General features: G+C 37.8%; 4 protein-coding genes across 25 annotated transcripts; all 4 read left to right on the forward strand.

The window, feature by feature from the left end:
* Positions 1–4,373: 4,373 nt before the first annotated feature.
* On the forward strand, positions 4,374–63,706 carry LOC122839367 (rap1 GTPase-activating protein 1-like). Of its 17 annotated transcripts, none has more exons than XM_044130890.1 (26): positions 4,374–4,555; positions 24,481–24,516; positions 35,838–35,931; positions 42,470–42,505; positions 43,549–43,596; positions 43,819–43,857; positions 44,829–45,020; positions 47,145–47,248; positions 47,635–47,713; positions 47,799–47,852; positions 48,795–48,878; positions 51,105–51,205; positions 51,355–51,484; positions 52,908–53,063; positions 53,150–53,221; positions 53,310–53,396; positions 53,492–53,632; positions 54,639–54,761; positions 56,642–56,719; positions 57,461–57,570; positions 58,802–58,918; positions 59,060–59,195; positions 59,820–59,931; positions 61,353–61,429; positions 61,540–61,587; positions 61,715–63,706. In XM_044130890.1, exons 1-25 carry the CDS (start codon positions 4,512–4,514, stop codon positions 61,546–61,548), a joined length of 2,259 nt encoding a protein of 752 aa, XP_043986825.1. In that variant the 5' UTR covers positions 4,374–4,511; the 3' UTR covers positions 61,549–61,587; positions 61,715–63,706. The 17 variants fall into 17 exon arrangements, with proteins under 17 accessions (XP_043986825.1, XP_043986843.1, XP_043986835.1 ...); XM_044130908.1 differs by having other exon boundaries at positions 59,078–59,195; XM_044130900.1 differs by having other exon boundaries at positions 4,375–4,555; positions 58,799–58,918; positions 59,078–59,195.
* A 1,217-nt stretch (positions 63,707–64,923) lies between these two features.
* Positions 64,924–67,547, forward strand: aurkaip1 (aurora kinase A interacting protein 1). Its single transcript, XM_044131020.1, has 4 exons — positions 64,924–65,043; positions 65,689–65,789; positions 66,728–67,182; positions 67,274–67,547. Exons 2-4 carry the CDS (start codon positions 65,741–65,743, stop codon positions 67,388–67,390), a joined length of 621 nt encoding a protein of 206 aa, XP_043986955.1. The 5' UTR covers positions 64,924–65,043; positions 65,689–65,740; the 3' UTR covers positions 67,391–67,547.
* A 1,669-nt stretch (positions 67,548–69,216) lies between these two features.
* Positions 69,217–86,637, forward strand: LOC122839458 (matrix remodeling-associated protein 8-like). The gene is made up of 10 exons (XM_044131031.1): positions 69,217–69,324; positions 77,243–77,269; positions 77,354–77,659; positions 79,569–79,670; positions 79,744–80,205; positions 83,007–83,171; positions 83,281–83,311; positions 84,490–84,569; positions 84,681–84,734; positions 84,812–86,637. The coding sequence occupies exons 1-10, from the start codon at positions 69,297–69,299 to the stop codon at positions 84,835–84,837; spliced, it is 1,281 nt and encodes a 426-aa protein (XP_043986966.1). The 5' UTR covers positions 69,217–69,296; the 3' UTR covers positions 84,838–86,637.
* A 1,797-nt stretch (positions 86,638–88,434) lies between these two features.
* On the forward strand, positions 88,435–121,411 carry LOC122839466 (segment polarity protein dishevelled homolog DVL-1-like). 6 transcript variants are annotated; one of them, XR_006372048.1, is made up of 16 exons: positions 88,435–88,918; positions 96,862–96,931; positions 101,152–101,273; positions 103,992–104,110; positions 109,506–109,644; positions 111,323–111,416; positions 111,547–111,616; positions 111,699–111,838; positions 112,309–112,385; positions 113,256–113,323; positions 114,037–114,357; positions 114,623–114,790; positions 114,870–115,085; positions 115,303–115,352; positions 116,287–116,325; positions 118,360–118,493. XR_006372048.1 is itself a non-coding variant. In XM_044131083.1 (15 exons), exons 1-14 carry the CDS (start codon positions 88,749–88,751, stop codon positions 116,289–116,291), a joined length of 1,779 nt encoding a protein of 592 aa, XP_043987018.1. In that variant the 5' UTR covers positions 88,435–88,748; the 3' UTR covers positions 116,292–116,325; positions 118,360–118,493. The 6 variants fall into 6 exon arrangements, 5 of the variants coding, with proteins under 5 accessions (XP_043987018.1, XP_043987010.1, XP_043986990.1 ...); XM_044131083.1 differs by lacking the exon at positions 115,303–115,352; XM_044131055.1 differs by lacking the exons at positions 115,303–115,352; positions 116,287–116,325 and adding an exon at positions 118,951–121,411 and having other exon boundaries at positions 88,436–88,918; positions 118,360–118,830.
* Positions 121,412–121,728: the final 317 nt, after the last annotated feature.

The following is a 121,728-nucleotide window of genomic DNA, read 5'->3' on the forward strand; positions in this document are numbered from 1 at the left end:
CTTGGGAGTTTTTTTCTGCACATCTACTTTCTGTTTTTGGACAAAAGGAGAGCCAGAACTGCTTGCAGCTCTGGGACTTGTTCCCGAGGTGAATGTGATTAAAGGCTTCTGTCTGGGCGGCGCCCATTTAAATGTCTTAAAAACATCACAGCTACTTTATATAATTGAATTATAGAGAGAGATGACTGAAGCTACCAACAAAGCTGACATGTGAAATCAACAATGTGGCACCTAAATAACCCAGTTCTGTGTTTATACTGTCCTAAGAAGACTGACTTCACCTGCTGAATGGGTCTGAGTGCATATTTTAAACGCAGAGGAAATCTCAAATTCAACATGTTTTTTGGATTTTTGTCATCTTCAGTCATCCAAAGAAGGAACATAAATAGATAAGTCAGAAAGTAAGACAATGGTTGGTTAGACTTCTGCATAATCTTTTTGTCTGATGGCTATTTTTAAAATAGGATTCTGCAGTTTGTGAAGCTCCTGCATGAAATGAACTTGATTATAACATTCAGACAATGTGTCACTTTAAACACAGCTTTATCTCTTGATTCTAAAGATCTGACGCAACATTATTTTTATTATTTTATTATTATTATTTTTAACCCCATGTGTAATAAATTCTCTTTTTGCTCCTTTTATTGCTATTTTGAGCTTCCTGAAGTGATAGGCAACTTTAACCTGATACCTCTCTGTTTTGCTATGACTCCACAATAATTCAGCCTGGAACAGTGCATTTCTTTTTAAAAGTATACTGACTAAACTGTGATTGTAACATTTAATGAGTAGTTTGTGCAAATTCCTAAAGCACAGCTTTGAAAGCCATGCACAGAAAAGTACATTGTGGTTTTTAAGAATTAGACAACTGGAGACAAAAACTGGCATGTTTTGAAAGCTGTAAAACTCCAGCAGACTCAGCTTTGGACTGCTATTGCCAGTCATGTCAATATTTGTTATCTGACAGTTTCTCACAAGCAAGGGGTGTCCAAAGTGCGGCCTGGGGGCCGTTTGTGGCCCTTGGACTAATTTTGTGCGGCCCCAAACTGCAATTACAAAAATTCAACAAATTTACCCACAGATGCAGAGGGAGAGTTTTAATTTGTAATCGGGGTGAAAATTGTTACCAAAATAAAATGTAAAGTACAACAGAAAGTATATGTGCTTTTATAACAAGAGGTTTTTACTGAAACTTTGCTGCTTCCAAATCAGATTTTATTTTGACTAAGAATAGCAAGTGTTTTGAAACAAAGTGACCCAAATTCTGCACTGCAAAAACACAAAATCTTACCAACTATTTTTGGTCTAGTTTCTAGTGCAAATATCTTATTACACTTTAAATAAGACAAAAATAACTTACAAGTAACTTTTAAGCAATATATAGGGGCTTAATTTTAGTAGATAATTGATTAATATTGATGAAAAAGTCAGTAAATTATCTGTTGGCAGATAAATTAACTTATAACACAGGAAAAATGTTTTGTTATATGTTAAATAATCTGCCAGTAGAACAAGAAACTAGAAAAAAAATACTTGGCAAGATTTTGTGTTTTTGTGTTCTTGTTACTGAAAATACATTTATTCAGTCGAGCGCAAAATAAACAAAAAAACTATCTTTTAATACAGCAAACATGCAAATTCTGCTATGGAGTATTAGGGCCATTGTAGAAAAAATAGTAGTACATTTATGCCAAAATAAATAAAAAAATTTACAATAATATCAGAAATTTTCTAGAAAAAAAATTCAAATTTTTAGATTACCAGAAATTTTCTAGAAAAACAAACAAACCCCCCCCCCCCCCCCCCCCCCAGAAATTTCAGAATTTCAATTTTTCAAGTTTTCTAAAAAAAAATTCTGAGATTAATCACAAAATTTCTAAGGTTTTGGCAGAAATTTACTGTTTTTCTATCTACAATGGCCCTAATACACCGCTGTAAAAATCCCTTTAGAGTTTTGGCTCTACAATAAATATCGGGCGTCTTTATTTACTTGATTTTAGGTTATTTTCTTTGGCTCGCCACTACATTTGAGTCTAAATTTTTGCCGTAAATTTTCGAGCCATGCATCTGTCCAGAACAATTACTGCACGGCAAAGAAGCAAAACCAACACAATCAGCCAAGAACTGTGAGGATTTTTCTTTCTATTTCACTTTTGTCAAAAATAAAGCAGTGATGTAATTATGGAGCGATGATGTAATTGTCTTTCAGCCTGATTGTGGTCGTTTCATAAGCCCATTGATTAATTAAGTGCTCAGTAACCAGAAGTGCTTTGCAGTTAATGTGATGCAGGCATCGCAGCTGGTACTCTGAGATTTTTACTTCCTAGATTGGTGCTTTTTTTTTTTTTTTTTTTTTGATGGATTCATGATTAAAAGCTAGATTAAGTGTCTTCCAACTAATAACAGTCATATTTCTTACCCGTCTCTGCTCCTTATGACGCTGACCTTCCATAAAAAAACAACGTGAAGGCTTTGACAGTCAGCACCTTTCAGACAGCTGGCTGATGCTGGATCTCGGTCCCTTTTATTCAAAAATCTGGGGCAGCATTAATGCATCGTTGTCGCCGCTGATCGTTAATCAGGCACAACAGGAAAGTCCAGAGACTCAATTTAATCAGTGCAGATGCAGTAAAAGGACTGCAGGCATAACTCTGAGTTAACATTCCCCTTTGTGTGCATGCCAGAGGCTTGCAGAAGATGAAGAGATAAGAAAGTCGTTGAGAGGTCGTCACCTGCCGTACAGTACAGCAGAGAACATGCCTGTTATTGAGACATTTCTGAGGAATGCTCGTCTGATGTCTACAACTTGTTGGATTAGCTGTCCTGTTGTGGAAAAAGACGAAGAACTGGTGTTACTAGACTGTTACAGAAAGTCAAACTCTCACTAATATGCTTCTTTTTAGAAGAAAAACGCTGAATTATCTTATTTACATTGTGTTTTTTGAGTATATTTTGTAGGAGCTATTTCTCCATTTTTAGTTAAATCTTCGAATTTAGATTATTTAGTTTATTTTTATTTATTTTTTTTGCTTATTTTCTAGCTGATTTCTAATTAGAATTTTTTTGTTTAATTTGTTATTTAGAATAGGTTTTTGGCTAGTGATTCACTTAATCAGTTAATGAATTTCCGTTTGGGATGTGGGTGTTTCACAGTATGAATAGGTCGGTCTTAGGTGGCTCATTATGCACATTGGTGGTCATATGTTTTTTTTTTTTTTACCAGTCACAGTCTCAGTCAGCCAGTTTGTCATCAGTTGTCAGTAAATGAGTAAAAGAACAGGTGCAGGAGTCAGAGTAGGAAAAGTAGCAGAATCCTGTGAAGCCTGTAACCTGTTTTGTCTGAACAGTGAAATAAATAAAACTGCATTTTTTGATCCTTTGGACTGCGTAAGCCAAAATCCACAGTGCATCAGTGACTATTTGAGTTGAATTCACTTTTTGTTTTGATTACGTTTAAGTCTTAAGTTTTTTAATTTGTGAATTTGAGTTTTTGGACTAATAGTCACTACACATTTAAATGAATAAAACAAATTTAACTTAAAGTGTTTCCTCTGTATGCCTATAATACACACATTTAACATATTGTGTGGGAGTTTGGGGCAAATTTACAACCATTGTAATACAAAACGTAATAAAAAAAATCTATATGAATACTATATAAAGTGAGATACTGGGAACATACAAACCCATTATTTTTAAAATCAAATTCTGGGCTCTTGTAACATTTAAAACTGTACGATTCATGTTTAAAGTAACTTTGACACAAAATAAGAAAAGTTTTGTAGCAGAGAGGGGGAAGGAAATTTAAATAAAAAACAATATATTAGAACAACCAAAAAGAGCTTTTGTTTATCAGTGTGGATTGAATGATGAGTTAAAAAAGTACAAATACAAACCAACTTAAAAAACAGTTTAAAAAGGGCCAAAAATGCTTAAAAATGTATAAATAAATGCACATTTAAGGATGAGAATGTGAGATTTAAGTGGAAATAATTTACGTTTTTCAGGTGTTTGGAGATTTGATGAGAGAGGGGCAGGAAATCATAAGATGTATCGATACCTGCTCCTTTTCGAACAAGTGATGTACAGTTGCGCGTCGATCGGGCATGATAATTTGTTTTAATTTCTATCTGAAATAAATAAATAACATAAACAAGAGGGAGGGCGCGTCGTGCTTGTGTGGAAAGCTTGTCACTGCGTCTCCTGGTCCCCCCGGAGACTCGCCTGGTCAGCAGCCCCCGCTTCCTCACAGCCTTCCTCCTCAGTGTCCTCTTCGTCCTCTTGCCATTTCTTCTCTGTCCGTGAAGGAGGCGTGTGGGCTGAAAGAGGAGGAAGAGGAGGAGGAGGAGGAGAAGGCAGGGCATGTCAGGCTTTGGGGGAGTGGAGCACAGGCGGCAGGCAGTGCATGCAAACACACACGCTGACACGCACACAAACACGCTCAGTCAGCGCAAGTGAACCAAGCTCCGGCTCCACTCAGCTGTGAGTTGACTGGCTCTGTTTTCGCCAGTATGCCGCAGAGAAAGAGGAGTTTCACTTTTGGAGCCTATGGAGGGTAAGAATGAATGAGACCGACTCCTAATGACTGGCTTTAATGTGTGACTGAGAGCCCGAGTCTCTGTTATTAGCTGCTGCTTCGGTGACTCTGCGGAATATTTTCTACTTTGCCGTTCCTACACGGGAATGATGTCATTTTTATCGCCTTACTCCTGCATGTCTTTCTTGATGTATTTATATCTTTTATTAACATTGTTCAAGTATGAGATTTTGATACTTGAACGGGATCAGTGTGACCAATAAATGAACTTAAAATGGGGGAAATAAAACATTCCAGTCGTATTAATCTACAGAAAAAGACAGCAGTTATACATGTTTTTTTTTTTTGTTTTTTTTTAGATATTCTTGCTTTTTATTCAGCATTTTTTTTAAGGTTCGTTGGCTTCATTTTCTCTGACATACTTGAATGTTTGCAGGACACAAAGCGTTAGTCAGCAAGTATTTTTGATGGGCATGAGGTAAATAGGTGTCCCAGTGCAACTGTTGCCTGGCAGAAGAGATCGATTGTGTGTTTGACTGCGTGTGTGTGTTTGAAAATGGCCTGCAGAATGTCTTAAAAATACGATACTGTTAATTAAGAGGTTGTTAAAATAACCGAGCATTACCAGCATTGGCACACACAAGACAAACTTTCTGAATTTACCTGTTCAGATCACGAACTCTTGGCCTGAAAAATGATCCCATGTGTGAAGAAGGCTCGTAATTCTCCAGAGGAAAGTGCACGCTGAGCATTAACGCAGCTTTGCACTTTTTTTCCGCCTGCCAGCATATTCAGTTTTCCAGTTGTCAACGTTGCGAACATGTTTAAGTACATGCAGCGTTGATGCATGTACTTAATCTGCCGCTCTTGATCTGAGAAAAACTTGGTGCTGCAATTGCGTGTCACAATAATTAATAAATCAATTAATCTCATGAGAAATTAAAACAAGCTCGCTTGCATAATTTATCATTTTTCTCTTTTTCTTCCAAAACTTTAGGATAAAAGTCTTCAGTCTGGTGTTTTGGTCTCAACTAGCCTTTATTTTGAAAGACAGTTTTGTTTACAAAAACTTCACAATTAATTTTATTTTTTGTTTCTGTTGTTTTGTTTATTTATCTTTGGATATTTAAAATATCTCCCAGTTCCTGTGTTAAATGTTTAATAGTATTTAAAGTTTATTGATCTTTGAGAATGGGCTCTTGCATTATTATACAGTTCTATTACTTTAAAATGGTCTCAAAACAACAATATTATAGTTTATCGTGATAACTTCTGGGACAATTTATCGTCCAGCAAAATTTGTTATCGTGGCAGACTTAGCTTTAATTTTTCAGTAATTTCATGGAAGAGCATATCTTGTTTACACCAACATTCATGTTTGAATCTTAAACCCTTTCATTTGGGGTGCCACAGGGTTTATCTTTAGAACCCCTTCTATTTGCTGATACATTCATTGTTGAGAGTCAAACTCATCTTTGTTGGGGCCAAATTAAGATCATAAAGGCTCTTAAAGGGCCGGTTGTGCCAGAATATATTGATAAAACCTGTTCAAAAACTGTTAAAATATCAATAAATTCTTAAATTAAGTAATATTATTGAAAATTTTTTCTGTTCCTTCAGAATTTTGTGATTCTTCTTGTGATTTTTTTGTGGTTCTAATTTGGAAATATTTGCGATTTTTGCACTTATTTATGACAATTTGACTTTTTAATTACTCGCTGTATAGCTCGTGGAATTTAATCTGACATCAATTAAAGTTGAGGCAGCTGTTCAGTACTATAAAGAAAGTTTTGGACAATTAACTCTCAATTGTTAGCACAAAAAAACTGCAGGGACTTGTTGATTTTGCTTGAATTTTGACGATAATTCTCAAGAAACAGGAGGGACTGATTGATGCAGTTTGTTAGTAAATGGATAAAAACTGCATTGATTTGATTGATAACATAATATTTAAGCACACTTAGTGTTTCATCTAGAATCTAGAGGGCCACATAAGAAGCTACGGCGGCCTTGAGTTTGACACATGTTGTCTCGGGTTTACAAAAAAAAACAGTTTGATCTTTTTTAACCTCTTTATGCTGATGATTCCTGTCGCTTTGGCTCTCTGAATACCAGAGCGTTTGATGAAATGGCTAACTCGTATCGTGACTAACAGCTGCATTCAGACATTTTGTTATTGTCCCTGACCTCTACATCTCTCTGCTTACACCTCCGACCCCTCAGCGCTTCATATCCCATCTTGTAATCTGAGATCAGATCACAGGTTGTTTTAACACCAAAGGAGATGGAACTTTAAAATTAATGGCATCTTGGTGGTGGATTGGGCTTTTTCATTATTTTTGTTGAAACTTTTAAAAAGTGGGACATTCTTTTAGTTAGAAAATCCTTAATTTGATCCATTGTGATAGCTTTATTCTGTGTTTTTTGTTATGCATGGTTTGTTTTAGCCCCATTTATATAAATGCAGCTCTGGTAAAACTGAAGAGCCGACTGCACTGAACCCGACTGAAAACCTCCTGGTTATTCCACCAAATATTGATTTCTGAGTTAAAACATTAGTATTGTTGTTTCGAAATCAATATAAACTTGTTTTCTTTGCATTATTTGAGACCTGAAAGCATTGCATCTTCTTTGTTATTTTGACCATTTCTCATTTTCTGCAAATAAAAACAAAATTTTTGCCTGGAATTTCAGAGACATGTTGTCAGTAGTTCATGGAATAAAAGAACAATGTTAATTTTCCTCAAACTTATACCTATAAAGAATAAAATCAGAGAAACTGAAAGTTTTGCTGTGGTCACTTAATTTTAGAGCTGTACATCTATTTATTTAACCTTTTATAGTTTATTTTGTGGTAGTTACCTGTAAAAGTCATAAACCTCTGTTTGAAAACATTTGCACCCAGTGTGCCACTCTTTCAAAAATTGAACAAGACATTAAAAAGTTTGCCATTTGTGCTCTGAATTAATTTTCTGTTGTTTCTTATTATGTTACTTCTGTCTAGTGAGTTGGTGTCCAACCCATGATTTCTGTTCTGTATTTAACTAAAAGGCTTTTCCAAAGCTTTTAAAGAAACTTTATTGCATTTGCTCTTGTTAGACAGGACAGAAAGGTTAAAACTCAGAATATAATCCAGTTTCTTTCACGTCCATTCATGCAGAAACCAACACTGCTTGGGCTGATCCATATTTTCACTACATTATTTGTTTTACTTGCAGCTCATCTTGAGCCGTTTTCACACAAGAAAACATCTCCTGTGTGAACAGGTCAGGTTTTTGTCTGTTAAAATATAAACAGCTGCTTCTCTCTTTGGGTTTCATTCACACAATTCTTGGCAGTAATGCAAAAAGTACACTTTTTTATCAGAATGAATTGATAATTCTAGATATTTTCTGTCCATTGTAGTTAAAATTTCAGAAACTTTTAAGAAATTAAGCTTCAGGCCAGAAGAAGTGACGAACAGTCACAACTTTAGTGCTGCAAGAAACATTTTAAATACTAATTTCTGCATTTGTATCACACACTTCTTCTGGTATCTCTTCAATACTCTTTTTATTTTGTTGGTTTCACATTGACTGTTCCTCGAAAACTTTAACTTTCAGTTGTTTGGAATCAGTTTTCAACTTGTGCTGAGTCAGTCTAACTGTAATCTTACTCAGAAATGTTGCTCCAGAGGGTTAATATGTGTTGAAATCTGAAGGGAAACAGGTAGTGACAACAACCCTTGTGGCTGTTGAAGTGAACAGCTGTGAGACTATTTATTGCGCCTTGTCATCATCTTTATAATATGAAGAGGGGTAAAGGTGACACATGAAAGTGTTTATAGTGTAGGTGTTTTATAACAGCACTATTAAGACTTGAAAGACAAGCCTTTAATACGGGAGATTTAATATAAAGACAGCAGATGTTTCCAACAAAACAGATTAAAATTGTAGCAGAACTGCACTAGATTATTGTAATTTATGTTAGTCTAATGAGATTGTAGCATGGTTGTTACTCCGGTCTGTGCTGGTGAAGAAAAGCTAAATTAAAAGGCGAAGCTCTTGTTTACATCCAGGGGCGGACAAGAGAAAAGTCAACCTGCTCAACTGTTACAACCTCATACTTTAAGGAGTTAACGAGGATACTTTCTGGATACTTCCACAAACTGTTTACTTGAACAGTCCGTCGCAGTATTGAAGACTAAGGTAGCATTCATCCCATTGATTGTGGCCGTGTTTTCAAAGAATAAGGAAAGTGAAACAGAAAATAGAGTCAGGACATGATTGATCAAATGCTAACACTTCCAAGAGTAGTACTCAATAAATGTTTAACTGTCCCCATCGAAAGGGATAAATGAATGAATGAACTTTGAACTCTGTGGATTGATGTTTGAGTGATATTTATTTGTCAGTCATTAAGATGAAATAGCATAAACTGAAAGCTTACGGGGGTGATGACTGTGGGGGAACCAGTTGCTGGGGGCTTTAGATCAATGAATCCCCCCTTCCATTAAAATTTGATTCTATTCTCTTTCCTATGAATATTTTGTTTTGTTTTGTAATTAAAAAAGGCTCTGTGTTTCATTGTCCATGTTAAGCTGAATATTCATATATATGTTGGTAACTCTTCTGGCTGAGAGTGAAATGAGTTTAGAAAGGGATCAGTTTTTAACTTAGGGCAGCCTGATCCCTTTCTAAACTCATTTCACTCTCAGTCCAGAAGAAAGTCCAGGAGGTGAAGCAACAATATATGCTTAATTTCTACTCTTTGGGCAAACATTTAGACTAACACAGAAACTTAGCTCAGCTGTCTCCACTCAGATAATCATATCTCCTTTATTAATACAGCAACATGCATTTTGTCTAATGACACCTTACCACTTCATGTTACAAACATACAATGCCTGTTGGTAACTTTTTCACTACTTCAGCTTACCTGAAAATACAAACAACATTCAGAAATCCGCCGTGCGTCACACGTAAAAAAGCTCAGGCAGGATCCAAACAACCGCTGGAGGGATCAAACTCTGCTCACTCATCTTTAGCTTGCAGAAAAAGCGCCAAGCCATCAAATAAACAAAAGTAAACTGATGTACCTGTGCCCACCCCACAGACTCACACATATGTGGGCTTCATACAAGATGCTTTAACACAAAGGATGTTTTTTTTCTCTACAATGTTGTTAATAGCAAAGAAGATTAGATAATAAACTAAACAATCCCATAACTATTCAAGTACAGGAAAATCTCAAGGTAAGCTGCATAGCTTTACGCGGTTCAGCCATCTTTTCGGGACACTTAGGAAGTGTTCCCACTAGGAGAAGAGGGTAGACTGTGTATGCTGACCCAAAGAACGGATGCATAGATTGGTCTGCTGTATTTGGTCTCATTAGTTGTTGTTTATTTCATCTGCTGCTGCTAGTGGAACAATTGATTGAGGACAGTGGGGGAGTGAACGAGCTTTCTATTTTAAGCAAACAGTAATTTTTTTGTATGTGGCAGTGGCCTGGAAAGGCATTACTCTTGACATTTTGGTATGTCAGCCTGATAGATCAGCGGGGGATGTGTAATACACCCTGCCTGCTTCATTTTATTGGCACTCAATGAAAGAAACTCAGTCGCCTAGGAGCTCAAGATACAAGACACCGCTCTCCCAATCAACCTTTGATGCAGCTGATATTTGTTTTGCATGAGGTAGATTATGACCTCGCTGAGAATTGCTATTTTCTACAAAAAGGTTTGCAGTCCAGATAGATCATGACGTTGTAAATATAATTTTTTTCTATCTATTACTTGTAGAAGCTCACATATTTGTTAATACGATGACGCATACTGTAGCTATGTGGCTTTGTCTGGTGGCTCTGCTCATAAACGCCTAATCATGACACGGAGCTATGAACTGCTAAATGAGCGCCCTCACAGTCTGAACAATGACGCTCTATGTTGCATAGAAAAGCTGGAAGAATGCTCGTCAGTCCTGTAAAAAAAGAAAACAGCTGAATGGAAAGATGGGCATTGTTTTGAAATCTGAGATGTTCTCTGTTGTTATTGGTAAGGTCATCTGATTATTTGAAAAATGCCATTCCTGCAAGTAAACAAGACGACAAAAAAATGAGAATAGTTTGGTTTAATCTGCAGATTTTGAGAGGAATTTAACATTTTACTCTGAATGAAAAAAAACATGTTTCTTTATATTCATGTATTTAAATAAGCCATTTGTGACAAACTAATTTTGTTTGAACAAAGGTAAACGTTGGCATAATTAAAGTTGACTGTGCAGCAAAGCAGAGCTGCTGGAGGACAGGCAGTGCGTTCAAGCACCCTTCTGAGGGCAGTGGCCAAACAAACAGCAGTTGCAGGGCAACCAGAGGGCCCTTGAAGGGCCCTGAAGGGGGCCCACCTTGCATATTTACTGTAACAGTCACATTCACATTCATATCTACAACCCCAAACCATCTGTAACAAACAGGAAGGTGAGGCATGTTAGCTTTAATCATCTTACACTGTAAAACATTTGAAGATGGTTTAACTTGAAAATGAAAGTCCACCTGCTGCCTTGAAAATGCAATTAAAGTCAACAATTAAATTATTTTGGTTTTGACTCAGAAATTAAAGTTCATGAAGTTGATTTAACAACAAATACAAGTTGTCTAAACATTGTTTTTAAGTTAATAAATCTTGAATTGTGAGTTTTTATGTAATGCTGCGATTTAAACCAAATAATTATTTCACAATATGCAAGTAAAAAACCTCCCTCGCAAAGTTAAAGAGCCACATTTAGCTGTTATTTTCACTCACATAATCAAGTTAAAATATCTACTTATTTTACTTTAGAATAATTTAAATTCTTGTTTCAAATTGCAAGAAGAAGATTTCTGATCTGATAATGAATTTTATTAAACAGGACATTGTCATCAATCATTAAAATAAGCATTTCCTTTAATAACACACAAGAGTCAGATCAATATAACGCACTTCCAAGTCGCTAAGCATTCTGGGAAATAGTTCCCACTCCTGTCTTTTTCTTCTTTCAGTTTTTTTAAGAGTTTATTATCCTTGGAGTTCTGACAAAATTAATAAATTGTTAACACAAATTATTACTGTAAGTTTATCTCACACATTTTGGTTCAAAATCTAAAACTCACTAAATTTACTTGACTTAAAGAGAGTAGACACGACTAAATGCAGCTCAAACGTTTTACAGTGTTCTGCGTTAAGACAAAAGACAACAGCAGACAAACTAATTTTGTTTGAACAAAGGTAAACGTTGGCATGATTAAAGTTGACTGTGCAGCAAAGCAGAGCTGCTGGAGGACAGGCAGTGCGTTCAAGCACCCTTCTGAGGGCAGTGGCCAAACAAACAGCAGTTGCAGGGCAACCAGAGGGCCCTTGAAGGGCCCTGAAGGGGGCCCACCTTGCATGTTTACTGTAACAGTCACATTCACATTCATATCTACAACCCCAAACCATCTGAAACAAACAGGAAGCCGAGGCATGTTAGCTTTCATCATCTGTCTATTGTTGACCATAACTCTAAAGTTCAATACATTTGTTCTCAACTGTGAGAATAAAAACATGAACAAGTCTATCCGATAATATGGTGTCAAACTCATTTTCATTTAAGAACATTTTTGACAGATCAAAAATGTTCTTAAAGGGCCGGTCATAGCAGAATATATTGATGAAACCAATTAAATGGTTAAAATATCAATTAAAAGCTGTTCCTCCAGGATCTTGTGATTGTTTTAGTACTTTTTAGGAATCAAAATGACAGATTTTGTGGTGCCAAGATAAAACTGTTGTGATAATATATGACGTTAAATGTGACTTTTTATTACTCACCGTTTCATATTTTGGACCAATTTTGGAAATATTTGCAGTAAAATCTGAAAAAAATGTGTAGATTTGTTGATTTTGTGTGAATTTTGCAGATCCATGAAAAACCAGAAGAACTTATTGATGTCCAGATTTGGCCCCCGGGCCTTGAGTTTGACACATGTGTTGAAAAGCATCATGACAGTAAATCAAATCTGCCTTCCAAAAACACCTAACTTATAAATCCATTTGGGTATGAATATAACAGTCATTAAATACGAGGCTAAGCTAAAAGAAAACCTTACATAGTCTAATTATCCACCCGTAATATCAATGGAAAGGTTTCTATGAAAACGTAATCATGTGTGAGTGGCCCAGTCAAAGTTCAAACCTTAATTCAACAATAAATATGTGGCAGAACCTTCAAATTATTGTTCACAGAGATTCTCCATCCAGTGTTGTGCTATTATTTTAATGGGAATATATGATACTGTTTAATATTTCAATACAAATTTAGAATAATAAAATATGAATAACACTGAATCAAAGATCAAAACTTCCCTCAGCAATCCTGACCCGCAAAAAGACACAAAACAATTAATTATTAAAACCATTCATTGATATATATAATCAGAGAATCAAGAAACAATTATCACACATGCATCAAGCACACGAACGTTGCTGGTTTACGCTGGACTCTTGTCATAAACATCTCTGTGGAGCCGATGTGTGTTTGTCATGGTGTTTCTTACTGTACCGCGGCGCCAAACCAGGACATTCAGCGTCTTTGTGCTTGTTTCTGTGGGCTGAATGAGCCCATTGACAGCAGCTCAGTCGGCCCACACAGGCTGTCCAGATCTGCTCACGTTTACTATTGTTTTGACAATGTTTCTGTTGGTTATTAATAAAGAGCATTTTTCAGAGCTACCAGCCTTTGGAGTGCGATCTATTATTTTAATATTACCTAGAAAGATGTGAAATGTGGGTCTGATGTGGATGTTAATGTGAGTAAGACGGATCCAAAGGTGTTAGATTCGAGGTTATAGTAGTTTAAAACTAACAAAATAGCAAAAACTAAAAATCTGAAGGATTTTGTTTACTAAAAATAAAATGGTAAATAATGGCAAGAAAACCACAACTAACTTGAACTATGTCATGTATTTATAAAAGTAACTAAAACATGCTATAATTAGAGATATACTATCCTTCATTTTTGTGTTTATTAATTTTTTTATTAGCCTTTCAAATTTAAATTGATGTTTTTTGTGTGTACGCAAGCAGTTTATGTCATTTGTCAGCGCTAATCCACAAAATGGCGACAGCAAAAGTTATGAGGAAATGCCCGTCAGTCAGTTGTTCAGCAATAATTTAATATATTTTTTTGAAAATGAGATTTTCCGTTGAGCCCAATCGATGTAAATATAATCACAATACAACACTTTGACCTTTTTGAATTCTGCGCCTAAAAAGATTACAATAACTTAGAAAAACTGAAGAAAAAATAAAAACAATATTTAGTATTTAATTAATATAAACTAATAAACATATTCTGACTAATTAAAGCTAAATGAATTAGACCACATGTGTCAAATTCAAGGCCAGAGGGCCAGATCTGGCCCCCTGCTGCTCTTTATGTGGCCCTCTATACTCCAGATTACATCAATAAGTCACTGCAGTTTTTAACCATTCCACAAAATTTAAATAAAATCAACAGATCCGCAATTTTTTTTTTCTGATTTTGCTGCAATTTTTTTTCAGAATTGGTCATAAACATTGGATTTAAGTGATTGCTGTCTGAGCCTTACTTGATTTCAAGTTATAGTCGTGACTGATACGACGATTAATAAAAAGTCACGTTTAATATCATACATTAGTGAAAATATCGCAATAAATCCTTACAAATGTTTCTAAATTAGCACCACAAAATCTGTGATTTTGATTACAAAAAAAATTTTAAAATTAAGAAACACTTACTGAATGCTGAAAAAAGATGTATTAGTTGATATTTTAACAGTTTAATGGGGTTTATCAATACATTCTGGAACAACCAGCCCTTTAAGTGTATTCAGATTTTTGATATGACCCAAAATGAAAATGAGTTTGACAAACAAAAAAGTCAAGATAAAATAAAACTAAACTATAACCCTGGTTAAGCTGCATTTAAATTAAACTCACAACATTTGACATGGACTGCTAAAGAATTACATAAATGTATATAATGTGGGCTGCACAGTGGCGCAGTTGGTAGAGCTGTTGCCTTGCAGCAAGAAGGTCCTGGGTTCGATTCCTGGCCCGGGGTCTTTCTGCATGGAGTTTGCATGTTCTCCCTGTTCATGGTGGGTTCTCTCCGGGTTCTCCGGCTTCCTCCCACAGTCCAAAAACATGTCCTGTCTCTGTGTTGCACTGCGATAGACTGGCGACCTGTCCAGGGTGTACTCCACCTCTCGCCCGGGACGTTAACTGGAGAGGCACCAGAACCTCTCCTGACCCACTAAGGGGCGAGGATGTTCAGAAAATGGATGGATGGATATTTCAGGATGTCTTTTATTGACATAGACAGCACAGAAAGATACAGTCTGTATAAATGTGACCACAGGAGTTTAATTTGTGTGAAGTGAAGCGAGATCACATGATTGGTCATTTCTCTGTCAGGGTTTGCATCCCCACCCTCTTATTCTCCTGTCAAACTTTCCTTTCCCCACTGTTGTGCTGCACTTTCTGTGTTTTTGCTGTCAACACATATTTTTATCCAGAACCAGAAAGAAGTGTTGCCTGGAGAATTGGGTTGTCTCCTACTTTCTGTCTGAATTGGTCCGTTCAATAAAACACTAAGGCGTCATGCTCAGTAACATGCGCTGAAAACAATGTTCACACTTTCTCACATGTTTTCTGCTGTTTGAAATTAGGATGTAAGCTTCATTAAAAGGTTATTTTCTCAAAGAGGGAGGTCAGATTTTTTTTGTTGAGAATTTATGACAAGTCAGTATCTTATCTGAAGTTGAAACCTCTCTGAGAATCTTCATTAGGATAGAACTGAGATTAATCAGATACATTCATCCATCCCTTACAGTTCATAAGTTTACAGTAGATCAAAGGTGTCCAAACGTTTTGTCACGTGGCACAAAACCGTAGACTGAACTGTTGTTGTGGGCCAAAAAATCCAACTAAAATCAAGCAAATAAAGACGCCCGATACTTACTGTAGAGCCAAAACGTGAAAGGGATTTTTTGGTGTATTAGGGAAATGGTAGATGGAAAAAAAGGAGTACATTTCTGCCAAACACTCAGAAATTTTGTGATTACTTTTTGACAATTGAAATTCATAATTGTCCAAGTTTTTTTCTATAAAATTTCTGACATTACTCTCAAAATGTTTTTTTTTTTTGTGAGAAATTTAATACTTTCTTTTTCTACGATGGCCCTAATACGCCGCAGCAAAATTTGCACGTTTTCTGTATTAAAAGAAAGATAGTTTTCAATTTCTTTTGGGCTTGATTGAATGAGTGTATTTTTAGTAATCGGAACAGGCTTTGGGCCACTTTGTTTTAAAACTCCTGCTATGTAGTTTATGAAAGAATAAAATCTGATTAACTGCAGCAAAGTTGGATTTTCAGTAAAAATCTCTTGGTTTTACCTTTAGTTAAAACTGGGTTATAAAAACACATGTACCTTGAGTTGTACTTTACATTTTATGTTGGTAACAATTTTTACCCTGATTACAAATGAAAAATCTCCATTTGTAACTGTTTTTGAATTGTAGTTTGGGGCCGCACAAAATCAGTTTGAGGGCCACAAATAGCCCCCGGGCCGCACTTTGGACACCCCTGCAGTAGATCGTAGGAACACTACTTCTAAAACTTCAAACATATTTCCATTTTGCATTAGGTGCTTATTTGTATAAAAGCCTTACAGTTATTTTCAGAGATGAATGAATTGATTTGTGGACAGTTACAATCTAAAATTTGAAAATTTGAAAAAAATGAAGAATGTTGACGTATCTGACAGACTAGCAAATTTTATTTAATTTTTTACATTTAATCATTATGAGTGTGTCAGCAGCTGAAATGTTTTAACTGTTCTAATATATTAGAACAGTTGAAATAAGACAAAAATAACTTACAAGTAACTTTTCAACACTATACAGGAGCTTGCTTTAAGTGAATAATTTCTTATTATTAATGAAAAAAATTATTTTGCTCATGGGCACGGGAAAAATGTCTGGTTTTAATGGAAAGTACTTTTTCCATTATTCCAGTATTAAGGAATTATTGACTTCAAACAGGCTCCTTAATGTTGTTGAAAAGTTACTTGTAAATTAGTTTTGCCTTATTTCAAATGGATACAGATATTTGCATTTGACACCAAATAAAATACAATATACGATTCGGTAAGATTTTGTGTTTTTCAGTGTTTTGTGACAACACAAGAAGTAGAAATAAAAACATAAACAAATGCACCGTTTTTTAAGGTTATTAGTTAATTTCCTGTGTATTTAGGTAATCAGGTTGATTAATGTTACTGAATAATATTTTGCTGCTCTTAAGATTCGTGTGGGAGAATAATAAAGCAACATAAAAGGGAAAAGAGTGTTAAAAAATGTTCTCTGTTTTACTGTTTAGTGCTGAAATGCTGTCTTTTGTTGTCTTCAAAGTGTGGCTGTAATTGTTGATGCCAGGTAGGATTTGTGACCTTTTTACCAAACTGTCAGATGGTTTTAGAGATTCTCAGGTGGGTGTAGAACTGACCCTGAATCCACCAGACTAATTAAAATCATAGGAAAAGGAAGTGACTTCCATGCACCCTGGAGTTACTTTTACCAGGAGATTAGTAGTGTCAGTTACCAGAAATGGCTCTCATTCTAGAAAAGCATTGTAGCAGAACTTCACCTTTTTCTCTGTGATTTTTATTATTTTCTTTTGCTTGAAAGTAAAAAAAAAATCCGAAGTGTTTTAGGCTATGCTCACACCGCAGCCTGAAGTAACCCAACTCTATTTTTTAAATTAATGCAACGTGAATCTGATCTTTTTATGACGGCTGCCCTGGACATGATATCCAGGCCACTTGCATATCTGATACCTATGTGAACGTCATTGATACTCGACAAACGTCACTACTCTATGTAATAATATGCGAAAACACGAAGAAAAACAACAACCATGACGGACGATAATGAGGATTAAGTTATTAATATGCTGCTCCGCTTGGACAACAACTTCAAAATCGTAAGCTGTTAGCATCCACGTTTACTTCCACAAACACTGATCACTTCTTTTTTATTTATTTATTTATTTATTTTTTTTAATCGAGGTTAGAAAAACTCTGAGCACAATCTCTTTGTGTGACGTTATTGTGCCCTCTACTGTGCATGCGGGACACTTTCAGGGTGTTTGGGTCACTTCAGGTTGCCGTGTGAACGTAGCCTTAGTTAGCAACTGGTGGTGTATGAAAAGGTCCGAAGTCCCAGGATGATTGGGTAAAGTGTAGTTAGGCTATGATCTGTTGACGGTGTTTCTTACATTTTGGGTTAGAAAAGTCCTGAAGGAACCTGCCACAGCGCCAGATTTATGTCCGAGTAATGAGTCGTGATTTTTAAGCTGGATTTCCTCGGGCTGGATTTACTTGCTGTGAGCAACGTCGCTGATTTGATGCGCACTAATGGCCTCAGCTAATTTTTAAGCTGAGGGAAATGTTAAAAAAGTTTGCAGAGAGAGGGAGGAAATCTCATGCAGATGAAGTGGACCTACTTTCTTGTAAAGTGCCACAGCTGTTGGCACTGGTGGGTCTTTCTCATCCCTCCTGGATGTTTGTTTCCATGACTACCACTTGGTAGGCTGATACCTTTCTAAGAGCAAGGAGGAACAATAATTTTTGGTGTAACATTTGCATGTATTGCTAAGCTTTTAAAATGTTGTCATTTATGTGGACTATTCTTACATCTCCCAATGGGATTAGGTGTAAAAACTTCACTCAAAACGCAGATTATACAAACCCATTTGAATTTCCATATAATATGGCATAAATTCCACTTTGTTACAGAAGTATTCACATAACTTGCACTTTTTCACATCTTTTCACATTACAACCACAAAATAAATTATGCACGTTTACTGGAAAAATAAATATGGTTCTTAATTTTTAATGTTTTTTTTTCAAACGTGAAAGTGTTTTTAGTGCAACTAATTACTATAAAAAGAATGGCAGAGCAGAAAGCGAACATATAAAATCAAATTAGATCGAACTTTTTCCCTTACATAAAAACATGGAGGATAACTGACAATGAAACTATAGCCAGATCTACAGTGGGAGGGCTTAGATCAAGTCACATTCGGATGTTTGGATGGCCTAGTCAAAGTTCAGATCAAAATCCAACTGAGAATCTATCATGAATCTCTTTAGGGGCTTCTGTAAGCCCTTAATCTCTAACAGAAGATTAGGGGCTTCTAGATCCTAAATCGGATACGGTATTGGAGAGTCTGAGTTAGAAAAAGAATAACTTGAGTCAAGGGAGCGAAAAACTAATAGAAAAAGTATGTGACACTTTTCAGATTTTTATATATAGAAATACATTAAAAACCATGTGTTATGATTTATCATGATAAATGTTCTTCCTGATAAGAATTTTGATTTATTTTTCACAATAAATTACAATTAATGATGTTAAAATTCCCCCAAACTGTCCACATTTTCTGGATGGATAGTTTTGCTTTTTTCGCCATCATTCGTTCAATGAGAGCATCAGTAAATATGAATAAATTAGAAAATATGATTACCTCTGATACTGTGTGCAGTAAAAAAATCACACTTTTTTATGTGACTTGTGTCCTGAAGAAGTACCGGTAGACTGGAGATGGGAATTGCGAATTGCATAAAGTTCTCTAAAAAATAAGTAATAAATATATATATTTTTTAATCATTTTCAGAATAGTACAGCACAACACATAACTTCAAAGTTATGCTTTGTGCTGTTCTATCACATAAATTCAATAGATTATAGCTTTAAATATGATATATCTGAGCACATTCAAAGGATAGGAAAACTTTATAATTTATTTAAACACCTTTTATATAATACCTGCTATCTAGAACCTGCTTTCACTGGCAGATCATTTGTGCAGCAGTATCTCTCCTCTGTCTCAGCTGCTGAGTTTTATGTTTTTCTACTCACTCAAACTGTTTATTTAATATTTGCTCCAAAGGTTTAGATATTCCCGCTTGTAGCCTCATTCTTTATTCCAGGCACACCCTGCTTGATCTCATTTTAAGGGAATTTTGTAAAACTTGAGAAGAGATGAGCGTCAGAGGAGGAAGTTCAGAAAAATGTTTTTGCAAGTGATTCATACGAAAACAAACTCTCTCCAGACTTCAGTTCCCCTCTTACCTGACTCCAGGCTCGGTTTCCTGTAACTAACTCTGTTTTCTGATAAGGAGGAAGTTTTAAGCTTTCATTTTATTCTTTTGCAAATTTCTCATCAGAAAAGGAGAAGTCCTAACTTTGTTTTTTACTTTTGGTTCCAGCGTCTCCTCTTTTTGGGTTTATTGTGATTGGCTTTGTCTATTATTGTTGAATGAGTAAATTAGAAGAAAGTTTTGGCCGTTACTATTGTTCTTTGCATTGCTTTCATTCCACTTCTTTTAGGTAATAAGTAGAAACAATTACAAAAGTTTGAATGATTGCCTTCATATTTCACTTTCCTTTTCCCTTGAAGAAAAAAGTTGCTCTTGCAGAACAAAAATATGTTTCATTTCAACACAACATATCCCCATATTATGGCCTGATTATTACGTCTGTCTTATAATAAATATACAGACGTAGATGAACATGAAGACGGATGATCTGTTAATTTGAAGGTCTCAACATATACTTGTGAGGTTCCATTAAAATAACAAAAAATAAACAAATTCAGTCAGTCTGTTTAAGAATAAAGAGTGGAAATGGCACATTGCTTTAACTAACAGGTGTAAAAGTTGCTCGAGTGATCAGCAGATATGAAACTAAAGGCAGACCGTTTACCTTTATAGCACTTTGTAGTAGCTACTTTTGTTTTGCTACCAGTTAGTACTGCCTTCCCTTCAAAGTTGTCTTGTAAGTTGAAAGTCAGAATTGGAAACGACTCTACTTCTGAGTTGCAAGTCAGGAAATGATGGAATTTGCAGATTTTTTTCTTCTTCAGTTTTTCATACATCAAAGCACTAAAAGTACATATTTCCATATAGGCATTGTACAGTGCTTATTTTGCCACTAGTTTAATGCGATACAAACTTTCAGAAGTACAAATAAATTCACTGCTGAAACTTCACGTCAAAATAACCAATGCGTGACTAACGTTCATATATTTTTTAAGTAAGTGTAATTAGAAAGATATCAAATATCGCATTATGAAGAAGACGTAGCTAACCATTGGTAACCATGGAGACAGTGCCGACCCGTCATGTTAGCTTAGCATGTATGGACAAAGCTGGTTAGCATCTCGTTTTTTGTATGTTTTAAGGCTGTTACGGTTTAAGGGGAAACGCTATTTATGACATAGTGATATAAATAATGTGGTGTGAATTCAGGCAAAATCGGTCATTTGATCAACACGTCAGGAGTGAGGAGGTATGGGTCGGTTTCTAAGCTAGCTGTTTCAAACATTTGTAAATCTCGCCGGCTATAAGCCCCAACCATGTGATTTACGTTCACAGACTCAGACTTAAACAAGCAGAAGCCAAGGTTAAACTGGCAAAAATAACTTGTAATAGTTTTCAAATAACTTGGGAAAACTATTTCTGTCGCTCTGTTCAATACTATGGTCCCTTATTCCGACGTCCGTCATGGCGTGTCGAGTGATTAAGTGACATAGTTGCAAACGGTCAATAAAAGTAGAATTTTGTTGGAGACTATCAACTTTTCCATTAGAGTCTGACTCAGAAGATCAACATTTTAATCTTATGAATACTACAAATCAACCTAATTCCCAAATTATTCAGTTTCCTGAAAGATTTAGGTTTAAATTTAAGAATAAATACTTTTTGTTTTAAACCAACATTCTTCTAACGAATAAATAATCACATTTTGGAGGGGCCCAGACAGTCTTGACGTGAAGCTGAATTTATGGAGGATCAAAATATTACAGCGATGCCAAGAAAAACCTGGAGTTCATCCCAAATAATACATTTATAAGATACTGGTAGAAAGGTGCAAAAAGCTGATCAACAATAATAAGAAGGATTTAATTGCTTTAATGCCAACAAATATTTTTCCTATTATTATGAAAAAGATATAAATAATCTTGGACTTCTAATTTTAATGAAAGGTAAATGAGAACATAATCCTTTTGCATTTGTTTTTAACTTCTTTGTTGAATTGTATAATTTTAAATTTAAATCAGCCAGCAGTATCATTCTGGGCTTTATTGTACCACCCAGCTCTGGTTACCCAGCTGTCATTTGGAGTTTTGGAGTTTGTTTTACTTGCAATAATTAGTCAAAAATTCTATGTTCAAAGTTGAAAAAAATCTACTAAAGTTAGAACTAGATACATCCTAAATCTGTCCAAAGTTCAGTATCCAGTTTGGCTTTCTTAAATATAAATTGCTGCCAAAGTGGTGATGACAGACTGCGTCCCTTAATTAGAGTGTTACACATTGAACTATTATGTCTGTAGTCGTTGGAATATTTCTTAGGGTTTCAATGTGTGAAAACAGAGGGAAAATATATTATCCTTGGCTTGTTTTACTAAGTTAGCATCACAACAACAAGTGAATTGCACCTCCAGAATGCAGTCAACTCATTACTAGTTCAACGCTCTGAGAAAAATCCACCACAACATAACTCACAAAACTACAAAAGTGATCATAGCAAGGTGACACTGTGCTGTTGGTGTTTAGATTTGTGACAGGAAGAGTCTGACCTCTGTCCAGAAAGCTTTTATTTAATTTTTTTTTATAGGTTTGCTTTCTAAGTGTAGATGCAGATATTTTAGTACATGAGCAACATTCACTTTTCATTGTGTTGCGTCTGCATGTCTGCTACAGCAGCTGCAGCCATGAATCACCTTCATCACATAGTGACTGTTAATGTTAGGAAAGTTTCCTCTCTTATCTATGTGACATTTCTGTTGATGAAAGCATGAAAGAATGCTTTACAGGCGTTTACAAAGTTAATCCTACTGGATTGAGGGATTTATTTTCTGCACATATACTGCCATCTATTGGCAGAAAGTGGTTTCACATTTTCATCCTTCAAAGTCTCCCACACTAAATTATGATACTGTTTATAGTGTGGGTGTTACACTGACCCATATTTACAGAACATTTATCAAAAGCAGAGCCACAAAATGTTTCACAAAACAATTAATCTATAAAAGGACCAACTTTTGCTATAAAAATGGCTTTCTTCAATATAAAGACCAAAGAGAGTTTTGAGGATTTTGTTTTATTTCTCCAATTAAATCCTTCTTGACGATAAAAGAAAATAGACATTCTCTGATAGAGTGTCATTTTGAAACAGATAATGAAGGGATTACAAGATCTTCCCCATTTATGCATCAAATAGATGTTCCTAATTATGTGATATTTACAAAAAAAAAAAAAAAAAATGCAGCACAGGACAGAGTGTCTGTTGGCTATGGATGCATTTACATAATGAAAATAACTAGTAAAGAAAACTATTTGAGAATTTCAAAAAAAGCAGGGGATGGAAGATTAATGTGAACTAATTGTGGCAAGAATTTAATCAATAAATCACAATAAAAAAGCCATAAAAACAAATCAAAGCACGTAATATATGAAGGCTTGGTTGCTAAAAGATGATGGTGAAAATATTCTGATATTAAATAAACAGTTTGGTGTCAGAATAAGGAAGATAGAAATCCGGACAGGCTGTCAAATGAGAAAATGCTTAAAGTTGGGATTTAAAGGAGGGCAATGATTCGTCTGACCTGATTTCTTCTGGCAGGTCTTACCAGATCCTTGGGGTCTTGACTTCAAGTGCAGAAAGACCTCTGCCCAAGGATCTTAGTGCACGCCTGCAGATACAGCTCAGAGAAGACAAAAGAGGGATGCGACAGAGGCTTTGAAAGGCCACAAAAGCAATCAGTATAATGAGATTTAGGGTCTGATTCAGGAACAGATGACACATTTTTTTCTTGTCTTGACAGTGAGTTATGAGCCTTACAGCTAAAACTCAACCAGAATAAAATTTACTTAAAAAGAAAAAAACAGAGAAATAATCAGCATCTAATTTCTGAAAATGCTACTTCAACAGATGGCGAGAGGCACGTCAGTACATCTATTTTAGCTTTTTCAGATGTGTGCAATGGAAAAGCATTTCTCAAGTCTTCCAGGAGTCGCCTATGTTTCACTTTCTTGATACTCCCAGTAAATCAAATCCACTTTCCAGATTTTTAGTAGTAAATAATTTAGAAAACCATGAATCATTACAGCTGAGTTGAACTGACACATGAAATCTTTTCTGCAGGGTTAATTTATGAGCCAGCAGGTGATGCTAATGTGCTTTTGACCGTCAATAAAAAGTTTTATTGAAGAACTGCTTCAAGTGGTACGGAAGAGGATTATGGCCACTAAAAAATATATAATCTAACTTTAATCTCTGAATTCAAATTTTGTGTCAATCTAGATCAAAATCCAACATTAATATATAAAATGGATCATATAACTACACCTTCATTGTTAGGATTTGTAACCTTCCACTTTATTTATACTGAAAGCTGAAGCGTGAATCTTGTCCTGAATCTCAGCTAGATTTATTTGATGGTGCATAAACAATTTAAACAATTCTGATTCTGTGAAAAACGTCCCCCCCAAAAAAAAATTTTATTCAAAATTTAAAAATACTTTATTGATTCCAGAGGGAAATAAAATGTCCAGGTACACGGCATCCAAAACAAGAAGAAACAGTTGTCAATAAAAAATGAAATATTTTCCACAGAAAGGCAGGAATGAGTACAGAGCTACTCCAACATGCTGCCACCCTGAGTGGTACAAGTCTAGAAATATTGTCCCTAATCCTCTTCCGTACAACGGAGCCTTTAAAATGCACTTTTCATCTGCTATTTTTAATCTATTTTAGGGTAAATAATCTGAAAGAGAGTGACAATGAACATGATAAATTGAGTGTAATGCTGTTTCTGTTTTGTGCTTTTTTAAAAGAGTGGACAAGACCTTCTCCAAGGCAAGAAGTATTTGGTGAGTAATTCATCAATTTCAATCTAGATAGTTTGTGACAGAACTCTGCACAGAAAAAGAAAGCTACGTTTTACAAGTTCCTGGAAAAAAAAAACAAAAAAACAACCCGGTTTGAAAAGATTGTGTCTCTCTGGAGTGGAGTTCAGTGTCGGTGACTCAGACTGTCCTTGTGATGTTCGAATGTGTGGATCCGTCCGCCAGTTCCACTGTAAGTAAGACGAATGAGGCTGTGAAAGGTAGAGCGGATCAGTCCATGCTGCTGTTTGTGCCGAGCTGCCAAGGTTAGAGAGAGCTGTGTGTGACACACACAGGCCGACAGGGACGTGAGCATGCACACATCCCGCTGCTGCTGCAGGAACACAGCGAGGGTTCCACTGAAGGGTACTTTACCACAGAAATCATCACACCTTCCCACTGGAATACAATAGAGGGGGATCACTCTTGACAGCCAGGCCTGAATTACTCAGTGACTGGCCCAGTTTGCACTGGCTACAGCCTGTCTGTCCGTCAGCTGCATCTGCCTTAAACTTAATGCCCGCATCGTGTCTAAAGAAGGCAATAGAGATAAAGAGGAAGATCGAAAACTGAATACAAAACAGCACAGGAGATAAAAGAATGAAGAGGGAGGGAAGGATGAAAGACTGGATGAGATGACTCGGTGAAGAGAGATGGTCATGTCTGCTTTACATCAAAGAAGAAAAGTAGGATAATACGAGTCTCTCTTTAAAATTCAGAGAACACTGCAGGATGGATTGGTTGGCACTTTTCCACTGTGTCACTATAACCTTTTAGCGCAATGGGGACAGATTCACAGGAGAAGCGGCGACTGCAAAACTTGTTGTTTGTGGCAACGTTTAAGCCGCCTGATTACTGTGTACAGAGTCATCCTCTTAGAACAGAAAAGAATAGAAATAGTCTTTACTGTTGCATAAAAAGGAAATTTAGGTGTAGCAGCAACATCAAATGTTCACACAAAAAAGATCTTAAAGTGTTAAAACTATATATACAAAAATAAGATTTACAAGATAACATAAAAATTACAAATATATGTATTTTGAACGACCAAGCAAAGACAACAACAACAAAAAAAAAATATCAAATTTCACAAAAAATCAGAATTGAGCATTAAAAGGATCCAGGATTAGTTGAACATGTTGGCCTAAATATGTTGCAATTTTCCTATTACATAAAACAATGCTGTTTTTGATACGCCAATACTCCTAATTACTTCAAAAATGTACATCTTTTGTTGTAATTTACACCCATGGACGTTGCCATTTTTTCACTGATGGGTTGATGAGACAGATAATCTGTGAAAAGATCAATCTCCTCCACCTCCTTCCTGAGCTACTATTGCCGTCTGAAGAAATGCACCACTACCGACTAAAAACAACCAATCAGAGCCAGCAGGAGGGTCTTAGCGTTGTCAATCAACCTCATGTAGTTGCTATTTAATGTGCTAATTGTGAAGAAGCATCTTACCATTACAGGAAATCTCCGCCACCATCAGCAGCCATGCTAATTAGCATTTGCATTCACAGCAACTTCTCCTAGCTGGTGTGTAGCAGAAAGCAAAGGGGAAGAGGATATGTAAAAAATAGAATTTTTAAAGCGTTACATACTGCAGCTGTAAGGCTTAGGAAAGTAAAGACCTTGTTTCATTGTGAACTGTAATTTCTAATCTAAACCTCAGCATGCTGCATGTGCTCTCAGTGGGTAATTGTTCTTAATCTGTTCCATGTATTCAGTGTCAGGAATTGTTCAGTTTTCTGGGTCTTATAGCTGATTAAACGTTAAATGACCATCTCCCATCTGGTGGGTCATACACAATAAATAGATGATCCTCCAGCCCTGTTTTCATGCTCTCCAGGGAGGCTTGTAATTGGTTGTAATCCGGTCTTGCTAAGCTCCTTCGATGGGAGGAAATGGGAGAGGAGAGTTAGTGTGGATAATGGCTACACTGAGACGTTCTCGGAGGGGCCTCTCTCCTTCTCTATCTCTGCACAAATGAACATACATCCAGACACAAAGTGCACTCTGGCCCCTTGTCCCTGAAGCATGATGGATGGATTACTGGAACTGGTTACTCCCTGCCTAGTATTTGAAAGAGCTCTGCTGATGCCACTGCTGCCATTCATGTGCTTCAGCACAGTTAACTTACCAAAAGCACAGGCTTAACTTTTGACCAACCTTTTGGCGTTACTTTTGCTGGAAATGCACGATTTACACAAGTTAGTATCCGTTTTAATGGGTTGGGTGGAAATCCTAACTCTGATTTTCACTATTTTTTAAAGTAAAAAAACATGTCCATATTGTATTTTTAAATGTTTCTTGTTTTTGAATGGACTTCAAATTCAATTCCTCACACCTCTGATTGTGCTAATCAATACTAAAAAGGTGTCACTGTAAACACCTCTGTGTTTATGTTTACTGCCCCGTCTCCAAGTATTCCTCTTCCTACCACACGTTAAATTGTGATGGGTGTCAGTTCACTCATTCACACCGATCAGCTCGCGTCTACCTGAGCTGTCTGAAGGAGCGACCATGATGGGAGAGCACGCTGTCAAGGCCGATGAAGACAAGACTTTCCCCTTGCGAGTCTCCTGCTGTCCAACCAAATATAGCACGGGAGTGACAAGCTCGCCCCTGCTTCTGCTCGTCTCAGTAATCCAAGTGCTGCCGTGTCATCCATCATCCGGCACCAGTAACAGATGTCTTTAAAAAAACATAAAGCTCAGATGACAGCCGGCTACTGAAGGCGGAGATAAGAGCCAGACGACTACGACCAGACATTTGAAATTTATGTTATCGGAATTTTGCAGCTTTTCAGTTTTAAAGTTTTCCTCTTAACCTGCAGAAACTTTTGTTTGTACTGCAGAGATGTTTTGACTTGAGTTGAAACAAGGTATCCTCAGGTATTTAGGAGAAAGGGCCTGTCTTCTTATTGATGGCTCTGTCCTTCAGGATATGTTCATGGGGACACTATTTTCCATTTGGAGCCAGTTTATTGACATTAAATGTGAAATAACTGGCAGAGCACTGAAGGACGTTTCATCTTTTCCACCGCAAACAAGAAAAAAACATATGCCCTGTTTATCTTTATTAAAAGAAATGAATATGTATTGCACACCAGTACCAGATTGTAATTTCAATATTGCCAAACAACCAAAAGTGTTTGATAGCAAACATCTGTTTAACAGAAATGTCAACAAGGGTTTCTTTCCTAAACAATCTAAACAAACTTTAAACTGGGAGTGTTTGAATCAACATCATCTATTAGAAACAGATATTTGTTATGCGATATGGCTTCTCTTTGTAAGAGCTGCAGGTTTTGATGAATCCATGAAATAAAACAACAACAACAAAAAAAAAAAACTCACCACACTGTTTATATTCCCTTGCAAAGCCAGGCCTTTAAAGATAATTTGATTTTGTAAACCTTGCCTCAACAATCAAAACCAATGGGCTCCACTAAGAAGCTGCCAAGCACTCTGAAAATTAAAGTAATTGATGCCTGCAAGGTGGGAGACACCTAGTAAAAGACAGCAAAGTGTTGCAAGGAACCCGTCTGCTCAGGTCCTAATGCTATTAAGAAATAGGAGACTTGTGCTCAGGGAGATTGTGAAGACTTTATGATGGAGCTGCTTGCAGAATGGCAAAGAAGGCAAATAGAAATCCACATGAATCTATGATAGTCTTAGGACAATTTAGTTATTATTCCGCACTATTTATTTATTTATTTTTTTAACTTTTTTTTTTTTACCATCAGATATGTAAAAATATTTAATTTTTATCATAGGTTCTTTAGGAAAAAGCTCTTACAAATATATCCATAACCCTTGAGATTATCTACCTTTGATCATTGCAACCACAAATTTTAGTGTTTAGTCCCATAAGATTTTGGATTCCTTAAGAAGATGAAAAATAATCTAAAAAGGAAATTTATACAATTACCATTTATTGATTCGGTTGTTTCTCCAATGTGACCTGATTATGTCAATGACCAAATTTTAAAATAACTTTTTACCATAAACATGCTTTGTCTTTCTGCTTGACTTGAAATCCTTTACAGTACATCAACCTTATAGTTTCATTATCTAGCTCAAAACGATCACAATCAAAGCCACAGCAGGGCTCAGACAAACTGCAGACAAACCTTGGTGGGGATGCAGAGTTCTCTTAAGTGTGGATGTGATTGGCACTCCTTTTTTTGCCTTGCAAATGTCCTGATTAAACCAGGTAATTTGTTTAAAAGTGAGGAGAGGCAGACTTTAAAGCATTTAAACCCAGCAGGGAAAGCCTTTAACCTCATGCTGCTTGAAAACTTAGAATTAGGTTTATTTATTTAATGTAAAACATTTATGCAACTCTATTAGTTCATGGAGTTAAAGTGGTGTGAAAAAGTGTTAATATCTCTTGATGTTTTCCAGTTTGTCATGAACAAACTGGAAAACATCCAGTTTTTTTACTTAAAGGAAAACCACAAACATCAATGCATTTATTGCTCTTCTCTAAAGGCCTCAGTTTGTTAGCTAACATTAGCTAACAAACTAAAACAAAACTAAATAGACTAAGGAACACAGTCAAAACCTTGCTGATAAAGTTTTAAAGCACGGTAACTTTATAAATCACTATCCCAAAGTTTGTTTATCTCACAGAACAAAGTTCATCTGAAAATGGAAAGAGTGTGACACAAGTGCAAACCAACCAAGATGGGACTCTTCAAATAATTTGACAGACCAGTCAAGGAGAATATTAATCAGAGAAACAGTCTGACCAGTAGCATCTGCAGCTGTATGGTTGTACACACTCTGTGTACCTTGAGATTTTCCTTTAAGTAAAAAAAAAAGAAAAGAAAATAGTTATTGTGTTGCTTTATTATTATTTAACCCTCTTTAACTAAATTATTAACAAGATTGTGGAGACTAAAAAGGTATTTTGTGTCGAAACATCCTGTATGTAGTCCACATCTGTGTGCGTCTGTTGGGATGGGCCTAAAATTACATTTTATTGGTCAGTTTTACTTTTGTTTATTTGGTGGCTTGCTGCTGTTTCTGTAAGCTACGTGCGACTCTAGGGTGTCTATGCAGTGAAGCTGTACGTAAAAATGAATAACTGGACTTCGAACCCTCCCGCAGTTCGAGGGGTGAGTGAACCCTGCCTGAACTTTTTACCGTGTGTGTGGTTCTGGTGGGGTCGCCGGTTTAGAAAGAGCAAATATTTACTTATTCAGAAGTAAAGCTGTTAGAAACTAAATCTTATAAAACAACATTCCTCCAGTTGTGCTTCAACAACCGTGGCCTGTTGCATAAAACCCCAATAAACTACAGAAAATTTGTAGCTAAAATGTGATAAATGATCAAAAAACTACAAAGTTATGAAGACTTTTGTAAAAGCTCTTTATGTGCATAAGGAGAGGAAGTAAGAAAACTTTTCTGGGGTGATGCTCAGAGCTGTTTTGCAGCATGCCTCCTGTGACTCATTATTGTTTGCCATACCCCAGTCCCCAAACCCTCCTCCACTAAGGCTCACAAGTACTAATTAAATCTCTCCTCGTAGCAAACATCCACTTGTTAATTAATTAAACTTACTTATATATATATATATATATATATATATATATATATATATATATATATATATATATATATATATATATATATATATATATATATATATATGTAATTCCAATAAATCATTAACACTTGATTCACATTGAGCATACATCCTGACTCTTTTGTTTGTCTGGCTGTAATCCCTTTGGAATTACGGGATCCAGCGAGCTTTAGCATCATTTGAGTGTCAGTCTCAAAGGATGTTATCTAACACTTTTTTGATTGAGAAAAGCTTCCCAAAAGCTGAAACTGAGAGGTGAGGCGAGGATACAGGAGCTGCATTATGGGAAAACTTTGGGACGGCAGCGATTCTCCAAGGATCCGAGTAACAGGGAAGGAGCAGAGGCCATTTCACTGGGCTAATGGGATGGGAATCCCTGATAGCGAGATCAGGCGGAAGGGATTACCTCTGGGTCTCTGTAGAGGACACGGAAACAGGAGGGTGCTGTCAGTTTAAAACCAACTATCCGTGTCCACGTGAGCAAAACATAAAGCTCTACAAGACTCTGTCTTTTCGTTCTCTATTTTTATATTATTTTTGGATTTTTTTTTTTTTTTGATGTGCGTAATCTGTCCCAATTTCAATTTTACAGCTTGCTTTCTAATCCATGAAGCTTTGGATGACACCAGCAGTATTTGTTTGTTTCCGTACGCAGCAGCTCCTAATAGAGCCCGGCATGAGGGCTGTGCTGTAATCCCTTATTATCTGCTCATGTCTGACACACAAAACACACACCGCACACACCGGACCTCGGTTCAGGTACCGACTATAAGAGGCCGCCTGAGGAGCAGACTGACGGGAAAAGGCTCGGCATAAAAAGGCACAGCTTCTGACATTAGTCGGAGGTCTCCTGGGAACTGTGCATGTCAGATTAGTGCAGGAAACGCACATGCTCACAGGAGATTTCATCAGACTCATTATGGTAATTAAAAACCTCCCCACTCAGGGATTCTCATTCTACACAATGAGCTTTATGAAAGTTGTAATGCTTGTTCAATCTTTGGGAGTTTAATGTTAAACAAAATCACACTGTTTCATATACTTTTTTTGGAACAAATGTGAAAAAAAAATGTTGGCACTGGAGGAAAAGACGTGAAAAGAAGCATTGAAATAAATCTTTAAGTAAATACCTTTTTTTTAAAAACAACTTTCACAGTTTTTTGTGCCTCTGAGAATAATTAAATATAAATGTTTGCTTAACTTTTTAAAGTTGATCAGTGTTTATAATATTAATTTGCATCTTTCTGAGAGAACTAATTTTTCTTTAACATAACAACTTGTATGTCATCACAATAATCTCATAACATAAATTCAGAATGGTTTCAGGCATAAAGCAAGGAAGTTGCTCAAAAGTATGTGAAAAGCTATCGACCCTTTGCACGTGACATTACTCTCTTCGAAACTCGGCCAGCTCCGCCATGACTGACGTAAAAACAACCTATGCGCTCTTGTAAAGCCTGTCAAACCGAACAATGCCTGTCAAAAAAACGCATATATGGTGGCCTAATATCGCTTTTATTCAGTTGATTTCGCAGTAAAAATGGTCACAGGTTGCTGCGCGGTCATTATTATTCACAACCTTGGATATAATCGCGGATTTGCAGCGAACACGTTATACAAGGTAAGAAGACTAACGTTTACGTATTTTGAGAAGGTTCGAGTCTGACCCTTGGTAACCATGGCGACAGTCGTCGCTACATGATGATGCTAGGCAATATTATGTTGCCCAGCATGCATGGAAAAAACTGGTTGACATTTAATTTTTTGTATGTTTTAAGGCTGCTCCATTGTAAGGGGAATATTGTTTATGATATAGTGATATAAATAATGTGGTGTGAATTCAGGCAAAGTCGGTAATTTGATCAACACATCAGGAGGGAGGAAGTACAGGTCGGTTTCTAAGCTAGCTGTTTGACACTTTAGCAAATACCGCCGACAACCAGGTGTGTTACGTTCTCAGACAAATTAGCTCGTCTCGAACAAGAAGAATTTCCAATTTCAGCTGGTCTATTGAATACTCCCGAGCCTCACTTTCGGCGTCCGTCATGGCGCCTCGAATGATTACGTGATGTATTTGCAAACGGTCAATAAAATTGTAGAATTCTTAGCATCCCAGAACAAGAATCAAACTAACATTTAGCTTTATACTTTATCTTGAACAAACTTAGAAAAATACTATCTACTTAGCAACCCAGGACAACTGGAACATTTTAAAGTCTAGTTTTTCTTTTGCTTTGCTTGTTATTGTGCTTGTGTTGTTTTTCTTCCAATTCATGTAAAGCACTTTGAACTGCCTTGAAGTGCTATATAAAAAAGTGCTATAAAACTTCTTCTTCATCATCTAAGAGTTAGGTAGTAGTAATTGTGATTAAAAACATTTTTTTCCCCTAATATGTGATGAAATAAATTTTTATATTTTAAGGCTTTTTACAAATACTACCTGTAGTGCCAATAAATGTAACCGTGATTGTATTTTTATGATTATGAATGGTCATGTATAGTGTTTTTTTCAACATGTAGCCCATGTTGGTTGCCCTAGCAACAGCTCCTCCAAGCTCATGAGACAGCATGGGATTGAAGGATAGCCCCTTTCCCTCAATAATCCCTACTTTCTCTTTCCGAGCAGCTGAAATGGGGGAGGGTCACTACTTTGATGGGTGGAAGGGTATTATTATAGGCTCAGTGGGACTGTAGTGGCGCTTCAGGTTTCAAACATGAATGAAGGATGTAGATGCAATGTAGGAAAAGACAACTAAAGAGTGCAGATGCGTGTTTATGAGTGTGTGTGTGTGTGTGAGAGAGAGAGAGTGGTGAAGAGAAGAGGGGTGTGAGAGGGAGGGTTGAGAGGAAAGGAGGAGAGTAAGAGAGGATGCTGGCTGGGAGTATATTGCAGTCTGAAGAGCTGAGAGTGAGACCAGCAGGTGAGCGACGGATGAGGAGCGAGTGAGTGAGCAGAGCGGAACAGCAGAGACAGAGAGGATCACCGAGCTCAGGCAGGAGGAGAGGGAGGCTCAGACGGTGAGTCATCGGTCCAGAGTGCGGGTCGCTGTCCGGACTTCACGGGGAGCGCCTGGCTTTCTGCAGCCACTCTCCCTCTTTCTCTCTCTCTCTCTTTCTCTGTGTGAGTAAGTTTGCAGCTCTGCTCTGAGCTGGACGTCAGGATGTCCCCATGATTCTCCGGACGGTTTTCGTGCTGCTCCCGTTTACCAGCTGGGGTGTGTTATGTAATTTGAAGTGGTGTTTGTGCAGCGAACCGATCTGGGCTCTTGTGGTGCAGCTCACGTTTATGAAAAGGGAGTTTGAAGTTGAGATTTTTAACTCTCGTTTTGATCTTAATCTTTCTAGCAAGTTTGCACCAATATTCCCTACACAACATATTCTTTAAATTGACTTCCAGTCATAAATTTACCCTTAATGTGTGCCTCTGTGTCCTCCATCGATCTGAGGAGAATCAGTGAGAATGAAGAGTTCAGGGCGGCTGATGCCCGGTCGTATTGATCTCCCGCGGGGAGAGCTGCTCGGGAAGATGTGGTTTCTTGTTATCTTGAGAACCGGATCATGTTCAGAATTGTTCCCATTTCATTTGGATGCTTTCTTGATTGCACAGTCGCTCGTTGTGTAATAGCTTTGAGGCAGCGCTGGATGTGAATGATTCATGCTCTGTTTTCTTCACCTACATTTGAGTCTGAGTGCACTCAACAAATGTGAGCCCAGATTTAAATCACTGATTGTCTTTTCCTTTACAGCAGCTCCAAGCATTCCCTCTGCTGTACCGTCATTGTATTCTTGAAGAATTAATCGCTTTTGGCTCAAAAGCGTTCATTTCTCCAGAGGCTGTGCTCTGAATATTACTTTTTCTGGAGTGCACAACACCTTCTACATGCAAGGAAAATGATATATTTTTCACTGCCGGGGCTTCAGCTTTCTTTCATCTTCAAAGACAGCAATATTTAGATTCAGTTTCTATTATTAATGCATCAGGATAATTTCAGGTCGTCTTTCATGCTTTTTTAAACTGACTTAATTCATTAAACAAACTTCAGCAGAAAGTGGCCCCCTGTCAGTGCACATTCATCAAAGTTGTTGTGGAGAAAAAGCCAACCTGGTTAAGTTTAGAACAAAGGATGCGTGAAAACAGCTTTGCCATCAGCAATTTGCAACTTGACTGAATTAGAGAAGAGAGAAAACTTTTGAATAAATGTGAAGCTTTTCATGTTGTGTCCCCTGGTAGATGAAGTATTTTTTATTTGCAGCTCTTTAAACTAAAAGAAAGGTGGCAAAAAAAACCCACCTTGAAATGTTTAGTCTTTTAATTTTGTATAAGCAAAAAAAAAAAGCTTGTTAATATTAGAGTAACATAAATACATCTTGTTATTTAGTCACAAAGGTAAAAGACTAAAATTGAAATTAGATTTCTGTGGAGGATTTCTGAAATTTAATTTTTACTCAATCTTTGTCTGCTGTGATTAGATTTTAGCTGATGATAGCTCTTTAGAAAACATTTGTAATAAAAATATTCGTTGGTCATCTATGCCTTGAGCAGTTGTTAAATATGTATGTTAGGAGCAGAGGCAATGTGACTCCACATTGTGGGAGAGCAGTTGGTGTTGCTGTTTTATTTTAAAACAAGGACAACTGGCTCTAGCATATGACATTGCTGATTAGCATCTGTGTGTCTGGTTAGAGTAGTTAGTGTGGCTAGCATGGAAAAGAAAATACTATTTCTTATCCTTTTTGCATTTCAATGAAAGTGGGAGATATGCTGCCTTAGATAAATAGAGCTTCAGCATCGTCTTACTAACCATTTGGGCCAACTACTTCAAGCTGCAACATTTTTTTTCCCTTTTTTTAAAAACTTTTCTTGCTTTCATCCACAAAACGTCACAATTAGCTATGTTAGGCTCTTCCTCAGTCAAATGAAGTCAAGTCATTTCAATGACAAAGCAGTTCTAATAAAGTCACAGAGTCACCAAACAAACAGGATTTCCTCAAATGCCACTATCTGAATACACATCAAATGTGTTGATCAGTGTTTGATTTTCTACTTATGTGATTTCCAGAATCATTTAAAGACAGCTACAAAGTCAGTTTTCTATCACCTGAATAACATTTCCAGGACTAATGTCCCAGCAAGATCTAGAAAAACTCATATAATACATGTGTTTGTCTTTAGCATGTTGATTTTCTGATTCTCCATGTTTGGTTCTGGTTCTGGTTCTGCAGAGCAGTCTCTACAGCAACTTGGTGGTGCTTAGCTCGGTCCTGTCACTGATCAGAAAAAGAACAGACATTTAAATTTACGACAGGGTGGTTATCCATCAGGGATAATCCAATAAGAAATTGCCCAGTACCAGCCACCAGACTGCTTCTTATGGTACATCTTGTTAAAATAAATAAAAATGTTCAAAAGTAAAACATTTAAAATACATCAGATCAACATAAAAAGATTTAGATAGCTGTGGTCCGTAAATGAAGGATTCGGGATCTACACTGACATTAAATGTATAGTTTCTGTCTTTTATTAGAAATTCAATTCCAGTTTTCAGTGTGTCTAAATTAAAGAGGAAAGCCTTCAGCCAGAGCAGTGTTTCAAACACAAGTGCCTGTTCTGGTAACCTTCCCCATGACATTACCTTTTGCTGTTCGATCTCAGACTAAGTGACCTTTTCTGACCAAATCTCTTTCTTGCATCTGTCTGATTGTAGGAAACAAGATGGGGCTGACCCCCGAATTTCTGCACCAATAGAGCCCCAGCTGTTGCAGCCTGAACTGACACACAGCACCTCACCTCTTCACAAGGTAGGGAGAGAGGACCCAGGGGCATTAAGTCTGAACCGTGACCCCCTGACCTTATCTGTGTGACCCCCTCTGTCTGTGATCCTTTGTTATTATCAGTCTCTTCACATTCTGTCTCGTGTTATTTTATCTGATGTGCTTTTTAGTCCCGCCTTCTTTTGTATAACTTGTGTAATTAAAGCACACAAAGCTCTGTGGCTGCAATTATTATGTTTGACTGACTCAATTAATAAAGGCCTATTTTTAGCAGGAAATAGTCAGCCTCACGCTGACAAATTTTAGCTCCAAGCTGAACAAGCATGATTCCATCAAAACCCACAAGTCACAGCCCATAACAGGACTTGTCTTTTTTTTCATTTCAAAAGACATTGTCACCCATAACATCATCAGTCATGTGCGACTAAAATAGATCGCAGCTGAGGCGGAGTCACTTTAGAGTTTAGCTCATTGTCAGTCCTAAAAATATATCACAGGACCGGATGTATTTGTTGGCGCCGCTTGTAACGATGGACAGAAGCCTAAAGATTGATTTGGCTTTCATTTCAGAAGATTTCACAAAAATCCAACCTTTAATTTGGGCATAATTTGTTATAACCTCATTAAAAAGTAGAAATAGAGTAATCCTTTTGCCATGTGATCAATATCAATAGATAATACATCTGATAAAATATTAAATAATTTCAGTGAACTTTGACCCAGAACTACATGGCATTTTGGGGGATGAAGGCAGGGGAATGATTTTAACTGCTCAACCTGTTCACGGCTAGCTAAACAAGCTTGGTGACATCAACTCACTCTCTCACTCTTTGGTTACCTAGCAACTCACTCTCTCACTCTTTGGTTACCTAGCAATGACCTGTTGAGAAACAAGTTTTCATGCCTCATAACTGCTTTATGGAGTAGTGAAAACTGTAGGCTAAACAGGATAGGTTTAGGTTTAAGTAATTCAGATAATTAAAACAAAAAACTAATGAATAGTTATTATGGTGACATGTTTTTCAGACATATTGTCCACCCCTTCATCGAAGCTGTCAAGGACAAAGCAGACTTTATTCCTTGAGCTGTTAAGACTATAATCTCTACTTTAGTGTCTTTATATTTAATCTCAGACATAGAATTTTCCCTTTTATTGAACACATGAACATTTGAAATTACAATTTTAAGTAACAACCTTGTTGCCTCAGGTTAAACAATGAAAAACAATGAAATTAAATAATAATTGGGCCTTTTAGGAGTCACAACATAAAGACTAACAATTGCCCAATATACAGCAAAATGAGCAACAAATGCATTTTACACATGTTTCTACACAGTAGTGGTAATAACCTTAAGTATTGTAAAATGTTGAAACATTTACATTTCTTTCTGTTCTACCTTTTGTGTATCCTCTCAAGTTATTATTAAATCCAGAGTTGAGTCTATAACAGTCAAGTAGGTCTTTTTTGATTTAAAACCAAACACAGAAGGAAGTTCTAAATTTCTGACTGCAGAGGATTTATATTTATTTAGGAAAATCGACATGATTTTGGAACAAATTTATTCATTTTCACCTTCACAGCTTCAAGCAAATCCACCAAACCGCTGAAACCTTCAGGCTTACCTTTTCCACATTGAATAAATTAGATGTGGAAATAAAAACCTGCCAGGGGTATTTTGTGAAAATAAAATTTAGATAGAGCTACACTGTGTTCGTGATCATAAGCGGATAACATCTTAGTTATGTCAGATTGGTTTTGTAAAGGATTTTCACACTATCCAACATTTCTCACTACCTGACTTAATCTGTGCGTAGCAGGGGAAGTGGGGAGAATAAAGGATTAGGAATGGGAGAAATTCAAAGCTGGCTTGTTGAACAGTCACTCTTGATCCCTGCAGCACTCTGAAGGTAGATCACACCTGCTAGTCTTGTTATGCAACTAGGAAGAATATTTGAAACCTCATCCTTTTGCATGTTTCTGACAGCAAAACAGTAGAGAATATGGTTTAAATTCATTTATTTTATAAATTACCTCAGTTTTTTGAGAAAATTAAAGGAAAGCATAGGAAAGTGGAATACACATCAGCTTAATAGGGCAAGACTCAGAGGGACTGTATCAGTTAAATCAGAGCCCTGCAAAAAAACAGGTCAATCTGCAATTAACCCCACCAGGTCTTACATAGTTGAACTAGTACTGAACTTGTACATTTTCATGAAGACAAACAAAGCCATCTGCATTCTTTAAAAGTTTTTTTTAATGTCAAAAGCTTTGAATGTCATGAAAATAATTAGCGGTTTTACGTAAACCTTAGTCGTTAACCTCTGCTTTGCTTTTTGAGGAAGTTCCATGAACTTCCTTCATTCAACCATCTATATCAGATATAATTAAAGCAAATTGCAGTAGTTCCACCAAATATTATAGTTTGCTTCAAAGAAAACTATTTCAGTTGGATCCGCTTCGGGAAGAGTCCTAATGAGCTCTGTGAGGCTGCAGAGAGTTGCAGCTGAAACATCAGGAGGGTAGAGGTGGCGTTGTGTGTTTAATCTGTGCGTTGTCATAATGACGATCCTATTAGCTCTCATAATGAAAGGTTGCAGCTCTCACACCTGCTATCTATGCTGGTCCGACACCCCAGAGATCCTCCCCCACTTCCTCCTCTGTGTCCATCGCTGCGAAATGACACGGATGCATGCTGTCTCCTCGCTATTCAGTATGTTTATACATAAAGTGCCTTGCAAAAGTATTCACACCCACACATTTTGTCATATTTATTTTTATTTATTTATTTCAAACAGGTTTTAAAAAATAAAGACAACAAGTAGACAATAGGACAAGAGAAATCTGACGTACGTAACCAAGAACAAAAATAATTTACTTATCACTACTTTTCTGTTTAAAAAGGAGTAAGAAGTGATTTATTTATCTCAATTTTATGAAATATTTTACTTACCAACTCAATAATTATCAGAAATTTGTATATTAAAAAAATGATTTGGTGTTAATTTACCTGTTTGATTTACTGTGCTAAAGAACCTACAAATAAGCTATATTGCATAAAACAGAATAATTACAAACTGACCCATAATAATAATATCAATAATGACAATTGTGAATAACCATCGGACATAATTATCAACTTCTTGCCAATGTACACCATAAAATATACTTCATGATCTGAGTTCTCTAACAAACAAAATAAAATAAAATGAACTAATGATGATAATAATGACAGTAAAATAACAATATGCATCTAATTATGATAGTACATATTACAATTACAGAAATATATATATATATATATATATATATATATATATATATATATATATATATATATATATATATATTGTTTAAATGTTATATATATATATATATATATATATATATATATATATATATATATATATATATATATATATGTGTGTGTGTGTGTGTATTTTTTTCTTTCTTTTTTTCTTTAAAAATTTCATTAAAAAAATCTCTGATTTATTCTACCATTTTTACTCTGATACCCCTAAATAAACTCCAGTGTGATCAACTGATTTCTGGAGTCACTAAGTCAGTATAAAGCGTCCCGCTGTGTGTAATTTAATTTCAGTGAGCTGTAATCCATCTGTTCTGAGAAGGATTTAGAGATTTGTCAGAGAACATTAGTGACCAATCAGCATCATGAGGACCAAGGAACATACCAAACAGGTAAAGATAAACATGTTGTAAAGAGTTGCTAGGTTGCAGAATAACATCATAAACCCCAGACAGGGGAACTGAAACAGTAACTTTGGAGGAGCTGCAGAGATCAACAGCTGAAGACAGATAATTTTTGAAAAGACAGCTTTCATCATGCAATCTTTCCTTCCTGGAGATGTAAAGAAGTATAAAAATATGTAATTTTCAAGCAGACACAGCAAATGTGTGGAGGAAAATTAACACATCACATCGACCTGAATGACATTCAATATGAAGCATTAGTTAAGCATACTAGTTGATTTAAAATAGGGACAATATGCAAAAAATATTAATAAAAGATGGAAAATTAGTTTCTATCTCGTTCCGGACTATGTGAGTTAATAAAAACGTTTTAAGCAATCATAAAAGTTCATTGAAAGCTCCCATATACCGTATATACAATGAGTGTAATGTCATAAAATTACAGCAATGTAAACAGTACTTTGCCCAACTTCTGCTCTGGAAGATTTCTAATAACACTTTCCTAACATTACAACAAAGGTCCTTCGGGTCAGGGGAAAGTTTAAGACTTCCTGGGACTTTGTTCTATTTTCTAATGCCTTTGAGTGAGAAAACTGTCTGCAAATGTGGAGCTACCGTTGGGTTTTCTGTAGTCATTACTGTTGGTGGAGCTGGAGCTCCTGGTTGTGATCTCAGAGAAGAACTGGAAAACATTTTTCAATGCTGAAGCAGCGGTATTACTCATCATTTTAAAATAAGCTGCACTTTAGAAGAAGGCATCTCCATTAAACACAGAAAGCATATTCACAAAACTTACTAGAGGCTGTGGTGGAAGTTCACTTTCTAGCATTTTGACCCTGACCAAGTATGTGGAAATATTACAGGGTATCTATACTAGATTCTCACCAATTTAGTCATTTGTTGCCACAGTTTCCTTTTCTGTGTTGTTAAATCTTGCTACCCTTTTGTTGGTTGTTAGTTACAACCGTTTATGACAGCAGAGACGTTGGACTCCACCTCCAGCTGTCATTCAGGATGCACATAGTGTTTAACGAGAGGCGGATGATGTGATCCTGATTTCATCCTGTAACTCTGCAAAGAGTTAAAGACTAGCGAAGACTTCTCACTGAGGATCGCTTATCTAGATTTCAGGCTTTGCACTGCAAGCTGGCTGATGACACAGCGCGTATCTGCCTGAGGATCTTGCCTCTGGGTTTTAGTCATCAGGGATGTAGCTTTAGTTCAGGATGCAGTTACCTGTCTGAGTTTGCAGGGAAGCTCGGTAGTCGTGACAAGTTGAAATCCGACGTTCTAAAGTCAGTGACAGTGAAGTGCTTTGAAGCTGCAGGATTTTAGTTTTCAGTGAGGTGAACAGAAACGATGGCGGAAAACCTTCGCAGTCGCCAACATCATCCAATGGTGACAAAGACACACTGGAGGAAACTGAGCATTGTAAGTGATTTTATTTCAAAAACACTACAAATCTTCAACAGAAGTTAAACAGAACAGAATGAAAATTAAGTCCTAAGCTATTAACTTTATGCTAAATATTTTTTACATTTTACACAGATGTACATTTTTTTGTGTGATAAATGTTAAAGTTTTATAACGTTTTAGTAAAAAGCCAGGAATTGTGCAGAAGCTCTGAGCTTTTCTGCTCCTAATCTCTGGTTACAGCCAGAATTGTTTACTTTCAGGGTTTGTGGCAGACTATTGTTTGCACATGGTGGAGAACTTTACTCAAACTCACACAAAGCTAAGACAAGATTGCTCTGTACACAGAGTATTTGTGTCGGGCTTTGCTGGTCGTAGCGTTCAGCCGTCTCTTAACTACACCGGGTCGATAAAGTCCACGGATTGGTGCTGCTCATTGTCATCTGTTTCAGGAATGTTTTGCATGTAAAAACACAATAATACTACAAGGCGTTGCCAGGGAGAATTGTTCAGATGATTTGCATGGAGCATGTGTAGAGTGAGGCAATTATAGGTGGGAAACAAAACAACATTTTTTGCAGAAAGGTAAAGTGTTTGGACAGATGTGAAAAGCAATTACAGCTATGGATACTAATCAGGTGATTTCAGAAGGCAGTAAATCTAACTATTTTGTTTTTATGCCACAATTCTTTTGTGTACTTCCACTTTGTATTTGTCTCTCATACATAATCCTGAGAGAAACACTACTTGACATTTATAAAGGCAATTGACTGAACTGGATTGTCAGAATAAAATCCTCAGAGGTTTATTTGCTGAAAATATTTTGAAAACAAATATCATTTTCTTCCTTCTTTTTTTCCATTATGTGCTTTCTGTTGATTTGTCACATAAAATCCCAACATGTTGAATTTTGTTGTTGTTTACATAGTGACAATACTTTTACAAGGTACTGTATATATTACAGTAATTTTCACGTAATGCTTAAACCTTAAAATAGTCTGTTGCAGAAAACTAAAAGGTATTACCGTCTGCCTTCTTGCTAAAATACACAGATTTGACCAATTCCTTGTATTCGGAAGTTTATTTGCTAAAAATATTTTGAAAACAAATATTTTCTTCCGTCTTTTTTCTTTTTAATCATGTGCTTTCTGTTGATTTGTCACATAAAATCCCAACATGAAGAATTTTGTTGTTGTTTAGATAGTAACAATACTTTTACAGGTGTTATAGTCATTTTCACCTAATGGTTAAACCTTAAAATAATTTGCTGCAGAAAACTGAAAGGTATTACCATCTGTATTTGATAAAATACTGCAGAACTGATGTTTGGTCCTACATGATTACCAAATAAAATGCCATGGTTTTAAGAATCAATTAAGCTTCTTTTAAATTAACATTCGTGTCTGTCAGATGATCTCAGACATGTCATCTCCTCTCCTCAGACCACAGATTTATTTGAAATGATTGAAAAGATGCAGGTAAGATGATGCATAAACTAGTGTGTTTCTGTCTCGCCTCACTAAGCTGAAAACACTAACCAGCCGGTCTGTCTCTTTCTAATTCTGCTGCATCTCTTCCTGGCGATGATACTCCTTATCTTCTTCTGTTTTGTTTTTGTTACTGAATTGAATCTTGAGTCTTGCTGGTTTCACACCAGCTGCTTTTCCTCAGCGTCTCTACCAACGTTCTGGTTGAGACATTGGCTGACAGAGCTGTAAGCTTATTATCTCACTTCAAACACCATCTCCTGGTTTTCTGAAGCTTTTGGAAGGATGTTTTAATAAGTCATGAAATCCCACACATAAGAGGGTAAACAGTTCTATGATAGAGCTTATCAAAAGGCACAGCATTTCTGTCTGTTTGCAGTTTATGTTCCAGTGATGGCGTACACACATTAGTCATCATTTTCAAAAATATCAAAAGCACTGCAGACAAGAAAGCTTCCAGAAGCTTTCACGTATTTCATGTCTTGCAGTTGCTTTTTGTGCAAACAAATATATTTCTTTTGACGGAAACAGAGCTGCATAATATATATTTACCTTAATAAAGTCTAGCCTTGTCATTACTGCAACTCCATTTCTGCATCCCCTCTCCCCGTTCTCTATCTCTCTCTCACACACACACACCTGAGTGAGAATGGCTGTGAAGTGTTCCCACCCAACTTTGCATTTTTGTAAGCCTCCAGGGTCTAATTCCCACACTTCTGCAGTTTGTTTACTACTTTGCTTCCACTCCCCACCCTACGCTGTCCTCTAGTCTTTCAGTATCCCTTCCCCGTCTATGAAACGTATCTGCTTCAGTTTTTTTCCATCTGTCCCTCTTTGACACTGCTTTGCTTTCTGCCTCATGTCTCCTGGGAGAAGTCTGCCGTTATATAACGAGTTTGATCCTTTTCTCCCAGTTTGTTGCGTTTTATTTTTAGACTGTGATTATTACTCTGCTCTGCGAACATTGTTTTTTTGTGTGTGTTTGTACTGGGACGATTTTTGTGCGATTTCTTTTATTATCTTCTACCTGACAGGGCAGCAGGATGGATGAGCAGAGATGCGCCTTTCCTCCACCTCTGAAGGTACAACTTTGCTATTACAGGCACTTTATTTTTAATAATATATAACCCAGACTGAAATATCTATGTAACATTGTAGTACTGCTGAATTGTTTAATGAATGATTTGAACAAATCTTTGAATGTATTCTTTAATAAAGGGATTAATAATAGAAAATAAGACAGATTACATAACAGCTATAAAACTACTCTATCAGTGTATTTTTATTATTTTAATTTTTTTCAGACTGAAGAGGATTACATTCCATATCCAAGTGTTCATGAGGTGGGAAAAACAATTAATTTTTTTTACAGTGAGAGAAAAATTTTATCAGCTGCTGATTCTGTATGTTTTTTCTCTTACAAAGAAATGAACAGTTTCTAATTTTTAATGCTTACTCCATGGTTATTAAAGAAAGACAAATCAGTCACAGAAAATCCAGAAAAAAATCCATTACATAATAGTTTAAAAGTTGAGAAAATGTGTATTTAATCCTTTAGTAGAACATTGCATAGTATTTGGTAGAGAAGAAAATATGTTGCATCCATTTTTACTCACAAAAATGTGAGTTTTGGTGCATTTCTCCTTATAGAAACTTTATACTTGGTCGTGGTCATTTTGCCTCAAACTACTTCAATTTGTGCCATCAAACAAACAACTTTGTGCATTAAGCCATATAGTATTAAGTTATTTTTTATGATCGATAAGTATTCTGATGATGAAATAAATCAGAATTCTGCACTATTTTTTCTTAGGAACATCACCGTATTTCTCATGCCATTAGAATTTAATTTGCATGGATATCTAGACTGAAATTTTTAAAATTTTATTATAAATTTACATTTTGGTTTCAGGTATATTTTTTTTTACCAGGTGCTTCTTGCAGATTCTCCTTTGACAGCCTTTTGGTCTTGGCCAAGGGTACAGAGAGATAGAAAAGAACGATATTGATTTTGTGAACTGGTGTGCATTATCCCATGACAAATAGTGATTACTGATTAGGAGTGATTAACTCATTAATCTGGAGGTTAAATGGGCGTGTAGCAAATCTGAGGAAGCCAGGATTAAGGCTGGGTTTTAGATGATCAAATATTTTTCACTTAATACCATCTAGTGCAGTTTTTGCCTTCTTCATGGATTTTCTTTCTCCGCATTTAAAAGAAATGAGGGGAAAAAAGCTGCAAAATCAACAGGGAATCAAATTGCTCTCTTTCTCAAGTTTTTGCAGTGCTGATTTTCACCCATATATTCAACAGGTGTTGGGAAGAAAAAGCCCCTTTCCTCTCATCCTGCTGCCACAGTTTGGTGGTTACTGGATTGAGGGAACCAACCATGAGCTGAGTGAAGCTGGGAACCCGGAGCAGCACCGACCGCCTTCACCCAGCAGCCGTACTAAACTGGAATGTAACACAACGGCCACACTGTACAGGAAACACTTCCTGGGCAAGGTGAGCTGCATAACATGCAACATGCAAATTATATTTACAATATCAATGCAGCTTCTTCTCTTATGACCTGAACTTTATCAAAAATGGTGAAAAACACTTAGATTGTTGTAGGAAAGCCAGACTTTGCATTTGCAAGCTGCATCCTCAATGCCTGGAAGTCATACAGAAACACACCAACAAAACCTTTCTGGGCTTAGTATTTATTTCTATGTCTGAAGAGAAGATTACTGGAAAAACACAAGCCTGGTAGTTCTTTGCTCCATCCTCAGACTGACAGCTGTTTCTTTACTGGTTGCCGTTACGTCACTGGCTTCTCCTGAGGAAGGAAATATTTGCTCCTCGACTTAAAACTAACCATCATGCCTGTACTGTAGCTCGGAGGTGACAAATTTAAACTCTTATTCTTGATCTTTTTCTTGTGAGCAGTTAGAGTATGCGCATCATTTCGCTTCGGAAACACAGACCAAAACAGGCATTAAACTTCTTTGTACAGATTGTATTTATCACGGATTAGAGAAGCACCATCTCATGTCGGCCTCCTAAACTCAAGTTGCCACACACAGAGAGCTTCATCAACAATGCACCAAATGTGACACAAGGACAGGAACACATAAATGTAAAAGATGTCACGTAACGAGTCCAGCCTTTGTGTGCGTAGCAAATGAGCTGAACCATTTACAAATAGGAAGATGTTGGGAAAAAAGTTCATGGTTGTTCCTGTTTACTTATGAGATTCTATGTTTTATGTTTGTGCGCTTCATTGTGATGGTTCCGCTGAAACAGAGACTCGCAAACTGACCTCCACTTCTAGTTTTAGGAGGATGTTTTATATTTATCAGAGTATTACTTACATAATTTTTAGGAAACATAAAGGAGTTGGCTTTACAGAGTTCCAAAAGAGCCACAGTTTAATAAATAAATGAGTCATTAAATATTTTTAGAAGTAATTGATACAAAATGTAAAAAAAAATTATTAATACGCAAATTGCTAATGATTTAAATGTGTCAATGATGATATAAAAAGAAATATTTGCAATTCGTTAATTAAAGATTACAGTTTTGTAAAAACGTAATAAACCACCGCACTGAAAACCTCCTTGTTTTTCCAACAAATATTGATTTCTGAACTCTTCCTGAGTTAAGACATTAGTATTGTTGTTTCTAAATGAATAAGAATCTGTTTTATTTGCATTATTTGAGATCTGAAAGCACTGCATCTTTTTTGTTATTTTGACTTTTTCTCATTTTCTGCAAATAAATACTACATTAGTTCATAGAATAAAAGAACAACATATACATATAAAGACTAAAATAAGAGAAACTGATTATTTTAAGTGATCTCATACTTTTTTCCAGAGCTGTATATAAGACCATATACTTTAGTATTTAATTATTTATGCTGTGAAGTTGTTTAAACGGTTTAAACATTAGTGTCTCGTCAAATAGACACTAATGTTTAACTGGTAAACCTGCACAGCAACTCGGTGTGAGATGAGTTTTATTATTAAGAGCAGAAGAAGTCAAGCCCTTTTACTGTGATGTTTCAGGCTGGAAGATAATATGAATTTGTAATGTGTCGCATTATGCAATGAATTATTCTACAGGCTTAAAGGGAAACAATTATAATTAAACATGTTTCCTGTGAATAAGCATCCATTTTTGGTTGTGAAATACTTACTTTATTGTATAGTTTCTAAATAATTTGTTGGTTTTCAGTTAATTGGGGAACATTTAAACCTCCAAAGTTAGTTGGTAGTATTAAAATAGACCTGGTGTTTAACATTCCTAAAGTCTCTTTTTCTGTGTGTAAAGTCTTAGTTGAAAGGGTAAATAGGCTAAAATATAATCTGCTTACTCACTAATTTGCATTTGCAGGTTCTTCCACAGAGAATTTCACCATTTTTCCACCCATGCTGTAAATGTGCTCAGGTGTTAATCTGAGTTTGAGCGGGAGAAAATATCTTGTGCAATTAAACTCGGCTGCATCTTAAGATGTTTTCCACATCTATATTAGAGATGTTAGCAAATTTTTCTGGTGGAAGTACTGCAGCAAAAGGACATATGCATTGTCTGGGTTTGTTTTTGATGAATATTAATGGTGTTGCGCTAACTCTGTGCCCTCAGGAGCATTTTAATTACTATTCACTGGACAGTTCCCTCGGACATCTGGTGTTCTCCATAAAATATGATGAGATTGGTGACCAGGAACATCTCCGCCTCATGCTCAGGTAACACTCAGTATGTATGTATGTGTGCAGTCTGTGTGATTCTCAGCTTTACAAAGAACTATTGTACAGGCTTAAAGGGAAAGTTCCCCACTTTCAGCAGCTGAAGAGCTTCAGCGAATGCAGTGCAATCATTTTTCTCCTGAAATCCCCAGTGTGGTGATAATGTGTGACTATGTGTACTTGTCGTCCTGCTGTTACTGCAGCAGTCATAAAGCTAAAGAGTGTCAACAGAGCTGTCATTTCCAACGACGTAGTAACAGATGGACTATTTAGGCCAGCGAGTGGGTGTGATAGGAGGGATAGAAGGCAAAGAAAGGGGAAGACTGACGATTGGTTCTTGTTCTGTAGCGTCTGATGGATGAATTATTGCTTTGTAACCTCAACAGAACCAAGCTGAAAACCTACCAAGATGTGATCCCCATTTCCTGCCTAACAGAGTTTCCCAACGTGGTTCAAATGGCCAAGGTGAGAAGAGATGCATTTCTGTGAACAATAACTGATCAGTCGTCTCATTCTGACATTTTCTTTGTTTTGAAAATTTAAACCCAAGCTCGTCTGTGAGGAAGTCAATGTGGACCGCTTTTACCCTGTCCTCTATCCAAAAGTAAGTTGGCGCCACCAGTTTTGCATTTGTCTCTCTCAATAATTTAAAATTTAAATAGTTTGACAAGCAGTAGTGGGCATTATGTCAGTGTCAAGAAGTATATATAATGATTTAACTATTCTACAAGCCTCGGTGTATTTTATTTGTATGTCACAAGAGATACACCAAAAAGCTGAAGAAGCCATTTGCAGTTCCTCTGGTCAAACAAAACCAAGTTTGGACATTTTGGTTTTCTTGCAAAGTTCCATATATGGCAGAAATAAAACACTGCACATCAGCCTTGACACATTTTCATAGTGAAACATGGTAGTAACAGCATCATGCTGTGGAGATGCCAGTGTTAAGCAGGGGCAGAAATGCGGGCCAGGGTTGATGGGAAGAAGGATGGAGCTAAAGGCCGTACAAAATAGGAAGAAAACCCATCAGAGGCTGAGATTTGACTTAAAAACTGCTCACAGACCCAATCTGATGTAAAGTTGAGCTACTTTGCTTATTATTTCCAGCAGATTCAGTTTCTTGACGTCCAACGCTGACAGAGTCATAATCTAAAGGGCTCCCAGCTGTAATTGCAAATCCATAAATCTGCTCTATAAGTCTGAATAAAATGCATAAAACTCTTTCCAGATTAAAAAAAAAAAAATTAAGACATCCATATCACTTCATCACCAATTTGTTCTTTTACCTCTGAATTTTTTAAAACCAAACTACTGACACAAATAATTTAGAACTGGCTGACTAAAAACTCAACATATCCACTAAAGTAAGTCTCGCACTGAATTTGTTGAGTAAAATTTTGCAAATCATTTGCATACCTGCAATGCATAGAAAAGAATCGAATGGAAAGTAAGAAATACTTGCTAATCAAGCTCAATTGGTTGCAATCAATAGGCCCTTATCAAGAAGGTGGTTGACAAAAAATATCTTTTGTGTGTGTTCCTTTAGGCTTCAAGGCTCGTCGTCACATTTGACGAACATGTGATCAGCAACAACTTCAAATTTGGGGTCATCTACCAAAGGTTCGGACAGGTGAGTAACAGAGCAGGTGTGCTGGTGGTGCTGAGCTGCAGGAATGCCTGGAACCTGCTGTTTGTGTTCCTCCTGTGAACAATGAGCATGCATATTCAATGCAGTTTCTTATTTTCCTCAGGGAAGCTGATTATGCTCAGTCCGTCTTGTACTAATTATGTCTTTCTGTCAAAGCCAGTCATTGTTGCTGCCTTCAGCTCACCCTCTCATTTTTCTGAGCCAATCAGTTCCTTTGTGTCAGGGAGCAGGGCTGGAAGGACGAAAGAGCAACTCTGAGCTATTCCAAGAAAACCTGCAGATTCTGATAGGCACGTGTTGATAAGACCTCAGAGTAGGCGCTTTTCATTTTAACAGAGACTCTCTGGTTAGGGCGACTTTCAGGAACTCAGAAGATTATAAACAAAAGCAGCTTCTTCCTTCTTTATTCTGCCTGTTTTAAGGTGATAACTCCTCTTCTCACTATCCGCTGATAATCACGTTTAAGCTAAGAGGATTGTAACCACAAGCTCCCTCGTCTCTGAAGGTTCTGTCTAATTTGGCTGCCATATTGAAATTATCACAGCACAATATGCGTATCTTTATTTTTTGTGCTTGTGCCATAACTGCTGCTCTGCCAAACAAATGTTCTCTGCCGCGCTTCTCAGTCCTTCTGCTTGATATTATTAAACTAGACTTGGAAAGTACTATTGGAATTCATTCACCTTTTCTAAAAGTTCTTTTTCACTTTAAAGCCATAAGGTATTTTCTTGGAAATGCATATAATTGAAAAAAAACTGTAGGAATTTCTTTTTGGAAGTAAAGCCTATAAATTTATCATTTGCATTTACATTTATCCATATTTACTTTCATAAAGTTAAATAATGTGCAACCGGATTATCTTTAGAACTTCCTAGCTGTACAATAAATCCCTCAGAAGGTTCTTTTAGAGAACAATAGTGAAATAAATGGCATTAAAATCAACAAGAAACGCAGCAGAAAGATCATTAATAAAGTTGTGTAGAGGTTTAAAACAGGGATGGGTTAAAAAAAATTACAAGATTTGAACATCTCAGTTAACTGTTTATTGGTTTACATGCAAAACCCCATGTGTGAGCACTATTCCCTCATTCTATGAGACGTTTTTTTCTTAAGGATCTGCAGAAAAGATCAGAGCATATTTAAATGCAAGAATGGCTCAGTTAAAGTCCAGACCTAACTGCATTTTAACACCTGTGAATAGACTGTCCACTGCTGCAATTTGTTCTGCAACGTGGAAATGCATGCCATGCTTTGTGGATTTTTGTTCAACTTCACAATTATGCAGCGGAGGGTAGAGTAACCAAAACATTTTATTCAAGTAAGAGTGGCACTACTGCAATATATTTTTATTCAAGTAAAAATCTGTTCAAGAAATGATTCAAGTCTGAGTAAAAAGTATTTGGAAAAAAGGCGACTCATGTGCTGAGTAATTGATCACAACATAAATCATTGAATACTTAGAAATTATATCATCAGACAGAACAAAATATAAAGTTATGCGGACATTTTTATGTTTTGAATATCAAAATTCATGTAGGTAGAATAATTATGAAATAACAAAATCAGTCAAAAGAAACTATTTTCCTAATAGATTTCTTTCAATATAAAATTTAAGAAACTCGTTTAGCTAAAACAACCTTGTTATTCACATCAGGTAGAGAATACAGAAATTTTACTCAAGTATGAGTACTGACTGAACCTTCATGATAAAATTACTCAAGTAAAAGTAAAGAGGACAGCAAAGCAAAAATATACCTAAAGTTCATTTGCACACACAAAATCCCAACATTCAGCTCTGGTCAGTCCACTGAAAACCTCCTGCTTATTCCACCAGATATTGATTCCTGAACTCTTCCTGACTTAAAACTTTAATATTGTTGTTTCTAAATGAATATGAACTCATTTTCTTTGCATTGCATCTGAAAGCTCTGAATCGTTTTCGTTATTTTGATTTATTTTCTGCAAATACATTTTTTTGCTTGGAATTTTGGAGACATGTTGTCAAATAGTTCATAGAATAAAAAAAAACAATCTTCATTTTACTCAAACATTTACCTATAAAAAGTGAAATCAGAGAAACTGATCATTTTAAGTGGTTTCTTCATTTTTTCCAGAGCTGTATATGTGTGGTTGTAATGTTATAATGTTTATGAGATATGAATATGTTTGCAAGAATTTTTATTTTTCTATCTGCTTCCCTGGATTCAGACGTCAGAAGAGGAGCTTTTTGGCAACAGCGAAGAAAGTCCTGCCTTTGTAGAGTTCCTGGAGTTTCTGGGAGAAAAGATTGAGCTACATAATTTTAAAGGGTAAGAGTCAAACAATAGTTGTCAAGGCTCTAAACGAACTCCACCATACTCCTATTTGCATCCCATCATGCATGCTGCAGGAGTAAATGGTCACGCTTTCTGCAGTGATGGTGGAATATCCTGTTAGACATGCTTCTGTTTACTTGCAGTTTCCGCGGAGGGTTAGATGTGACTCATGGGCAGACTGGCAACGAATCCGTCTACTGCAACTACCGCAACAAAGAGGTCATGTTCCATGTGTCCACAAAGCTGCCTTACACAGAGGGGGACACGCAGCAGGTAATGTAACACCATGGGACTCTGACACACCTTTCGAGATTCATATGAAGTGGTCAGACAAGTTCCCCTCTGAGAATAACATTTCCCTGTTTACCCACGCTGAGTCAGAAATCAGAAGTGCATAAAATGTGTACAAGTTCCATTACCATTTGAATATGTGAGCTAATTTTTCAGTTCTCGTGTATCTTTTTTTTCCCCCCCACACAAATACTGATTAGTAAATGCTAGTTTATAAACTCCAGCATGTCGCATTTTGTACAGACACAGATGGGAATGTCTGTGTTGACATGCTCAGCCTCCCAGCCTGCAGTAGTGGGTGTTATATATATATATATATATATATATATATATATATATATATATATATATATATATATATATATATATATATATATATATATATATATGTACCAGGTTGACCTAAAACAGCGAACTCGTTTGGCTGACTTCAAAAGAAACAGCGCCTCTTTGTGGTGGTTTGCAAATTTACATGCTGGCAACTGAAAGCAGGTTGCATTTGCTCTTTAATGTCTGCATTTTCTGAAAATGGAGGGTATTCATCTGATAAATGAAATGTAGAACTACATCCTTTACACCTACTGTATTTTATTTATAGTTGCTTGTGGTTCTTTTGTTTTGTACAAATTTTATAAGCTTAATGTCATAAATTATGAAGGCGTTCTTGATTATGTTCCCAGAACACTTGAGAACTAATTAGCAGTGGGGTTTGTTTTTTGGCTTTGAAGTTAAACTTTAGGCATTACACATTTTTAGTATTTCTGTTAGTTTCTGTCCACAAACAGTGGTCTGCTTGAAAGAAAAAAAGTCAAGTTTTCATCTCATCTGAGCAGAGCTGTGTACCCCATATGACTTGCAGAAAACTGCAGGTGGGACTCTGCAGTGATTTTCTTTTCTCTACTCTTCTGCAAAAGCCTGATTTGTAGAGGTCAAGTCTGCAAAGATTCTCCCACCTGAGCTGTAGTTGTCTGCATCTCCTCCAGAGTTAACATGGGACTATCTGCTTCTCCTCCTAATACAGAATATAGATTCTGCTTTACACTTCTCTATACATTTAATTCTGTGTTTTGGTCTTCATGTTGCTGTTTGTTTGTTAATGTTCTCTTAACAACCCTTTGAGACTTTCGCTGAATAATTACATTTATATTGACATAAAACTACACTTGTTTGTGCTTTTTATTTGTTACTTCTGAAGTTAATTGCATTACATTTTACTTAGGAGTGTCAGAGTAAAGGAGGTTGCATGCCTTCTAGTTTTAAGACATCTACTGGTGAGAACTATTGGTTTCCGTCTATTGCATTACTTTGTGGTTTTAAGATGAAAAAAGTGATCACAAACTAGAAATATTTGCAGATTTTATGTTAAATATAACCACAAGTTTGTTCTGGGGATTTTTTGCTGCAGTTGCAGAGAAAAAGGCACATAGGCAACGACATCGTGGCCATCGTATTCCAAGAGGAGAATACTCCCTTTGTGCCGGATATGATCGCCTCCAACTTCCTTCACGCTTACGTGGTGGTCCAGGTGGTCAACCCCTGCTCTGACAACGTTGTCTACAAGGTAAACGCTCCTCACTTTTCTTCTTTCTGCTTCTTTGAGATAGTTAATGCGAGTAATTATTCTTCGACCTTAATATTTGTTCCCAGGTTTCAGTCACGGCTCGGGATGATGTTCCTTTCTTTGGTCCAGCTCTCCCAAACCCAGCCACGTTTAAAAAAGTAAGAGAAACACAAAGCTTAAGAATCAGCCTTGTCATTATATTTTAATTTCAAACTGCTTTCCTCTCTCTGCTTTGCTTTTATTTAGGGCCCTGAATTTCACGAGTTTCTGTTTACAAAGCTAATCAATGCAGAATATGCGTGCTACAAAGCTGAAAAGTTTGCAAAGCTGGAGGTGGGTTCTTGAACGTTTTTCGTCAAACATTAAAAAATCTGTACATTCAATTCGTTTTTCATTCTCTTTTTTGCATTTGCGTGTTTTGGTTTCAGGAGCGAACCCGATCAGCTTTGCTTGAAACCCTTTATGAGGAACTCCATGTGAACAGCCAGGCCATAATGGGAGTTGGAGGAGAGGACGACAAGCTGGAAAATGGGAATGCAGGAGGAGGGGGATTCTTTGAATCCTTTAAGGTAAACGGAGAGTTAGATGCACAAACTGCACTGCCATAAGAAACTATGTAAAAGCAAAGTCCTGTTTGAAATGTGCAAATCTTTAATCCAGGTCCAACATACTTCAGTGTAATTTAGGATTACATTTTGTAGGTTTTGTGTTTCTTCAGACATTTTTCTGGCTAATGAAACAGGAATTTGCACCATTCTTGTTGTATTGATCTGCAACCTTTAGAGGTGCTGCTGCAATTAGTTATTTGGAGACAGCTCCTTGTTTCCAGGCTTATTTAAGCCTGAATAACCGGCTGCCGTCTGTAACTTTATCAAGCAGACAGAATTGAGCAAGATATCGATTTTCTCCATAATTCACTGCACAAAAGAAAATATTTGTGTTTTCAAAAATGTCAGCCTATCCATACAGTAGATATTGCTTTTGCTGGTATTATAAAATGATAAAGATCGATGTTATAACTCTGACGCATTGACTTTTTGTGACCTTTGTTTTTTTTATGCCTGTCGTTGGATTTTTCTCATGGCTTTTCTCTGGCAGCTCAGGGTCTTGACACTTGTACACAAGCTGGGCTGTAAGAGCTTTATCACTGCCTCCCAGTTGGTGTTAAATCTGAATGAAGTGGATTTCTGCAGCTCTTTGCTCCTCTTTGCTTCCCAGCTTTTCTTCCTTGTGCATCCCGGCAGTAACTTGACGCTGTGCTCTCTGCATGCCGCTGCCACACTTTTTCACGACGCTGTCACCAATTCAGAGCAAGCGGGCGGATTTCGGATTGCTCTGCTTCTCCGCTGCGTTACATCCAGCTGGATTTAACTACTTTTAGTAGCGTGGTGGTTTGACATCTGCTCACTCTTTCTTTGTCGTCCTGCCATCTACCTAAATATAATAACTCATCAGCAGAAATGTCTGCTTCTTCCTTTTCTGTCAGTGGCAGTCAAAGACATGATCCCGGTTCCTGTAGGGGACAAATATCAGTGCCATCTGAATTTATCTCCTCCTCCTCATCTCTTTCCGTAGCGGGTGATTCGCAGTAGGAGCCAGTCAATGGATGCCATGAGTCTAACTTTAAAGAAGCCATATGCAGTCTCCAATAACCTGAGCAGCCACAGTCCTGCAGAGAGCCCTAAATTCCCTGGGATAGTAAGTACAGTGCCTCTCTTCGCCTCAGCTAAGGCGAACCTTGCTACCTCTGCCTCCTCCAGCACCTCTACTAGCGTATCGCCTCTTCCTCACACGCTTGCCGCATTAGCTTCTCACACTGATGCACCTTTCCCTCAGCCGAGGGGATCAATATCAGACTGCTTTGGTCTGGAAGCTCCCTCTCATGTTGCAATTAGTTATAAACTGTCTGCAAGATGGAGTGAGAGGAAACCGACTGTTTATCAGGATTGTGGTGATGGTTTGGGGTTAAAGCTGTCCTTTTTAAATTCTAAAGCATCTGCATTCTTCACCGCAAAAACAAAATCTTACCAAGTAGTTTTGGACTATTTACTAGAACAAATATCTTACTTGAAGTCAGACAAAACTAGTTTACAAGTAACCTTTTCTAGTACTTGTGCTAGTTCTTTTTCATCAATATTAAGGAATTATTGACTTAAAACAAGCATCTCACTGACAAGTTAGATGTGTTTTATTTCAAGTGTCTGATATCTTCACTAGAAACTAAACCAAAATGACTTGGTAAGATTTTGTGTTTTGCATTGGAAAACAAGCATAATAAATCTCTAATGTGTTCCAATATTTTGCTAACAATATGTCTGCTATATTATGTGCACAATACGTTAAGCATGGGTTCAATTGAAAACCTTGTAACTTTGCCTTATTTCAGGATGTCTGTAAGATAATTGAACTAATTCAAAGCATCATTGTTGCTTCAGCTCTTTAATCTAGAAATAGTACTTTTCTAATCCGAGCTGTTTACAAGGTTTTTACCCGATGTTACCGTTGCATTCAGTTTACATCCACCCATCATGGGCATTACTATCCTAATAATGTCATTTATGTTGTTAGATGTATTTGGAGAGACCTGGCTTCTATCTGTAAGAGTTTCCTTTCCAAAACAAGTTAGGATGTGTTTTTGGGACCATTTGTGGTCCATTCTTGCCAGCGTGCTAACAACATTTTAGCAATAACAGTTCAAATTCATAATTTAAAAAACTCAAATTATTTTTATATTCATGCCCATGATAGCTGCATGCAAACCTCTGAACATAAAGCTCTGGAAAAAATTAATAGACCACTTAAAATGATCAGTTCCCTTGATTTTACTCTTTATATGTATATTTGAGTAAAATTAACATTGTTCTTTTATTCTATGAATTACTGACAACGTCTCTAAAATTCCAAGCAAAAATGTTGTTTTTATTTAGAGAAAATGGGAAATGATCAAAATAACAAACAAGATGCAGCGCATTCAGACCTCAAATAATGCAAAGAAAACTTCATATTCATTTAGAAACAACATTACTAATGTTTTAACTCAGGAAGAGTTCAGAAATGAATGTTTGGTGGAATAACCAGGAGGTTTTCAGTCGGGTTCATTGCATTGGGCTCTTAGTTTTTTCCAGAGCTGAACAATGGGAAATAAAGACAAATGCATTGAACAGGATTTATTATTGCAATCGTCAGTAAAAATGATTGATTTTGTTTTGAGAAGACGCTCTATAACAGTGTTTAGCACATAACGATGACACCTAAGAATACTTTATCGTCCGCTCTTCTCTGCTGCTTTTTTTAATCTCTTCTTCATCATCTTCCTCACAGGCATATGTGGCTTACATAACCGGTTCATCATGTCTCTCTCCCATTCAGCTGCCTGTGTTGCCCACGGAGCCAGACTGTCTCCATTTGTATTCTCTAGTTAACTTATGTTTGACTGACATGACTTACTGCATGAAATCTCATATATGTTTGTATAAATATCATGTTTTCTCTCCTCCTCCTCCTCATCTCTCTTTTTTGTGTCATCACCATCCTCTCCTCCTCCTCACTCTTTCTTCTTCTCTTCCTGTCTGCCTCAGTCATTGCTTGTCCCAGGCAAAAGTCCCAGTAAATATGGACGCCGTGGCAGTGCCATAGGGATAGGAACAGTAGAAGAGGTTCATGTTTAATTACTAACTACTTTCTAACTTTATTTCTGCTGCTTTCTGTTGCTTTTACTTGTCTGCATGGCTCCACTGCATCAAGGCTGTACACGATTCCCTGCACATTTCAGCTCCTCTTAATTCCTTTTGGAAATCCAATCATTTGAATTGTTTCGTTTTAAAAATGACCCAGAAAATTAAGAAAATGACAGCTCCAATATGGTATTTAAAGGCTGAGGTTCATTTTAAAACTGACACACTTTTTCTCGTTTTACTGTTTTCTGCTTTGCTGCAGTAGGTGCTATCTTTCTACAGTGTTTCTCTACTTTGTTTATGTCCAATTAGTTAATTCAAACAATTCAGTAAGCCCCCCTTACAGAGGTTTCACAAAGAGAATTGCCTTGCTGCTCTCTGAAGCCGCACGAAATTAAAATCTTTTTTTAAGTTCCTAATTTGAGACCTTTAAAATGGAGACTGAATGAACAAAGCGGCTGCTGAGGAAGCATATTTACAGGCAGCCTCTGCGGCCTTTAAACTCATCTTTCATCTCCCGCTTCAGCTCGCTGTTCTCTGACAGGGGGGACTTTCACCTGCTCTTGGCATGAAATGCATTTTTCTCCCTTTTTTTTCTCGTCTTTGTAGCACCTGAAAAGCCACATATTACCCTGATAAATCAGAATGACGTGTTGTGGATCGGAATAGAACTTTAGAAAGTATTCCCACAGTCTGACGCTGATTTTCTGCTCTCCCTGCCAGTCTCTGATTATCCCAGGAAAAAGTCCAACAAGGAAGAAGTCGGGTCCTTTCAGCTCCAGGCGAAGCAGCGCCATTGGGATTGAAAACATCCAAGAAGTCCAGGAGAGAAGGTGGATGAAGACTGTTGTTTATTATTACTGTGCTTTGACCTTGTTCTCATTTGATCACATTACGACGACAAAGATATTTTAAGTTATAAACTTACACAGAGTAGTGAGGATTTGTGAAGGAGGAGAATTGTATCAACTTCCTAAAGAACGATGTCATGTTTTGCCAAAAAATTTAAATAAAAAAATCACCACCTCTTTTTACCAAAAGATAAATTAGACAAAAAAAACCCCTCAGTAATAATCCATTATTTTATGAAGATATTGAAAAGCATGACATGTATCTGTATTATTTCCTTCTGCTCTGATGCCTTTAGATAATCTACATTTAATATTCATCTGTGCATAATTTCATCTCAGTATAAGACCAGCTGTTCTGTGAATGCCTCTGAGGTTTATTAGTGAATAAACAGCATCAAATGAACTTGAAATAAGACAAAACTAACATTCAAGTAACTCTTCAGCAAGATTTAAGAGCTTGTTTTAAGTCAATATTTCTTAATATTGATTATAAAAAGCACTTTTACGTCAGAAAATGTCTTGTTATAAGTAAAATAATCTGCCATTGGAACTACAACAAGTGTCAAACTCGAGGCCCGAGGGCCAAATTTGGCCCGGTGTAGCTTTTTATATGGCCCTCTAGACTCCAGATTACATCAATAAGTACATCCAGTTTTTCCACACATATGCAAAATTCACACAAAATCAACAAATGTCCCTATTTTTTCTGCCTTACTTGATGTCAAGTCATAGTCTGTAATTGATACGACGATTAAGAAAAAGTCACATTTAAGATCGCAAAAATTCCTTACTAACATTTTTAAATTGGCACCACAAAATTTGTAATTTTGATTGCAATGAAAGACCAAAACAATCGCAAAATCCTGGAGGAGCGGCTATTTATTTGTATTTTTATTTGGTTTTATCAGTACATTCTGGAACCACCAGCCCTTTAAGAATATTCTGAGTTTTGATATGACCCAAAATGGAAATGAGTTTGACAGCCATGAAGTAGAGAGTCCATTGGCAGATTATCCCACAATTTGAACATCTAACAAAGTAGTGGTTATCTGTTGTGGATCTCATTGTGATCCACAATTGAGATCCACTCATTGTCCACAATGAGTGGATCTCTGCGGAGCATCACTCTTGGATGCTTTGTTGGTAATTTTCAAATATTAGTTTTTATTTTAAGATTTGTAGAAAACACATTTTTTTGTATTTTCTGTAGCAGTAGAGACACATCTCCAAACACTCAGAAGACTCCTGACAGTGGCCACGTTTCTCAAGACCCGAAATCCGACAACTCAGACCAGAGCTCTCCTGAGGTCCTCACAACCACCAAGAACAGGTGAGCATAACAGATTGCAGCAGCATAGTGTGTGTTTTTTTTTAGCAGAACTTGTCATTGCCTTGCATAAGCATGGCACCATGTTGTATTGCTGTGTGCGATGCATTTGGTGCGATTAGAGAGTGGTAACCCAGGGTGCAGCTCTTATCTCTGTGGCAGGACCCCTTCCATCCCTGAGGGCAACAACCTCTCTCGTTCCTCGTCCAACGCCAGCAGCTTTACCAGTGTGGTTGAGGAGAACGAAGCCGAGGTAGTAGAGGACTATGACACAGGAATGGTGAGTGGGAAACTCTGCAGTATGTAACTTTAATTAAAGAAATATGTTTTTTACTTGTTTGTTAAAACTATCTCCATGTTGTGACAATTTTGACAAACCTCTTCCTCCCTGTCCTACTGCTGTCCTTCTGAAGAAATGTTCCGCTCCTGACCAAAAACAAGCAATCTGAACGAGGAGGAGAATTTTAGCGCTGTCAATCATCCTCATGTACTCGCAGCTAAATGTGCTAATGTCAGAGATTCAACTCACCATTACAGGAAAACTGTTTATCCGCCGTCATCAGTGGCTATGCTAATTAGCCTGAGCATTCATGATAGGCTATGCTAGCTGCAGTGTAGCAGTAAGGAAGGGGGAATGATCAGCGCCATGTGGAGTGGTGATTGACAGCGCTAAGACCCTCCTCCTGGTTCTGATTGGTTGTTTTTGGTCGGGAGCCATGCATTTCTTCAGAAGGAAAACAGTAGCACAGGGAGGAAGAAGTTTTCTTAAAACTGTCACAACCTGGAGACAGTTTCAACAAATATGTAAAATACATGTATATTTTTTTAATAAAAGTTTACAAATATGTGAAAAATACTTTTCTAAAGTTTCGTACTGCAGCTTTAAGTCTCTTGTCACACCCAGGAGAGTCTGTCATCAGCCGGGACGCCTCACAAGCGCGACTCCCTCACCTACAGCACCTGGTTGGAGGACAGCATCAGCTGCACTGGCAGCAACAGCCGGGGCAGCTCTCCAGGTTAGTGGATGAAATGCAAGGAAAACCTTTTGTAGTCTATTATAAATAACATAAGAGCCATCATTTTTAGACACCATGCAACACTATAATAAACAACAGTCAGTTAATTTTGGTTACTACTCAATGTTATCATTAGGTCAGCAAAAGTCCCCATTTCTGACAACAACAGCGAACTCTAAAGATAAAGTTGCAAAGAGATTTTTCATGTCAAACACAGAAAAAAGAAAAAGTCCCTCTTGTGGCAACATTATGAGATCTTTGCAGGTTGCAGATTCATCATTAAAATGAGAGTTTATGGAGCCTTCGGGAAAAACAACTAACCTCAATTTCTTTTTCTGAAACTGCAGAGAAAATATCCTGCTAAGAAAAATACTTTTTAAAAATATGATGCACATGTTTTTGTAAAAAGTAGTTCCCAAGTATCATAAAAGAATAAGGTTTACCTTGTAAAAAATATGTTTAACCCTTGAACATTTTCACATTGCATCACATTATTACAGACTTTAATGCCTTTTATTGGGATGTAATGTGACAGACTAATACAAAGCAAAGCAAAAGACGTATGCATTTTACTATGAATTATACATGTTTTTAACCCTTTCATGCATAGCGGTCACTGCAGTGGACAGCTATCTAAAAGCCATTTTCTTGTGGATTTTTATGTTATAAAGGCACACAAACCACTGAAGTGGACATAGGGCATCATACAATGTACTATCAACTACTGGCCATCCACTGCAAGTGCAAGAATTTTGTTGTTACATACAATATGGCAGAGAGACGAAAAAGCAACTCAGGACTCTCCAGTCCCTCCTTCTACTGTAGACGACTCTTGCATGTAAAAAAATTATATTGTGACATCAAGTAACCCTCAAAAGACTAGTACTACAGATATATTTTCCAAATAACACCTTTGTATTTGCAGAAAATTACAGCTGACCACCTAGAAAAAAATCAAAACATTTTTTTTTTACAATTTGTTTTTTTATTTATCTTTTTTTTTTTTGCAAAACATTTTTCCCACCTTTTTTATGTCTTAAAAAGAATCATAAACAGTTTGGAAAAAAAAAGTGACATAAAGGATCATAATTCATGTATGAAAGGGCTAATTCAATTGATTATTTGTTTGCATATCTACTTTTACTCGAATACCCCTCAGTGAATTACCAACCAATAGTCACTGACATCAGATGAAGCACTGTTCGATTCATCAGCCATGGCCCAACAGGAATCCCAAAAAGACGCATGTATCCAGCTGCGTATTGGCTGGATACATCATATACATCACTATACATATACAGTTTCCACTTTGCATTGGCCTATTGCATAAAATTTTAATAAAATATGTTAAAGTTTGTTGTATTGTGACAAAAAGCAGTCACTAAGGTTAATTTTACTTCCTCTGCTGTCTTGTCTCTCAGGGCCCGGTAAATCTGATCGAGGGAAAGCCGCCGACATTCGGATCAAACTAGAACGATCACATGACCATCAGTCATCAGTGAGTCACCTGCAGTTATTTTAGATTTTCCACTTCCAAATTTCTGCATGTTTTTTATATCTGGGATTTATTAGTCTTTTATGTGATTATTTGTGCTTCTCTTTGTGCAGAACTGTTAGCCCTGCCCACTTGATTATATCCTGAATCTCCATCTTCAGGTTGGACTTGTTATTTCATTCAACACTCTTACTATGATCAAATGGAATAGACAGCCTGTGTGAAAATATAAGTGATCAAATGTTGCTTGTGAGTTGTAACCAATTACCTGTTTTCTCCCAAAAGCAGAACCATATGTCTCACTCCTTCTGAGGACCGTGCTTTTGACATGACGGTTGAAGAGAAGGAGAACGATGATGAAGATGAGAGAGGACTATCAGACGGAGCCTGCAGTTGGCTGCTCAGGGAGGACATGTATCCAGAAACCCAGAGGACACTAGGAAGGGTTACGCACAAAAAGGGGCCAGATTTTTACATCCTTTGTTTCCTTCCACTCATTTCTTTGCCTGTTTCCACATCGGTTGCCCGGTTGTACTTTTTTTATTTTTTATTTTCCTGGCCTTTGTTGTAGAAGTGCACATTTGATCTGCAAATGTAAATGTTTTGTCTGTGAAAATGTCACTTTTGTTTAGTTGTCTTGTTGAAGTCATGGCGTTCTGGCTGTAAAAAGTACAGACTGTGCTCTTAGCTGTCATTGTGAGGAAACCTGCAGCCTAAGGATAAAGACAATTTAAAGGGCATGTATCATCATATTTAACATTTCACCTTTTAAAAGTAGGCTTTTTGTTTCACACTGGCAAAAGATTCATTTCCATTTCTTAAGTCGAGTAATATGTAAAGATATGTGAAAAAAGGGAAATGATAAGCAAGAATGCAAGTTGCAAAAGAGTGATGACATTACATGTTGGACCCTGCACACAACGGACACAATAACAAGTTTTTCTAGACGATAAATTGTCCCAGATATTGCGATAAATGATTATATTGTTGTTTTATAGATAATGAAGAAAATAATGATGATTACACAAGTTCTCAAGTTCTCAGAAGTCAATAAGCTTTGATTTTGATCAGAACATTTCACACTGAAACAAGATTCTAAATATCCAAAATAAAACGCAACCAAAAACAATAAACAAAACATAAATAAAAACCACACACAACCAAAACTATAAATAAGTATATTATCATCTGAATGGCAATTATTTAGCTTTTCTAGTGCTTTTCTAGTGTTAAAGTATGATGACATTTGCCCTTTAAGGTTTTTCACTTAATAACAATCTCTAATATAAATTCAGAAGGATTTAGCACATAACGTACATCAGAAAAGTTTACTTGTGTAAAATCCAAAGAGAAGAACGTGATTGCTGCACTAAGACACTTTCTATCTACTTTCTCCAAATTAAGCACATTTAGCAAACGATAAAAGTTTACTGGAAAGAAGAATCTCGACTGATACTCTTAAAGTTTTCATGGCCTTTAAGTTTATGTTATCTCAATATTTTCACCCACATTCTCGTCTATCAATTGTATTAGATTAAATAATCAAACTTGATTCGAGGAACTGAAGAATTGGTTGCATTGCCTGTAGTAGTAAGTCACTGCCCGTATGGTCAGCCGATGTACCAATATAGTCATAGTCATGTTATTTTCTTACTTCCGTCTTTCTCTAACCATGTTTTTATTTTTGCCTTGGTTTGTGGTGAAGTGTGAGTTACACGGTACCTCTCTGGTGATAACACTCAGCGTCTTGTCATTCAGCTTGTATATGTTGCTTTGGTGTAATTGTAGTCTTTACCTGTGATGCCTGGCTTGTTTCAGGGCTCTAACCTTGTTCAGTGCAGTAAGTTTGCAATGCAAATATGATCAAACCATGTATATTTATTTGCTTTAAAAGTGACTAAATCCAAACTAAGCTACTGGTTTTGTGTACATATATATAAATTTAACAGGAGTACATATATTTATAGCTGGTGGATTTTAAATTGGGAGGAGCAACACTATCAGTTTACTGCCAAGTTAAATATTTACTGTTGTTTTATGTCATGTATTCTTGATTTCAGATTTTATTTTGACAGTTTTGTAGATTTTTAAAGGTTTTCAGACTGTAAAAGGGAAAATGTCTCTGTACATCCCATTGACCATTTCAGTTGCCTTATATCACACAATGACAGTGTAAGTAAAGCCAGTGTGGGCAATAGTTAAGTCATCAGGATTTCCAATGAAATGAATGTTTTGTTTTTGCTTGTTTTTATTGTAAATAAATACCCCAAGAAGTTTAAAGTTTGCTGGACATTTCTTTTACACACATACACACATACACACACACACACGCACGCACGCACACACACACACACACACACACACACACAATCTTCACGAAGCTAAAAAGAAACTTCTTTGATTAACTGATTCGATGGGAATTTTATTTCCCCAGAATAAAATTAGAGGATTCTGACAGTCCAGGTTTCACATGTGGAACCAAATGGGGGAAGCAGATGACTTCAGACATGAGTCAAATAGCCACAAAGAAACTTAATGTAATCATGATTAAAAATAAATCTGCTCATGGAACAAATGACTCAGTGGAAACGTGTTTCCATGGAGGTTCACAATAATGCAAATTCACAAAAAATAAATACAAAATATGGGCGTATCTGCTGTTAAAATTGTCACATCTTACACTTAAAATAGTTCTGATCATAAATTATTTTCCTTAAACATTTTTATAATAGGTTTATAATAATTTGATGTAATTCAGTACTGTCCTATATTGTGCTATTTTCATTTAATATTTAAGATGGTTTGATTAAAATGGAATGACGTATTTTTTATGTTTTTTTTCACATGCACTGATGTAGCTCAAAATCTGTGCTAAACATAAACATGTAATTGTGTAGGATAAATGTCTGTTTTTTGTCCTCAATTCTCCGTCTATTTTGGAGGAAGAACTTTTTAAAACTACAGTTTAACTCATTCTCTGGTTAAATTGTGTTTCATTGTGTTTCTTCCTCGGACATTGTTGAACTCCAACAGATCCACAAAATAACTGTAAATCAAGAGATGGTTCGCACCTAGACACAATATTTCCACAGCCATCTTACATTCCAGATTCAAATACGGTTCTATAGATGTGGAATATATACAAACTACTTTAAAACAGAAACTAAAAATGATCTCTTGTTCATATTCTGGTCACTTATAATTACGTTTACGTGACAAGAGAGTCTATTAGATTATTAAGGCATGGCAGCGGACTGTGTAATACAAATAAACTTTATTCATATTCTTTATTCATGTCTTTCGGTTTGCCCTAAAACCATAAAAAATGAAATAAGCTATAGTTCATTATTTTTCACTATAATTGCAACCCATTTTCGAAGGTTTAACAATAATCAATCATTTTCAGACACGGGTAGAGTTTGAAGCTCTCGACAATTTTTATTTAGCTGTGCCCGCCATTCGTTCATGTCCAAATTCAGGGTAGTTGGCGTCATTCGGTTCTAGTGGAACCATTGTTCTGTAGTCGAAACAGGAAACGTAGTAAATACATGTCACACCTACCGGAAGTTGAATTCCTAAGTCACATTGACAAGGAAACCCGGTCACGAAAATATTCGGTAATGTAACATTTTTTTTTTTTCATTTTATATATTGTCAGTAGTTGCATTGTCGTTCTGTTTAACACGGGACTTTATTACTCTTATAGAGGAATATTCCGTAATGTAACGAGTTTTAAATCCGCTTCCACAGTTAGCTGGATAGCTAGTAGCAAAGCACCCTTTCAAATACGAAATAAAGTCGTTCTTGCTATGGTTTCTTGGTTTGATAGGGGGTGAATGCACTCTGCTTCTACTTTCAATTTCTTTTATTCTGTTGTTGGATCAATTTGCATTACTGTCTATGCATACTCTGAATTTTATTTAGCTAACTTTGTATGACTGTGAAATATATTATCCGCAATCTGGATTATTTTACGCAGCATTCCCTGATTTACAAAACCAGCTGCAAATAACTCTTGCATTATTTTAAGATAGAATAGTTTGCTTAAATTTTAGATTTGGAAACAAAATATTCTTGCCTTTATTTTGTAAATCTCTCTAAATAAAGAATAACGTTTAGCTTTCTGAATCAGCTGTGATGCAGCAGAGACTGATAATTTCATTATTGTTTCTAATTACCTCCGTTTAATTGTCTTTATTCTTTGTTTTGCTTAATTTGACAACCCAGTTGTGACTAATTCAGCTCTATCTTCTTATTTGCAGGACCTCTGATGAAAACCCCCCATTACTGATGAATTTATTTAGTTGATCGTTGATGATGTTTGCCTTGAGAGTTCTCCCACGATTATTAAGTAGAACAACCTGTAAGTATCAACAAAAAAAACAATAAAGATTTTACTATTATTCAAAAAAATTTCCGATATGTCTCCTGAGAAAATTGCAGATTAGCAAAAAAATAATTCTTTTGTATTTTTCTCTGTAGCTGTTACCTGGTGATAATAGTTCCAACAGCTTTCCAAGAAAACTTTTTCAGTACTAAAATCTGGCATTAATCATTGGGATTGCTCTAATACAGTGTGCTTTATTCTTTCTACATCTCTTGCATGATTTCAAATTATTTTCCCACATGTGACATGCATCTTAATTGCCTTTCACTGCAACTAAAGCTGCAAGTATTTAAGTGGTTTATCTTTAATAGCTTTGTTCATTTAGAGAGTGAAATGTTTGATGATTAATTTTTGTGGAAAAGGAAAAGCTTAGACTCTTGTCAGATTGAAAGTTGAACCTGGTTCTGTCTCTGTTGGATTTTATATTATATTTTTGCTCAGCTGTTCTAACAACTGAATTTTATCTTTGATTGTGGCTTCATGTTTGGAATGTGAACCTCTTAACCAACCTCAAGTCTTTTTTGACCCCTTAAGTTTTCCTTGAGTATTGCTTCCTACTATTTATTTTTCCTGTACTCTTACCAAGAGGTAGTAGAAAACTCTACGTCTCATTCTACAGCTTACACAATGTATAAAATGGGTGAATATTTATTTCTAAATATGTATAAGATAGCTAAAATCTGCAAGATTATAAGTTTAAAGATGACCTTTTTTATGTTTCTCAGTTGCAATAAGGACATGACAAAAACCTGTTTTTTTTATTATCTACATATGCAGCTGTGCTCAAATCTTTCACATCACTAAATGTTTTGATGCAAAGGGTTGCAGTTGAATTGTATGAAGTTTAAAAATTGAGTTGAAGTGATCATGCCTTGGAAAACCATCTTAAAAACTCTTTCTCTTTTAATTCCCAGATGGAGTTCAAGTTCATGGAGGGATTATGAACACATGCCTTCCGTCTTCCTGCTCATCACTACCGCAGAAACTAAGAAATTACTCGACAGCAGCAGACAACACGCCTCCTCCGCGATGGGTCCAGCTTGAGCCGGAGCTGGAAGAGGCTCTAGTGCCACGGAAGCTCTCGGTGAGTCCGCTGGAAAGCTGGCTCTCTCTCCGCTACTCCCTACCGCCGCCGCTGCAGTCGGCGCCGCCGCAGGGAGACGTAGAGCTGCTGCAAGAGAAGCTGCTGCCACCGATCTCTGTGCCCGTTTTGGAGGACGGGGAGGGCAACACAGCAACACCCATAAGATGTAAGAATGTTTTAGAGATCCGGCGGCGAAAGATGAACCGGCACAAGTACAAGAAGCTGCAAAAACGGACTAAATTCTTGAAGAGGAAAGTTTTGGAGGGCAGGGGGAAAAAAAAGCAGGTGAGGAGCAAATGGTTGAATGTAATCCTGCTGTTCTCTTATTCTATGTGTGTGCTCTTGTCTGATAAGTTTGGTTATTTATTTTGTGCAGAAAAGATTTGAGGAGGATCTTGAGAGAATATGGAAGCGAGCTGGACTGAAGAAAGCTCTGGACGGCTGGGCCGCACCTAAGATCTTTATTAAACAACAGGGGAAAAAAAGGAACTGAGAAACACTGAAAACAAATGTTTAGTCTGTGTTGCTTCATTCCCACCGGCTGACCCTGAAGACCTCTCTTCATCGCCAGGTCATAAGGTCATGATCCCTGTGCGTTCGATTTAGTTCTGCAAAGACATCGACTAAATAAAGATCTCACTCTCATTTCACTCACAATGTTTTTTTTATTTTGCTCCTTTCTCTACATCCAATTTAATACACATATACAATAATTTGAATACGGTAATTATTTAGAATCCTTAAACGTGTTCACATTTTGTCACTTTACAGTCAGAGACGACAGTTGATTTGATAAAGCAAAACCAAAAGGATAATGGTGACATGGGAGAAAATGTTGAAATATTTTATTGATCCCAAAGGGAGATTAAATGTAACTCATTTTAACTCAGTTTTTTCAAAGAGTTATTGTAGATAATGATGGCTGTGGACACAACGAATCTGCTGCAGCACTCTATTACAGTGAATTTGAAAAAGCCTCTGACTAAAGACACTGTTTTTCTTATGAAGTCTCATGAAGAGTATGGTCAGAGTTGTTTCTAATTCAATAAAGAAGTCGATTCTTTATTTGAATTAGATCTGTACTTTGACTGGGCCAATCTAACACATGAATATGTTGTGGTATAACCCAACCTCAAACCAGTTTTCTTCTAGGACTTTTTGATCTCCATCCATCTTCACATCAACTCTGAACAGCCTCTCTGTCCCGGCTGAAGATGATGACAATGCTTCATGTTTCACCTTTAGGGCAGTGGCCCTATTCCCATAATGCATTGCATTTTGGCCAGAAGATTTAATTTAGCTCTCAGCCAATGAGAGCATCTTTTATTTTCCCATTGGATTTCCATTTTAAAGATCAGGTAAATAACCAGTTGGTCTAATTAATTGGTTTTCACGATGCTGTTAATTTTCTAGGCCTTCATGGATCAGCAATATATATTCAGAGGTTTTAAAAAATGAAGCAACTCTTATTTGTGGGTATGCGATTATATGGACGTGATTACAAATCTTTCATTAAAGACTTGCTAAACCCATGTCGCTTTCCTTTCAATGCAATTATGAGCTATTTTGTGCCGATATATCAATTAAACCGCAAATAAAATAAGATGTGGTTCGTGGTTCAGGATCAAAGGTTGTTATTTTTGTTAGTGCCATACACTAGGTGGCGGTATTGCGCCGTTACATAAACTAAACGTGACATAATGTGAGTGGTTCGGTCTCCAAAATGCCTTTTGATAATCCTTTAATATTGGGTTTATTAGATTGGAAAAATCTGCAAAGATTCTTCTGGACTTCTACGAGCGAGTTTCGTTTAACTTAAAAAAAAAAAAAAGAAGGAAAGTGAAGGGAAAGTTTTTCCATGTGGGAAAAACTGTATCATGGAAATATGCGCGAAAAGAAACCAGAGTCCAAACAACAAGCTGCAAAACTTCGGGGGCAAATGTTTCAACGGCCTCCATGCGGGGACTTTGGAAAGAAACAAACATGTTCTTGGAATAAGGTGTAAAAGAAGAAAAAAGTGAGATCTCTTGTAAGTATAAATGTGTTTGTGAGTCTTTTAGTTGGGGATTAAAGCACACATTTGCACCTTTTCTTTGTTTTCATCTTTTTTAAGAAGTTTGTCTCTGTGTGTGTGTGTGTGTGTGTGTGTGTGTGTGTGTGTGTGTGTGTGTGTGTGGGTGTGTGCGTGCGTGTGTGTGTGCGTGTGTGTGTGTGTGTGTGTGTGTGTGGCCCAGCGGGCCCGAGCTGCGGCAGTGTTGAATTTCATGGCCTGGTGAAGGTGGAGCTTGTGGAGGTTCCAGCCTGCAGCTTCGCAAAATCTTCAGTGTTTTAACAACTGATGTGCACAACAACACCACCTCTGACGGAGCCACACATCTGCTGCAAGCGCCGAGGAGAAGATGCATCTAGATATGAATCTCCTGCAGAGTAAGTGTCTTGTTTTTGTTTTCGTTTTTTTCTTTTTTAATTTCCATTTTGTAACATTCTTATCCTCGTAGAACTTGAAAAAAGTCACAAAGGAATGTTTGCTGTAATTGGATTCAGGTTACGAAGAGAAAAAAAAAGCTTATCTAGCTGTCTAGGTATATATCCACTTAAACCTAAACAATAGCGATTAAGTCATAAAATCTGATGATAAGTGGGTAGTTACACTGATGACAGCAACAGCACAGAGGGCCACATGTAAACTTGTGTTTTGTGGTTAACGATATGCTGGTTAGGGCGGCAGAAAATGATACACTGAGGTGTTTTTCTGCCCGGAGGGTCAGATCAGCTCAGAGAAAACCATATCTTACTGTGTTCATCCGGTTTTATGTTTTATGTTTGCTTGGTGACTGTAATAAAATAAAACCCACACAAGTGCTGATTTCCCCCCGCCCCCCACCCTGACAAACATCTATTGTTAAACTAGCATTAATACTTTTTATATACACTGAGTTTTTATACAAGTTTATCTCTTTTTTAGGTTCAATCAATAGTTGCTTCTTGCCCTTTTTTCCTTTTTTGCTTTTGTTGCAGTTGTGCTGGTGGTATTTATTTATTTATTTTGTTTGTTTCTTTTGCTGTTTTTCTAACAGAGAAATTAGGGAGTTATTACACTGAGAAAAGCCCATAATGCAGGATAGAAATGAAACAAAATCAAAATGGTTTTTCTGTATAATTCATTATAAACAAACTGTTTTTAACTTTTACTGCCACCTAACCTCATTAAGAAGTCTACTGTATTTTGTGTGTAAAAAGGGAGCTGAAAAACACCAACCTAACTTGAGAAATACATAATAAAACTTCATTAAGTTATCAAAATAGTTATTTAGTTAACTTCCTGGTGTTGTTTTTCATATATTAAATCTCAAATATAATTTTCTGAAATTTGCAGACACTCTATAGTATGTATTTATGTCTCAGGAAACAAACTTTTTTCAGATTTTCTGTTCTGAATAATGAAAAAAAGATTGAGTTTTTTACTCATAAAACATAAACATCAGCCCTCGGGATGGCTGTTCGGCTACGACTGACTCCGTCCTGCTTTTGCACTTTTGCAGTGATCTGAATGTTTTTTTGTTTTTTTTTATGGATTCAGCCCAATGTGTTTCCAGTTAGCTGCGGTCTGAGAGCAGGAGTCAGCACAATCCAGCAGCCAGCGATTATACGTGTCAGTAATGAGTGTTTTCACCACGAGGGGGTCGCTTTGGGTCCGGGGCGACGTGGAGCAGGAGGAGGGGGATTCATCCGCAGCATGTTTATGATGGCCGGGTCTGTTTTAATGATCGGCCACAAACAGCAGAGCAGCATGGAAAAGATGAGAACTGCTGTTTGGATTTGGACTGTAGCTGCATGCAGCCAGTCATTGGAGGCAGAAAATGACAGGGAAAGAGGAATAAGTGTGTTTAGACTCTGAGACCAGTCACCCTTCATCCCACTCCGTCCAGCTTTAAGTGGCCCACACATCACAATACCATCAAATAGTGCATTTATTATTGATAGGGTTGATTCAGCTGTTGCACCTTATGAAAAACAACATTCTTAACGTCACACAAGACCACTAAAAATATTTTTAACTTCAATAAATTAGAATATCAATGCAAAGTTCATTTATTTTAGCGACTTTTTCACAAAGATAAACACATTATATTGATTAATTACGCAGAATCAAACATTTTAAAAGGATTTATTTTTGTTAATTGTGATGATTCTAATGAAAATATGACTTTTAAAATTAAAACATTACACTAGACCAATAAAAGAATAGATTTAAAAAAAAACATAAATGTGGATTAAATGTATGTTAAATACCTTTTTAAAAGGTAGATAATATTTAATCTGACAAACGAGACTCATTGGGTCTTAAAATTAAGAGACTGCTTAAAATGGTCTGTTTCTCTGATTTTACATTTTGTAGGTATATGTTTTAGTAAAATGAACATTGTTCTTTTATTGGATATTTTATTTTCTTAGTATTTATTTGCAGCAAATGAGAAATGGGCAAAATAAGGAAAAAAGATGCAGTGCTTTCAGACCTCAAATAATACAAATAAAACAAGTTCATATTAATTTAGAAACAACAAGGCTAATGTTTTAACTCAGGAAGAGTTCAGAAATCAATATTTGGTGGAATAAGTAGGATGTTTTCATGTGTAATTTATTGAATATGACTGTATTATGTTATGGCATACACAGTAATGCAAAGACTCCTGACGGTCGTTTATCAGAAAGACAGAAAAAAAGAGTAATTGCATAAGAAGTCGCCTGTTCACAAAATGTTGTGTCCAAGAAGGTTGATGGAAAGTTAAGTGGAAGAAAAAAGTGCACAAGCAACACAGATAACTGCAGCCTTCAGAGATTTGTGAAGCAAAGACAATTCAAGAGTTACATGGAGAATGAAAAATATGCTTTATTGCGGCGGTTTTCAAAGTGTGAGGCGCGCCTCCCCTGGGGGGCGCCAGAGCACTTTAGGGGAGGCGCGGTGCGAGGGAAAAAATAAACCGGAAAAGCTATCTGCTTGCTGTCTACTGATGTGAGAGAAACGTCTTTTACGCACACGATCAACTCTGTGGATTTAGGAAAAAGTTGGTACTGTGGGGTGCGCGTGTGGAGCGGGGATCAGTGGAAATGTTTCCCGAGGATGTTTTGGCCAGTGATGTCAGTAACGTTACTGACGTCGGACCACTTTTTTCTGTAATGAGTAATCTAACGCGTTGCTATTTCAAATCCAGTAGTCAGACTACAGTTACTTATCAAAATAATTTTTGTGTTACTGTGTTACTATCTTCTTTTGTTATTTAATCGTATTTCCTCTACTCGTCTTGTCGAGTGACCGACGTCTCTATGCGACAGAAATGTAAACAATGGAGGGAGATGCGCATTTTGTTGGTGGAAAAACTGGAACTATTTTCAGTTTCTGTCGCCAAGTCCGATTATTATAAGCGGCTTTGGGCTTCCTTTTTTTTAAAAGTCGCTTGCAAATTTAATGAGCGGCGGGTTGCGCCTTTTTGGGCTCGTTTTTGAACGTGAAGTTACTCATTTGGGCTTGGAAATAAGCAGAGACTCATAATAAATCCCAGAATTTGTCCGTCATTAAGGGAGTCTTACTCAGTCTCTCCCTGTCCATCATTTCCCGGAGGATTCGTCCCGCTGTGTCTTTGTTAATGTCAAGTTAATTTATTACCTCTGAAAGACGTCGAGCTTCACGTTGCGCTCCAGAAAACTGCAAACATCGAGACCAATATGAACAGCGCAATAAACGTGAAAACAGCCACGAATAAACGTGTCCGTAGTTGGCAATAGTTATAATGGCAAGTTAGCACCGTTATAATTATTAATATTACGGTAAGTGTCGCAGCCATCTGAGCTGTGGAGCTGCGGAGGAGCTCTGTGCGCTGCGACATCAAACTCAGGGGCGTAACGCAGAATCTGGAGGCTGGGGGGAGGGGGGCTTTAAATCCTTCTTAGAGTTTTCCAGACAACAGTGGACCACACAAATTACTCATGTTTTTTATTTTTTGCACTGTTTTTTGTACAATCTCCTCTTCAGTTCAACCTTATCAGTGGAGACACATTGTTGATGTTACCATTATAAAATAACTTACAATTAAGCTCAATGTGATTTTCACAGGAGGCGGAGCGTTGTTGTTAGCAACTGGTGAAAGTAACTAAAAAGTTACTTTTAATCTAACTAAGTTACTTTTTCAAGGAGTAATCAGTAGTCCGATTAAAGTTACTTTTTCAAAGTAACTATGCCATCACTGGTTTTGGCCAGAGCGGGGCTGAAGGTGGAGTTTTTACAAATCCACCCCCCTTCACCCGCCTCCACGGGGGGGTGGGGGGGCGCAGCAGGCATTGTGCTCCTTGAAGGGGGGCTCACCCTTTCATACTTTGAAAACCCCTGCTTTATTGTAATTATCTGAATATTGTAATTATTAGAGAAACTGAATCAACACTTAGCTATCAGGCATAATTACAAAAGTAAACACTTAAAATATATCGCTCTGGATGTAATGAAACTGTATAACATGAATTAAAATTTTTAAATATAATTGCTGAAATAACAGAAGTTTTTAAAGACATTCAGATCTATGTAGATGCCTTGTTTTTAGGTAGAAAGTTTTGATAAAGCTAACCTTGAATGCCATTTGTAAAACTCATCTCTGTCCTCAATTCACTCTCCGTGTCTCAGTTTGTGCTTGAATGTTTAGCTGACTCTGCAGACAAACATTTGTCACGCTTAGACTTGTGACTACATGATGAGTAACCCACACAGTCACACAACTCATGAATGACAACATTTCTGCTTACAGATCAAATTTATTTTTACCACTTCACTTTTCTTTACCTTACAGGATTCTCCTTCTGCTTCACGCGGTTCGAGTGACAGCAGCCATTTGCTAAATATCTGTTATTATCTCTGGTAACTCAGTAGCACGTAGTTAAGCCCTAAAACAGTCTGATGAGTCAATGCCAGTGTTTTATAAGAGACAATTACAGGGGCTGAGGCACTTTTGTTTCAACATCTGCACGAAAGCACGCTTCAGTGAAAGAAAATAAGTCAGTAAAGTTTTCCAGAATGAGGTGTTTTATGTAGGGTCGGCGCAGCTGCCAGACCTGATTTTTACATTTTAAAAATGTCATGAAAAAGTCCCAGAGTTTTATCAGCTATACCTGCAGCATCTTACAAGTTTTTTGTGTTATTTGTAGGTCTAAAAACACATGGCAGATCATTTTGTTTAAAATATGTGACAACGGCAGACCTGGATACTAGGGATGTACCGATTTGTTGGGCAGCCGATTTATTGGTGCAGATATTCTTAACTTTAGGAGATTGGTGATCGACCAATTTTACATGTGAAGCCAATCTTATCTACTTTGGCAAAGGACTAAAAATCAACCGCTGTCCTGATTTGTAAAAAAATAGGTTTGACTGACAGACCGGCCAACAGGTCATGTTTGCAAGATTACAGTTAAAAATCGTCACTCCATTGTTGCCAATTCAGCAACTTACTTGCTATAATGAGCAAAATTCCATAAGAAATAAAATCTGAATTGTGCAAAATTGGAATTGGCAGGGTAAGCTTTTTAAAATATTGGTAATTGGCAATCAATGTCAATGTCAAATTTATTTATCTGGCACTTTAAATACAGGTTTAAAACTGCACCAAAGTGCCGTACAAAAATGACAATAAAACAAGTGGATGAAAAGAAAAAGAAAAATAACATGAGAAAAAATACAGTATAATAAGTACAATGTCAAAATAATGAGTAATAATAAGTAAAAACACACAAAAAAGAAAAAACAAAAACCAGATCAGCCAGACAACTGCAATCTGTGCAAACCCACTGCAAATTCAAACAATTTCCTGTGAAAATAATAGAAATTAAAGTAACTAATATTTTAAATACAATTAAAAAGACATTTTTAGTTTAAAATGCAAAACATGTAATACTTTACTGTAATCGCTGTGACTGCTGAAATGTTACAACATTTAGATTTTTATACTTACAATCCAAATTTGTTTCTTTTTCTGACTTATAAAAATAGCCGGTTGCCACTTTTACATGTTCAACCCTAAAATAAAAAGCTAACATTTGTCAGACTAGATTCCACATTATGACTGCTTTTGTATTTATTCTCCAGAAATGTTGCTTTAAAAATAGTAAAATGTATTTTTCTTGTAAGCTAGAGAAAAATACCAGCCTGCTGACAGGAAGTGGGAGAGGTCTATGCATCATACGGCCAGCTAAGGACTCTGGAGTTTTTTTTCTAGCAACTCATTAAAAATAATCTGTGTTGTAGAAGTAGTAGGAAAAAATGGGTCAGAGGTTTTTATCAGGCTGATTCTGTGTTTTTTTCCCCCTGTTTTATGTAAAAAAAAAAAAAAAGATTACAACGCAACAGATTCTGTCATTTTTTCTAAAGAATCTTCAACTGTTGTAAAATATGCACATAATAGAGTTTGAACTATTTACAAAAGTCAATAGTTACTCTAATACACAGAACTCAATCAGAGTTTTCCGGATGTTTTTTCTTCATGTCCAGTAAGAACATTCAACCCAAGCTACAAAACTGTGTAACAGCACTTGGGTTTTTATGGCTTGGTGTTTTCATTGGAGGTCCAGAGGAAACACAGGTGTTTGGTCAGGTTCCTGGATGTCGGAGAACAGGCTGTGGGTTGAATTAGAGCCTCTGCAGGATCACGGCCCTGCAGAACGCCATCAGCTGCCACCATGAATAGAGGCTCTGCATGCTCTGGCAGCATCCACCTCCACTGGCCTTTCAGTAAACAGACAGCCAAAAAGCACCGAGTGATTAGAAATAGCAAGTGAGCTTTAGGAAAGTCACCAGAAGAAGAAAATACAAACAAGAAAATTTTCCAGGGTATATTGTATGTATTTAGGGATGTTTTTCTGAGTGACTCCACTTTGGGATTTTAGTTTCACCCTGTTGTTTTTTAAAAATATTTTTTTCTTCTGTGACTTTGAACTGAACCCACATTTGCTGAATCTGAAAGTTTTTACTGTCTTGGCAGTGCAGATGAAAGTCCAAAAGCAGTACTGCAGCTTTAAGGACGACAGAGCCTGACACAAAGTGGTGAAAAAGTATTTGCTCCCTTAAAAACTATGTCTGTTTTTTATGTTTTTGGATCATAAATTCTAATATCAGTCAAAAATAAGTTGAGTAAATACAAAAAAACAGTTGTCAAATCTAGGTTTTATTTATTAGTATATTATGTTGTCAAACTTTTTTTGTGATTATCACATGTGTTAGAGAGCTGGATTTAAATTTATCTGCAACTCCGTGGCCTGAATCCAACATCCGACATGAGGCTAAAATGTATCAAACAGCAACAAACTTTGCCCCAAAATAAAGAAATTTAAGAATAGTTGAGAAACAAAGGTGGGTTAATTTTCCCTTCTCAGTGTCTGACAGGCGAGCCGCTGCCGGTAGAGGTTAGCCCGCTTTGCCCTGTGTATTGTCTTGAAGGCATAACGCCAGGTTAAACCGTGGGACAGATTAGCTTCCTCCACATTAAGAGAAGTTTGTGAAGCTGTGTTATGTGTTTTATTCAGTGTGACAACTCATATTTTGTCAAGAGTGTTCATTTTTCCGAGGTTAATTACACTTGGTTGCAAAAAAATATACTTTTTGAAGTTTTCTATGTTTTTTCAACAGAATTAAGACTATTTTTGTCAGGTTTTTATTCTAATTTGATTTAGAGAACTCCAATCTTCTGACTAACTTGATTAAATTTTTATGACATTATCACAGTGCATTAATTAAATGTTACAAACTGATGTGAGAACAAGTTATGCATTTTGATGCTCATGTTGTTCAGTGTATTGGCATGATTGAGCAAAACCAATGTGATTTTTGGATTCAGGACATCAAATTACCCCAAAATGATTGAAAAACCTTGCAGATTATTTTGTTCATCCCCAGAGTGAAAGTAAAACAAAGATTTAAGCACTGAAGTCCTTAAACATGACAATTTAGTAAATTGTTAATATTGAGTACAATCTGAGTCTACTGTCAGCATATATATTCTTATATATTCAATGTTTGACTGATATTAAAGCTCTATTGGAGAAAATGTGGATTTTGTAAACAAGTTTATTTGAAGACACTGGAATGTGCGGCCATTTTAAAGCACTCCTGTTTCGGGTATGAGAAACTGAAGTATAGGAATTGGAGGGGGTTTGCCCAGGGCGCCAAACAGGTTAGGGCCGCCTCTGTTTCTAAGGCGCTGTTACTCCAGTAAGCCAGACTGAGGGGAGTGACCGACCCAAAAGAACCCAGGACAACATTTTAATAAAAGCATCAAAATCTAACAACCATGTCTTTTTTTTCCCCCAGTTCTTGCTCTGCTCTTCCTGCCACAAGGTAAAATATTCATCCTTCTGAGCAATGTCTTCATGAAAGACGAATTTCTAATGAATTTATGTAAATGTGTTAATGCGTTGTCAGCTTGGGGTCAAAGCAGCAGCAGCAGGCCTGCTGTGGTGGAAGCCAAGAACATCACCCTCCCTGCAGGCTCCAAGGCCGTCCTGCCCTGCCACAGCCCCCGCATGGTGTGGACCCAGGACAGGCTGAAGGACCGTCAGAGGGTGGTCCACTGGGACGTCGTCCACAGCAGCCCTGACCATTCGGTGGACCGGGTTTTGGACATGTCGCCCGGAGCTCGGCAGAGGGTTTACAACGGCTTCAATAAGGGACGCGTCTTCATCCCGGACTCGGCTTTCACCGACGGAAACTTCTCGCTCGTCATCAACAGTGAGGCTGTTTTGGTTTTCTGTAGCGCTGCAGTGCCTCGTAAAAGTTTTAACAACCGTTTAATTTTTTATGTTTACTTCAGAGTGAAACGTGGAAAATTGCTGGGGTTTTTTTTTATTATCTGAAAAACTGTGTTTTGGGATATATCTCAACCAACTTCACAGCAAAAATACAAAATTTTACCAAGTATTTTTGTTCTAGTTTCTAGTGCAAATATATTAGTACACTTTACATAAGACAAATCTAACTTATAAGTAATTTTTTAGTGAGCTGTAGAGCAGGGGTGTCAAAGTCAAATGGACGGAGGGCCAAATAAAAAATTTTGCTACAAGCCGAGGGCCGGACTGATCGAATGTTCATTGAAATTTTTTAAATGACGCATATAGTCTAGTGAACCTAATTGAACCTACTGAAAACCTAACAAATATATTCCAATATGATCAGATAAATAAAGCGATATTTTCTTATGGCTCTGACAGTAATCTTTAATTTTCAACAGACACAACTGAAATATTTTTAAAATATAATTGGATTGAAATACAATAAAATAAAGTGCAAAAATCTATTAATCAAAAACAACACTTTCATCAAGGAGAAGTAACATGCAGTGAAAACAAATATTAAACTTTAACTTTTAAACTTGAACTGTTTAGACGTGTCGCCGGCGACACATCTAAATTTGCAGTACCGTAATTCCGCCACACGTAGCGCTAAGTGGAAAAATTCCAACGGTTTCTGAAAGGGGAGACGTTGCACTTTCCAGCAAGTATCGGGTTAATACGGTAACTTCGCAGCTGCAGCTGCAGAGAGTGTAATTAATCCGGGGGGCACTCGTTTAATAGACGGTATATTTCGGCAATAACTTGGTGGATATTGAAAGTTCCGGTTGTTATGGATACATGGGTAAGTACATAATTTCACAGAACATTTAAAGAACTACTTACAGTTCAAATAAGGAAGATATTTTTTTCATACGGGGTGCCGGTTCTAATAATAAATCAAGATCATCCCAGGGGCCGTAAAAAACCTTCCCGCGGGCCGGATGTGGCCCGCGGGCCTTGACTCTGACATATGTGCTGTAGAGGCTTGTTTTATGTCAATGATTCCTTATTATTGATGTTCCATTGTCAGATTATGTCACTGGGAACAAGACATTTTCCCCCATGTTACAAGTTAATTTATCTGCCAATATAAATAGTAAGGAATTACTTACTTAAAACAAGCGCCTATTTTTTGTCGAAAAGTTTCATTTAAGTTAGTTTGTATTAAGATATTTGCACTAGAAACTAAACAAAATTACTAGGTAATATTTTGTGTTTTTGCAGTGCACAATTTCTGTTTATTCAGTTAGTACTTAATACATCTGACACAAAATAATGCTAAAACTGTATGATGTAATTTTTTTAAAATCAGCATATTATGAAAACTTCAGCCATTTATGATGTGGGAAGACAGTTTGCCCTCTTCATACAGGAAAAAACTGTAGCCGCTTATCAATTAATCATTAGTCAATTGATATTAGTCTATATTTAATCATTAATTGATAACTTGCAGCCCAACTTTCAAACATTTATAATAATTGTTGGGCAGGGTTTTCCCCAGTAAAACTGGCTAAGCCTGGCGGTAGGGGCGCTGTAGGGCCGTCATCCAGCGGCCTACCATGTTATAAGTTAGAAAATGTTTAAAGTTGACAGAAAATTTGGAAAATATCCCTAGGTGGTTATGTTATAGCCTAAACCTAACCACCAACTGTAAAGTATTTAAAGAGACAAACCTTAAAAACATAAATTAAATAGATATACAATGCTTAGCCTGGTGGGGTTGGAAGTAAAGCCTGGTGGCCAGCCAGGCTTATAATAGAGGGAAACCTTGGTTTAGTGTTTTTTTTTTTATTATTTTTGTTTTTCAGATGTTGTAAACACAGACAAAGGAGTTTATACTTGCAACTTGCACCACCACTACTGTCAGGTTCACGAGTCCATTCAGATCCAGCTCAACGTCACCAAGTCAGGTGAGGCCGTCAGGCGTTGCAGCAGAATAATTCAAACTATCAGCTGAGATTCATAATGGTGTGGTTTTTCCAGCTCGGAAAGAGAAGCGCTACTGGGACGGAGAGAAGACGGTGTTGGTGGTGCTGCTGGGCAGCTCCATCGTGCTGCCCTGTGTGAACCGCCGGGCCCTCTGGAGAGACGGCCTCCAGGAGGACCAGCAGCAGGTGGCGCACTGGGACTTCCAGCCCCCCGGGGTGCGTCCCAACAAGGCTGACCGACTGGTGGACCTCTACGCCTCCGGAGAGCGACGGAATTACGGGCCTTTGTTTGCCCAGAGCAAGATGAGCGTGGCAGAGGACGCGTTCGCATACGGCGACTTCTCACTGTCCATCTCTGACCTGATGCCTGAGGATAAAGGCCTGTATTCCTGCCACCTGCACCACCACTACTGCGGGTTGCACGAGAGGCGCATCTTCAGGCTGACCGTGGGACCTTCACTACCGCGTGAACCCACAACGCCTCCGAGAATCTTCTTGAACGATGAGCTGGAACCAAGTAAGTGAGTCAGGCTTAAGAGAGTTTGACCAGAGATTTGTTTTTCGGGCATCTACTACTCCTGTTTTCCTCTCTTGGCTTGGTGGTAATATTGTGGACAGAGAGAGTTGATTGCTCTGGGTTTCTTTTTCATATTTACAGGCATAGTTGGACAGTTAACTCAGACTCTGCTCCTGCCAAGTTTCTCCTCAGTCCTCCCTGTTTTTCTGCTTGAGCTAACGAGGGAGGAGGTTCTATTGAAGGAATGTAGAGACCAGTTGAGTGAGAAAGAAAGGAAGAGGTGAAAGGAAAAATAGGCAAATCTTTCTGTAGCTTGATGACCACTAATGTGGGATTTTTTGAATCAGTTTTTTGGGTTTTTTTGCCTTTCTTTCTTCAGAAGCTTTAAATCGCCTGCAGCGGAAGTGGTGTAATTTTCCCCACCAACTGTTTTATATTTTACAACGCTTTGTGTAGCTCCACGCATTTTAACTGCGCTTACTTGAAGGAGCAGACCAAAAGAAAGTGCGGTAATTTTGGGTGGGGATATCTTGCCTTTTTGTTCTCCTTTAGCCTAATTTTCCAGAAAGTCCCGGCCCTCTGTCTAGACCAGTGCGGTATCGGCGCTGCTGTTTATTCTTTCTCAAGCAGCCTCTGCTGCTCTGCTGATGTGTATCGGCGTCTGGCAGGGCCATGTTTACTCGCAGTCAGAGGAAGTCCATCTACATCTGTTCTACATCTGGGCCAGCTGTTACATGAAACAACAAAGCGAGGCTGAATGCATGTCAGACTATAGATTCTCCTCCCATCTTCAATAGCTGCCAGCCTGTTTAATAACTATAAATTACGCTGAGAGGAAAAGAAATGCACACGTGGAGCCGTGGGATCCAAATTTGTACAAGTCTTTCTTCCCACACCATCAAGCTCATCCCGAACGGTTTGCTCTCTCCCAGGTTCCCGAGCATTTTTTATCAGAAACGAGAAATGTCACAAGAGCTTTTCTTTTTCACGCTGCAATCGCTCATGTCAAGTACAATTCGACTGTGTCCTCCTTATCACAAAGAAAACATTTTGCAAGCTGTCAACAATTCAGCTCAAATCTCAGTCTTTGAAAATGAAGATGCTTTTCTTCGGTTCATTGACTTGCAAATGATTCATGGCCCGCTGAGCAAAAGAAAACAACATAAAAAACAAAGGAGAGAGCGAGTTTCTGCGAGCAGCATATGTGAAATAGCCTTTGACGCGAACAGACTCGTCTGATCTGTCAGGGTGATGTTAATGTGCGGCTCCGGCTCTCTGCAGGTCAGTTGTACTCCACAGAGACACTGACCTCAGACTTGTCTCCATTTGCATGCATATTAGGTACATTATTCAGTGACAGCTGATAATTAGCTCCAGCAGTAGGTGGTGGAGGTGTTTTGTCTTTTATTTTTTCTTCACGTTTGGCTGGTTTCGGAAGCCAGAAGTTTCCTAATCAGTTACGCCATCTTTCTAGTTTCAAGGAAAGAAAAAAAAACCACCCCTCTCTTCTCCACCTGTACGATTTGCTTTCATCACAAAAACAAAGTTGTCTTCATCCTGTTGCCTGTGTACTGCTCAGCATTGAGCTGAATGATTTATTTTCCACTCACGCAGCAGCTGGATTTCTGGGTGTTTGCGAGAAGACTTAAAAATTGCTGTGAATGGAAAACTAATGCAGACACGCAGGCTGACCACATTACTGAAATTGCCTCGGCCTCCTCACATTTCTCCTCTTTTCTGGTCAGTCTGTGTTTTTACTGAGGAGAAGAAAAAAATAACAGCTGCATGACACTGGGCCTGGAAGCCATTACGCCGTTCTGACATTTAACTCCCTGCTTTCCCTCTTTTCTCTGGAGGGAACAAGAACTATTCGATACATTTTCTTTTCAAAGGTATCCAGACCTTTTAAACCTTTTTACCTTTAAGTGTTCAGTCCCTCTAAGTAAATATTTCTTAGAGTCACATTTAGCTTTTGTTACAGCCGCACATTTTCCAGGGTGTCTTTACAAGCTTCGTACATCTGGACTGGAATATTTGCTCAATTTCTTTGCAGAATAGCTAAACCTAAATCTTATGTTTTTAATTGGATTTAGCTCTGTGTTGAATCTGAATATGCTTTGATTATTAAGTATTTCATCGTATGTCTTGCTACATGTTAAGAGTCTTGATCTCTGCATCACTCTCAAGGTTTTTGTTTGTTTTTTAAAATTGTTTTGTATTTAGTTTCATCCATCTTCTCATCAGCTCTGAACAGCTTCCCTTTCGCTACTGGAGAAAAGCATTCCCCAAGCATAATGCTGCTTCCGCCATGTTTGAATGTTATGCTCATGATCATAACCAGCTCTAGTTTCTGCCACAAATAACATTTTGCACATATTTCACTTACGGTATCATCTGGGCAGAACCCTTTCTTCCTCCTCTTATGTTAACTGTATTTATTAATCAGGTGGGATTTAAAGGAAATTTAAATGCACTGGGTTTTATTTATGGGCATCAGAATATAAAAGCATGCCGCACATTTCAGAATTTTCATGGCTAAAAATCTTTTTAAACCATTTTTCTTCCATTTCACAATTATGCACTGATTTGTTTCGGTCTGTCAAATAAAACCCTGATGAATGCATTAGAGTTTGAGCTATACTAACAGTAAATTGTTATCATGTAAATAGTTATCTAATCATTCACTCAGAACTCAAAATGAAATACGCCCCCTGGTGGCGATAAACACAGGAAAGGATAAATACAGCCTAAAGCTGTACAGTCCTTGTTTGATTCCCCCTCCCCATTTTTTCTGCCTCCAGAAACGGAGGAGGTTTCAGAGGACAGCCCCCGTGTGGTAAATGTCTTCCTCCCTGAACAACGGGGTTATTTCGTGCAGCACCTGGGCTACTTCCTGGCAACTTTCCTGCTGCTGGCTTTCATCGTCATCGCTGTCATCATGTTGACTAGGCGACGGAAAAAGAGAGGTAACCTGTTTGTTTTGTTTGTTTTTTAGCTGCAGCCTTTCATTCTGTTTTGATGTTTTCTCTGAATATTTCATGTATTTTTATTCGGATCACTGGTTGGTTGTTTCAGGGTTGGAGTACGAAATGGGTAGATCTGTTGGGTAAGACATGATTCTTTGCTAAATTCGAAAATATTCTCCTTTTTACGTTATGCTAATAAGAGTGCTTGTATAGTGCTGGAGTACTCACTTTTAGCCCAGAAAAGGAATTAGATTAGTCACTCTAGCTTATTTTATTTTTTTTAGAAACTGTAGAGAATCCAGGAAAAACATTCTTCCAGACATGGAACATTTAGTTTTTATTATTACTTAGAAACTGTGGAGTACTCATTAGTTTTACAAATCTAGGGCACACTTAGAAAGTCCACACTTATTTAGCAACGCAGAACAGGGATTAGAACAAACTTAGAATCCAGAAAAACTAACTAGCAACTACGTTTTAGACTCCTGCTCTTCCAGCCCAGTAAAGGAATTAGACCAGAGGATACTTACTTACCGTATTTTTCGGACTATAAGCTACTATTTCTTCCCCACTCTGAACCATGCAGTTTATAACCCGGTGCGGCTTTTCTGTGGATTTTTCTTCAACCACCAGGGGGCTCTTTAGCAGGAAGTGAGTCATTGGAAGTCAAAATTGGAAATCAAAGAAGAAAGTGCTAATTTTTATTTAGAACAAGCACATGCTAGCAGCAGGCATGATGGAGAAATGGTTTCAAACTCATATCCCCTCATCAAGGACACAACATGAAGAAGTTCATATGATGCCGATTTTAAGCTGAAGACTATCGATCTGGTAGGACAGATCGATAGCTGCTGGACATATAAGCTCGGCGTGATCGAATCCATGAAGACTGAGGGTTGCGTCCTTAATAGCAGATTTAATAAGAAAACCGAAAAAAAACTTGTGGAAAACTGAGAGTGGCGGAGCCGTTTGTTGTTTTTTTTACTTTGTGGGTGCGGCTTATATTGAGGTGCGCTCTATAGTCCACAAAATAAGGTATACTTATCTACCAACCCTGAATAGGAGTATCTAGTTTATGTACTTTTTAGACTGCTGCTCTTCCAGCCCAGAAATGGAATTAGACCAGAGGATACTTATCACCCAGAACAGGTGATTTACATACTTTAGATCAACATTAGATAATTTTTCTTCATTTGCTCTTTCCTTTGGTTTGTTATTTCGTTTGTATTTCCTTTTAATTCCTGTAAAGCGCTTTGTATTGCCTTGTTGCTGAAAATGTGCTATATAAATAAAATTACCTTGCCTTATGTGTGTGCAGGGGAACTATGATCAGTGAAGGTGAGATAGCATTAGACTGCACAGAGATGAGGACTTACAACCAAGACTCCTTGAATTCAGGTACACTGAATCTAATTTATCCTCAAGCAGCAAATGCACATGGCTTCTTCTGGCTACTAATGTGCTTTTTGTTTTGTCTGGTTATCCATGTGTTTTCTCCCGACTCCACAGAATTCAAAAACAACCTACTGAAAGAAAGAGATATGGTGAAAGAGTGCAATAAGGGTGAGACATTCTTCAATGCAAGTGCAGGAAAACACAAGCAGACAGCAAAAGCTGAAGGCTGTCCTCTTTTCTTGCAGAATTCGATGGGAAGATGTGGAAGTGAGCGAGGCCTTTCTAAGATGCTGCTGGCTGGTCCAGGGCAAACACCGGCGGCGCAAAGAACAACGGAGAGAAAGAAGGAAAAAAAAAATTAAAAATAACGACACAGGAAATCCAGGAGAAAACACAGGAGGATTACTCCCTCTGCTGTAACAAATACTTTCCTTTTTGCCTTTTTTGTCTTATATATGTACAGCTTGCAGTTTGATCAACAAAACTATATGGTTAGTTAGATTTTGTCCACATTTCTTTTTTTTAGTTATTGCTGTTTAAAAGCACTCAGTCTGTTGCGATATGTGCTATGCATGCTCTCAGATGACTCTTTTTTTTATTTTCTACATTTTTTTTTTACTTTCAATCTTTTGCAGAAATTCAATTGTACTGTAATATGTAAACTATACAATACAGTTCAGTCTTATTTATAAAGCACTTTAAAGTAACACTATTGGGAAAAGTGCTGTACGCCAAAACAAATAAAACAGACATAAAATACAAATCAACAATCAAAACATTAAAGCTAACACCTCAAGCTGAGTCAAAAGCCAGAAAGCTATGATAAAAATAAAATATAAGGTCAGTTTATGATTGAGACACATGTATAGGTAATTAACCTTAACTTGGGCAGTGTGGTTCTCAGCCCAGGGTGGTATTTAGTTGGGAGTTTTTAATGCTTATTTGCTTGTCCAGTCCACTGGGGAGTGAGCGCCCCCCAGTGTTGGGAAGGCAAAAAACTTTCACCTCCGGAAGCCTAAGTCGACCACAACACATATTTCTTCCAAATGCAGCAGTTTACTTTATTTAATGTGCTCATCTAGCTTCACATCTAACTCTTTTGGTTATAATTCATAAATATGTGCAGATTCAGGGTGAATTAGCTCAGTTCTATCTCTGACATGGCAATGTTTTGAGATTGAGATGCAGATTATGGCCTGCAAACTCATTTTGTGGAGGGTAAAAAATATTAGCTGCTAAAACTTGGAGGTTATTGGGAAGTTACAGTCCATAACTGATAAGGTGAGTGATATTTAACATCATACACTAACGCAAATGTCATAAAAATTCCTCACAAATATTTCTGAATTAGCACCACAAAATCTGTGATTTTGATTTCAAAATAAAACTAAAGCAATCACAAAATAGTGAAGGAACAGCTAAATATTAATATTTTAACAGTTTAATGGGTTTTATCAATACATTCTGGCACAAACATTTAACTTCAATTTTGATGTGAGCCAAAATGAAAGTTTTGGCTCACATTTGTGTGCACATGGCGAAGCTCATCCAGGTGTTTGTATGTCTTTTAATGAGCAAATAAAGAACCCCAACTTATTTTCTTCCTCAAACTTCCCATTTAAAAGTTTTTCCTCAAAAGAAAAAAAATATTTATTTCTAACTAATAGTGATCCGAACTGAGGACTCAGTTAGTAGAAACTCAGGAAATATCTGAATATTACAGTAAAAGATTAAATTGGAGACTTGAAGATGTCGTGACCTGGTTTGTACATGACTGATTTTATTAAGGTAACCTGCATGCCAAGCTTAAATTTACTATGAACTGTGTAGCTTCTGTCAGGTATTTGTGCCTGTTATTGTAAATCACAAGCGATAGCCCAGTCTGTCAATTATTTGCGCACCTCAGTGCCTGTTTCTCTGAAATAAAGATTTTCTCTCATTACAAATATTTTCCTTGGATTAATTAACAGAGCTCGGAAAAAGATGTAACTGTGGTCTAAAGATAAATGATAAAATGACTGAAATGTATTCAGAATGCCAAGTAATTTAATTAAAAATCTGATCTATTTTATTCTCATACAATATTTTGTTTCATTACTCACAGATATATCTAAAATCCTTGTTTTATTTCATTTTTAAATTGTGATGATTATGACCTATATCAATAAAATTCCAAATTAAAATGTTTCAAAAATTTTAAAATATTTTCTTTTCTAAAAAAAATGTATTTAAATTTTAATTAAAAAACTTAGTTTTAATTAAAAATGTAATTAAATCTTATTAAAATTTTAATTAAAATTAATTAAAAAATTTGATTAAAATCAAAACCATTAATTAATTAATTAATTAATTAATTAATTATTTTAATTTTATTTTTTTACAAAAACTAATACTGACTTTTAAATTAGGAAACGTTACGTTACGGACTACACAATCATGGGAAGACTACGGATTTTAAAATATTCCAGCAGCTACTGACAAAAAAGGATGAACAGCAAACATTGAAAGTTGAGTGGAAGGAAAAAAGTGAGGTGGACAAAGACTCATAAGCAAAAGCAAAGCCCATCTACTGAATCTGGAGAAGATTTGTAAGGCGTAAACTGTTCTTCCAGAGAAATGTCCCTGCAGAGAAACAACCAGGACTTGGATTTGAACGTTGACATTCATTGAGCTGCTTCTGAATCAGAAACAATGTTGGAACCGTCTTTCCTGGGCTAAGGAGAAAAAGGACAAAGGACTTTTAGATTAAAGGGAATTTTTCATTTCATTTGTAACATAAGTTGACAGAGTTTAAGTTTTGGGACCCGTGTCAGTTCAGGTGTTGACCCACTGAGTTTTATCAAGAACAAAGTCAACACTATTATCGACTGGCGCATTTTAGACAGGAAAGCTTCCACCATGGCTTGGTGCTCTAAAAACTACCAGTAACTGGTTTGACTGGGTAAATTGGCCTCAGTCCCACAGAGAACCCAGAGCATTGTCCAGAGGAAGATAATCTGAGCTACACTAATGTCAGGAATTTTATCTGTAAGAAAAAACACATTATATAGATCATTTACACACAGACGGATGGTTCAAAGCCTTTGTTTCTGTTAACTGTCAGCTAATGAAAACATGACATTTTAAATTAGAAAATGATATCATACCAATAAAATAAAAAAAAATAAAAATGTGGACTTAATGAAAAACGTTTAATTTTAATGTGACTCATACTCATAGGATATATATTCAAGTTTGTTAAATATAATATTTTACAGCTTAAAGAAATGGACTAGCCTGATTTTTTTACAGGAATCTTCTCTAAATCGTTTGATATATTCTAGGCGAATAGAACATGATGTGAATGAGTCCCTCCTTAAAACAAATAAACTAAAATTTAACCTATATTTAATACTTTTGAGTAAAAGTTACTTCATGTTTGTGATGCTACGCACTGTCATATTATGTAAAATTTAAAGAAAAATAGTCTGTGTGCTGTTCTTTTAAACATTTCTAGTTTAAGATTATTTAAATTAGTTTGCATTCTTTTTAATCAGTGAAAATTTCACTTTAATTTGCTTTAAGCAGAACAGTGTGGTGAAATAAATCTGCAATAAATATCTCCTGATCTAAATTAACTGGAATAAAATTACTTTCTACCGTTTCAGTTGGACTAAAATGACTAAAAACAAATTAATTTATAAAATATATTATCTATTATGATGCACCTTTATTTTTTGATGTAAAAAAACCTAAATAACAAGACGTGTTTATAGCTTATTTGCGCTTTATTAGACCGTTTCTTTGTTTCCTGTACAGTGGGGTGAGGGGGTTGCGTAAGACGTAACTCAGACTCGCCACTAGATGGCAGCACTGTCTAACCAATTAGAAAAATAGCAATATTCCCAACTCCATATCGCAAGGATGTGGACTGTCCCTTCCTGTTTTAGTGCCGAGAGAGCCACCGTAGCGCCTCAGACAGTAGCAGGAATACAGGCACCCACAACGCGATTATGTCCGGATTTTCGCCGCGTTCGTCGGGCACACGGAGCCGCACTACGCGCCGCGGGCTGCACCGCTTTTGCTGTTAGGGGACGCGGTTATGCTGTTCTCCCGGTAGCTGGTAACATAGCAGGCCTGTTTATTGCGTTGCCAACCCTTGTTCCTTTCCTGTGTCAATGATTGTCCTCCCCTCAGTCTCTCATGGCGGAGACTAAAATAATATATCACATAGACGAGGAGGAGACTCCTTATCTGGTCAAGCTGTCTGTTCCTCCGGAGAAAGTCACTTTAGCGGATTTTAAAAATGTCCTCAACAACCGACCCGTCAATAGCTACAAATTCTTCTTTAAATCCATGGACCAGGATTTTGGGTAAGTAGCCGGTTGTTACTATTATTATTTGATATGTGTGTGTTTTGTTTTTGTTTTTTTCATTATTAGCCAGCTCTGGTTGCTGGTTTTCAGGGCCCCTTATAGATGGAACATCAATCGAGTCGGGCTGCAGCCTTGTTACCTGCGTGTAAATTGTAGTTGCATGTCTGTCTCCATGCTCCTGGCACCTGCTCATTATTCCAGGCTGCCCTGCGCTCAGCGGAGGAGACACACGAGTTGTTTGAAGTGATACCAGATCCGTCCGGAGCCCTAATGACGCAGCTCTGCACGGATTACACACACAGACCAGACCAGAACCCCCTGCTCCTCATATTAATGACAATATCCCAACCAGCTGCAGCAGCGTGAGGGTCTGACAAAAGGTTCATGCCCAAGTTCTCAGGTTTCAAAATATTTGGCCTTTCTTTCACTTTCCCCTCCGCGGTTTAGTCACAGCATGTGGAGTTTTTTTTTCATTTCTTTTTCCAGAGGTCTGCTTAACTCATTAGGGCTATCATAGGAATTAATGTGTACAGCAGGTGAATCCTGTGAATAATAACCCACAAATATTCAACTTCTTAAAGCCTTCTTCTAAACAAACCAATGAATATAAATTAATAATGCGCGGATTAAGCGTGGATCATACCGATTCCCAGTTTTCCTTGAGGACTGACTTTTCGATTCTGATTTTCATCGATTCTTCTCACACTATTGCATTCAGTTAGTTGTTAATCAGTATATTTTCTTTTTATAAAAGTAATTTTTCTTTCAATATCTAAGACATAAATCAGATTTATAAGTATAAAAACAGAAACGGTGGAAATCGGAAACTCTTTCTAAGCCATCATCTTTGTTATTTGAGCTGCAAAACCACACAATTTATGATGTGTAAATAATTCATAAGCCCAGGACTACTACTGTTTTATTGCCTTTGCTGTTTAGCTAATAACTTTTTAAAAATTAATCTTAACTTTGTTCCTTCCTCGTCTACATTTGAAATACTTTTCCTGTGATGGGAAAACCTTTTTTAGCTTAGAAACTTTGATTGTGTTTAGAATTATTATTATTCCACAGTTTTTTGCATGAGGAATATAAAAAAATTGCTCTGCTTGCGTTTCAAAGTGAGATTAAATTAATTTATTGTGTGATATTTAGCAGAAATGTTGCTCTATTTTGGTCATGTTTTCTTTTTGATAATGAATATGTTTTATTTTTACAACATTATATTTTTATTTTGAGCTGCTGATTATCAATTAGAACTGATTGGAAAACATTGAGAGACTCCAATAGATCTATAAAAATGCTTCTTTGTTCTTTTTGAGGAAAAACAAAACATTGCTTTACTTGTTTATCCCAGAGTAATAGTGGTTAAATTACAGTCAAATTACCATAATGTAAACAAAGTGTTGCATTTAATTGCACATAACATGTTTAAATAAGTTCTCTTTTAAAAGAAATAGAGGATGTAGAATAGGAATGTTAGCAAAGAATCACACCAAATTCTAATTTCCAGTTGTTTTGTTTAATAGCTAACATATCGTTTCTAATTGGTATTTAGGAACTAATTGATTAGAAGATATGAGAACAGCAGTAAAATATTTCAAGCCTTTTTGTGAGTGTTCATTAGTTGTTTTAATAGTAGAAAGAGGAGATCTCACTATAAAATGGTTTTATTGTTACTTTAAAACAAAGACAAATGACCGCTAAGATTAGCATCTTTTATTAGCAATTAGCGCAGGTAGCCTGAACAGCTAACTTTGTTCCAATGTACATGTTGCTCTTTTCTAAGCTTACCTGCTTTGCTGACGTCTTTAGAAAACCTCACTAATACTGAAAGTAGATTCATTTGTGTTTCTTGGAAGAGAAAGATTTGGTATTTTAGTCTGACATCCGATCAATTTGAATATTGGGTGCATTTTTAATTTTTTTTATTTTTCTGTTTTAATTTCATCAAAGAGCGCCCTTTCACGTTTCTTGTCCTCACCTTGTAACTTTGTCCTGGCTTTCAGGAATCCCAGCAGGTCTCCAGTTTGCTCAGTCAGCCAGCGGATGAAGTGTGTGTCATATGTGGGCACGGGTCACATTAATATGCAGTGCTGTAATCGTGAGCATAGTTGGAGGAAGTGATTCCATAGAGCCAAACGTCACTTATTTCCACTGCGTTCTGGCCTGACGAGGGAAACTGGCTCTTCCTGGTCGGCGGAGTGCTTTGTCCCCAGCTCCGGCTTCCTGCCTTCTCGCTGCAGGCCGGGCTTCTCGCTGGGCCTCAGGTGATCAACAAGCAGATTATGGAAACAAACAAAGCATATTTGCTCACTCCACATGGAGACATGACTCCATTTCCCTGAGCACTTTGCTATGAACGCCAGACGTTCTTGCATGATTGTGCACCGAACGGCATATTTCCACACTGAAAAAACAACATCAAAAAAGCAAAAAAAAAAAGGCATCTCGACATTCACTGCAGGCTTTGAGTTGAGGGTAAACATCCAGGCACTCTGGGCGCCGTATAGTACTGGCACAGTATAGAAGTGAAGCCAGTCAAAAGCTAAAAAAAAAACAAAAAACGGCGCTTTGTGGTAGCCATACTGGCTGTGCTGCATCCAGACAGACAGTATGGCTGCCGGAGAATTAACAACCACAGAATAAGAGTGCAGTGCAGAGAGGGAAAACATCAAATCCCCTTGCAGTTATATTCAGTGTTTGAAATGTAAATGAGCAGTCAGTGCTTGGTCCTCTGTAGAAGACCCCCTGTTGTGCAGAAGGGGGGGAAAAAGCCAATTTCTTGAAGGATTTCTGGACTACATTTATGCTTCCCATATCAGCTCTTAAAGCGACCGCCTCACAGATTTGGTAAATGTTTTGCAACCTGAGCGTATGTGAGCTCACCACAGAGAACATGGCATTTCAGGTTCCCCAGAATGCATTTCACCACCAGCTACAGCATTTGTATCCACACATCAGAGAACAGCAACGTAAGCAATGCATTTTGTACAGATCTATGCTTAATTTATTTTGGTTTTTCACGTTTTCTACAGTTACAATCCTCTGTCTGTCAGGACGGATAGAACAGAAAGGAATCACGTTTGGTTTGTAGTGACACAACTCACTCGCCTTTTCTTTTCGGAAACTTCAAGGTGACGTTACAGAGTTTCGCCGTCGCCGCCGGCAGTGGTGAGTGGGTTTGAGACCTCACTATAATTCAAGTCACAGAGACTCTCTGGTACTGAGGAAGCAGCCAAGCTGAAGGTCTGAAAGAAACAGGCTTGTTTGTGACTCAGAAAGTAGAGGGGCTGGCAGGGGGATCTTTCTGTTGCAGAGATTGTGATGCAGAGCTTTTGTAGTTGAAAGGATGAAATTCTGCAGCTTTTTGCTCAGATGTGCTCCTTTATCTCCTCACATAGTTTTGCAACCTGAGGATTGTGACAAATTTGAAGGCTGCGCTGCAGTTTGTTGTCATATAGCGTAAACAGCAACACTTCCACTGTGGTAATGAATTCATGATAGTGAAATTCATGACCATGATGGAGAGGATGAGGGGGGAATGTTGACTAAACTATCACATTTTACAATTTAATGCTGTTAACAATTTTACTACAATGAAATCTATAAGATATAAATGTGAAAAAAGATTGAGGTAGTTCTTAAACAAATGTAAATTGAAGGAAATTGTATTAGTCCTATATATTTATCAGATCTGCTTTTCATTTTGACAAAAGATTTAACCTTCAGTTTCATCCTGTTAGCATCCAGATTCCTCAGGTCTTCTGGAAAATGTGTTCAGATAAAACCCAAAGTAAGAACAAAAATCCGTGAGCTGTATTGTGATTTTCAGAACAATCTTACTGAAGACTTGAGGACAGTAGAGACTATTGTTGTATTTAGTAGGAAATTTAAGATTAATCCTTTTAGCTTGGCTTTTGGCTAAGCTTTGGTAATTAGGATTAATTATTTATTGTCAAATCTTATGCGAAGTTAATCATTTTCTTTATTTCTTTTTTGTGATGTATTCCCGTGATTAATAAAATTTATCGGCATTGTTTGAATTAAATGACTCTACTTAAATGCCGATGGAGGAAAAATTGTCAGATTATAATCTCTTGGCTCGTCTATTGATGCAGATAAGCCCAAAATTATTCACGCCCCTGGAAAATTTAGGTTTGAAATTATTTCTTTCTGCCATGAAGTTTTTCCTCCAATGGAAAATTATATAATTTAAGCATCCCTTATAAGAGACTAGAACAATATTTTTGGAATCATTTTTCTGTTTTTAATTACTTTTTTTCATAAAAATTGCATGCTGAGGTTGGAAAGACACTTTACCATCACCCTAATTTTAACTTCCTCCACATAAAAAAAATAAATAATCAGATTCATGTTCAAACTAAAGGATTGTTTTAAACTTTAATCTGCTGTGTTTCTCCTCAAAATGGTAATATAAATGGAGATAATTGTATAATTTAGTACAAAAGTCTGAAACTTTTACAACCCAAAGAGCTGTGTTTGCTTATTTAGAGCTAAAAATATTATCTGAACTTTAAAAATTACAACCAATTTACAAAAAGTAGATTCTTATCTGAAAATTTTAATTGGATTTTTTTTAAATAACCACAATTTTCTGTCTGTTTTAGACTTTTAAATAAAGAAAAATAGAGGTTTGCAAAAAGTGGATTGATGTATTAACTATGTGATGTGTGTGGTTTTTTTAAAGCACATAATCTCCAACCTCATGACAAAAAAAGAAAAGATCTACAGAAATATTACTTGTGCTTTTACTGCCGTGTTTTTGTGGAAACCCAGTTTATTTATTCCATGTAAAAACTTGCATTTGTTTTGATATTTCTATTTAAAAACATGAGTTCCTTCTTTATCATTTTTAGACAAATATTAAGAGCCACAGCGGGAGGTTCAAAGAGCCACTTAAAGCTGCAGAGCCGCGTGTTACAAACTCCTTATCTATTGAGACTGTTTCTAATCCTTCTACCTACAAATATTCAGCTTTCCTGTTTCTGCCCACCTCAGACTGCTGCTGTGTGCTGATTTCTACCTCCTTCTTCTTTTTGGTTCAGGCTCAAAGTTTCCCACCGCGTTCTTCTTTCAAATCCCAAACAAACACACCTTGATCTTCTCCAGCTAGGCAAATATCTGCTGCAAAATATTCCATGATTGTCAGGGTGTAACTTGTGCCATTAGCCTGTAAAATCTGCAGAAGCAGTCCAGTGTAATAACTGACTGGCAGCTTCACACCAGACTGCACGTCTCTCCACACGTGGTTTGTTTGTGTAACATTTTAAGTGCCTGAGCATGCTACCAGTTCAAGAGGGCAACGCAAACCGGTCCTGATATCAGATGGAAGCTGTTAAAGATGGGATCTGGTACAGATTGAAAATCCAGCAGCTCAGTCCTGACAAACAGAAGGAAGAAGCATGGCTGCTGTGTTATTTATACAGACCACTCCCACTTCCTCTCAAGTCACCTTACAGCTGTGGAGAAGAGGATGCAAACACTTCCTACCAAGCGAGCAGCCGGCCCGGGACGGCCGGGTTCTCGTCTCCCTCCTGTTTCCTCCCTGAGGTGGAACAGGCCACAGCGGCAGAGTCTTCGCTCTGCGGTTTCCACAGGGCTGCGTTATCTCTGCCCACCACTCCCAGCTATACAGCTCCCACAGCATCGCACACACACGTAAAAAAACATCTAACTTGGCTAATCATTTCAGTTAGCGGGGAAATTCTGGCAAACATGAAGTGCTGGAGAAAAAAAGGAAGCTGCAAAGTCGCTGCCAAAACACCCCTGCGTAAAATCTTCTTAGGATTTTCTGCTGCTCTCAAGTCGTGCCTCTCCCTTTTTATAAATCCTGTTCAAAGTCAAGGAGCTAATGTGAGATCTCCACAGAGTTTTAGAAACACTTGTTTGTAACAAATCAGGGAAAATCCCATGAAATAAAACCACATAAAGACATGCAGGAGAGCAATAAGCTGAAAACTGGCAAATATGTCACTGTAAGCCACTTTCCCCTCTGCTAGCGCGACAGACCAAGCAGGTGTGGAGTCTTCTCACTGCTGAACCGTGTCCCAGCAGGTCAAAGGGTAACTGTCAGGTATTTTCGTTGGGAATTTACTGCTGAACGCAGAGAGGGAGCCTCTCACACCGGATGACTCTATTAATACACGCCGCAGCGCCCTGACACGCTGTCACCATCGCTCTGACTCATCCATCTGTTCATCCATCCATCCATCTCTCAACTATTGAATAATTATGCAGCAGGAATTTACAAACAGCAACTGACTGATCACGTATTAGGGATTTCCTCCAATTTCACCCAAATGCCGTTGAAAAAGACATAAATCCTATTTTTTCTCGCTGTCTGACTTTGATTCAGACTCTACTGTTCCTGTTGTAGCTACAATTTTATTTAGGATCCCATAAATCTGATCTATTTGCTAAATGCCATAATGATGATGGAGATAATTTTTTAAAAGAATTGAAATTTAGAAAGGCACATGTGTTTCATTACTACAGCGGTGTCAAACTCATTTTCGTTTTGGACCAAATCAAGATCATGAATGCTTTTAAAGGGCCGGTTGTGCCATAATGTATTAATAAAACCTGTTTACAAACTGTGGAAATATCAATAAATTCTTAAAAATAAATATTATTGAACATATTTGCAGTCCCTCCAGGACTTCACAATTCTTCTTGTGATTTTTTGCAATAAATATCAAATTGTTTGTAGTACTAATTTGGAAATATTTACAATATTTTGCGCTTATTTATTTATTTGCTCATTGATTTGATTGATAACATAATATTTAAGAACACTTAATGTTTAGTCGAGAATCTAAAGGGCCACATAAAATGCTACAGCGGGCTGGATTTGGCCCATGGGCCTCAAGTTTGACACCTGTGCATTAGTATTTAATCAAATTGCTTTTTGACTTGCATGACATTTTGGGCATCCCATCTTCTAGATTAAAGCAGCAATATGTAACTTTAATTTAAACAAAAGAAGGGTTGTTTTTTTTTTACATATTTATTAAAACTGTCACCGTGTTGTGACAGTGCAATATGACACAGATACTCTGTGAAAAGATTACTATACCTCTTCCCTGAGCTGCTGTTACCATCTGAAGAAATGCACTGCTCACAACCAAAACCAACCAGTCAGATCCAGGAGGCGGGTCTTAGCGCTGTCAATCAACCTTTCTAATGCTTTTCAATGTGTTAATGGTGGATAAACATGCCACCGTTACAGGAAAACCATTTCTACACAATAATCAGTGCCCATGATTATGGTGTAGGGTGATTGACAGCCCTAAGACTAGAAGTAACCAATCTTAGCTGTGACTGGTTACTTCTAGTTAGCAACTAATCTGAGCTCCAATCTTCACAGATTATTGTCTCGTCTCTGTCACAACAGTTTCAACAATTGGGTCAAAAATATATTTTTTAAAGTTACATACTGCAGCTTTAAGTAGAATTGGAGTGAATACTTTTTCCAACTGTTTTAAAAGCTTGGTGGTTGGTTTGGGTTCATCTTGTTGATTGCGTTTATCAGATTTTAGTGGCATCTGTGTGTATCTTTAGCTGTCCAGCCCTTGAAGCTCATTGTGAATCATGAAAAGCTTTGCAGGTTATCATTTCCGATTTATGTCCTTTCAAACATGATATTTCAACTCACCTCGTTGTGCCCGGTGCAAGCAGGCAAACAAACATGATGTCCAAGTGTTACTGATACGGACTCAAAGTGGCACCAGTGCTGCTCTTTAAAGCTCACCGGGACTTAAAGCTGTCAGAGCCATTTTGAAAAATGTGACTGTCAAAGTGTGAATGTGGCTCTGTGCTTGGCAGCGCCGTGTGAAAGTGGAGCGCTTTCTGGTTATCTCCAGGTGATTCTGTCTGTCTGCCTCCCAGTCCTGTAACTTATGCGTCATCCCTCTCCACAGGGTGGTCAAAGAAGAGATTTCCGACGACAACGCCAAGCTGCCGTGCTTCAACGGGCGGGTGGTGTCCTGGGTAAGTGAGATGGGTGGCGCAGCCTCACTCTCCCTTTCTGCCTCGGCTTCATGTGAAACGTAGATCATTCAGTTGTAGAAATGTTGCACCTCCTTAGAGACTCTTAAAAATTTGGCCTCGCCTCTCAGCCGAAGAGTAGAGGTGTAAGTGGGGCCATTAGATATTAACACCCTCCTCTCCTGCATTGAATACTGTTACTCTAATCTTATCAGCTAATGCTCTGTTGAATTAAGTAACCCTGTTGGGTTTGTGGCGCTGGGCTATAAACATGAACTAAAGCTCCCCTTTGGGAACAGAAGAAAGGTTTGTGGTATCGGTGAGAGGGGGATTTACATCTTCATCTTTGTTTTTCCCCACATGACATGATATTTCAGTTAAAGCTTTTAACATTGATCTAAAACTAAAGTATAAGATGTATAATTTAGCTTGACAGGCCACTTATCCAATCAGCTTCATGGATCTTTTGTGCTGCTGCTATGTTTTATTTTATTTTGTTAGCTTCCTTTATTGATCTCTGCGGAGAAAGTCATTATTCTGCTAGCCTGCCTCCCTGGGAGGTCAGAGGTCAAAATTAACCACACTGTATTGGCCGTGCACTTGTTAGAGACTGCCATACCCAATAAGAGTTAATTAGCATAGACGGTCACTGACAGCAGGACCTAAGGTATTGACTCACACGTGAATCTGTGCAACTTTACAACAGCGCTCATTAATTTACTTGTATTTATTTATGACGGGGGACAATGCTAAAATTAAAATAAAGTAATTGCTGCTCCGTACATTGGCTCTCTAGCCAGTGGCTAATATGCAGATCAGTCCCTGATTGGTCATCAAAAGGTATGAAGTTAAATCAAGATCAAACAACTACCTGCTTAAAAGGACATACAAATAAAAATAACAGTGTTTAAAAGTTGAGTTGAGTTTCTATGGCAACTTTAAGTAATAATACACATTTAACACCAAAAAACACCAGATATTTTGTGTTTCTTCTGAAATGACCGTAGTGATGATCGCTACAATTTGTTTGTTGTTTTGTTTTTAAATCTTTATGTTCTAAATTTAAAATCTCCCCCTGGATATTTTTTGCTTATTTTAACTGTACGCAGTTCTTTAAATATATTTGTCCATTTATCCATATTTCTGGAACTTTCAACATCTAGCAAGTTATTTTCGCCCCCTCAGATTAATTTCACTTCCTGCTACTGCTGGGGTGAAATTACCGTAATAACCAGATATTGGTTATTAACGCGCAACATCTCCCCTTTCAGAAACCGCTGGAATTTTTCAGATTGCGCAAAGTGTGGTGGAATTACGGCACTGCTAATTTGGCTGGATCGTCGGCGCTACTTTAGGATTTATAGTGTTAACAATTACACATTAGGAAAATGTAGACTTATCAGCCATTAAATCTAGTAATTTTTAGTTTCTTGTTGAGTGGAAAATAATACAGTATTACAAGCTGATACTTATTAATTACCGTAGCTGACTTATTTGCGTAATTAGCTAGCTAGCATGCAGTGATCTTCTTAACAAATATTTCGCCCAATTGTAATTTTAAAACAGTAATATTTTCACAAAGTAATTTGTGGCGCTTCTTTAGTTTCCACACAGTGACAACGACAAAGAGCCAAAGCTCTGTTTCTGGTAAGTGAGAGAAAAGTGGTGGGGTCTTTTTCTTCTGCCGCTGACCGGCGGTACGTAGCAACAGCTGGGGGAGGGGCGGCGCCTCGTTTGTGAAAGAAATGGAGATGCTTTTGCTGGAATCTTATTAAAAATACTTCACGCTTTAAGAACCCAAATGAAGCCCAAAACAATGTTGTTTTGAAACCTTTTGTATACCTTCATTCTGGTAACATGTAATTTTAATGTTTTTCAAAATCTTTCTCATTGTAAAGAAAAATATTTCTGAGATTGTTATTGACCTATCTTAAAAAAAAAAAAAGCTTAAAGGTTCCAGCATTCAGTATTATTATTATTATTATTATTATTATTATTATTATTATTATTATTATTATTATTATTATTATTAGTGTGTGAAGTGTCTTCAATAGTTCACTCAAGGTTTAACAGATATTGATAACTGTTAGTTATAATTTTTCACATCTCCTTTATGTCATATAAATTATACTTAAAGCTGAAATTCTGCTGCTAAACCATAAATATTTTTCTTAATACATAGTTTCTTGTCTTCTGCGTATTATTTGGTTGGTTTTATCTGATACACTACATTTATGTACTGTATTTTCTCTATTTCTGAGCTGTAGTGGACTAATTTTTGTCTCTTCTATTTTCGCATTTTCGGAAACAGTTCTTTAAAACCTTATACAGAGGAATTGTAGAACAGCATCTATAAAGTATTTTGCGAGGTTTTGCTTGCAAATACAGATTTTACTTGTACTTCAACCAGAGAGACGCACTAATTTGACTGAAATGTGAATATCTGATTATCTGATTTGACTGAAATCTGACATTAGGATCCAAATTGTGTACAGCCTAAACAAATTTTAGGAAACAGTGGAGCAAAATAATTAATAATCACGGCCAGATTGCCGTCAAATGTAGTAAAAAAACATCATGAATGACTACATAGTTGGTCTTTCTTAGGAAATAATTCAGTTTTAAATTGGATCGATGTAGGTTGCAGTTCAGTTTTAGTTCTGCAAGTAATAAATGTTTTGCTGAGCCCTCGTACAGAGAAGGCTGTTTGTCCCACAGACGTTTGCTGTAGGTACTGCTTGTGACCTTGTTTCACGGTGATTTAAAGAGGAGGAAAATCACTGAATGCATGAAGATATTTGCAGCATGAAATAGGAGATGGTCTCTGATTTATCTGAAGGTATGCAAGTTTTGTAAATCTGCTTAACGTCTCAAGATGCTCCTCAAACTTTAGAGAGTTTAAAAGAGAAAATTTTAATATTTTAAGTTGTTATATGAAACATGACTTATCAAACTATGCTGAGGCAGACTCTAAACCTAGAAAGACGTTTTGTTAAAGCAGATGCTACTAAATTGTTAACGACCAAATACAAAAAGCTGTTTCATCACCATACATCTGGAAACCTGCACTGGTATTTGATTTTGGCAAATTGGGAGTTTGTCACCTAAAATGAAGAGAACCAAGGAGTGAACTTTAATTTCCCCAAATAAACAGCTCTTAAACATGCTTTCCACATATAATCCACATTTCTTTATTAAAATTGTTTATTGTTATTAGTCTGATGTTAAATGTTGTGGTTTTTTTAGTGAATATTTGATGAATCGATCTGTTCCATTAATAACCCGTGCTAAATTGTATAAGATTTCTTGTGACCCATTTCATCAGAGTTCAGAGTTCTCATGTGAATCTGATCCAAAAAATGGTTTTATGTTTGTCAGATTGTCAGTTCATCACAGAAAATCATTGGAAGTCCATTTTTATTTATCCACCTGATTTAAAGAAATGTCAAATTTCACATGTTGTAAAAATGTTGTACTGCATTCGAACAGAGCAAAGTATATTATTGCTATTCTAGTTGTGTTCTTGGGGAAAAGTTGCAGATGAAATCTGCAATTACAAAGATCAAACAGAACACGGCAGGAAGTAATAATGTTGCAGATTTTTAGAAAAATTGGATTCTTTAAAAGTGGACCGAGACTTCTCCACTGCTTTTGTGGGAATCTACTTTCACAAAATGACTCATTGGAATAAAATAATGACAATCTTTTCTGTCACAGAGCAAAGGGACACTTTCTATAGAATATGGTCAAAGTGTATGGAATAACCTTAAGTCTGATTTTTGATAAACATTGCCGCCACTCCCACCCAAGTTCTTGTTTGCTTGTTTTTGTTTTGTTTCTATTTGTCTGTTTAAAAAAAAGCAAAACACCCCTCCACCCCCCCCCACCCCCACATATATATATGTATATATATGAAAGCAAAAGCAATATGATGTAATTAAGTTATTGTAATATAACATATGCTATCTCACAAAAAGAAATCTTTTTGTGAGATAGCAACGAGGTTATAGCAACCTCGTTGCTATAACCTTCACTACTCTGGTTCAGATGAAAGGATGGCATCATTGTTTGTAAAAGCATTTTGAGACTGTAGTTTTAAAGTGTTTTTCTGTTTTCACTGCTAACCACTGCAGTTATAATTTTTTCCTAATAGATATTACCTCTGACTGCATTTCTGCAAATCAGAAATATCTCTGATCATTTTTCCTCCTGCTCCCTCTCAGCTGGTCCTGGCAGAGAGCGCTCACTCTGATGGAGGGTCTCAGTGCACGGAGAGCCACCCAGAGCTTCCCCCTCCCCTCGAGAGAACGGGGGGCATCGGAGACTCGCGACCCCCCTCCTTCCAGTAAGTAGGCCGTCTGCTGCATGTCATGCATGCATGCAGGCGTGTTGGCAGATGTTTCCATGCGCCACCCGGGCCGTTTCTGCTGCAGCCGGTCCATATGTGCTAATTAAAAGTCATCGTCGTCGTCGTCGTCATCGACTCGTATGGGAAGTGTAGGTGGCCACTCACGCTGAGGTGTGATTACATAGCATGAAGTGTCCTGAAGTGCTGCAGAAGGCACGGGTGTGAGAATTTCTCCCACCCACGCAGACATGAAGCGGCGCGTCGATCCAGCCATCTATGTAAACATGATGCGCTCGCCGTCAGGGCTGCTGATGCTTGAAATAGCCTCTGCAGCGTAAACATCTTCAGGCAAATACTTGCTCTCAGTGAGACCCATTGTGTTCAGTCACTCAGAGCATTCATCCGTTGCACGGCTAATAAAGACGGGCAGGCCCCCAAAAACACATCATAGGTCAGAAATAGAGCCGGGCCGTGGCCATTTCGGCCCAGACTTTAACTTAAACCTGGCTGATTATAAAATATCACACCGGTCACCAAGTGGCTGCTAAATTTAGCTGGCGGGGCAGCAGAGGTCGTTACAACGCTGCAGCAATAAGACTCTATATTGAGAACATGCAATCTGTCATGTCTCAGTCTGTCTCTTTATCCACTGTTTGACATCTCAGCTCGCTTTTGCCCTCTATGGACTGCTCCCCGCAGCCTGGCTGTCAGCCTGGCTGATGATTTTATTGTTCCCAGCCAGATTTCACTGCTGCCACCTTGTGGCGCTAATGGTAATGCAGTCCTTTCTCCCATTGCCTCATTTCCCTTCACCCCTCTTCCTCCTGCGCTCGTGCTTTCTCTTTCTCTCTTTACCGGCAGGCCTTTCTCTCAAAGCAGCGTTACCTTTGCTTATCCAGCCGTTTCTACCTCTCTTGAATATTATTACCACTCCATTACTTCTTTGTCTTTTATTCATGCATTTCACGTGTTTCTCTGCATGAATAGTTTTATTTGAAAAATAGGTGTATGGAGCTGAGAAAGGGACACACAACCGATGTGTCTGTGCTTGCTAATCCGGATTAAAGCACGCATCTCTATTTCCCAAGAGAGGGGCAGCGACGACTGGCAGCGGTGGGGGGAGAATGAAAGGGGGCGTATATTGAAAGAGGGGGAGCATTTGTTCACCGCTGTATCTGAGATAATCTCCCCCCGGATCAGCGGCCATCGACACCTCTTGCTGCCGTCTAATCTGCGCCGCTGTTCGTATTTGCATGCGTTCGCTGACCTGCGCCAGGTGCACCCATTAGTTCTTTGCAGCAGAAGTGTGGGAGCACGCATCATTGAGCTCTTCATCCTGCTGAGTGAACACGGCATACACAGAGTCCTGTCTGCTCTGTTATGTTTAATTTGCATGGATTATCCACACACACTGCCGCTGAGCTACGAGAGGTTATTGTTTTTAAACAAGGCTGGGTGATGTTTGTAAAGGAGAGATGTCATTTGAGGTTCTTTTCACACCTGATAGTCCGGTAGACTCGGTTCAATTGAGGAGCAAAATTGCAACATTTGTGGCATTTTCCACTTTCTCACTGCAGTGGGTCAAACTAGCTTGTTCTCCTCCTCGCCTGTTGGTGACGCTCCAACTTGAATAAGATAAGGAAACGACAGGAAAATCTCAGAAGACACAGCTGCAACTTCCTTCTTCACAAAACGTAAAGAAAAACGGAGTGGCATCAGATTTTAGTGATCTCTTTTGTCTTTGGTAAAAGACCAAGAGCCGTTTCTCCTACTAGCATTAGATTCTCCGATTTGTTTTGATTGCATTTACCCAGAATGCACTGCGCTGTAGTTCACTTCTGACTTTTGGAATAGTTTCCGATCTACATATGTATATACATTTATTTATATACTTATAGCACCAGGGTTCACTTCTATCAAACCCAGACCTAACTTTTTTGGTCCACATCAGTTAATTATGCATTCACACCTCCTCAAATGAACTGGACTTTGTAGATAAACAAACTAGAGTTCGATTAAAGTAAACTAAATACAGCAGGGAGCAGATGCAGATTCTACCTGTGTGTGTTCATGCAGGTGTTTCTCATCTGCCCAAGTGTGTGTGACAGACAGTTGAGTTCTCACCAGCTTCAGGTTTCCAAGGAGCCCAGTGGCGGTTCGAGTCCCTTAACCCCCGGTGCCTGAGGCCGCCATGCTTCCAGCCCACTGACTGAATAACAATCCTCTCTCCTCCCAGAGCTGAAGTATACAGGCCGGCCCGTTGCTTTGCCCACACCTGATCTACCGCTTCTCACTTTTTACGTGATCTGTCACTCTTCCCCATCCGTCTCTCCCCAAATCACGCTCCAGGCACCATCTGGGCTTTTCAATAGGTCTCATTAATACCAGCATTGTCCGGAACGGCTCCCTCTCAGGCTATCTGTTCATTAATGACACTTAGTGCGAAACACATCACATACCGCAGAACAATGCATCTGCTATTTTGGCCCCAGAGGGAGTGAATTTGAAACAGAGTGGCGATACGAGCAGCATATTCCCCTGCGGCCGAATGGCACAGGAACTGATATTGTAGCAGACAGAAGGATGCTGGAGGTTTTGTTTAGGAGTGCCTGGTTGACTGGAGAGTTACTTCAAAACGCTCCATGTGGCAGCGTTGTTTGAAGAAAACAAAAACAAACAAAAACCAAAGTATCCCGGTGTGTGTATGTGTTGCAGTGCCAACGCAGTGAGCAGCCGCGACGGCCTGGACACGGAAACGGGGACGGAGTCTCTGCTGAGCCACCGCAGGGAGCGAGAGAGAGAGCGCGCACGGAGGAGAGCGAGAGAGACCGAGCGTGAGTATTATCAGACAGACGCAGATTGACGTGGAAAAAAAAGTCTCATTATCTCGTCATTTTTTTTTGGTGTCATTTCATTTCAGTATTCCCTACTGCAATTTGTAAACCCGGGGTGTCCGAGGTCTAACCTCAGTTCTGGAATTGAGCCAATCTGGTCTGCAAACATAGTTTGTTGATGGAGATGTACACTTTCCCATCTTTAGGGCTTTTTTTCCCACAGATATACACCATGTTCCAAATTATTATGCAAGTGATATTTTATCAGATTTTCTTAAATGGTCAATGCAAATGATGGTCGGTATAATTTTCAAGTCATGAACTATTACAGTGTAAATCAGATTTTACTGAACAAAGCTCCCCATGAGAACAATATTTCTTTCAAAAATAAAAAAAACTCAAAATGCACTGTTTCAAATTATTATGCACAGCGGATTTTCTAAACATTTGATGGATTATAAGAAACTGCAAACGGTCATTTTTGAATGTGCAGCATTAAATGGTCACATGTGCTAAAATCGAAAGCTATTTCAATCAAAAACATCTCAACAGACTGAGTTACATGTTAACATACTGCTACTGTTTGCTGCTTTGTAAGGGCATTTTAGCAGTTGCTTTCTTAATCCGATGAATTTGTCTATCAGACACCTTCCTCATTCTGCCTTTATCTGTAGAAACCCATCTTTGTTCTGAATCAGCCACAAATCTCTTCACAGTACGATAGCGCTTCGGTTTTTGTTAAATATCTAATGTTTTCATACCTTGTCATACGGCACTACACTGTCTGATGATTTTCATCAGCAGAGAGAGATCCTTTCTCTCTCCCATATTGCTTGAAACCTGTGGCCTGCTTAAAAATGTGGAACATCCTTCTTAAATAGATTTCCTTTAATTGAGCTCACCAGACAAACTAATCAACCACTGAGAGGCTGTGGTCAAAAGCTTCGCTACAATTGGTTTCTGTAAATTTGATTAAACCAAATCAAAAGAAATTAAATCAATTTCAGATTTTACAAGGGAACCATGTACAATCTGGTTTCCACTTTACAGCAGCCAACTGTACAGGGTATCGGTTGCATAAAATGGTGATTGTGGTCATAATGTGACCAACATTAAGACACAGCGTATCTTTGCAGAAGCCCCTCGGGTTCTAGTGGTACGACTCGTTCTACAACCGCTTCACATTCTCTGTAGGAAGAAAATAAGAAACGAATTTGTTCACTGTTGGTTAAAGTTTCTGGAATTTACTGTCTTGCCCAATAATCATCTGCTTTCCGTGTCTCAGGATTCTGATTTCCTCCTGCTAGTCACACTGCAGTCTGAACGATGGTTAGATCTGGTCATAAGACTGCTTTTTATGAAATATTGGGGGGGGAAATCTGCCGGAGTTGTTTCTGAAATACTAACCACTCTGACATGGTCAATCTGGAAATGATGTACTTGACTAAAGAGAGGATTTAGGTGAAACATGAGTTACAAATTGCGCTGCTTGCACTCTGCTGTTGCTGTTTACAGCTGAACTGGATTTCACTCTCCCTCTGTGTCTCCCCTGTCCTCCTCACAGCGAGCCAGGCTCCCTACATCCTGCGCCTCTGGCTCATTAACCCAATACTCATTAATTTATGTAGTGCAATTAGGATGACAGATCAGCATCAGTTTGGGGTTGTAGGAAGGGCTCTCATATGCTGGAATCACATTGAACCATATTATTAATACAACTGCATGTATGAAGCTTCGTAAAAGCTGCTTGAACTTTTCCATATTTTCCTTCTTTCTAGCTACAAAGTTGAGTGTGTTATATAATAGACCAAAACAGAGTAGAAGAAACTGCATTTCAGTCAACTTTACTCTAATTCCACCTGAATAAAATCAAATGCATTCAGAAGCCTCCTAATTTATAGAGTTAATATGTATGTATTTTATTCTCTGTATAACCCATATGTTCTTTTACAGCCTCAGAGATTTGTCAGAAAACATTAATGAACAAACGGCATCAGATGGATCATGGGTTAAAGATGTGGAGACGTTTGAAACAGGAACAAGTTATACAACAACTCTTTTATCCAAAAATAGAATGGCACAGAAAGAGCTGGCCAATTATGTTAGCTGACAGAGAAGGAGCCTGAAGTCTGGAGAAGCTCAGGTTTGAGATTTAAGTTGACAAGATAATTATTATTTCTGCATTCTCCAAATCTGGTCCTCATGGAAGAGAAAAACAGATAATATGTGGAATAAAATGCTCTGGTCAGATGAGACCAAAATTTATCTTTTTGTGCCTCACTATAAACACACCATGCCTGCAGTGAAACATGGCGATGGCAGCATTATGCTGTGGGAATACTTGTCTGCAGCAGGGCCAAGTGAAACTGATCAGAGTTGATGGGAAAACGATGGAGCTAAAAAAACACAGCAATTGAGCAATGCTTCTTCTCTCTCCTTTTCTAATATGCTAGCTATTTTCTTTGGTTCTAGTGTCCTGCAGTTCTTGTGAAATGTTTGTTATTTTGTAATAAGTGGGAAGCTAGGTATCATTTACATACTTGAAGTAAGTAATAAACAAAATCCCAACAATATACATGCAGCCAAAGGTACAATAAAATAGTTTCGCTCAAAGCATCTTCATCTGTTAGAATGTCCAATTGAAAATCTGTTGAAAGACTTTAAAATTTGTTAGTTATTCTGCTTTTTATGTGGATATTTTTATAGAGGGACGGGCAAAAATGTACATCTACAGATGAGTAAAAATAAAACTTATAGATGCACCAAATACAAACTCAGGAGGTGACATCGATATAAATACATGCCACATTTTTCAGATTTTTTCTCAGTTGTTCCAGTATGTGCTATTTTCTTCTAGTCTGCCCCATAAAGTCCCAGTAGAATAGTCTGAAGTTTGAGCTTCAGCTCGTGTAAATTCCTCTGCAGGACTCTCTCTCTCTCTCTCTCTCTCTCTGCTTTCCCAGAGATTTATCTTCTAATACTCTGCTAGATTTTGTTAGGATCTAGATTTGGCAACAGATTCATTCTCACTGCTGTTGCAATCAAACTGAACATCTGCTGTTGTGGCTTTGTTTTCGGGTGAGATGTAACCCAGACGAACAAACTGGGCATCTTCCTGCTTCCTCCACTCCAATTTCTGGTGGGTTACAACATCCTACGCGACTCTTCGGCGAAACCCAGCCCCTCTTCCCGTCTCGCTGCCCCTTATTTTCTGTATGTTTGTTAGAGCTAATTAAATGAAACCACCAGAGGGAGCCAAGATGGCCCCTGAGGGTTCACCAGCAGCTCATAAATCTGGCAAGCAAGGCCTGGTGAAATGTAATTTGGTTTGTCTGAGTGTGGAGAGCTGGATGTGAAGACATATGAAGCAGGAAGTGGCAGCGCCCCACCTTGCTGCCTCGCTGCCGGCAGCATCATGATGAGCAGCAGGAATTTCCCTGACACCTTATCCACATGCTTTAGGTGATTCCTCCTTAGTGTGAGAATTCTCGCTGTTGCACGGTGATGATTTGTTTGTAGCTCCACCAATCTCATCTCCTCACATTTGATGATTAAAAAAAAAAAGTCATGCTGTTGGATATTTTACAGATCTCGAGGGGGAAAAGTGTGATGCCGATTTTGTTATTTTTCAGGTCTGCAAATGTATAGAAAAAGAAGATAAGAGTCTGGAAAAAGTAGCGCTTATTAATTTTAGTAAACACTAAACGTGGTGCCCTCCCCTCCATTTTGTTTTTCCTGTTTTCCTTTCTTCCCTCCGTCATCCCTGTTTCTCTTATCTTATTTACTTCCTTGTGTCCTACTTCATTTCCTTCTTTTTGTTAAAAAATATTTCCTTCCTTCCTCCCTTTATGTCCTTACTTTTGTTCCTTGGATCCCTCCTTACATATTTTCATTGTTCCTTCCTTCATTCTTACTTTCTTCATCCACATATCCTTCCCAAACTAGTGAACTATAATATCATATGTTGAACATAAACACAGATGCACATAAATGTTTGGAAACCGTTTTAGATGAAAAATGTTAAGAAACCAATTTGTGATCCAAATGGCATCATGGAAAAAAAATAATAATTTCAATTATTTTTTTCTAATAAAAGAGAAAAACGTATTGAGAATGCTGCTTTTACATTAATTGTGATGATGTTCCCTGCTGTCTGGATTGAGGTCAAAGAAAATACAGCTAAGCCACAGCACTTTTGCCAGTATTAAAGTATTAACAGAGAGCAGAAAGGAAAAACAGCCTCTCAAATTAAACCGCTCTCTTTTCACTTTAAAGGACTCTTGCATTTCTTTTAATGATATAAGTGGTGTACAATTACGTAAGCTTAAATAAAGTTGTTTTTACCTGAAGAAAACGGCTGCAGGTCGCCTATAATCCCAAAACCAATGTTCCTTGTTGTTGTTTGGTGGAATCCTGTCATCTGATTGGTTGGCGGCAGATTAGTTTGAGGGTCTACTGTATAGCTGCATGCCATATGAGGAGTGAGTGAGCGAGGGAGGGAAGGAGGAGGAAATACTTTCTCTTCACTCTTTACTCACTTTGTCACTTTGGGATGGACTTTCAGCTGAGGTGAGGTGACGTTAAATAACGATTCAGGATTCATTTACTGGAAACATTAGCGTTTCTTTGTGATTGGTTATATAGTGTTTTTTTTTTGTCAAAATATAGCATCGTATTGATTATTTAGTTACAATTCTTTACTACCTCTCAGTGCATTATGAATTATGCAAGATCTGTAGTTCATTTATTAACAGTTTAGTTGAGTTGACTGTCTTTGAGGTAAATTGCTCACTTGATTTCGAGGATTTCTGCTTATTCTCCTTACTGTTCGTGTCTCTGTTGTAGATGAACTGTGAGCAGCCAGCTGGTGGCTGAGGCTTAGAGAGCGGCTGGCATCACAAGGACGCACATTTTCAGCCTGGCTCTGTGAACCTGCACACTTGTTTTTATTTTATTTTTTTGCTCTGTTTTGCTGTCATATTGTGGGGAAAGAAATATGCCTGGGTGAGAATCCCGAGCCGTTCATGTGCAGTAGCTCAGCTTTCGTCAGGGCGGAGCTAGCCATGGAAACCCCGGCGTGGCTGGAATGTTTTACTCGCTCGAGGCGAAAACACGGGCGGCCACGCCTTTTTCGCCTCTTGACACCTTTCCGGCAAGTCCGCTGTTACCCCGAGACAACGCCGCCTCAAAGGCAATGTACGTACGGATCGGGGCGAGAATTTCTCCAAACTTTAGGAGCTGCACTTCCAGTTTCCTCTCTTAAAAACCTCTCCTGTGTGTGTTTATGTTGCTCCCTGATTCCTGTTTTTCCCTCTCATTCTGATCCAAGCCTACGATGAGCAACATGACCTCAGATTCTGACTCACAGCGCGTCCTCTGCTCTCTTTCTCTGCAGTCCCTCGCATCAACGGTCACTCTAAATCCGAGCGCACCGCCAGGGACTCGGCCATGGGTTACGACAGCGCCTCGGTAATGAGCAGCGAGCTGGATTCCAGCTCATTTGTTGACAGCGAGGAGGATGAGGATGCCAGCAGGTAACGTGACACCTCACCTCATAAGATGTGCTTCTAAGCCCCTCAAACACTAAAAGAAACATATGGTTCTGTTAAAATGGTCAAAATAAATGCATTTTTCAAAAATAATTTAATGTATCAAAGGGCAAAAAAAGCAAACCGAACTGACCTGGTCCTGTATGAAAAATAATCGTTCCCTAAAAATAAGGATTTTTAGAGATTCCTCCAACTCAGTAATCAGAGTTGGAGGATTTTTCCATTCTTTTTTGCAGATTTTTCTAAATTCAGGTGCAGTGAAGAGTTTTAGATCAATTGGATTTAAGTCTAGACTTTGAGTAGGCCACTCTAGGCGAGTTTGGTCATGTGAGTGATGGCGATGCAGCGCAGGATTGTGGGAAGCAGAGAAACAGTAGTCAGTGAAGTATATATGTGATATATATTGGTAAATATTGCATGTGGTGGCGCAGGGGTTTAGCACAGCCCACATAAGGAGGCTGTAGTCCTCGATTCAGCTGTCACAGGTTCGATTCCCAGCCTGGTGACCTGTGATGCATGTCTTCCCTCTTCTCTCATTACCCACTTTCCTGTCAATTCACTATCAAATAAAGGCCACTAGAGCCAATAAAACCTTTACAAAATACATCTATATTGGATATGGGGCATAAAAACAGTACTAATGTTGGATATCAGAACCAGCCCATATTTGTGCATCCCTAAAACAAACATCTGTTTACAAGGTGCTTTGACAGAATAGGCTTTACTTTACAGCTTTATGGATTTAAAATTCTATAACTGTCTAAGTTTAATCGAATAACATATGATTAATTACATAACTATTGTTATATAATAAAATATAAACTAAAAATGACAGACTTCTTCTTTTGCTTTGACTTTTGGTTGTTTGTCTTGTTTCTCTCTATGCTGCCTTGTGATGGATAGAAACGCATCGATCCATGTTATTTATTTATTTTACTTCTGATACGATACAAATATCACAGTTTTAGTATCGGCTGATACCGACCTGATGCAGCAAAACATCACTGAAATGACTTAAAATGTTTCTTTTTTTTAAATCAAAGACATAAATGTACCATTTTACAATTTTATTTTCTAACTCTGCATCAGTAAAGCACATTTAAATACACCAATAGCTTCACTAGCTTGATCAAACATTTAAAAACAACTTTAATTTGTTCCGTCAATAACAGCCATTGTAAAATAAATAATACAGAAAGTGAAACTGACTAAAGCAATAGGTTGAAAAAATAAACTGCAGCCAACATAGAATGTGAAATAAATAGTAAAGCGTAGAATTATACTGAATAGATCTGCCTTCATTGATCGAGCTCATTCTCACCAATACCCAAAGATTCTTTTCAATATCAGGACCAATACAGATGTAAATATTCAATCAGTTTGTCTCTACTGATGGATTATCTTACAAGCAGTTACAGTTCAAGTTTATTGTTTTTCTGTGGTTGCCTGCAAACAAAACATTACAGTTCTCCACTCAACCTCGACTCTCTCACGTATTTAATCATCAATGTCGATTGAAGTTGGCTCCCAAAAGAAAAACAGCTTAGGGACTGAAGTGGTCTTAGTGCAACTTGCTTTTCTCAACTTGGCCTTTTAATCGGCTACATCTCATTTTCCCTCTCATTCTGTTTCTGAAACTCCATCTTCCCTCTTTGTGTTTCAGGCTCAGCAGCTCCACAGAACAAAGTTCTTCTTCGCAGCTCATGCGCAGACACAAGCGGCGCAGACGGAGACACAAAATGGCCAAGATAGACCGGGTACGCACTTCTAAGCCCCATCACCGCCAGAGCACGAATGAACGCTGACGGCGAGCAGCGGAAAACGATGAGAGAGCTGATTGATATGGACTCCGTGTCACTTTTTATTTACCTCTTTCTCCCTTTCTAGTCTTCATCTTTCAGCAGTATCACAGACTCCACCATGAGCCTCAACATCATCACCGTCACACTCAACATGGGTAAATGAGATTTGCACTTTGCCGTTTAGTTTTTTTCTTTATATCTTACTCCTCACACTTTTTTTTCTTTGCTTTTTGACAGAGAAATACAACTTCCTGGGCATCAGTATTGTAGGTCAGAGTAACGACCGGGGAGATGGCGGCATTTACATTGGCTCCATCATGAAGGGAGGAGCCGTGGCTGCTGACGGCAGAATAGAACCAGGAGACATGCTCCTGCAGGTACACCTCCACTTTTACAAATCCTTTGTGATGAATTTAAAAATCATGATAAGTATCTGTCTTCTTCGTGTACACCAATGACTCTGTAGCTGCCACAGTTAATGCGTCACAGATGAGACGAAAAGACATGAATGTGTCTACGTCTGTGGTTTTTAAAGCATATCGATAACCACATCTTATTCACTTCCGTAGCAAGGCTTTTATGTTGAAGTTTTCCTTTGTGCGGTTGCCGTCTTGTGATCTCTGTACATCAAGAGTTTTGTTGTTACGCATCGTCTGAAGCACGTGAAGGCTGATTGTATTTTCTGTGATCGCTGCATTTTATGTATGGTTTAGGATTTGTATGAATCTGAAGGCCTTAAAGCTCTAAACACCCAAACTTCCTCTCCCACCAAAACGTTCAAAATGACTTCTAGGTCCTAAAAAGCTGCACAGTGAAACCTGACCTTAATGTTTTGTATGTGAACCAGGTAAATGATGTGAATTTTGAGAACATGAGCAACGATGACGCTGTGAGGATCCTGAGAGAAATCGTTTCTAAGACTGGGTAAGAGCATCGAACTCACTCAGTTACTGTTGGAGAACAGCATCAAACTGTCTGTTTGTGCTTTGTAAGAAATATTAAATGCTTCAGTTATATCAAAAAGTTGGTATTTATATTACTACAAAATCATTTTTTGAAAGATTGTTGAGGAATGCCGGCTGTCAAATTGACACATATTTCTCTTACATCTTTAGGCTGCAGACATGAAATCCATGTTTATTGTCACCCTTGTTAAGATTTGCTGAAAAAAACTTTTTTACTGAAGTGGTTTAATATAATCTTGTCTTTCCTATTTTTAAAATTAGACGACTGAACTACATCTGTGTCAGATCTTATAAATACTGACTAAAGGTTCGTTGTTCAACAAAAAAAGTTAAATATAAATATTTTAAAAAAGCTTCAGTTATGGTTAGTTTATAGGAATTGCTCTCGGTTTTTTCTAAATATCACAGCTGACTTTTCCCACAAATGCACTAAAATTATGCTGCAGCAGTAAAAAATTCCCTTATTTTAATTTTTTTGGCACATCTTTCACACATATTTGAATAAAAATGAAGGCAGATGTTGGTTTATAACCCATCGTGGTTTCCATAGTAACACCCAAACCTGCTAATGTATAATATTCATATACAGCTGCATCACTGATTTGTACTAAACTATTTTTCAGCTTATTACTATTTAAATGTAATTAATTACTGTTTAATAAATCTGATAATCTGTACATAAAGAGGAACAACAATTTTAATTAATTAATTTTTCACACTTTGTCTTTTATTTTTTAATATGCCTCGGCACTCTTTTCAGTTTACACCTTATATTTGCAGATGTCTGTGTTTTTACCCTTTACTTTCTTTTAAATTCTTCCTTTTTTAGCCCTATTAGTCTCACTGTTGCCAAATGTTGGGATCCGTCTCCGCGGAGTTACTTCACCATCCCTCGTGGTAAGATCTTCCTCAGTCACGTATGGAGAGATGACACTCGCAAAATGTATTCACACCCCTTGATCGTGGTCACACCACTACCACAAACTTCAGAGTAATTCAATGTGTTTAGCAAAAGCACAAAGTAATGTGTAACACAAAAGTTTTCTGTTCATTTGTATGCAACCCCCTGAGTCTGCACTCAACCACAGTTGCTGCAATTGCACTTACTTGGACTTCTCTGTTAAAAGAAAAGCGCAGCCGCTTCATGACGGTGCAACTTCCACTTTTCAGTAGAGTCTACTCAGAATGACGTGCAGCAATAATTTTCTGAAAGTTTGCATGAAACTTCCATTTTCGTCTTAAGTAATTATCATTTACTGTGTCTTAACATGGCATGTGGCTTCAACCAGAACTTCCTCTGGCTACTTTAAAACGGTGGCTTTCTGGTCACATAATCATCCCTTTGTTTGTCGTCAGATTAAACAATGACGATCTTAACAAGTTAATATACTATTTTTGATTTTATTTAGAGGTAAAGGCCTAAATAACATCCACAAGTTTTTCTTTTACATCACAATTACCCTGCTTTATGTTGGTCTATCAGATAAAATCCCGAGAATAGGCCCTTAAATTTGTGGTTGCAATGAGATAAAATTAAACAAGGGTGTAAATATTTTTGCAAGGTAAAATGTTGAGTTAGTTACCTGAGCATTTTTGTTTAATATACTCAGCGGAGCCAGTGAGACCCATCGACCCTGCAGCCTGGATTTCTCACACCACAGCGCTGACGGGACCTTATCCACATTACGGTAAAGACAGCCAGAGTCTTCTTTATGAAAACACTTTGAGTAATAATTCAGATTTTGACAAACATATATATATATATTTTTTTTTTCCCCATTCTTTCTCTGTCTCAGAATTTGATGACCTGCCTCTGTCGGTTGGTAAAACAGACATGGCAACCATTGTGAAGGTGATGCAGCTGCCTGACTCTGGCCTGGAGATACGCGACAGGATGTGGCTGAAGATCACCATCGCCAATGCCGTCATAGGTGAGAAGAGCAGAGCAAAACGTTAGAAGCACATGCATTCTGTGGTTTTAAAGCCAGTTTACTGGAAGTCGCACAGAACTGAACAGAAACTACAAAAGATATTCACTACACACAATGTTGTGAGCTGTGATGGTATCAAAATTACTAGTGCTTGCACATTGTAGTCTCTGGGGTCACTTTGTTGTGTCAGCAGCATTTCCAGCGTGTGTGTCGCAGCTGGAGCCACCATGTCTGTGTGTTTCTGTGTGTGTGTTGCTGCGTTTAGGTGCTGATGTGGTGGACTGGCTTTACTCCAGAGTGGAGGGCTTCAAGGACCGGCGAGATGCACGGAAGTACGCGAGCAGTCTGCTGAAACATGGCTACCTGAGACACACCGTCAACAAAATCACCTTCTCTGAACAGTGCTACTACACATTTGGGGACCTCTGCCAAAGTATAGATGCTTATTCCTTTATAATTGAGCCCCTCTGTTACTTCTTTATGCTTATTTGATCCTTCTCTCCTGCTTTAAGACATGGCGTCACTCAATCTGAATGAGGGATCCAGTGGCGGAGGCTCTGAGCAGGACACGTTGGCGCCGCTACCTCCCACCACCAACCCTTGGCCTCTTGGTGGGCAGCCGTTCCCTTACCCTCCGTTTCCGTCGGCGCCCCCCTGCTTCCCGCCGGGATACTCCGACCCGTGCCACAGTTTCCACAGCGGGAGCGCCGGCAGCCAGCACAGTGAGGGTGAGCAGCGACGATGGCGCAAGACGGGCCCCCTCGGTTTTCCATCACTGAATCATTAATTAATGTAATCTGACTCAAAACTGTCTGTGTCACATGACGTCCGTGTTAGCAAGCGTGTGACTCATGCTTAACGCTAGCCGCTCTGGCCCTTTGCTTTTGGATTGCCTTCTCCATCGTTCAGTCTGTGTTTTCTAAAACGCGTCCTGTTGTCGTCAAGGTCAGTCATGAGCGCGTTGAGTCACGCAGCGGACGGCTCTGCAGTACTGGGTGTGTACAAGACGCTAAAAGACATCTGATCAGCCGTGTGATCCGGAATCACAAGCAAATCCCATCTGCTTCTCTATGAGTCCTCAGATGATCTTTTGTCTAAATGTGCTGGTGATGCATGATTTTTTTTTTTTTTTTTTTTGCATTGAAAGAGCGCAGAGAGCCTGAAGGGTTTTGGGGGGCTGGAGTGGGAATATTAAACTGATCAATTCAGCTAAACTATCGGTTTGTTTTTCATCATTGTGAGTGATTCATCTAAGCATGGCCATATCTTGCTTTCAGCCATTCTTTTCACCAGTCTTTGAAAGAACAGAGAAAACAAACTTAAGAGAAAGGAGGGGTTGCCGTTACGCTGCAAAAACACAAAAACCTACCAAATAATTTGGATCTAGTTTCTGGGAGCAAATATTTGGTACATTTGAAATAAGGCAAATTTAACTCACAATTAACTTTTAAGCGAGATATAGGAGCTTGATTTTAAATCAGAAAGAGCATAACATTGATGGGGAAAGGGGCAGATTATTTCACTTCACTAACAAGCCGTTATTCCCTTGTTATAAGAGAAATAATCTGCTAGTGGAACTGATACTTTTTCATCAATATTAAGGAATTATTGAGTTAAAATAAGCTCCTATGACTTGCTAAAAAGTGTTAGTTTTGCCTTATTTTCACTAGAAACCAGACCAAAAATACTGGGTAATATTTTGTGGGTTTTTTGCATTGTATTTATGCTAGAGCACAATTTGTTTAGTCATATGCATGTGTTTGTTTTTATTGGATTATAAGCCATGATTTATTCAGCTGGACAGGGACAGGAAAGCAGCAGGAAGCAGAGTTAGTTGAAAGGCAGTGGAGCAGGTTTAGGATGGGGACATCTGGCTGGTGAGGTGTGTGTAATCCTGTTGTTCCCTCTGTTTCTGCTGGGCTACGGTAGACTGAAGGAGGAGGTAGTCCCAGGACACTGGGGGAACTGGTAAGCCTGCTAACCCCCTCTTCTCCTCCTCCTCCTCTTTTTCTTCATCTTCCTCCTCTGCTGCTCTTCTCACTCACCATCCAGTCTCGCTCTCCCTCCATCCTCTCATCTTTTTCTCCCACACTCAGCATTCTCCACCTATCATACCGCACCTTTAAGGTTTTCTCTTTCTTCTCTTCTCCCCCCATCCTCTGCCAGCTCCGTGATTTTTTTTTTTCCTGTTTCTGTGTATCCTTTGTGTGACTCTCCTGACAGCCGATTTCTCCGTCTCTGCACCTTTGGGCATGCGTTTGTTTTGTGCGCTGGGAGATGCATGATGCAGGATGATCAATCTTGAGGCTTGTGCTGCTTGGGGACAATCATGCACCACTTTACCCAGTGCTGTTGGGCTCATTGCAGAAGTTGAAATGTTGTTTTTGCAACGTGTGGTACACCTCCATCAGTGTAAGCAGCACAGCTGCGCTGAAATCTTCCTTTTGAGGTACATTTGATGGTCTATGTAGTAAGTTACTGAAACGAGTTGTGCTTTTTCTGATGCTGGTGTGTCACGTTTGTATGTGCAGTGCCTTGCAGACATATTCAAGCCACTTGACCCTTTTCATGGTGCATTACAACCACAAATATTATCGTATTTATTGAGGTTTTATCTTATAAATCAACATAGTAGAGTATTGTGGTGGATGTCTGGGTTCAGGTTTTTAGACGTATTTACATCTGAATGTCTCTACCAGCTTCATGGAGACTACTTCTTTTTTCTGAAACTGGCTGCAGATTTTTAATTGAATTGTAGGGTACAGACTTTGACTAGGCCATTCAAACATATAAAAATGCTTAGATTACATAATTCTTTTGTAGCTTTGGGTGTGTTTATAGTTGTTTTATGTTTATTTTTCACCTTGTAACATGTTTTTACCCTGCATCCATCTATCCATATAATCTGATCCCATCCCTCTCTCTGCCCCCACAGCATTATGCTGCCACAACCGTTTCACTGTGGGGATGGAGTTGTGCATATAGCATTTACTTGTTGGCCAAAACATTAATTTTCCATTCCATGTGCCTCAAATGGCTCTTAAATCATTTGTAGTGAAAAAGTAATACTAATGTGTTTGAATAAAAATGTTTTTATGATTTTTGATGGGATGATTTCAATAAAAATCCACAAAAGATGACTCCAACACAACCGGTAATATTTTTTTATGTCTTTTTTCTCAAACTGTTTGTTCTTTCAGAATCAGCTTTGTAGTCCAAGGATGTGAGCCAATCACACTGTAAAGACATTCGGTATAAATATATACATTTAAGAGGAAATAAAGAATTTTTTTAGAGCATTTTCTACAAATATAGTAAAAGACAATCCATAAATTCACTTTATTGCAAAAACCTTTTGTCTGATGATGGTTTTTTGAAAGCGAGAACATATTTTCTATTGTAATCTATCAAATTTAAAGCTTTTGTCGCCCAAAAACGTTTTATTTAGATGCATTGAAGTTCAAAATGGATCTTTGTTTGGAAGAAAATTCCAAAACTATTTAATTCCTTAACGTAAAATAGATTAAATTTTCTGGTTGCAATGTAACAATTTGTTAAAAAAGTAAAAAATTCAAGTGGTATGAATGTTTTTCCAAAGCGCTGCTTTCACTGTGAATGTTTGTGTCTGTAGAAACAGCAGCTGCGGGATGATTGTAGTTGAGGTGGATCTTTAAGCTCAAACCTTTGACTTAATCATGTTTGCTCTTGACTGGTGACTCTTTCCTAGATAGCCTTATAAAATGTCACATCTTAAACAATAAGCTTTAATGTATATTATCCGGTTTAGAGTTTCAGCTGACAAAGTCTCCGCTAAGCTGTTGTTTAATGTGTGACCTTTTACTATTTTCCTGCAATCAGTTTCTGGTTCTGAGTCAGCTCCATCTGATCTGTTGCAGCTGCCACTCAGTGTGTTTTGGGCTGTTTTCTGCAAATGCTGCAAAAGGCCCACTTGAAACATCTTTATTTCTTCTTCTTTGTTTTTTTTTTTTTTTTTGTCAACAGGAAGTCGAAGCAGTGGATCAAACCCCAGCGCAGGCAAAGACAGACGCTCCCCGCAGGAGAAGGCTCAGAGGACGACGTGCTGCGAGTCGGAGCCCGGCGTCCGCGGAGCGAGGCGGGGCGACCGCTCCGCCAGCCAGATGAGCCACCACAGCCACGCCAGGTCGAGCCTCAGTCACAGCCACTCGCACAGGAGCCACTCGCTGTCCCAGAGCAACCACCCCTCCTTCGGCTACAGCCACACCCCCTTCACCCAGGTGGGGCCGGGCTCCTGCGCGCAGAGCGAGCGGAGCCACGCCTCCTCCTACGGTCCCCCAGGCTTGCCTCCCCCTTACTGTCTAGCTCGCCTCGCCCCCAAACCCTCGGTGAGCAGCAGCACGCCCCCCGGAGCGCCGCCGGGGAGAGAGCTGGCGTCCGTTCCCCCGGAGCTCACCGCCAGCCGCCAGTCGTTCCAGCACGCCATGGGCAACCCCTGTGAGTTCTTTGTGGACATCATGTGACAGGACAGTGCCTTCAAAAACAAAACAAAAACACAGTGAGCACAAAACAATCCTCCCTGAACTCACTTGCGTGTTTTTCTTTTTTTCTCCTCAGTCGTTTGAGCGCCCTTAAAGCCGCGGTATGTAACTTTTATAAAAAAAAGTATTTTTTTTCCTTTCTATTATTTCTTAAAACTGTCGCTATATCATGACAGTATAGTATGAGAGACAAAATATGAAATATTCAACTTCCTCTATCCTTTCCCTGCAGAAATACAGTTTGGTCAGAAACAACCAATCACAGCCAGGAGGAGGGTCTTATCGCTGCCAATCAAACTCATGTACCTACTTCTCACACTGTCCTCCTTACTCTCTTCTATGCTACATCTGCTTTCAGATAGCAGAACCGGTCATGAGTATTTAGTTTAATTAGAAAAATCAATATACAGATGAAAAGTTAACTCCACCAACAAATCGGCCCAGGTTTCCTTTATTTTATAGATCTCATCAACCTCGACAAACGTCTGGAAACGAACCGCTGAGTCTTGACTGGCAGACCCACCAGCTCATGTCTGCACTTTTGCAGATACCAACAGTGACTCTACTGTTACCAACTCACTGAATTTCTTGCTAAATTTATCAACATTTCAGACCAAAATTAGAATCAACAGGTCAGGCTTTTTAAAGACCATAGCCAGAAAACTGTAATTGGAGCAGGAAGAGGTAAAAGCCCCATGGGATTATATAAAGTCACCACCTAAATATTACAAAGAAAAATATAATCCAAGAATATAATGCCTCATCAGTCGATCATAAATTTATTAAATACAATCATATTGAAAAACTAGAAACATCTGCAAAGCATTAATGAAAATTTAATAAAATATGTAATAATAAAAAAAGTTACACAATTCAGTAGTTTTAAATAACGTTTAAACTCTTAAAGGCCTTTTGCAGAATGCTAAGGCTAGTTAGCAGGACCACCAATGATAGTGGATAAACAGTTTTCCTTTAACAGTAAGTTTTTATGAGCAGCACATGGCCAAGCATGATTAACAGCACTCAGACCGTCCTCCTAGCTCTGATTGGTTGTTTTTGGCATTTCTTGAGACAGAAATAGTAACACTATCAGGAGGTAGAGGTCTCACAACATGGTGACAGTTTTAGTAAATGTATAAAAAAACAGATTTATTTTTTAATTAAAGTTACGTACCACAGCTTTACGTTCAGAATGTAGATACCACCCGGGCCCCTCCGTGGCCCCTCAGCTTCCCGATGTCCACAGAAAGGAATACGGGCTGCGATAGCACAAAGGAAGGATTCTTCTCGCTCACAAGCACAGGTGCTCCACCTGGACCCCTCCAGCCCCAGCGCCCTTTTTTTACGGACATGTACAGTTTGTGAAACGTTAGTGCCGTTTGGTGTGGTGACGTCTTCGGAGCTGCCACGCAGATATTCTGGGGTGAAACCTCAGACACCGTCTGTTCAGTGAGACCTTTACCTTGGCTGGAACTGGATCTCAATCCCCCAGACCCAGACCCAAAACTCTGGACTTGTGTCCAAACCTCCACCTTTTTCTGGGGCTTCTTCGCCAGCCAACACTAACCGTGATCTGTGGACCCAACAACCGGCTGCCAGTTTGACCAAGGCTGCGTCGTGCATGTCTGAACTGCTTTAAAGAAATTTTATGAATTCATTTTGTTTGAAGTATTAACTAAACTGGAGGGAAGGAGGTTCCCTCTTGTTCTAAAGGATGAATCCGTACACTGGAAGATTTTGTGATGTTATTTATGTGGTCATGTTGCGTTGATGATGTTGTCACAGTTTGTCTCCTCTAAGCTTCTTGACAGACAATCAGACATCACCCTTTGTGAATCAGAGGCTACTTTCCGCTCTCTCAAACGTGCAATAGATGTCAAAAGTCTACACACCCCTGTAACTGCAAAAGGTTCTAAATAAACCATTTTTAGAACCTTTCCCACCTTTAATGTAAAAATATTTTCTCTGTTATTCACCTGGAAAACAAATAAATCTGTCAGAAGGTGAAATATAGAAAAGATAAATGTGGTGCTAACCTAGTTGCATAAATTTCCACAACATTAAATGAATGCCCTTGATTCAGTCTTCTTGAGTTCATACCTGACATGAATTATAGAGAATTTCATGAACGTCAAATCAATTTCTGCTGTGCCAGAAGGATTTTCCTCACATTTGCATTATTTAGCTAAAGCAGAAGCTTAAGGAGAGAATAACAAAATATCTTAGTGTCACTGTACAGAGGTACTTTTTCAGAAGAAAAGTACCAAAAAATAACAGCATTATATTTGCATAAACATAAATCAGTAGTTAGAGAAAATATATAACACTCAAACTGGATTATTTTTTTTTTTTTTACATGTCAAGTGTTTCATGCGGTCTAGCAACAACTTGAATTAAATCTCCAAAACTCCTGTGGAACAATGACATGATTGGATGAAATCATATCCAAACTGTTGGATATGAGTTGAAATCAAACTCTCACAAAATGCAAATTACAATGAAAAACACAACACTCCCCAAACAGGAAATTGTAAAAACAAACAAACAAAAAAAAAACATTAAGGTGGAAAAAGTTCTGAAATAATTGATCAAATTGTCACATTTTCACGTCAGGAGAAACTTCCGTTTCACCAGGAGTGTGTGGACGTTTTACATCCACTGCGTGGTTATTCCCATCAGGCGAGACGACCTGGACATTTCCAACACTTTGATTTAAGCACAGTAACACCAGCAGAAATGTGAGCACAACTGTCCAGCTGCCAAACCAATTTGCTGTTAAAACGTCGGTGAGAGAAGCCGGCGCCTCGCATTACGTGGTGGATCGTTCTTTCTTATGTCAGAGCTGTTTATGTTG

This window comes from Gambusia affinis, linkage group LG01, assembly GCF_019740435.1.
Source record: "Gambusia affinis linkage group LG01, SWU_Gaff_1.0, whole genome shotgun sequence".
Taxonomy (NCBI): Eukaryota; Metazoa; Chordata; class Actinopteri; order Cyprinodontiformes; family Poeciliidae; genus Gambusia; species Gambusia affinis.

Coding starts and splice junctions, on each gene's coding strand:
- LOC122839458 (XM_044131031.1), top strand. CDS start 69,297: ATGCATCTAGATATGAATCTCCTGCAGA. Junction 77,270..77,353: donor TCTGCTCTTCCTGCCACAAG/GTAAAATATTCA, acceptor ATGCGTTGTCAG/CTTGGGGTCAAAGCAGCAGC. Junction 84,570..84,680: donor CCAAGACTCCTTGAATTCAG/GTACACTGAATC, acceptor CCGACTCCACAG/AATTCAAAAACAACCTACTG.
- LOC122839466 (XM_044131045.1), top strand. CDS start 88,749: ATGGCGGAGACTAAAATAATATATCACATAGACGAGGAGGAGACTCCT. Junction 111,617..111,698: donor CACCGTCACACTCAACATGG/GTAAATGAGATT, acceptor GCTTTTTGACAG/AGAAATACAACTTCCTGGGC. Junction 115,086..118,359: donor CGGCAGCCAGCACAGTGAGG/GTGAGCAGCGAC, acceptor TTTTGTCAACAG/GAAGTCGAAGCAGTGGATCA.
- aurkaip1 (XM_044131020.1), top strand. CDS start 65,741: ATGATGTTTGCCTTGAGAGTTCTCCCACGATTATTAAGTAGAACAACC. Junction 65,790..66,727: donor ATTATTAAGTAGAACAACCT/GTAAGTATCAAC, acceptor TTTAATTCCCAG/ATGGAGTTCAAGTTCATGGA. Junction 67,183..67,273: donor GCAGGGGGAAAAAAAAGCAG/GTGAGGAGCAAA, acceptor TATTTTGTGCAG/AAAAGATTTGAGGAGGATCT.
- LOC122839367 (XM_044130883.1), top strand. CDS start 4,512: ATGCCGCAGAGAAAGAGGAGTTTCACTTTTGGAGCCTATGGAGG. Junction 43,858..44,828: donor CATATCCAAGTGTTCATGAG/GTGGGAAAAACA, acceptor TATATTCAACAG/GTGTTGGGAAGAAAAAGCCC. Junction 47,249..47,634: donor CATCTCCGCCTCATGCTCAG/GTAACACTCAGT, acceptor TAACCTCAACAG/AACCAAGCTGAAAACCTACC.